This window comes from Rhea pennata, chromosome 3, assembly GCF_028389875.1.
Source record: "Rhea pennata isolate bPtePen1 chromosome 3, bPtePen1.pri, whole genome shotgun sequence".
NCBI classification, from domain to species: Eukaryota; Metazoa; Chordata; class Aves; order Rheiformes; family Rheidae; genus Rhea; species Rhea pennata.
Genome location: NC_084665.1, coordinates 84328574 through 84472752, shown reverse-complemented (window position 1 = coordinate 84472752; position 144179 = coordinate 84328574). Strand labels below are relative to the sequence as shown.

General features: G+C 39.6%; 1 protein-coding gene across 7 annotated transcripts; it reads right to left on the bottom strand.

Moving 5' to 3' along the window:
- Nucleotides 1-23130: 23130 nt before the first annotated feature.
- Nucleotides 23131-83554, bottom strand: FBXL4 (F-box and leucine rich repeat protein 4). Of its 7 annotated transcripts, none has more exons than XR_009957992.1 (11): nt 83475-83554; nt 82988-83151; nt 77353-77520; nt 75940-76529; nt 66888-67233; nt 59990-60234; nt 50142-50355; nt 35074-35145; nt 33541-33853; nt 25656-25947; nt 23131-24901 (listed from the first exon to the last, which is right to left on the bottom strand). XR_009957992.1 is itself a non-coding variant. In XM_062572723.1 (11 exons), the coding sequence occupies exons 5-11, from the start codon at nt 76446-76448 to the stop codon at nt 25784-25786; spliced, it is 1863 nt and encodes a 620-aa protein (XP_062428707.1). In that variant the 5' UTR covers nt 76449-76529; nt 77353-77520; nt 82554-82795; nt 82959-83151; nt 83475-83554; the 3' UTR covers nt 23131-25783. The 7 variants fall into 7 exon arrangements, 6 of the variants coding, with proteins under 6 accessions (XP_062428707.1, XP_062428704.1, XP_062428705.1 ...); XM_062572723.1 differs by adding an exon at nt 82554-82795 and having other exon boundaries at nt 23131-25947; nt 82959-83151; XM_062572720.1 differs by adding an exon at nt 82554-82795 and having other exon boundaries at nt 23131-25947.
- Nucleotides 83555-144179: the final 60625 nt, after the last annotated feature.

Genomic DNA, 144179 nt, shown 5'->3' with positions numbered 1-144179 from the left:
GCTGGGGAGATGTACTATCCCTTCAAATCAACCGCTGACAATATCTCTTCAAAGCAGCCTTCAGTTCCATAACAACGTGTTTGATAGTCTGATAAAATAATTCGACCTTCCTTTCACAAGGCTCCTAAAACAATTCTGTGCGATTCCTGCCTGTTCACTAGCCCTAATGGCTTTCACTTCGCCTTATTATCTCGAGGGTGGATCTGTGCTCCGCGGCCTCGCCACTAACCACGCCGCCTTTTTTTAATCTCTTTTTGTCGGTGTTGTTGCTGTTGCCGTAAAGTTTCTCCGAGGTCTAATTCCAGTGCGAATTATCCCCGTTGAAAACACAACCAGCGGCAACACCGCGTGTGACCGTGACACCTCCGACTGCTTTCGGGCCACGGCGCGCTGTGGAGGCGGGCGGGTGGGGATGGGCGCCCTGCTGCCGCCCCTGCCCCGTGCGTGGCCGCAGGCCGCCGCCCCGGTCCCCGCCTCGGCACGAGGCTCTAACCGCTGGGGGGCAGAGGGGGGCAGAGGAGGCAGCGCATCGGCCCCGCGGGGCGGGCGGCCCGGCAGGTGCCGCGGCGACAGGCGACCGTTGGCCGGCGACCGTTGGCCGGCGACCGTTGGGCGCGCGGCCCCGGCGCAGCCCGCCCCCTGCCGAGCTGCCCCAAACGGCTCCGCTCGCCGCCCTGCACCGCGGCATGCCCGGCCGCAGCGCACCAAACGGGGCTGGAGGGACGCGGGCTGCGGGGAGAAACTACTTGCCAAAGCCGAAAAGCGTAGGCAGAGTCACATTTGATAAGCAGCGATCTGCCCAGTGGTGCAGGAACCTTATCCGAGTAGGAACCCAGCTGGGCCCCCACCTCTTCACACCCCACGCTAAAATACTCAGGCGCATTCCCAACTTCATAGATTTTAGACTTAACATGGCACAAACTTCCCTTTCTGTGTGGACTTCCTCAGGTGGGATTTTTCAAAAGCATTTAGTCAAACTGCTTGTGTTCTTACTGAAGTCAAATTACCCCCAAGACGCCAGACCATCACGAAAGGCCTCTGGGGGAAGGACGGGCTAAAAAAGAAAGAAAAATCTTCAAATCTTCCTGCAGACAACCCCCCCCCGTTCCCCTGGAATAAAAACATAGCTTAGCGAGGGTTTCCTCTGATGCCGTTTGGTGCTAGCCAGGTGCTGTTCCTCTTTACCTGGCTAAACAACACAACAGACACTTGCTGTCACTTGAAAGCCCTCTTCAAACTGCTGACTGCTCTCCAGGTTTTGTCTCTTTATGGTAAGATTAAGCCCAGAATTCAGCATCAGCACTGGCCAGTAAGGCTTTATACAAGTTTACATCTTCTGTTTATTTCAGTGTTACTGGTTTCTTAACAACCACTTGCCACAATATAAAAGTATGTTAAAATATTGTATCAAAACCCCAAGCCATTCCCACATTCTGCTATAGCAGACTTCTGTATAGGGAAAACAGATAAGTGACATATCACGATCTCAAAGTCTCTTGCTAACACAACAGGCAAATTGAGCTGAGACAAATGAAAACACATGCAAGTAAGATTAAGTTTTGGAAAGAAGTGAGTGTTCTACACAAAGCTAACCACACTATAATATAACAAATACCATACCACTGAACAGAAAGGGGAAAAGCACACCATTTTCCAGCTCAACATTAATTACAGATCTGCGTGGATTAGAAAAATAATATAATATGTACATGGCTAGAGCAAAAAGGGTAAACAGTAGATTCCACCCACAGTTCAAGCCTACGTATATCCTAGATATGTAAATAGCTCAGCAGGCAGGAAGCATTATGAAGACTCAGCCTTAAAGGGAAGAGCAGGCTTTGTTTCATGGCCTCCATAAGCTGGAATATAAATAAGGATTAATTTACTTGTCAGTAGATTTGAGGAACTGGTTAACATTAACCGTTTGCATACTAGTTTTCCAGAGTGAAATTCATTTCCAAAATTGGACAGTTAATTTTTTTAATCCAGATGCCTAAATTAAGCTCTCCCTTTTTAAAACGGTGAATGTCTGGCCCTTTGAAGTAGGCAAGAAAGCAGATCAACAGCCAGACCTGCCTTGTGTAGTCAAGTAAGGGAGGTAGGTGTTTCAGAGGATGTGACTGACCTTTTGACTTCCATGCTGCCATCTCTCACGGAATCACAGAATGATTGAGGTTGGAAGGGACCTCTGGAGATCATCTAGTCCAGCCCCCTTGCTCAAGCATGATCGCCTAGCCCATGTTGCACACAATTGTGTCCAGGTGGGATTTGAATACCTCGAGAAAAGGAGACTCCACAGCCTCTCTGGGCAACCTGTTCCAGTACTTAGTCACTCTCACAGTAGAGTTGTTCCTCATGTTCAGATGGAACTGGCTGTGTTTCAGTTTGTGCCCACTGCCTCTTGTCCTGTTGCTGGGCACCACTGAAAAGAATCTGGCCCCATCCTTGGACACTCTCCCTTAAGGTATTTGTAGACATTGATAAGATCCCCTCTCAATCTTCTCTTCTCCAGGCTGAACAGGCCCAGCTCTCACAGCCTTTCCTTATACAAGAGATGTTGCAGTCCCCTAATCATCTTCGTAGCCCTACGCTGGACTCCCTCCAGTAGCTCCATGTCTCCTTTGTCCTGGGGAGCCCAGAACTGGACACAGGACTCGAGATGAGGCCTCCTCAGGGCTGAGTAGAGGGGCAGGATCACCTCCCTCCACCTGCTGGCAACACTCTTCCCAGTGTGCCCCAGGACATCATTGGCCTTCCTGGCCACAAGGGCACATTGCTGGCTCATGGTTAAACTTATTGTCCACCAAGACTCCCAGGTCCTTCTCCACAGAGCTGCTTTCCAGCAGGTGAGCCCCAACCTTTCTTTCCTGGTGTCTGGGGTTATTCCTCCCTATGCACAGGACCCTGCACTTGCCCTTGTTGAACCTCATGAGGTTCCTCTCTGCCAACTCTCCAGCGTGTCCAGGTCTCTCTGAATGGCATCACAGCCACTCCTCCCAGCTTGGTATCATCAGCAAACTTGCTGAGGAGACACTCTGTCCTCTCATCCAGGTCACTGATGAATAAGTTGAACATGACTGGCCCCTGTACTGGCCCCTGAGGGACTCCACTAGCTACAGGCCTCCAACTAGACTGCGCCGCTGATGACAACCCTCTTGAGCTCTGCCAGTTCTCAATCCACCTCACTGCTCATCTAATCCATATTTCCTGAGCTTATCTATGAGGATGTTATGGGAGACAGTGTTGGAAGCCTTGCTGAAGTTAAGATAGACAACATCCACTGCTCTCCTCTCATCTAGCCAGTCAGTCATTCCATCATCGAAGGCTGTCAGGTTGGTTAAGCATGATTTCTCCTTTGTGAATCCATGCTGACTACTCCTGATCACCTTCTTACCCTTCATATTCTTGGAGATGGCTTGTTAGTTAGCAGCCCTTACTATGGATGGAGCTAAAAGCACTTTCTGCAAGGGAGAGTCATTCAGTTAAGAGCCTTCCGAGGATGTAGAGCCAAAGGTAAGATGCTCATCCTTTCCAAAGGGCACATCTTTTTACCATAATCCCCATTTACATCTGTGATCACCTAGGCCTATATGGCATTTATGTAAGTGTGTAGGGAGGGTGAATGCCAGAGATAAGGAAGGCATTTTTTTCATCTTTTAAAGTATTTAATACTGCCACGGTTTTGGTTCCCAGTTCCATGCTTAGTTGGTCTTCAGCAAATCATGCAGACGTCTGGCTAGAATATGGACTCCACAGAAGGGTGATCTCCATGACGCCCAGGTTCCTCATCAAGCTCACAATTCTTTTGGATCCAAAGGGGCAGGAATGTTTGGGACCTCTGCTCATAGAGATTCTGGCACAGCTTTCTGTGCTCCTAGCCATTAGCTGCCAAGGAATGTCACCTCTTGACTTGGTCCATGGTCTCTACACTCTCCAAATAACTTCCCTTCGTTTGTCCCATCCTCATCACCCGTCAATGGCTGTACAAAGCCCATTGCTGCACAGCAGTCTCCTGTACTACCCCATGGTGTGGGGGGGACCACTTAGCAGTACCAATCAGTTTGTAAATGAGAATTGGCCCACACAGCTGGAGAATGCCCATCGATAGCCCTTGTCACTTCTATCTATACATAATACCCATTGATAGCCCTTATCATTTCTATCTATATGTAGTGTAAATGGGTGTTTAGGGTCGGTGTGCCACATATAGATTTGTGAGCAGCAATGTAATCTTTTGAAGCCTTTAAGGCTTCCTGAGGCTTTTGTTCCTCACTCAGTTCCACACTGAGTTTCTCTTCAACAAATCATGCAGAGCTCTTCCTAGACTACTGAATGTAAGAAAGGGGGACCTCAAACCCCAACCATCCTTATAAGGTTTGCAATTCTCTAGGATCCCAAGGTACGGGAATGTTTGGGACCTCTGTTTATAGAGATTCAGGCACCATTCTCCTTTCTAACAGGTGCTCCAGCATGTCATCTCTTGGTAAGACTCAGACAAGTCTCTGTTGATAAGCTCCAATAAGAGGTCAGCAGGAAACTCACAATGGAGCTTCTTCCAAGAGGAACCTTGCAGGGTGCAGTGCAGAAACTCTGTCCCTGAGCAGATGCCTTGGAGCTACCGCTCTGCTATGTCCTGGCTGGTGCATGGCAGGCTGGCAGAGTATCTTGCTTTGACTCTGAGGGTCTCGTGATTGGAACTGTAGCAGGGAATCTGAGTGGTCAGGCAGGCTCTTCCTTAGTGAATAGTCTTCCAGATTCCTCTGCTGCATCCACCTCTAAACACTTCATCCACTGAGCTGAATCAGGGTCATTGCTGATACAGCACCAGCAATAGCTTGTTCTTGCCAGGCCTGTTTTCCTAGACAGTTCTGCAGGAGAACTGGTTGTCTTTGCTTGGGGAGCTGTGTCTCAGAAACCTCCTGTCTTCCAGGCCACCAGAATGTGGGACTTTTTTTGAGCACTTTGCTGCAGTTTGCAAAAGAGAACCACCCTGGAGTGCTTCTTGATGTCTTTGATAGGTGTGCTACTGTCCATCTTGGGCTTGATGGGAAAAGCCTAGGTCTTCTTTAGAAATCTTTGGGGCGGAGAGGAGGCTCATGAGTGAAATTAACATAGAGCTGGTGAAGACCGAGCTGTGAGATGAGAAAAGGAGCTCTGCAGGGAGCAACTGGGGGATGTTTGGGGAAGAGAGTGGGAAGAAGTTCGGGCAAGGTGTTGTTTCCAGTGCCCCCTTCTCCAAGCTGTGCTTTGTCTGTTGAATGGGAAAATGCTGCTTACTTTTGGTTACCTCTGGCTCCCTTCTCCTGCCTTCCAGGCTGCTGTTCTGGCAGGACAGGTCTGCCTCTGAGAAGCTCCTGGGCATGCTGCTGGTCTCCTTCCAATTAGTCAGTGAAGGGGCAGAGAGGCAGGTTGGATAGGTGCTGCTCCCAAAAGCGCTTGCCACTTTGGGCTGCTCCTGGTGAGAGGTCATGGGGCTGCCTTTAGTTGCAGGCTCGGGGCTGTTGCAGGCAGCATAGTTCTGCTGAGCAGCACCTGGGTGTTTTGTGGGGACAGAGAGCCTGTTAGGCAGCTTTTAGAGGACATGGGAAGATGTCAGTGCCATTTCCCTCTGGCGCCATGCCCCCCTGGCAGATGCAAAGGCAAAACCTTTGTTCCTAAGTGTGGAAGTACTGAAAAGCCTTCCACTAGGGAAACCCTGCCAGACCCTCCTGAACCCTCTGCACCTCTCAGCACTTTCACAGATGTTTTCTGCTATCCAGTTACATAAGGTAATCCAGCAGCCATGGCGCGGGACAATCAGCAGTCCATGCTCATACCTGTGTAGCTGCCTGTGTGCTCCAGTGACTCCTCAGCTGAGGGCCTGAACGGCAAGGCAACGTCGTCCCCAAATACTGCTGCCCAGTTGTCGATGACAAGCTCCACCAAAAGTGGAGCTATGCACCAGCACACAGAAAGCCCTGGGGTTCAGCACAAGGGGCTGCAAACATCTTGAGCAGCCTTTTGTGCCCCTGAGGGATGTTTCTGTAGCCACAGCTGTACAGATAGCTGTAGCTCATAGCCTCATGTGGCTTGCTACAAGCAAGGCAACCTTAGCCTCAGCTCGGGGGGGGGGGGGGGGAAGCAGGGTGCTGAATTCAACAGACCTTGTCATTGCTCTCTTTCTGCATGTCCAGTGGGAGCAGGTTGTCCATGTCAGGGCCAAGCATGTTTGGCCCCACATGGATTTCCAGATTGCTGGCATCCATACGGTTGCTCTCTGCACTTTTGCTGGTGTGGTGGAGCACAGAGAGCAAGCGCCGGAACAAGAGGTGGCTTGCTGGAGGCAGCAGGCCAGCCACCCTGTGGGAACGCAAACAAACAGGAAGAGGAGTGCAGGCGGCAGGGGCTGCTGCTTCTTGCTTTGAGCCCCAGTGGTGGGATGGGTGGCAAAACTTACTCTCTCAGTCCCGCAATTTTCTCCTGCAGGCTGGGCTTCTCCAGCACTAACAGCCACTTTTCATAGAGGTTGGCCACGAGGAGTTTGCAGGGGATATTTCTCAGGAAGTCCTGCAAGGCCAAGGCACCTACGTGAGGCTCTGGACACTAGCAGGGAGCAGAGAGGCAGCGTCCCTCTCACTAGGAGTCAGCTAGCTTTGAGCTACCTGCTCTCAAAGGTACAACTATTGAAAATTAAAATCCCATGGCAAAGTAAAATACCAGTACCTTAAGCCTGACTCTCTGAGTGCAGTGGCTTCTCACGGGTTTTAGCTTGGAGTCCCTCCTAGATCAATTTAGGCACTGGCATGGCCCATGCAGATTCACCCTGGGCTCTCCCAGCTACAAGTCAGCAGAACTCACCTTCAGCACCACTGCCAGCAGGTGCACGGGTTTACTTGACAGATCAACCTTCGTGCCTCTGTCCAGCTCTTCCCTCAACTCCCTGCATGTCTTCTCGTTGGCCGCCTTCTGGAAAATGCCCTTGGTGGCTGGGCCTTTCTCATAGAGTATAGCCAGGAGCTCCTGCAGGTGGGGAAAGATTTGGACTTGGCACTGCTTGGCTTGGCTGCTTGGCTCAGCTTAGCATGTCATTCTTGCTCCACGCAGCGCCCCCTGGCAGTACCCTGACTGTCCCTCAATCCACCCTCATGTGGGACTGCTGAACTGCAGGCACTGCAGTGAAGGTGTCCCTGCAGGAGACCTCTCTCCCCAGGCTTGCTTAGCAGGACTGGCTGGGGCAGGGCATCACCTGGCCCACAGATGAGGGCTAGAGGCTGCCCAAAGAGAGACACCTGTGGGCCGCAGCCTAGATGCCCTGGGCAGGCACTAGTCCCTGGTGGCAGAAGTTCCTCTCCAAGTCAGGGGCCATGTGATCACCACCTTCTGCCTTCCCTTCGCTCCATCTGCTGCAAACAAAAGGAAAGCAAACACAGCTTCAGAAAACCCAGCACAGCCAACCATGGTGCCTTTCATCTCTGTGCAGTGCCATGTGCTGCAGGGTCTCCTCCAGCATGTTTACAGACACTGAGGGTTTGCATGGGAGGAGAGACCAAGAGCGGCTGTGGCTGGCCACAGGGCTGATGTGTTCCGGCGTGTCACCGCTGGTGGCAGGACAGGCAGCCTTGCAGAAACACCATTTTGAAAGCAGGATGGAAGAAGGCAGCGCCTCTCTTTTTCCCGCTCACCAGCCGAGTGGCAAAGTGCCTCTTTGACGGCTGAAGGGTCTGCCCGGGGGCACTGCTTGGCTGTCTTCGACGGCTGAAGGGTCCACACAGGGGCATTGCTTGGCTCTCTTCAATGGCTGAAGGGTCCGCCCGGGGGCACTGCTTGGCTGCAGCCTGCAAGAAAGGGTTTCAGCCGACTGAGCTGCCCCGCAGCAGCAAGGCCACGAGCGTGCTGCTCCAGCTGGGCGGCATTGCCGTGCTCTTCCCCAGCCCAGGGGCTTGGCTCCCTTTGCACACCCAGGAGAGCCGCCCTCACCGTGCTGAGATACCGCCCGGCCACAGCCATCGAGGGCTGGGCAAAGGCAGCCCCTGCTCACCTCTGCCAGAATGAGCGCCTCCACGGTCCTGACTGTCAGCGATGCCTCCTGGGTGAGAGAGCAAGGTGCCTCCATGAGAAACCTGTTGCGTGGCTGGGTTGGGAAAGCCAAGCGGCTCTTGGGGCGGAGCGGAGGCCGTGCGGACACTTACGGGGCCATAGAGGCCGACCACCTTGGTGAGGAGCCGCAGGGAGGGCAGGCGGGTACCCTGGCTCCCGGGGCTCCTTGGCTCTGCCTGTGCACAGGGAAGGGCGCTCAAAGAGCTCCGTCACCCCCGGCCCTGGCTGCTCTCCCTCCCGGCAGCCCCAGCAGCGCGGACAAGGGCCCTGCAGCCTCCACAGCCTCCAGCAGTGCTGCCTGGCAGCACGAGCCCTGCAATGGCCTCGCTCCTGCTGCCCATGGGCCTCCTCCCCATGGAGGCACACTGCACCGGTTCGAGGCCCCCACACTGGCACAGTAGGAGGTGTGCTGATGGCTCCTGGGCCTTGCTGCTTGTTTGCAAGCATGAGGCAAAGCAACTCCTGCTCCTCTGCCAGGAGCTCCACATGGCAGTGCATGCACCTTTCTCCCAGCACGATGTGGGCACTTCTGCAGGCAGCTCCATTGGGAGCATTCCCCACCCTCCCCATTGGTACCACCAGCATCTTGAAACCCCAGCAGGGCTGACCAGAGGATGGCGTTGAGCCAGAGCTGCTTCATCTCCTGTGACCTGCAACACAGAGCAGAAACAGCCTCAGTCCACGCTGCAGCTTCTCCTCTGGACACACACGGGTCCCAAGCAGCTCTTGCCCACGTGGGGAGAGTTCCCAGGACACAGCCGAGCCCTATGGGGCAGGACAGGCACCCATAAGGGCCCTGGGACCTGCCCCCTGACCCACCCAAACGTGACCATGCAGAGGCTGGTGGTCCAGATGAGGATGAGGGTCTGGCTGCTCTTAAGGCCAAAGACCTCCTCCTTGTGCTCTGGGCTGGCCACCGCCACCGCCTCCTCGCAGCACAGCACCCACAGCTGGCTGAGAAGCACCCGGTGCTTCAGCCGGAGGATGGAGCCACATCTGCGGGCAGGAAGGGCAGGGAGGGAGCGGTGGGTGCGCGCGGTGGGGGCAGGCACAGCCGTCCTCATGCTCCGGGAGCTGCGCTTGCCGGGGCAGAGCCGTCGTCTCCTTACTTGAAGGTGGCAATGGCGATGGTGTGCGGGAACAGCAGGAGGTGCCGGTGGTACATGTGCTGGTGCTGGGTCACCTGCACGCGCTGGCGGAGGAGCAGCTGGGGGCTCCTGGTCGACATGAAGGCACCGAACAGCACCAGGGACCAGGAGGTTGCCCTGCCTGAGAGCCCGAGATGGGCACCAGGAGCCCCACAGTTGAGGGTCCCGGGCCCTGCCTGTGTGCCGGGAGTGGGAGCGCCCCAGGCACCACAGCAGATCCCCTGCCCCATGGCGCTGGGGCTGGACAGTGCTGCGCGAGGCTGCATGCATGTGCCTTAGCTGAGCAGTATCGCTGGGCTGAGAGCTGCCTCTGCCCACGCTGCCCTGCAGTGGCATGGTGCCACAATGGGGACGCGCCGGTGGTTATGGCTGGGGTCACGGCGATGCCACCACAGCATGCTGTGATGCACCAGCAGGGCGGCCCTAGGGGTGTTGGCCAGCAGCCAAGGGGAGTCTCCCGGCCTCTAGCATCTCCACTGCCACACCATTTCCATGCCCTTGCTTCTGCTTGTGCCACTTTTCCTATTGTGGGGCACCCAGTAGAAGAGGCTGGATCTGGCTTCTTTACATTCTCCCTTCACATAGTGATATGCACTGTCAAGATCCTCCCTTCCCCCCATGCTCCTTCTCTTCTCTCCACAAAACAGTCCCAGCTCTTGCAGCCTTTCCTCAGAGGACAGAGGCTTCAGCACCTTCCCCGTTCTGGTAGCCCTTGCCTGCCCACACTCCAGTAGCTCCACACATGTCCCTCTTGGGCTGGGGAGCCCAGAGCTATAGCCAGCACTCCATGCCAGTCTTTGACAAGGCTGAGCAGAGGGGAAGGATCACCTCCCTCCCCCTTTGCCCTGAGGGCACATTGCTGGCATGGTCAACTGGTTGTGCACCAGCACCCACAGGGTCTTCTCTGCCAAGCTGCTTTCCAGTCCATTAGCCCCCAGCTCGCCCTGGTGCCTAGGCTTATTGCTCCCCAGGGGGACCGCTTGGCACTTCCTGTTGTTGAACTTGAGGATATTCCTCTCTGCCCAGCTCTCCAGGCTGTCAAGGTCCCTCTGAATGGCAGCACAGCCCTCTGGGGTATCAGCCACTCTGGCCGCTTCCATATCATCCCTGAACTTGTACATTTCAAAGCTGCAGAGCAAGGGCTTGTCTTCTTCAATGGTTGATGTGGCTCTCAAAGTACCTTAGAGCAGGAACAGCCTGCTTTTGTATTGTCATGAGTCTCCTGACTTTCTGGGATGTTCCCTGGCCATGGGCTTTCAGGCAGAGATGAGCTTCTCCAGGGTGAAGCAGGTGTGAAGGCATCACCGTTTAGTCCCCAAAGATATGCATGTGGCATTTCCTGCATCCCCAGACTGAGTTCTCTTCCTCCTGAAGGACACCTTGACATACAAAAGAAGGCATGGCATGGACAACGCAAGGGGTGAGGAGGGGGTGGCACAAAGGGGAGGATTACACATGCTCAGTTACCAAACATACTGTCCCACTAGCCTGTGCCTTGTCTGTGCCCACATGTGGGCGGGCTGCAAAGAGCTCTCTGCCTCCTCGTTAGCGCGGCCTTTGTCAGCGAGCCACGCTGCTCTCCCGGCAGGGTTCGGGGCAGGAGTTTTTACAGAGATGTGGAAATAGCGGCTCTGCCTTGCCTGTTCCGGGAGACTCAGGAGCGAGGCCCCGGAGGTGGCGTGGGACACAGTGCAGAGAGGCAGGTGGGCTGGTGGGGAGCTTGGCACTGCCCTCCCTCAGCTGGGCTGCCTTGCTGGGGCCCCAGCTTGGATGCTGCAGGCTTGGGAGTCCCTGCACTGCACAGGGGCACCCTGGGCAAACTCTCTGTGCTCAGCTCCCCCCAGCCAAACTTTCTGCAGCTTTTCATAAGTGAGAAAGGAAGGAGGCCTTCCAGGAGCCATTTGCCATGAAGACCATGTTTGCCTCTTGCAGAAAGTCACCAGGGGGCATCTAGCCATCCCAGAGGATTGCCTGGAGTTTGGAGAGGAGCCTGGCTGCTTTTGATTGGAGACATTTCTTGTACTTAGGTGAAAGTAGGCTTTGATGGGGTTGGCCAGCTGATCTACTTTTGGCCCATGAAGTACTGGGCCTTGTGCCCCAGCTGCCTGCCTGCAGAGCAACGCTTGTGCAGCTGCACTTACCTTGCAGGTCTTGGACAGCCTGGGAAGGAATTGCCCTTCCTCTCACCATGCGGAGGCAGAGCATTAGCATCAATGCTTTGGTGGGGTGAAACTGCATAGTGCGGGAGTGTGCAGGAAGACTGTGGAAAAAGCAGACCCTGAAGAGAACTCAATCCTCTTGTACAAGTGTCCAGTCTTTACCCCAAAGCCATCCTCCCTGGGCACATACAAAGACACAGTGACTGCTCTTCTCTTTCACACCCCCAGAGACTTCTCAGACTTCTAGCGTCTGTAACTGCTGGGGTAGCTGCAGGTCTGAGCATGGTATTATGCAACATCATGTGCTGTTTGGAGTGCTGGGCTCTGCAGAGGTCTTGAATGACACTGATGTCATATCTTGCTTAGCTCTGATCCAGCTGTGCTAGAGAGCTGGCTGGTGAAACCCAGACACAGCTAGCCAGCTGCACGAGCTATGAACCCATGGGTTTCTACAGCAGAGTTGCAGACAGAGAAATCAGCTGCAGAGGGCTGAGGGGAAAGCTGAGTGCAGAGACCTCTTCCTCAGGGCAGGGAGGACTGTATCTAGGGCTGTGACAGACATCAGAGGCTGCTTGCTCCAGCACCATCTGCACAGTTCTGAGCTCTGCCAGCTGGGCTGAGCCCTCCCTTTCCACAGCAAAAAACTTCTCCGGTCGCTACTGCAGCAGCATCAGCTTTGCCTCTCTATTTCCCTGCTCGCTTGGTGCTCCCACAAGATGGGATATGCACTCCTACTCTTGTCTCACTGTCCCGGGGTGGTGCCTCAGGTATCACGCAGGAAGGTGGATGGGAGCCTTCCATAGTTCTCTTCCCAGTTCACCTTACCCTCTCTGATGATTTGTTTCCTTTCTTTGACCCATCACTCATTAACTGCTACTGGAGTGAGAAAGCCCATTTTTGCAGAGGTGTCTTTTTGCTACCCCCAGCAGGTAACGCTGGTCACTAAGTAGCTTCCAATAGGAATCCACAGGTACAGCTGGACTTCCTCTCTTGAATTACAGAACTACAGAATGGTTGAAGTTGGAAGGGACCTCTGGAGATCATCTAGTCCCTTGCTCAAGCAGGGTCACCTACAGCACATTGCACAAGATTGTGTCCAAGTGGGATCTGAGTATCTCCAGAGAAGAAGACTCAACCACCTCTTTGGCAACCCGTTCCTGGGCTCTGTCGCTCTCAGAGTAAAGCAGTTTTTCCTCATACTCAAATGGAACTACCTGTATTTCAGTTTGTGCCCATTGCCTCTTGTCCTGTTCAGTGGGCACCACTGAAAAGAGTCTGGCCCCATCCTTGGACACTCTCCCTTAAGGTTTTTGAAGACATTGATAAGATCCCCTCTGCACTTGCCCTTGTTGAACTTCACAAGGTTCCTCTCTGCCAACTCTCCAGCCTGTCCAGGTCTCTCTGAATGGCAGCACAGCCCTCAGGTGTATCAGCCACTCCTCCCACTTTGGTATCATGATCAACATGACTCTCCAACTGACTATTCAGAAATGCAGGCATGCACATCTGTTGTTGGATTTCACTTCTCTCCTACTCATGAGCCCTAACCACAAGGCTACAATCACTCCTCCTCTTTGCATCTTTCCCAGTCCCCCAGTGGCCCCCACTTCAACTGAAACAGTGCTCACCCAGGACGTCTCTGTAACCTAGAGGCTAGATTCAACCTGAGCTGCAAGTTCAGGGCCTAAGTCCAAGGTCTCCCACATGCAAGCAGTGCTCTACCACCAGCCTAGGACTTAACACTTAACAGGTCAAATGAGATTAGTCATAGTCCTGTCCAAATCTAACTTCAGGGCATTTTGTGCAGAGAGCAGATGCTGTTACAAGCCTGTGGTAGCTGAACAATAGTTACGTTAGAAATGGGTGATGGAGCAGCCAGGAAACTTTTACACTAGTAATGTAACCAATACATTTAGGAGACTTTAGATTAGGGTAGTTCTGATTAAAACAGAAGTGTGTGTGTATGTGGGGCGGGGGGGGATCTGGTGTCTATTTAGACTTATGCAAATAACAAGTGACAAGGTTTTGAAACTGTATCTAACCCCCTGCTTTTTTTCCTCTTTCTCCATAGCTTAAAAAGGATTAGCATCATGTGTTCAACATTAGGTAGTGGTTGCAGACCTCAAGAAAAGGTATCTGCCATAGGAATTAAAGTTATTCTAGATCATCATACCAAGTGAATCAATATATCGTATGGAAAAAAATGCTAAAAATGTTATCACCTTCAATGAACCCTCTATATGGGTCAGATAATTTTGCACACAAACACATTGCAAATACTAACAGAAAGCAATTAAAAGATAGCAGAGATTTGTCTGGGCAAGGATATTGTATAGTAAGCTTTGTGAAGTTCACCCCACAGCACATTCTACATATTTTCAAAATGCCCAATTAAACAGCTCAGCTCTGACATTTTACTGTAGTCACTGCTAGGAAACAGAGCTGCTTTCAGCAACAGATCCTCATGAACAGGTTTTGAAAAGTGATAGTAGAGACCAAACTTAACCATTTTCAATAGTTTCTGGAAGCAAGAATGAGAACTGCTTACATCAATCACACTTTCTTAGATGTGATGCAACTTTTTTTTATTCCTACTACACATGCATATGTCTAATGCAACTTTTTAATTCCATTTTCATTAGCTCTAAGCTGCTTTTGATAATTTTTTGCAACCGTTATAACATCTAATTTAGACAAGGTGCTCTTGATAGTTTTATAAGAGGGCTCCTATATTAAAATAACAGCTCCCCAGCCTGCTAGGTTTACTGCTGGAAACATTAGGAAAAAAGTAAGTAGAATTTTTAATCACATCTTTATGCAACATTCAGGGGTTTTTTTTAATATATATTGGTTGTTTGATGCCTGTTATCTTCAAACTTCTAAGTGACAGTTGATTCAGAATTCACCTTCCCCCCCGCTGTTGACAGTTGTGGTGGACTTTGGTCAAGCCCTGCACTTGTAGTCAGTTAGCTTGGTCAGCTATTTCTAAATATAATTCAGCATTTTTACTAAGGAGATATGTGGTCTACGTCACTAAGCTCAAACAGTCCCAAGACCTACTGGCCTGGAAATGCTTCGCTGTGCTGATTCCTTTTCAAGTGGACAGCACTTCCTCAGCCTGCATGTGCACACAAGCATATGGTGCTTCTCTTCTCCCAGGGCTTCTGAAACATGGAATAGCCCACAGTGTTGTCCTATTATGACCAAAAAAGAGGCAAGCAAATCCTTGCTATGGCTCCTTAATATTTTCCAGAAAAAACAAAACCCTGATAAAATATAATGTTGTGCATGATAAAAGTAAATTAGGTTCAGAAAAAAACTGGGGTCTGAACTTAAAATCAAATTGTGTTTGCATATTTGCATCCATAGACAGACGTGATCTTGTTACAAAAACACTTGCACATATTTTAACTCCTGAAGAAATTTGGCAGTTATTAACTGTGTGGTCACTGTGTCAGAGCATTCCTACTTTCTAGCTCTTCAAAACTGCGGGGGAGAAGTGTTATGCTCAAAACTGCTTATAATAGTAAATATCCGCATTGTATACAATATTTGATAGTATCAGTGAATAGACTATTACAGCATGTAATTGCAGCATGCAGGTATCAGATTTACAGTTTTCTGCTTACAGAAATTCAATTAAAATCACCATTTTCATCTTACAATAACATGATCAAGTTGAAAATTTTCAAATGTTTTCACAGAATACTAAACTTTCATCAATCCCTTTGGATTGATAACATGTAAAACTACCTAAATATTGACAATGTAACCGATTTCTCTTGTCTTCCCAACTAATAATGCAATAAAGGGGATTACATGACCTCAGGCATTAAAACATGGAAACCATGAAATACTTTAAACTTTAGCTTTATTTGCCTTATTTTCCCCATTTTAACATAAGTATCGCAGAGGAAAAGATACACTTGTCAATTTTCCCTTACAAGTGTGAATTTTCAGTACTGCAAAAGGAGCACTGAGAAACAGGTATCTGTCAAAAATAAGACAGGCAGAAATGAAATCTCAAATTGTACTTAGCACATGTCGAAAGTCAATGGTATTTTGTCCAAGACACACAGAAACAGGGTTCAATCTTGTAGTTACATTTCTTCCTAAACAGAAGGAACAGTAGCAGTAAGTTGGTGCTAGAGGACAGTTTTGGTATGCTCCAAACAATACTGGCCTGAGGCAAAGCTGTGATACAAAAGCATATAAGCAAGGCGGAACAATTCTGCGTGTACTGGAGATTAAAAACTGTTCTAAGGAAACTTTCTTTAGATACACAAGAAAACTCGAAGCTCGCTATTTTAGTAGTTTTTACATGAGTATCTTCTTGAACAACTAACAGCACCAGGTATATCTAATATTTAAACGCTCTTCATGAACTGCACGTAGCAGAAAATGGGAGCAGATCAGATCAACACCAGTTTGCTAAACAACTTTGAATCAGTAAATACACTTTCTAGATAATGAAAAAGGACAAAATCTAGCTAAGCAGTTGCTCATTTCTGATTAAATACTAACTCAGGTTATTCAGGACAACTTGACTCCTAGTCCTTTTGTTCCTCGCTTTCAAAAGTGATACAATTTTGTAAAGTCTTCCCTAAACTTAATCATATTGAGTTTCCACAACATTTAAACAAAAATATAACTATCTACATAATTAATTAAGAGATACATTAACATGAATGTTATTATCAGAACAGAAAACTATTTCTGAAAGAAATTCAGCAATGACAATGTACCAAAAGAAGCCTCCAAGAAAAACGTAATCTCCGTATTCTGTTTTAGATTCGTCTGTCCATATCAATCTGTTGTCTCTTACTCTGTACCTAGACCATAAACCACTTCAGACAGCAATATATTTTGTGTACTGCACCTAATACCATACACTTTCATACGGCTACAGTAATAAATATTAAATAGCAACACACTTTCTAAAAAAAAAAAAAAAAGTTCACAAATTTGGATCTGAAGACACTCAAAATAACTTAATTCAAAATGCACAGCGATAAAAATATGTTCAAACTGTTCCTCCTCAAAGCATAGTGTTTTATTTCACCTTTTAAAAAAAATCAGTGCACTGAAGATCAATGAATGTAGACAAATCATTTTATTATTTAATGTACACTTGGTATTTGCAACACAATCAAAAGGAAACAAATTAAGTTTGCAAAGCAAGATAAACACTATAGGTTGAGTATATTTTAAGCACATTTCTGTCATCTCCATATTAGCAGACAGCAACATCTCTGTGAGGACATTAATTTCAACTTCTTTATACTGCTAGTAACAGAATAAAACTGTACAACACTTATATTTTAAATGATCCAACATGTCACAATAAAACAAGCTTAATTTATGAAATAGAAGTAATTGGTGTGTGTAAATATGTAACTCACTTTTAAAGACAAAACAAAACTAGCTTTGCATCAGTAATATAAGGCATTAGATGATTTCTCCACAATAAATTTGATTTATAAATATAGGGCTAACTTTCCATTTTTCTGTGTGTTCAACTACACCATAAGTGTATATTAAATAGTACAAATCAAAGTTACTTGAATAAGAAAGAGTCAGGTACCTGGGCCTGAGCTGTGCCTGAAGACAGTACATTTAACAGCATATACACAACAGACACCTTTGGGTTAAACATGCAGAGAAGATGCTGTTATCAAATTTGAACACAAGTAGTACACTAATAAGATACCTTCAGTTTATTATTGATTAAGCAGAACACAAAACATGGAAAAAGACATCATCCTGAAATGTAATCAAGTACTTGTATAAGTGTTTAAAATGCACAAGTCTCAGAAACTTTTAACGTGCATCTCACATTAAAAACAAATATAGAGGAGATGCTAAGGTAAACACCACCAGTATACTGACAAAGGTGCCCTGAAGGGAAAATGGGGTTAATACTGAATGTATATGACTTACTGAGTAACAGCCTCAAGAACAAATTTGGGAACGGTACCTATAGGCACAGCTCTTGGAATATTGACTATATTTGGGACTGCAGCCGTACAAAATAAGTGGTTTTGCCCATGTAACTGACAGCAAAAAACAGTCCTGAAGAACACCTCCATGAACTACTACTACCCCCGCCACCTCCTGCTTTTGGCCTTGCTAACTACAGTCTTCACCGTGACTCAATTATATTCTTATTAGCCTTCCTAATTTAAACTTTCAGAAGTCTATTTTCCCAAAGGATCTTAGCGAGGAATTTGCATGGTATATGATTTGTATGTTCAAGCTAGCATTTTATACAGTACAGCTTGAATCACTATCCTGGCTTCTAATAACCCAAATTAAGATGTGCACAATCAACATGCTTCCACTTGCTTCTTGCTATTCTCTCACTGAAGTTTACCACCTCGTCCCTTCCACTGGTTTTAATGTCCAACTTGGTAGGGTAGAGGGATTTAAAATACTTGACTATTAGGAAACAAAAATGTTTTCTACTTTTAGCCAAGTCATTTTATAGGGAACAATCAGAGAGACTTCAACCAACAGAACAGAGAAGGCAGTGGCCATTGGTGAAAGCAAGAGGACCAAGTGGGCTAATAAGAAGAATGAAGGGAAAAGCAACCTCCTACCCTGAACCTACATGTTAGGACAGTCTGACTGTATTTCAAGAAGCTAGCTTCCAGTAGAGGTGCTATATGGCCTATATGGACTTCAGTTGAGATCTTGAATTGACCTTTGGCAAAGCTGAAGATTGATTTTCTGATCTGAACTACCCTTTGGAGTAACCTATCTATCTATAAATATCTATCTAAGTAAAGGGACCCTAGGAGACTAATTTCCTAATTTGGTACCTACCCATGCTATTTAAAGTTAGATCATTCAAATATCCTCCAACTATAGAAAACATGCTTAGAAGCATTTACCCTTTTTTTCCTTCTCAGTCTGTTATTAAAAAGGGCATTGCTTGCTTTAGTGATTACTGGCATAGCACACACAGCAAAACTATTACATATAGTGTTTGGAACCATTCTCTCTATTGTTGTTCCTTTATTTTTTATATAAATTAGTCCCTTCACAAGGTAACCCAGTAACAGTTGTTTTGACACTACTCAAACTCTGTTGTTTAGCATACCATTAAATTGTAAATACCGTGCAAGCATCCCATTGCTGGCTATCAGAGGGGGTGACAGAGGTATTTAAGGGATTTGAGGTGCTGGATTCAGGCATTTAGTTTGGAGGCCTGGAGGTGCCATTCCTTCGCACCCACACACAGGAATAAATGTGAGCAGGATATTTCCCCAGGCAACTGCACACGCCTCAGCTGGGTACTAAAAGACCCACTTGCCAGCCTCTTCACACCCTGACTCCTCTACTTACGTTTTTAGAAGGTGGATTATAAAAAGACATAAGTTCCTAAAGAGGTGTCGTGGTTTTATGCTCACTAAGAAGAACTAGAATGCGATCACCAAATCCATTTCACTATGACAACTCAAGGGACAGATGGGAATTAGGGCTTTTCTATACTTGAAAGTTAAATTGGAAGTGCAAGGTCTTCCTGTGGACACACTAACTCCTGATTATTTTAATGTGCTTTCAGTAACTATTCCAAAATAACTCCAAGTATAGACATGCCACTAATTTTCCAATCACAAACAGCTATTTTTAATTTGCCTATGTTCATTTCAGAACAGTGCATATGATACAGAAGTATGTTGCACTGCACTGAAGAAAATAAATCAAGACATGATCGTCCCATAGAGAACTTATCTCTAGACAGTAAGCAGAGAATTGTACTATTTGACAGCAAAGCAGTCTTTAGTAAAGAGCTCTTGACGACTGTGTAACTGTAAACACACAAAAGATGGTAAATTCACCACAGCTATATGCATATCTCCCTAAAATTCTCAGACAGTTCAGCATTCCACAAACTCTGTCCTGTTTCTCATCTGAACTCAAATTTTCATGTTTTGACACGATAAATAATCAACCACTACACCCAGTTTCAACAGAGTAAGCAGGAAAAAAAATGGCACCTAAGCTATGGTGATCCTGATTTATAAGATCCATGGAAACAAATACTAAAAGTAAGAACACGCAAACTTAATAGCTCCTAACAAATGATTTACTCAAGTTTTAAACAGAAATTATTGTTGGTACACGAAAATAAGGACTTTTATCCTAATTCACAGTCAAACTTTCAGACTGCACAGTGACAATAATCCTACTGTAAAATAATCTGGTGGAGTTTTTGCACTACAAAACTGTATGTTGGAAATATGTTACCAAATTCTTACATTAATAATGATTACATTTAGGTTTTCCTAAGCTAAGAAAAATATTGCTTCTCATTAAAAAAGCAAATGAACATGATTCAAGTTTCTTAAAATAGGTACTCTCCCCATGCCCCATCATCTTCAGCGATTAGTATACTGAAGCAAATAAAACAGAGGGCAGGAGTCAGATTACCATTTTTTACCTCAAAATTGCAAAGTTTGTCCTCCAAAAGAACCAAATACAAAAATTCCAAGCAATTAACAGTCTGCATGTGTGCACACAAGCACATGTGCAAAACATCATTTCAGATTTTAACAAAAATACAGGTGGGCAGAGCTGAGTGAAGAAAGCCTGTTTTTATGTAGTTCTTACAAAATGAAACAAAAGTAGGAGACATCAGGAATTATCGCATAAGCGTATGTGAAAGCTCAGTGATAGGAGGGCCCAAATGCTAAATCTTGACTTTATAAAACAATGTATATATGAAGCATATGAGGGGAAATCAAATTTCTGGGAAAGGTAACAGCTGATCTAGAGCAATGCATTTTCTTTCTTCATGTCTGCAAGCAGCTCTTGCCAGCCACTCATGAAATTTCACAGCTGCTCTCCCAGAAGTTCCCCTTGCTTTATTTCCCAGCTTTCTTAGCATTTGGTATTTCCTTAGTATTTAAGAAAAAAAGATAGATAGAACTTTCAAGTAGTTACGGTTTGGGGGAAGGGGAGAGTTGTTTGTTGAAAAAAAGTAATAAAAAGTGTAAGAAAAACTCCATTTCTCACAAAAGATCCACTCCAATTTGGGATATCTCTCATAACAGTGCAATTCACCATTACTAAGCAAAAACAAGACAGGGGAAAGCTAGAGCTACATAACTTCAATTGAAGTAACAGTACTTTGTCCATTAGCTAAAAGGAAAGATTCTACCACTGTCTTCTATTAATGAGGTTGACGCTTCTTAAAAAGAGCCACCTCTTGCCCAGGCCTTTCTTTGAAGATCCTTAGGATCCGTAATGCACAAAAGACTCATGTCTCAGCCTTTCTTAACTTTCAGTTATCACAATTTGTCCTATGTGTGGTAACATTTTCTAATAAAGAGCCCCTCCATTGTCAAGTCAGAAACTGAAAACCATAGAAATTACCATCAAGGACAAACACTTTCTTTTGGGAAAGGTGTTGACTATGTCTAACAGAGCATATATAGATGCATTAAACTAGACATCTTTTAACATAGTAATTCCAAAGGATATAACTTAGGCAATCATTGCAAAAGAGTAATAACGAACATAAACAACTATATAACAACTTTATATAATGCTACATTTCATCTAGTTTTTGTAATTCTGCATATGTGATGTGGAAAACTTACTCTACGAAATGCAATAAATACAAACAGTAAGAACCACGACTAAACACAGTTTCCACCTATGTACAGCAGGTAACATTTCTGATGACAGAAAAGTAGTTTAATTAATTACAGCAACCTGAAAGATTATCCCAATAGCTGCACTATATTATGTTTTTCAATTAGCTTCATGCATTTTTACAGAACTATACAAATAGCCAGTTGGATACATGAGATATTAAAATAAGAGGAGATGCATCTCATTAAAAAGAAAAAAAACACTATACCACAGGCATTTGCAAAAGACATTTGCAAGAGCAGATCCTGGCATTTAAATAACTGACTTTCAAATTGTCATCATCTCTTTAATTGTCCTCTTTCTGCATGGAATTTGGAGGGTTTTGTTTGGTTGATGTTTGGGGGTGGAAGTTTTTGTAGTCTTGCTTTTTTGCTGTTTCAAGGCAGGTGATATGACACGGGATGGAATTAATCTCAGTTTAGTATTTTGAAGTATCAAATCTGAGCTAAACTGAGACAGTTTCCACAGTCTCCAGAGAAGCAATACAGAAAATGATTCATTCTACTTTTTTACAATATCTATCTTAGGACAAGATGCCCAACTCTGAAGGTGCCCAGCTCCTTCCAAGAGTAACAGAGTAATCCATTAGCTTAAACCAGACGTCTAACTTTCAGATAGCTAACACGTAGTGTGATGCATTTCACTTACTACTTACCATGATTAATAGTATCATCTATCTGGAAAAGCTGACATGAGAGCCACAAGAAAAGAATCAGGAAGTAAATAAAAGGGTTTTCCCTCTTTTATCTGAAATTATGCTTCTAAACACAAGCATAAGGTCCAAACGCCTATGAAAACCTGTTCTTCCATTTAAGGTCTGTTCACTAATGTGAATAATCACGCGCAAAACTTAACAGAAAAGTTCAATTAATTTTTACAAAGCTATTTAGTCAGACAGTTCAAGATTTCAAATACAAGTACATATATTATTGAAAACTGAAGCCTTCAAGAGTTGGGAAAATGCCTTAAATGGTAAAATTTGAATACTGATTTTTAAAATGAGCAAAATATGCCATATCTACCTATATGATATCCCATGCCAACTACACACACACAAAGTAAAGTCCTCTGTTAGTCTGAGAGCACAAACTCTTTAGAGCAAGCCTTTTTTAAATACATTTTTTTAACATCTGTTGCCAAAGCACATAATCTACGATGTTCAAGACGACAAAATAAAAAATGGAGCATCTTTAAAAGCAGCATTAGGTAATATGGCTGAGGGGAGGTCTACTGTTGGAGACGATGACACTGTTCCAGGATAATTAAAATCCTTTAGCTGATTTAAGTATCACTCATTTTGGATTAAACAAAACTAGAGAAAAACATCTAAATAATTGTTTCACATGGACACAATCCACCATAGTTAAACTCTGCATTCACACTCTATCATACCCTGTAATATCTTTTACATGTAGACAAATGAAAAGGCACTTCAGAAAGCAACACAGGAGAACCAGTATATCTACTGCTCCAGCTTTTCCTGTTGCATGGATAGAGAGGAACTCTGTCTCCAGGTACAGTAAAACAACATTTTAGAGTAGAATTGCTAACAAACAACTTTTGCTATCACAGTTACTCCACAAAAGTAATTACTACAGGAAAATGTTAAGATTTATACATATATACACACACATACATACAAACACACACGTATAAATATTTATACATACATATATGCATGTATATATATATATATATGTACAAAATAACTAAAAGGACAGTGATCTATTCTTGCTTCTTTACAATGTGTAAGGAAGGTCAAAAAGCATTTTTCATTGTTTTTTAATCTTGGAAATATCAGGAATGTCAAGTCTGGTCTCTACTCTCTTTTCTGGAAGACTTCTTGAAGGTATAAAGCCACAAGTAAAGCTTTTGACCCACTGATTGAAGGTTAAAGTACGGATCTATAAAGTTGTCTCTTTCTCTAAATATTTTTCGGCTATTTGAATTAATGACACATTAGCAATAGCTAATAAGTTTTAAAAAGTCTAAATGAAAAGGTTTCAACTAATCCTGAAATGTGACAATCTTTCAAGTTACAGTACAGAATTCCTGACGAACAGAATTTCAAACAGAAGGCACAAAATAAGAAACAAATACTTTAGTATGAACAACCAAATATCAATTTAAACCTCCTTTATGCTTTTTCAATAGCAACATAGAATTATATCATATACACAGACATGACTGTAAATATACCTTTTTTTCATACAGTTCACCAATGCTGCAGAAGTAAACTAACTATTCACCTACTTTACCAGTTTGAAGGCACAATGGATACCACTTCATCCACATCCCAGAATACTTAGAGTGAAAAACCAACAAGAAGCATCTTTAAGAGATAAAAAATACAGATGCACCCTGAGAAGTAAAATTTCACAACAAAAAGAACACAAAAATAAGCACATTTATTTTACAATATCAGTATTTGTAAACTCCCATTGTCTGAATCTATATTCTCCTGTAACTAGGACAATAATGTTTAATCCTCAGTTACTATAATATTACTTGTAAATAAAAATATTAAAAATTAATTTCCCAGAAAAATAAACCAACCCAAACCTGACTGAAAGAAATGAAGTCTTGCACAGAATATACCAAAGTTGACATCTGTCAGTGAAGAAAACTAAATTTCAAGATTTCTAAGAATTTCCAGGTTTCTAGGGAAAGAAATGGAATGGCATAACCTAGCTGGAAAACCTGTAGTGCCATTTGTGTGGAGAGAAGGGGTAGGGGAAAGACATTTGTGCATGCCCCTCTTTGGATCTGGAATTCTCAAAAGATTCTGTAAATTTTAAAATTAGAAAAAAAGGTCTTTTTATAAAATTAGTAAGTGTTCTGTAGCTGTCTCATGACATGGTTTATAAAGTATTGGCATCAGCACAAAGAATTCACAGCATTCATTCAAGAGTCAGAGACTGCCAAATCCTCAATAATTCACAGCACTCCTCTACTAGTAGACGGTTATTTACTGCATAAACTGAAGTATTCTCTGCCAGTGATCTTCGGTGTAATAAGGTACTTCTGCCAGACAAAACATTTTGCCTGTTCTTCCAGCAGGTAATCAGAAATTTGTGGGTCCAGTATTTCTGCCTTGATGGCAATTTCAAATGGCAGGCCACGTTTCATGGTCCACATTCACCAATGGCTAAAAATGTACAGTTATAAACTCAGGCTGCAAATAGCAACTATTCTTGCAGTGGTAATCAAGAAAGAGAGAGAAAAAAAAAAAAAAGAGGAAAACTCTATCCAAGGAATTGCAAGAGGAATAGGAAGAAAGCTCTGGAATTCATCCATCAACACAGCCTTCCTTCTCCAAAGGTTAAACAGTGTTAAGGAGGGAAAAGGAAAGAGAGAGAGAAAAAGAGAGAAAGAGAGAGTGTCCAATAGTACTTGGAGCCATCACCTCTCTTGGAAAGAACAAGAAACAAAACAAACACCTTAAGCTAATAAGTTACCAAATCATATTGCCCTTGTTTCATAAACACTGTATTTTCATTGCTACTTTACTGAACAAAAATGTTTGCTTTTACACTTGACAGTAGATTTGATTCTAATAAAAGAGACAGTTGCCAATGCATTATCCTAAATACTGATTTTTATGGTACTTTGCATAATAAGCAGATATATCACAAATCAACATATCCTTGACCATGAGAGAAATTTGAAAAGAAAATTGTTTTGGAGTTTTCTACAAATTATCAGTTATGACACTAAGTACCTGGCTTAAACTTTATATCCAATACCAAGAAGCAGCTGGTAATTTTCTCTTTCATTTCTGCTATAAGTTCAGGTGGAAAGTTCTTGCGTTTATCTGTTGTGTTGCTTAGGCTGGACTGTAAAACATCACTACATCTATTTCAGGTGGAGGAAGGGAGAAAAATGTATCAGATATAAGTCACTGCCAACAAAATGAAGAAGAAATGTCTTTTCAATCCATTCTTATACAAGTTTAAATAGTTTTTTCAAACAGCTCTTTAGAGGCCAATAATAAGATCTTAGACTACAGGTCAAACTAAAATGCTACAGTGTATATATACATATATTTGTGTATGTATATATATGCGTGTGTACACACACATATATAAATAAAAGGAAGCACCCATCTTTTCCTTACTGCTAAATATTTAACTTCTGCTTTTATCTGGATAGTTTATCGTCTAGAACACCCTACAAAGGGACCTTTAAGAATACATTTTTAATTTTCCTCTCATTAATTCCCATGTGACAGGACAAGAGACAGTGGGCAGAAACTGAACTACAGGAAGTTCTGTCTGAATGGGATGGGGAATTTCTTCCCTGTGAGAGTGACGGAGCACTGGCCCAGGTTGCCCAGAGAGGTTGTGGAGTCTCCTTCTCTGGAGATCTTCAAGGCCCGCCTGGATGCAACCCTGTCTAACATGCTCTAGGTGACCCTGCTGAACGGGGAGGTTGGACTAGGTGATCTCCAGAGGTCCCTTCCAACCTTACTGATTCTATGATTCTAAAGCCACACGCATGGCAACTATTTAAAATCATGCAATGCCACCAATTAACAAGGAATAAAGCAATTACTAAGTACAATATCAACTCTTTAGGAAATGCATAATGTATTTAAATATATTTTTACCCATTTTGTGCAGATAATTAATACTTTCCAGTATTTCATAGGGGATTTATGTTCTTCTTAAAAAAGTCAACACAAATTCAGAGGGAACAACTTTGTCAAATGAATTCCATAGCAGCATATGTAGCGAGTCACTGGGTGAAACTCTTTTTTATGAACACATTAGGAAAGTTGGCATTCAGTTCTAGGACAACTCTATTATCAATTTGTGAACAGAAGGACACATCGAGTAAAGAAAGATCTTTACAAGACTCCAGCAATCTTCTTAAAGATGCAGGGCTTACCATCCTCGTTCCTGTTCAAAAACAAAAAAAAAAATAATTTTAAAGTGGATGATTTTTTTACTAAAGCTGCTAATACTGCATCATGAAAAAATGCTACTATACCTATATATTTTTTAATTATTTCAATTAGATCTCAAATAAAAAGCTTTTCTCAGAGACTGTCTTGGACAGTCTTGTCTTTAAAAAGCCTGTTGTATTTTCCTAGCCCAGCTGATTAAGTTACCCCATCAAGTTTCTACTTGGGAGAAACTTCACAACTTCAAAGGGAATTTCTAACTACAGAAGCTGACCCCAAGTACCAAAAAGTACAAGACTTCTCATTGACGAGATTCTGGCCTTTGGCAACAAGCAATATAGTATGCTGCCCTCCTATTCTCACGACTTCTCTGCTAACTGTAATAGCTTGCACAGCACATATGCTACTACAGACTACTCCTACTCCAAACAAATCAGCAAGACTTCTGTGGAAGCCAGATTAGGGCTCTAGAGTGCGCACAGGCATTATGCACATGCAGGAGTAACTCTCAAAGGACTACCAGCCCTTCCTATACATACCAACTGCAAGAGGGTACACTTACTACCATCTGCCTCTACTAAAAATGCCACTGAACTCCTGACTCCTGTTATACAGTCAGCTCAAGTATGGAATTCGGTCAGAAATCAAAAACAACAAGCGTGCACAGCCATAGCCTCACACTCCCATCACGGGTGAGGGAGGTCTGGTCAGTAGCACAATCAATGCCACACAGCACATGATTCAGCAGACACCAGGAAATGACCCAATCACTCAGAGAGGCACCTGCACCCCTTGGGATTTCTTAGACCATGCAGGACATTCAGGCAGAGCTGGCTAATATGACACAAGACTTAGAGCAGACCCACTCCCTAGTGGAACAGCAGCTGGAAGGCAGCCAGGTTACTGGCTATAGACAAGTGTCTGTGGTGTGCGAAACCGCTCATCAAATTCTGACTAAAAAGTTGACATACCCAACATGTGGGCACCTACTGGTGGGGACTTCAATTTATACATCTTAGTCTTGAACTGAATTGCATTCCAAGAAGTCATCTAGTCCAGTATTTTGTCTTTAGCCAGGGCCAATAACGCTAACCACGAGAGAGGAAGAAACAGGGTGTTTATAAAGTGTTGCTTCACTTCCTCTCAACTGCCCCAAATGATCAGTTTAGGGATTTTCTAAGCAATATTCCATGAATGCCTACTATCTTTCTGAACACATTTATATTTATGGCCCCTTCACATGGGTTCCATAGTTTAATTAACCAGTGTTAAAAAAAAAAGTCAAACCTTCTACCTGTTAATTTTATTGCCCCTTAATTCTTATTTCACGAAGAAACAGTGAGAGATGATTCCCAACTCACTTTTCCCACACCAGTCAGGAGTTTATAGCCATCTCTTCCATCCCCTCAAGACTGTCTATTTTCCAGACTCTTCTGCATCTCTGATAATCCTTGTTGCCTTGTCTCTACACTTTCTAATTTAGTACTTTTGAAATGGGATAATCAGAACTATACACTGTACTGAACACAAAGGCAGTAATTCTCTCCTTTTCTTTCTTAAGAAATCTCAATAGTTTATTTGTCCTTTGGAGTGCTGCTGAGCAACACCTCCAGGATCACCTCTGCAACATCTCCAGGATCTATTTCCTACACAGTAACAACTACTGTAAAGCCACTCCCTTTATATGCTTAGTTAATGTTATTTTTGTCCCATGCAATGACATTCCTCTTATCAACAGAGCAGTCTGTCTGCTGCATTTTATCATCTGACTACTCAGTGATGCAGAATCATTTTGTAATTCTTCGGTGTTTTAAGTTCTTCACCCTTAGGTTTTTCTATCCTCAATACTTGGACATCATCAGCAACCTCTGTTACGTCATTATTCATTTGTTCACCCAGATTACATACAAACACATTAGACAGTATCTACCCCAGCGCAAATCCTTGGTGACCACACTAGTGACATAACTACACTCTGAAAACACACAATTTACTCAAACAAACAACTCTGTTGCCTATCTTTGAAACATGCATTATAATCCAGGAAAAGACCTCTTAAAAAGAGCATTAAAAGCTGCTCTTAAAGGCATCTTTTAGTGAGAGACCTTGGTAAAAGCTTTCGAAAATCCAATACTATATGGAATGGATCGGTGTTACTCTCATCTTCATCAATTACTCTAAGGAATTTTAAAAGATTTGAGAGGCAAAGTTATCCTCATAGGGAAGGAATTATCCTTCAAAATGTCATACTACTCTTCATATACACTGATTCATTTTTTCTTATGCAACCAGTTTACACAAGACAATTTTGTTTCATAGCTTTTAGGATCATCTCTGCGTTCCTTACAAAAGCTTGTGCCACATTTGTCACCCTTCATTCCTCCAATACCGAGGCTAATTAATTCAAACGTCGAAACACACACTAGAAGCAAAATTTCAACAGCCTTGTATTTGAGCTCATTTAGAACTCCTGCATGAATACCATTTAATCCTAACAATTTATTATTGTTCAATGTATTGATTTGTTCAAAAGCTTCCTGTATTGGCATTCCAATTTAAGACAGCTTTGCAGGCTAATCTCCTGGAAAGAATGGCTTTGATGTGGCAGCCTACTTGCCCCCCCCCATAATGAACCCTAATGGACAGACAACAGTTTTCCTGCAATGGCCTTCCCATAACTGAGTGATCCTTTACACCTTGATTACCTACCAGCCTCAGCAAATCTTCTGTAAACTTCTTGTATCTAACATTTGAAACACACTTTCAGTATTTACCATTGGCCAATAGTTTCTTAATACTTCACTCCGTCTTGCTGCAATTTTCTTTCACTTCCTAAAGTTCATCTTCCTGTTCATCATCTTTAGAGATGTCCTTCTAGAAATGAGTCTTATTTATTTTTAATAGTTTCTTGTACTCATCTGCGTAAGGCTTCTGGGGTGGTAGTCTTTACCTCTTCTGTAGTACGTTCTTAGATTAGTTGCTCTGAGACATCAATTAAATCATCTAAAAACAGTCTTTGTTATCATGCTCTCCGAATTTACCTCATCTGTGTCGAGGTTATCAAGGCCTGCCATTATTATTGTGATTTTTAAATACCTTAGCTTTAAACAATCACTGTTACCACAACAGTCAGGTAGTTGATACAATAGTCTCTGTGGCACACACAGAGATTCTGTGATATACTTCAGTTATTTACTGCAGTGGACTCTGATTTTACTATAGTGCTACAATCCTACCAGCATGATCTGCTCTACCATTCCCATTGAAATTCTAGAATACAATGTGCTACATATTTTCCTTCCATCAACTCTTAGCATTGCTACTGTATCAGCACCTTTCTTAAAACCAGTCATGTTTACCCATCACAGCTTTTAGACTTCAAGATCCAAATGAGTGTTTTTATATAAATACTAGATCTAGATGTTTAGCAGCAGACTGTCTGTAGGATGGTCATTTTTTTCTACCTGAACTTTGACAGTTGTCCTACCCTTTCTTCTAAGGCTTAGATTTTTAATCAAATTTTAACTACGTGATATGTTATCCTCAGTTATGTGCTTTTTTGTACCTGTTACTTTTTTCCTCCTCAGACTTCAAACTGTATGGTGAGAAAGAACTTTTCCTAAGTTAAAAAGAGCAGCAGTCTGGTTGGGGTTTGGTTACTCTGTTCGCTGGATACCAAACAGCCTCCACAGCCTTACTTTTATTTATATAGCATACAATGAGTGATATATATTTCTTAAAAGCACATACAAAAAGCATTTTAGAAGAGTAAATAATACACATTTTCCTTTGTCTTTGAAAGACAGACAACACATCCTACACAGCACACTTTCCTAGACTTTGGAAGGGTTTGGACTTTATTTACTACCGTTTTTCAGCTTGGACTAATTGTTCCTTTCTCAGAATATATACATAACCCATGTCTTAAAATCTGCTGTTTATTTGTTGTTCAATTTGTTCCCTGGAAAAAATTCTCTGGTGTACTGTCTTCAAAAAGGTGTTTCTGAGCAATGATTTGTTTACCAGAACAATTTTGTTTATTAGCTGTATATCATTTAATTCACATGCAATCATATATGTAGCACGTCAACTCTACAATTGTTAAGCAGACCTATGCATGATGGTTCTGAAAATACCACCTCCAGAATATTCCTACAGCCCCAGTTTCTAGGGCAAGGAATATTACTACATAACAAATAATACTTAATAAGAATATTCAAGTAAAAAAGATGTGCCTCCAGTAATTTCATTTACACACACACTTGTACTAAACTTTCAGCTGGCTGTATCAGAGAACATTTCCAACTTCTGCACAGAAAGAACCTACACATACAGCTAATGAAGTACAGACCCTGAAAATAACAAGCACTAGTCTCTCAAATGCTTATTTCTTTTTTCTTCTAGATCAGCCAGATTAGCCTTTTACTCTTTATATTTTATTCAATCTATTGCACATTACTAAAATTCTAAATTGTAATGTGCTGCAGATTTTCCTGTTCAAACTGACTAACTACATGTTGATGTTCTGAAGAGAAAGCTGAAGATTTTGACAGCTGGCAAGGGGATAGTTGGGTTTTCTGTTGTTCAGGAAGGTGTGGGAGGTGTTTTTGTAAGTCAACAAGAGTATATTAATTCTGCACTAACAAGGATATCTACTTTTTCTACTGGTCTCTGTGCAAGACAGAAGCAGTTATGACTTTTAGGGAGATAGGTTAAGATAACTTATTCTTCATTTTTGATAGCAGCTGGTTGCTCGTATGTTGCTCATATGACATATGATAAAGCTTTTGGCACTACCAGTTCAGGCTGCTCTGACTCATCACATTGCTCAACAAGTTTGAAAATAAGCTTTTAACTACCAGCCTAGGGGTTTCCATTTAAAATTCTCCAGTACTAGATCACGAGGTGGTTGAGGTCAGAAGGACCTCTGGAGATCTAGTCCAATACTCCTGCTTAAGCAGGACCATCCAGAGCACATCACCCAGGATTGTGTCCAGACAGCTTTTGAATATCCCCAAGGAAGGAGAATCCACAGCCTCTCTGGGTAACCTGTACCAGTGCTCTGTCACTCTCACAATAAGGAAGTTTTCTCATGTTCACATGGAACTTCTTATGAAGTAGGCCATCACTACAGAACTGTCCGATCATCGCAGCTGCATTATTCTACTGCAGGGTAGAGATCCTCAAGTGAAGGGAAAGCAGAATTTCTATATAACCCATCATTTCAGCTAGTGGAAAACATGTGAAGAAAATAAAAGAATGCCTTTAAGGAGGCAGCTCAGCATGTAATAGGTAACAAACCCCAGAACTAACTTAAAAAAAAAAAATCAAGCAGCACATCGTCATACTTAGTGACACACGTTTCCTCTTCAAAATTGCGCCACAAATATAGCAATTTTGGATCCATTTTTTTTTTTAAGATAAATCTACTTTCTGAAGTACATATTCCACAGCATTTAACAGCTACTCAAACAACAGTTTACACTGGCCAATAACTGAATGAAGTCCTTAAAAGTCAGCAATTTTCATCCCCTATGAAGTCCACAGCAGTGTCAACTCTGGTGACTATACTGCAAGGTAATACATTTCAATCCTTGCTCAGCTTAAGGCCCAGTACATAGCAAAAAACTTCAAGCTTTTGCTGCTTTGCTGAAGCAAAGAGGTTTCCCCCCAACATGCACAGTTAACCTAACAGCAAGCAGAAGCTGTTAATTTTACTTCCTCCAAGTAAAATTGGAGTAAAATATTCCCCCAATATTTCTACACCCTTTACAACCCACACACAAACCAAACATCTCTTTACTCAGGAGACAACAGGGGATATAATGAGAGTCTCTCTCCTTCATTCATATCACAGAGAAGACCTTCTCTTCAAGGTTAGTCGCATAAAACTGAGAACTGACCTTAGATCTCTAACAGCTTCAGACCAAACCAAATATGCAATCTTATTGGGAAAAGCCACTTGACACAGGAATACCAGGTGATGGACAAATTTCTTTTGCAAGTTCAGATATTGTTTTTCCACATAAGCATCAGCAAGATGATAAACTGAATTCAAATGTGAAAGGAAGTGTGTGGCAACAAGCCTCCACTGCTGACACAGAAGCAATAGCACTAGCAGAATATCTGTAGGCTTAACACAACCGAACTATTCATTGCACAGCCTCTCTGGCATAGTGAAAGGTCAAACCAATCTGTAGGCAGACACAACGCCGTTGTAACAGAAATGCATGAAAGTGGGTGATCAAGAGAACATACATGTTTTTCAAATACGTTATTCACTATGCCTTCTGTAAACTTGTCATGTCTGACTAGGGAAACATACCCTCAAACTAGCTACAAAACAGATTCCCTTAAATAAAAGCAAAGTGCATTATTACCTGCAGACACATATATCAAGCCTGAACAACTTATACCAGGTGGAGTAAGTTTTCATCTGTTTATCCTCCTTCCCAATGGTGGTCAGAAGGTGACTTTCTCATTCAGAGATGAGTAAAACCATTTTTCATGGTAGAAGAGTACATAGCAGCTCTATTGGAATGACAATCTGAAGCCATATGGTAAATTTTTTGTAATGAAAAATGCTTATAGCCTTAAACGCACTTGAAATATTATCCAAGTTAAGGCCTCCCAGTTCTTTGCAGCATCTCTCTCAACCTAAATGTTTTCATTAAAATTATTATATATTAAAAATGTGCAGTACAGCTTTCTTTGCCCTCCTTGTTTTTTAGATCTCTTTCAACTACGTCAATAAAAATAACTCATAAAAGTGCATACAAACTTCTCCCACATCAATGTTCAGACCACTACTGCAGTTCTACGTTATTTTTAAGAGAAAACCCATCTTCCATTATAAACAAAAATACAATACCAAGCAAAGCTAAATTTCCCAAATTCCTTACAGGTCTAAGGCATATTTGTCTGAGATTTCTAAAAATACTAGTAACTAGAGTGCAGAAGATTAGAATTTAAGATCTGCTTTTTTTTTTATTATTCTTCCTTACTTTCTTCCCACCTTAGCGGAAAGTCCATTTAAGTTTCTTTCTTAATTATTTTTTTTTCTTTTCATGAGACAATTCACTTCCTGCTAAAAAGGACAAAAAAAATTTAATACCGTTCCATCTATCTGTACTATGCAAAAGCAGAAATCTGTTTATTGATAAGACTCGCACTATACTTTGTTACACTGCACACAAAAGTAAAAAAACACCAATCAACAAAAGCAGAAACAAGGAGAAGAAATCAGATCATCTGATACCAAACATTAGTAAAAAGGATTTGAGTCAAAAATACCAGTGATTATTGAAATTATCAGAAAAATCATACTTGATTCATAGTTTAAGCAATTAATAATACTAAACAGTCACACTACATGGTTTACAAATCCATCAGATTCTAAGTCAGGAACTCACTGAGGTGAACAGTATTTCCCAATCCTTTTTTTCCTATGCTGAGTCATATTTTTAAAGAAAGATTTATTCAAAAAAATTGTCTGGAAGATGGTTTCATCTTGTGGACTCCCTTTTGACTGCAAGGCTTTTCAGACATGGTAAGAAAGAAATATTCCAATAGTCCTATGTTTTCTCACCTAATATATCCAGTTGCCGTAAATGAGTACAGTTAGCAGCAAGCTCTTCAATGTCTGTGTCACACACAGACCTGTTGGCTGTAAGAAAGAGCTTTTGTAGGTTTGGGAGTTTACGTGCAAGGTTGGTGAAACAGCCTGTACTGCTCTGTAATGTAGGGCACCAGCCAAGATCAAGTTCTTCCAAAAGCTGGCAGCCTGAAGCCAATTCTGCTATTCCGCTTTCAGTTATGTTTTTACATCTCCACAAATCCAGACTGCGAAGCTTTTTGCATTTTGCTCCCATCATACTTGCTATAAGATCATAATCTTCAATCTGCAAGGAAAACAAACACTCTGTCACATATACCATCTTTTCCAGACATATACAGGTGTTACAAGAACTTGCTTGCCGACACACCTACAGATCTTTCTTAAGCATTTGTCATTTCTAAAGAGCTTGAAGAATTACGCCTTGTAGATGACAATGAGGCCTACTTTCGCAACAGACAAAGCCAAAATACATTTTCTATCAACCACTGAACACAGATGCTTTCAAACTCATTTAATAAAATGATCAGTGGAAATACAGGAAAGTATTTTCTTTCAAAGCATCCTTTTTGAAGTTATTTTTCTTTCAAAAGATAATTATATTATGGTGATAGGCAATGCCACCATAAGCGTATGCGCATTAAAGAACGCACATATTTCTGTTCTAGGTCAATCAGTTACTACATCTCCTTACACAAGCATTACTAGCTACCTTGGGCAAGCCAAAGGGGCTCAAATAATGTCTCATTAAATAGGCAGAGAAGAATGAAATTCACTCTCAAAAAAGCATAGGCTTTGTTGAAAAGAATAAATCACACTGCTCCCCTCCTCTGTCCTTGAGTCAAAGTAGGGAAGGCTCAGCCAATCTGCTTTGTCACTTGCTTCCAGAACCTTTAGGAAATTCTACTAAGTCTCCTTAGTTACTTAAAATTAATATGTCTATCACCAGAGACAGCAGCAAACTAGAATCCCACTACATATACCTCTAGCATATGCATGTAATACAGCTCAGATGAGTTCCCCGTAGGAACTGCTATCCCTGTGTTTTCTTTCCATAAATCAATGCATGCCCCCAGGAAGTCTATGACTAAAACAACTTTTGCAGAAAATCTCTCTCTCTCGTGCTTATTACTGTAGGATCACACGCAAATGTTGGCCTGCTAGGAATGATGATTCGGCTTGAATAAAAGTAACTCTTGATAATCAGTTCTGGAAAGAAAAAGTCACTATATACATAAAGAATGCATGAGATTTTAGGAAGAGGCTGGAGAACAAGAACAATGGAAAGCCTACAAGCTAAAATTTAGCCCTATTAAACTGGCACGCAACTAAGCCACATCCATTTTGAACCTTCACACAAAAACAGTTTACTTTCTGATGTAGTATCAACCCAGCAGTTAACAGGCCTTTGTGCAACATAACTCCAGGCTGAGTCCCTAAGCAAGTGTGTACAGACACACACACACACACACACACACACACACACAGAGTAGTCTAAGTACTCACCATGACGCAGCTGCCCAGACTGAGGTGCTGAAGCTCTGAACAGAAATTCAGGATACTGAGCAGTGCTGTTTGCTGCCATACGGGAACATATCAGAAATGAATATGGAAAGAAAAATAAAGAAAAGGTCAATTAGACATTAAAAGTTGTCACCACTTTTCCTGAAATACATCTCAAAATTCAGCTACAGACAAAATGAATGGCACTTAATGAATCCCTAAGTACTCTAACCGTTGATTGTCTTAGATCCACAGGAATCATTACACACCTTTCTCCAAGTCACTCTGAATGCTGTTTTTCATTGCCCTGAAGATACCTATACATCTATGACCTATGGGTTCATTTCCCCAGCAAAGCTGCAGGAAAAAAAGTATGGCAAGTTCAAACAACAGGCAAGGTCAAATGAAAGCTACAGAGGGCTGGTGACATACCAGGAGAACAGCAGAGGCTCTGACATTCGCTGCTCAGCCTCAGCCTGATAGAGGTGTCAATAGAACTGCGCAGCATCAGGGCTGAGCTGGTGACTTTAATGTCAAAGGAGTCTCCATGCTGACAGGGATGCTGACAACCATTGAGCACCTGTCATGACTAGCATGCAGACTGAAACACATATAGTGTATACTTGACAGTCATGTTTTTGCCATTTAACATGGCTATTCTTTTTAGAAAGTACTGCACATTATCGAGGGAGCCTGAAATTGTACTGGAACATCAAATGCATTGTACAAAACATTAAGTATATGGCTGTTCTATTTTCATACGACAAGGGAAATTTAACTTTTTCAAAAAAAAAAAAAAAAAACAAACTTGTGTTTCTAAGACATAGAAGATACTCCACTGCATTGTCTGTAGTCATATTTTGTTTTATAGTTTGAAATATACCCAGCGCAAAAGGAAAAAAAAAAAAAAAACCTTAACCATCTGGGATTCAAATTACAAATAACTGCATTATACTTAAAAACATCTACCACTGAGGATTTTGAAATCTATAGGAGCCTGAAAACTGGAGTAAGTCTCACAAAACATTAGCAATAAAAACAGAATATACAATAGTTTCTCTCAGGGAAAAAAAAAAGAGAAAAGAAAAAGCAAGCTACGTACAAAGGATGAAGTAATCTACTGCTAGTAAGTGGAAGTCTTAAAGGAACACTGATCAACAATATTTGTACATATGTATAGAGTAATTCAAATAAAGTTAGTCATTTGATTACCATAAACTTTCTAAGAATGAGTAAGTGTTTCTCCTTAATTTTCTCAGCTTCTTATATTTTAATGAAACTCAGCAGGAACATGACTTGCTGTTATACCAGTGTGAAGTAGTATCTGATCTCTTGCACCGAAAGGCTTGCAGATGCAGAACAGGGACATAGTGCAAAGTCCCTGGAGTGCATGGACTCTTTTTTTTTAGATTTCTAATTCAGGTGTCTCCAGAGAGCAACAAGAAATACCTAACACTCAACTTTATATGGAAGCTCAGCTTCCAGCCCTGCCTTCCGAGATTTGATTTCCCAAAGGCAGCCTATATCTTTACACAGGTCTGTTTGCTTGCTTTACTCCATTTGTTTTTAAAGAAAAACCATTAAATATCATTACAAAAGAGGTAATACTCAGTAGCACTTTAAATCTAGTAAATGTATAAATACATTCACCTATACAATAAGCTTTAACTAAAGTACTTATTAACCAAGCACTTCATTTAGAGTATTAAATCTGAATAAGTAATTAACTCCAGTAAAACTTACAACTTTTACTTACTGAAAGCTATGAGTTTTAGAACCTATTCAGGTGTCCAAAGCAAAATCCCTAAATCCCTATCTCCACACCTTAAATATCAGAGTTTTTTTAAAGTCTCAAAAGACTGCACACACAATTCTAAATAGGTATTCAGATGACTCCTCAGGAAAAGTAAATAATTTGATGCATTCCCCCATGTCTTTCAGTAATGGTTTTCAGTGCAGAGTTCAAACACTGACCTGAAAGGACTGGAAGCAGCAACACTTACACACAAACAATGCAAAAGAGAATGGACACTCAAAATAGACTGTAGGACATAAGATTAAATCGGTAAAATCCCTCCTTCAGAAGTAAAATAGTTAGGAAGACTGGTATTTATAATTGTCTTGATCATGCAACTGAACTAATGTGTTAACTTGATCAGGTATTTTTGTATAGCTCTCAAAATATCTTTTTCAGTCTCTCTCTAATCTCATACAGTCAGCCCTTTACTGATGTATACGCAGTCCACATTTTCAAACGTGTTTTCACTACCTACAAAACCCATGGTGTTATTTAAAACAAATATCTTTTAAAAACAACCAAGAAGAGAATAAGCATGAAGAATTTGGATAATGAGAAGGGAGCCTGGCAGAACACCATGTCATACTGTCCCACAGCATCCCGAGTCAAGTCCAAGAGTAACAGCTACTTACTCAACATTAACTACACCGGAGGTATTGATTTCTCTTCTGGGGTAGATACACCTGCACATAATAAATTAGATCTATTCAGAAGCAGTGTCTGTTCTTCTTTGAGAGAGGTAATTTTTGTGTATATCAAGAAAGAAAACAATGTTCTTTCAGTATGTCTAATTGTGCCTCCATTGATTCAGAATCCAGGTGATAAAGGACAACAGGAGAGGATGGCAACTCACAGAATCCATAAGCACTATACCTAAAAGGACTATCACTGTAATAACCTGTCTCTCTTTCAAGTCATATGTCTGTACAATTAATCTCTCTGATTTGCTTTCAATATAAAATGAGTGGTAGAACTCCTATTTAAGCAGAGCTTGGAGAAGAGTAAGGCAATCACCCGACCCTGAAGCTGCAACTCAGGCCACAAACTTTAGAAGTTTGCTTGCTTTGTAAGAGGAGCTAAGAAGCCACCTAAATTCTTGATCATCAGCTTTTAACCTGGAGAGAATCCATTTCACTTTCTCAGCTAAGCAGACACCATGAAATCAAAGATTACCCACATAACGTTTTCTTCTTCTGCCTAATAGCCAGAACATGCATAGTCCACAGATTTCTTGAGCAATATTAAAACATTTTCCCTATACCAAGGGTAAAAACTTTAGCTCCTTTCCTGCTCCCCTCTGCACATGCTCAAACTGTGAAAAGAAAAAAAGTAGGAGATGTAAAAAATAACTGGAAGCAAACTTAAGATTTTTTTCTTTTTATTAATAGAGTAACACATGACATGGCCTCAGTGGTCCAAATTTCTTATATAATTCAGTTGAGTTGATCTTGCCTTGAACAAAGGAGTGAGGAGATTAACTCGAAATCCTTTCCAGTTCTGAGATTGGAAATGAGACAGGTGACAGCTGTGGCCCAAAACAAAAAGTTCCATTTTGTAATACAGGCCAGGGTAGAAAAGGTTTACACTTGGTGTATCAAGCAGGTGTATACTTCAACTGAAGTGCTGCTATGTGGCTAACTTGTATCCAATATGTCTTTGTAAAGATCCCAGATCCATAGACAACTACTCAGCTTTTAACTTCTGAGTTGCAAAAGTGCCCCTGGTTTGAAAAGACAACCTACCAGTGGAAAAAAACAAATACACAAAAAAACCCTGTCTGTGGCAAGTTACGTCAACCTGTGAAAGATGCACATTGAGTATGACAGTTTACTTGTTGCAGTTGCACTGTAAGATATCCCAATTAATTTTTTAAAAAATAATATAAAAGACAGCTAACACCTGTACTATAAAAAAGTGTGAAAACAAGTGCACTACGGTGTACCTTTAGAAGGCTAATAATAGAAGAACTTAAGAAAAAAATCTTATAGAATTGGGACAAAGAAGAAACAGTTTGCCTTTTTTCAATATATATACTTCCTTTTTTACAGAGAAAGCTTGAAAACTGCTTTAAAGATCGTTACTTTCTATGCTGGGAACAAAGAACAGACTACTCTTTCCCACTGTTTTCTCAGAACAGGGTCTGACATAGGTTGGGAATTCTTACAGCCCATTACCAAAACGACTGGAGGGTCTAAATCTTTTACAAGGCATCTTTTCCTATAATCATTTATTCAAACTCCTCAGTGAATCAGGTGCTGATAAAAACGAAAGTTTCCAACAGTCTGATCAAAATCTGCTTTATCTCTTCTTTAAATCAGGGTTCCCTTGCTTGCTATGTATATTATCACAGAGTTTCTATTTGCCAGATTACCATATAATTGTCCAAGAAAAAATCTGAACTAGGCAAGATTTAATTACATTTTTAACATAAAAAAATTCAGGTTGGAGTAGAAGAAATCCTCTAATTTCCCCTGCTCCCCCAAAACAGCATTATATGTGAGCATAACCAAAATCGCATTATTTTTTCCTATCATTTCCAAATGATGACCATGAGGTCATCTAGCCCTTCCTGCCCTGCCCTCCCCCCCCAAAAAAAAATTGCTCTACTTACAGTAAAATACTTTTATATAACGCTAGTTGCAGGTAGATATAAGATAACATGCCTATATATGCAAATTCACCACAACAAGAATACTGTATTTTTCCATGATATCAAAGAATTAGTAAGTGTTCCTAAAGACCACGATTTATTTTCTCTCACATTTCAGCTACTTATCTCTTCTTCAAGAAAATGCATCTTTAAGAGTATTGGCAGTGAGCTGCTTCTGCTTATGAAGTTTATGAGGTTGCAATATTTAATAACAGGTTCTATCACAGCATTTACCCACATTTCTAGTTAGTATTTTTGTCTTCCTCTCCTGATCTGTCTACGTTAAAATGTTGCTTAATTGCTTAAAATATTTGCTTTTAGGTTAGAATTATGGTCTTTAGGGCTGTATCAACCAATTATACTGGATAACATACACTTTACAATACTGGCTACTATCCCACAATAAACAATGGTCTTTTCATAAAAGAAACAGGCAAACCATTAAAAGATTTGAGCAGCCAGCTAATAATGAACCGGAATACCCAGTATCCAACCATCATGCTATTCCTGTACAAATCAAATTGACAGTGCTCAACAGATTTGATTAAGAAAACTTATACAGTAATTAGACAATTACTTTAAGACACCAAACAGTCAATATCTATTTGATACGATACAGTTATACTATGGGAGGCTATTCATCCGACAGAACACCTGACAATATTATTCCATTCAAAATAACTAATAACCTGAGTGAAAATCAACGATAGAAAGTTCAGCCTTACCAAGATAAGGAGTGAATGTGTCATGAGAGCAAACTGGCAGTAACTGCTAGGTAGTCTGTATATTTTGTCTTCTTAAGAAGGGGTGGAAGGACAGAAATACAGTCAATGCTCCGTCTCTTAAAAGATAGTTTGAACACAATAAAACAGACTGAGAAGGAGAACTGGAAAAATACAGACTAGGATGGGGCCAGTGGAATATACCATGTCTCTCTCGACCCATCAATCACATTCATATTCTCAGTAGTCAATCCTTCAGGGAAGGATGTCCACATCAGCTAACAAATCCAAATATTCTCAGAACCGCACGGAAAGGTTCCTCTTTCCATGATTGGTGCAGCTCTTTTGTTTCCAAAGGCTTTAAATCTGCAGCAAAGTAGGTGGGACCAGCTGACCCTGCTAGGCAAACTCAGAACCCTGGAAATAGATTAGACCAAGATATCTTAAATAGCAGCATATACATTATGGGTACTGCTTGTATCACTGCATATACACACACATTCCTTGTGCAGCTGTTTCCTCATGCACAGAAGTAGACTTTACTGTGTACAAAGTAACTTTGGGAATTCTCCATATAAGCTGTGTTAGTCTTCAGCACCTCACAGACTAGTACCACCCTGTGGAAAACTGAGACATACTACACACACAAAAGACATGACAAGTCTGCATCATGTCCTTCTACATGCACTCACAAAGTAAAGATGATACAGAACTTAGTAAATGAACCAATAGAGTCAAAACAAAAGCCCACACCCAAGATCTAGCAAGTAAACACAACTAAATCCAAGTCTCAATATTGAACATACATACATGCAGGGAGAATCCCATGCCAAAGCAAAAAGCTGATTATCAAGTCAATGGGAAAGTAGAGAGAAAGAAAACAACCACTTGCTTTAAGAAAACCATGAACAAGCTCTCAGCAAATCAAGAGAAATATTATTATTTACTTACAGCTTGGAGGTTATTTATTGAGACCAATAATCTGAATCAAACTGGAAGTTTTTACAGAACAGCCTGACTGCTGGAAATCAAGACCAAACTTTCTGGACTGACAGATAAGTGATGGCCAGTTTCACATCAACATTTCAAATCTCCTTTGGAAAGATCTTGCTTACTTAACTGGAGCCACACCCTCCTATTTATACAGGATGTCTTTCTAGGTAGCACAATATTAGTGATTCAATGTGCAGTAAGACAGTTTTTCCTCATACAAAATAAAGTAACAGGGAACACATGTAGGGACTTAAAAAAAATTCACTAGTTAAATCATACCAACATTGTGAAGGAATCAGGATCCTTCACATATGATCAGTCAAGCAGGATCATGAACTGGGAGAAGTGATGTTGCAGTTGCATTTAAAAACCCCATTGACATGGATTCTCCAGGTATTTGAACAGTGTGCATTAATTCCCTGCATGCATGTTCCTATCCTGAATTCTTACAAGAAAAATTGCTTTCCTACCAAATTCAGCTGCTTCATCTACAAGACTGAACAGCTGACAGATCTTCTAATGTGAGTATTCTAGCTGCTGCTTCTGGACAGTTACATTTCCATCATTGTCACTGTCCTCAAAGTCCATCAAATTAATCAAAGGTGAAAGACAGAAAAATGGGATAATGACGATGGCTAGCAGAGCAAAATATTAAGTGACTGACAATAGCACCAAAGCATAGCTAGAAGTGATGGGTAGTGGAGCATCACTGTAGATGGGCTGGCCTCAGCACCTGGAGAGGAGGCTTTGCTGCAGCCCTTTCATCTCCCTTGGGATGGACTCACACAACGGCTGGCAGCTGGAGTTTTCCTGCCATGCCCCAAATCTCTCAATGTGAACCTTTTAGGTGGGAATGGGATTCTGCAGTCTACTGATGAGGATCTGGAGGAAAAAAAAGGTGTCCTCAGAAAGCCAAAGGTTTTGACTTGTTTTAGAGTTTAGTGGGTTTGAGGGTAAAAACTTAAAAGCTGCTAAAGAAGCAAAGAAAATCCCACGTAAGCTCTGCTACAAAGGGAGTCCTGGCGAGCACTGCGTGTGCAGCCTGGACGCAGAGAACTGCAGAGCTCTACCTGAGGAACAGTCCAGGCTAATAGCACATCTTGTATGTCCCAACTGCAAGTGAAACAAAGAACTCCTGTTGCTTGCACAATAATCTGACACAGAGTAGACTGAGAAGCCTCTTTCCATCAGAAATACCCTGAACCAACCTCTTTCAGACAGCAGCTTTCCCTTTCTTCACTGCAAGCTGACATCTACAACTGTTGCCAAAATATGTCAAAATTTGAAGTTAACTTCTAATTGCAGTGAAAATAGTCAAGACACACTTAACTAAAAGCATTAATTCAGCTTTGGGGCTTCCAATAGTATCTTACTGAATTGCTACATGTTCCTGCATAAGGCTGAAACAAGTAATCTTGATGGCAGCACATCACTGGAATTTTTTTTTTTTTTTTTTTTTAACTACAGGTATTTCTATACATAATTAAGATATCCTTAGAACAGCAATTGATTCCCATATGTAAAAACTGGATAAAAGGAGGTTATAAAAAGACTTCTTAGAGGGGAGAAAAAAACAAAACGTTCAACTACATAAAAAAAGCTTTTCCCACCACCAAGTTTTGGTTTAGCGTAACAAAAACAGTACAGAAACAATGACAGAAAAGCAGCTACTAATACCAATTGTTTGATAATTATAACCAATTATCTATTTATCACAGTCTTTGTTTTACACCAGTGAAGTTTTATTTCAAAGAATAGGTTTTACCACACTAGAACTACCTGTGGTAAAAAAATCAGGTGAAAGCAGACAATTCTACTCCAAGCTGAGTTCTGCTATTGTTATAAATATTTATAATTACAAATAACTGATGTTAATTTAAAAGGTAATCTTGTTAATTTTACCCAAAGTCATCCAAAGATTATAAAATTACATTGCAATTATACATATATGTATGTATGTATTTTTTTTCCTTTGGGCATTATATAGCACAAGAAAGCCAAAAATCAAGTTTTTTTTTTTTTTTTTTTTTTTTTTTTTTTTTTGGCACAATCTATGTAACAGCTATTTTAGAAGAGTTCAGAATTCTGGCTTTTTATCTAATGTACTTTTTAATTACTGCATTAGAATAGCAGGTGCAAAGTGACTTCTATTAAACCTTTCATTTTGAAAGGTACAACAAAGCAAATCAATATTGCATTTAAAAGGTAGTAACAATTTATGTTACGAATTTCAATTTAGCATCTAAAAACAACCTACAATCAACCTACAACATTCTCAAGAGGAAATTCTTCTAACAGAAAGAAGAATGTAATATGCTAATAATGCAGAAACAAAAGATACATTAATCATAAAGTAAGATTCAAACCTAAATCTGCTCAAGCAAGGAAATTGCGTTTCTGGCCTTTTTTTCAAGCCAAACAAATCTTGATACTTAAGGTATCAAGATCATTTCAAAGGTATGCACTTGTTAGTATTACAATACTTTGAAACAACATTAGGATGGAATTTGAGAGGTTTAGAGAGTTAAGAGATAATCTGCATACTCAACCATACAATCTCACTGGTTTAACTGGTTAAATAAAAAAGTATTTAGATAGTCACCATGTGTCAGTTTTCAGAAAAGGTTTTCATACCAGTTGGCTTCCCAGAAAGCACTCATTTTTAGATGACTATAATTTTCTTTTGTATTTCTAAGAATAAATACTTATTCTTAGTATCTTATTTTGGACAGAACAAATAGAACATGAACATTAAAAATATACAGTTCTGTTTGTGTAAATTAAACTTTTATCTAAAGGACTGCACAGCTATTCAGGTTGTTCACTGTCCTTTGGTTTCACCTATTTTCATTTTTCTATGCATTGCACTTCAGAAGTCATGCTACAAGCTTCAGACGGCAGCAACTCATATGCCAGATCAGAACTAGATGATAGCCAAATTTGTTTTTATATTTCAGCTATTTAGTTCTCTGAGCTAACTTTTCCATTTCATAAGAAGGAAGTGAGTAGGAGGGGAGGTCATCTCATCCTTCACAGGGCAGCTTCTTTGGTCTTAAAGAACAAGATGCTCACATAGCTCCAGACAGAGCTATCCACAGAAAGCCTCCAGTCATTTAACCCATAGAAATGCTTATAACTCTTACGTAATTTTTCTTTAGCTATCGTTTTCTTATTTTTTGCCGAGAAAAAAGGCTGAGCTTTGTAACTAACCAGATTTCCCGCAATTTAGAAAAACTTGTATCAAGACACCAGCAGTACTTCAAGTGCATATACATACTTTATGTATTTATATGGCACCACAAATATCAGACAGCCTCTACATCTCCAGCATATTTATCCTCATACCATAGCTACAAAGTGAGAAGGTGCTATGATGCAAATTTTACTGATGGGAGAAGCATGGCATTCAGAAAAAGTGCATCTTGCAATAGACCATTAATCCTAGTCACAGAGTAGGATCAGAATCTGTATCTGAATTCCTCAGTTAGTGCCATCAGCAGTGAGTCATCCTCCTCCAACTCAAACAGCCTCACCAGCCAGGTTGAAAAAAAAATCTATCAGCTGTAAGAGCCAATTCCTTCACAGTCCTCCTCAACTGATGTTCACAGAGAGGGATAATACGCTACAATGTGGTTTAGGTCAACAAAAGTTACAATCTTTGTACGTAACTCAGTTACTATAATTTGGTTTAGCTTCATTTGGTCAAATTATGGCCTTACATCCGTAAATCTTTCTTACATCTTCATTCTTCCCCAACACTTTTCATGTTAGAGACTCAAATGATCAAATTCAGCTCTATAAGCCTAACATGGGATCAGAGAGCATCATTAGAGGCAGGTCCCTATATTTGATGATCATTTTGTTTGCCACTGAATCAACTTTCCTTCAATAATCTGCTCTCTAGTTAGACAGTTAGAGGCCTTCATTATTTTTCACTGTATTTGCAACTCTTAATCCTCCTGATTTGAACGCAAGCCAGTGAAGCTTTGTCCAAGCTGAAAAATCTCAAACAGCTCTCAGAAATATAATGTGTCCCATAACGGGTTACATCTGAAAAATCTGCAGAATAATTTTATGGCAATATTAACTCTTTCATTACTCATTATTTAAGAAAATAAGAGCTGTTATGTTCATTTCTGAGATTCTTGTGCCTCTTCCTGGTAACTAAAGTTTTCAGCATCCTCTCCTACAGCTGCCTGAATTTCAAATTTGCTCTTAGTTGGAATTATCAGTGATATAATTTATAAATACAACACTTGCTTTAAACTGTAAAAAACAAAGCTCTGTGATCACTGTAATGCAATTTTAATTTAGTTCATTCTGTATTGCAATTGTACTTTAAAAACGCTTTCTTCACATATTACAAAAAGCTTAGAATATACAAGTTTTCTACTCTAATGGTGGCTTCAGTGTCTTTAGAATACAATTTTGGCTGTAGCATACATACAGATCTTCATGATAGGCATTAAATCGAGATAATATTCAGACCCAAACCATAAAGACATGCATTGCCAATTACCATATACAATAGTATTCATTGTTCATTCTGCTCTTTAAATGCATCAATGCCAACAAGTGCTTAAATTATGCTGTGAATATATTCTCAATGAATAAACATTAAGGAGTCATGTATCAGCAAATACCAAAACCATCAGCACAAAAAAACCCTGAAGTATAACAGTGATAACAGTGATCTCAAGCTAGTAGAAGTTATTTAAAAAAAAAAAAAAAAAAAAAAAAAAAAAAAAAAAAAGGTTAGGATTAGTTTCTCAAAGCAAGTTACAAATTATTTCAAGCTCACATAGAATCTAACAATCTTTAGGAATGAAACCTTTAATAATGAATTTAAAGCACTGAAAACATCAGCTGCATGTAGTGAGGAAGAGCACAATGATGCAAGAGTTTTTCTTGTTTGGCCTCGAACAAGTTAATGAAATTCACTGAACATTCCTTATTGTAACACAGAGGTTGGAATACTTTTGGGTGTTGGAAGCTTCATTTTGTAGAAGCTTGAACCTGATCTTGTGCACAATGACGAACACACAGTAAGTCAAAGAAATGACACTATAGAGGGCATTAAGTATCAGCAGGACTGGAACTAGAGATCACAAACTCTTCTAAATAGTACAACTATCTTCCAAATATTAACACAGTGCCATCAATGCCAGAGGTAGTAAAAGAACACAGGAATCACCCATTTCACAGAAAATGGGGGGGGGGGGGAGTAAAAAAAAATTCCTTAAAAATTGGAGCTTTGATTACAGAGACAGTAGGAATATATTTCGAAATACAAAGTCTATTTAAAGAAAACAGCTAAAATGACAAGTAACTGTCATAAGAACAGCTCAGATAATAAAATTGACAACATATTAAGCACTAAAGTTCCTGCTTACACTAAAAGCGATCATCAGTTTTCTGCAGAGAATTTTGCAGAATGTATACATTACTGTCGCAATAATCACATAATCAGAGAAGTTCAATACTTAAAATTTCAATGTGAAATAAAACCTTTTCTTCTTTTCCCCCATTCACCCCCCAATCCTACCAAAACAAAAAGTGTGTGGGGAGAAGAGTACTGCAAGATGCAGTCTCAATGAGGAAACCGTCCACCTGTACACATACCCAGGGGTTTGTTTTTATTTAATCAAAAGAGCATTATTTCTTTTAATAAAAATTTAATGCTGTACTTTATAAAACATGAGAAGAACAATTTGGTATTTTTCTCCATATCTTATGTTACTTAAATACAGGCCCAAATTCACAATTAATAAAGAAGAAAGTTGTACTATTTGCTCAGAAGGGCAAATAGCACTGCATTTTCAGAGAACAGTAACTGGAGTAGGAAAAAATGACCTTTTCATTTGCGTCACAAATGAAATGCAGAAAGAGGCCCTCTTAAAAGTCAATTATGGTCTGAATTTCTATTTCTCCTTTCTTTTCCTTTTAGTGTTTTTCTTTTAAGCTGCCATTAAAAAAAACTCACTTCCATTAAATAATTCAACTTGTGTTTACCTTGATCATCCATGACAATAAATTCTTCAGACTACTCACAAGCATTAGTTCGCCCCCTGCCCTGACTGATCTAATTATACTATCCTTTAATTTCAATGACTACCTCTTGTTGTACAGTAATATACATTAAAATTATGATTTCCTATGGACAACTCATTTCAGACAATATTTTATCTACTTATTCTCTCCATACCCATACCCGCTTCACATTTTGACAATTCCCTGAAAGTCTGCAGTGATATCAGAAGTACACCACCCCAATCTTGCATCAAGAAGATTAACGTGAGATAAATTGGTATGACATCCTTCTCTATCATGAGAAATTACAGCATAATGATAATTATGACAGGTCCTGTACCTTTTCCATTCTAGAAAATGACATGAAAAGAAAAGTCAGGCTAAATACTAACATTAGCATTGTTTGCTCCATAGAAGCTCCCACAATGAAGCAGCAGCAGTGAGAGGAACTTCATAAAAATCAAGAACAATATTTTACACTCCTTTGATAACGTTAAGACAAGTCTAAGCCACTTCAGATCATGACTGATCCATCTTTTTTACACATAGACATTGGTTACTACCTAAGATCTCAATCACAGTTAAGAAATACTGAAAGAAAGGCAACTTATTCTGTATAGAAAAATAAAGATTCATATTATAGAAGCTACCAGTGAGAAAGGTAACATTACTTCTATAAGCCTGTGACTTGTAACTCTAATCCTCTAACTCAAATTCTATGCCCCATCCTCATCTTTATTCTCTCTTTTTCACTCTTCCACCTACGTGCTCTGAAATGTGGATAAATGGCTTCAAACAACAAGCAACAAGCCAATACCAAATCTGCTTATTTTAATTTCTAGAAATTTCACTAACGAATCATGTCAGAGCCATACCTTTGGTTTATACTTCTATGCAAAAGCATGACCCTAAGTCTGATAATAGATGAATTTTCCTTTCACCTACAAGCAGATGCATATCCTTACACAAGAAAGACAAAAGTTAATCTTCATAACTTAAAGGCTTCTAAATCAGAGAATATCACATTTAACCTTATCTCAAGTCACGTTCAGCAAAGTGATAACTGAGAAGTGACATTTAATAATTTTCAGCATATATGTCAACCACCACACAATTATAAATTTAAAATCTCAAGCTTTAAAATTTAACCAGGTAGAACCAAGAAGATTATAATCAAACAACAAATAATGTTATACAATTTACCTCTGGTACAATTATCTTTCCTCAGATCTGAGAAAGACTTACGAATTATCCCTGCTACCGGGCCCATGCCCAGGCAAAGTGGGATAAAGAGATTTACCCAAGACTTGTACAGACAACTGAGCTCAAGACAGAACAAATATACCCAAGGTACCAATTCAGAGCACTAACCAAAAAGCATTTCAAAGCAGGGCTCATCATATTTTTTTCTTCTTTGAAGGAAATATACCCTGCTATGTATACAAGATTTTTTGATGCACAGAGAAACTACTGCAAAGTAACATGCTATTGAGTGGTACTGGCTTAATGGTAACTGCCTGCATATCTCACAGAAAATGCTAGCAATTCAAGGCAGGTGACCCTTTCATCCAATTATTTTGTATTAAATCTTTTAGAGACAGGTAGATCTTCAACACAAAAGTGCATACGGTTTACTGAAAAAAAAGGATATCAAAAGCACAGTTAACTTTGTACCCTGTGTTAGGTGTGAACTGCTTATAAACAAAAAGTGTGTTGTAACTTCAGGTCGCTCTCAGATACCTTGGAAGTGATCTATGGTGTACTTTTTCAGCTTCATTTCTTCCACTATACTGCAGTTTAACACCCCACACAATCCAGTGTCATAATCTAATTTTTCATGCCAAAGCATAAACAGAAGCAATAAACATAAGGAAACTCTTGTTTAAAATCTTTATCATCTTCTTGCTTTCCTATCTTAATAACTTCACATATACCCTATCTGAAAAGGACTAGTTCTAGTGCTATCAAACTACTACACATCTTAACCTTTGCGCAAAGTTACTTGGGCAAATACATTGAGCACTGAAAACTCAGGGAGGCAAAAGACACATCCACACCCATGATGCAGGGCAAACAAGTTTATGCTGAGATTTCCACCAACACATTTTTAACCTAGAATCTGAATTGCAGTCATGCTTTGCTCATTTAGGCACTACGAGTGGTAGCATTTGCAACAGGAGGAGCACAACTCCTAGGAGAGTTTCCACAATAAGCACAAAAGTAAGGCTGTATTACAGGAGTAAGTTAACTAGTGAAAAGTAATGGACTGCTTCCGATTTGAATAGCTGAATGTACTAGGATACAATATTCGTAAAATGTAGTAAACTACAACAGTCTTACTGAATGTAGTATGTACAATATTTCATCTTAGATAAGAAATATTCTGCAAAAAATAATAATCTTGATTTGGATAGTTGAATAATTCTGCAAAGTCATTTTTACACTGTTCTTAAAAATTACATTAAAATGTTTGTTCCATGTCTCAAATACTGCTAATACACAAAGACAGTAGGAATCTAGTAATCAGCAACTTGCTCCAGAGAGAATGTTGATAATTAACAGCAAGTTACTAAACATGATAATTTCCCAATTATACTGCCAAATACAGTATCTGGAGTGCGCTTTAAAAGAGAAAAGCTTTCACATTTTTGATTCCACTACAGTGCTAAAAACTGTTGGTGCAAAGTCTCTAACCTTGTATACAACTCATAAAACATGCATTTATTTTAACTACACAAACTATCCTGAAAATAAAAAAAGCCTATGGTAGTCACCTTTGAATCTCTCTATGTAATTCTAATTCACTTCTTGGTTAATAATTACAATTTCACCAGGATTAAAAATGTTTATTGCAAAGGTTAAAAACAATTGTTCCTACCTCCACTTTCGTTCGGTAAAGAATGAGACGCTTAAGGCTGCCCACTTTGGCTATATGGTTGAAAGCCTGAGGTGGTATCTTATCACATGATGAAAGATTTAGTTCCTGAAGATTTGGACACAGTTCAGTAATGACCTCCAAACATGTTTCATTGAGGAAATGACCACAAGATAACTCAAGGCGCACTAGCTCAGAGCCACAAACTTTCAAGAACCTGTAAAAAGCACATTATGTGGAAAATAAATCAACTTTCCAGTGAGAATCTTTGAATACTATCTAAACTTGAAGCATGTGAAATAGGAAGTACATCCAGCAATGAAAAATCTACAGACTGCAGCTCTTATATCTCAATTGATTAACAGAACACATGATTAGGTTAAAATAAATTGACCATAACCACTCTGAGGAAATGAATTGTGAATCAAATCTTTACAAATCTGGAAAAGATCAAATTAAATTAACATCAGCCTTGAAATTCTCACTTTAGGTTTAGAAAGTTGAAACATTCTTCCTTCTTGCCATTTACTCTGAGCTATATGAAACAGAGAACATTCGACACTTGAAAACGGTCCCCAAAGCCAGTTTTGACAATGGCCTGCAATCCTCCTCCAACACGCTCATATTTTTTGTCTCTGAGGAAACTCTGCAAACGTGAAGTTAACTGAATATCTGAATATGAAGTCAAATCAACACTTCATAGTTGTTTTAGAACATAGATGCATAAGAGGAACTGTTTCATAGAACTTATTTGAATTAAATTAAGCTCTTAGAAGATAGAATATCCAAGTATGTAGAAACTGTGAAGGTCTCTACACAAATTATAACTTTGCTAGAGATCTAGCGTCAGAACTTCAAGCTCTATTACATCTAATCTAAACTTACATTAAAAATGTAAACTTATGGCCCTTTTCATTGTAAAGATAACCTTCAAAGCTCAGTAGCTTTGTAAGTTTGATATTTAATAGGAAAAAAGAAACACTTTCAGTGATTTTGTTATATTCTATTTGAAAAACTTCTCCAATAGAAAAAATAAGATCTTAATCCACAGGCTGCAATCAGTTCCCCCCATTACTTCCTAGAATAATGGAGGTATCTGTGAGAGGACATGAATTAGTTTATCATGAAAAAAATCCCATCTGTTCTATTTTCAGTTCCACTGTCCTACAAAAGCCTTCAAAAAGAAAAGCAGCTTCAGGTTCTGACACTTTCACCTCAAAGTTAATACTGTTTCTTGGGTTCAAATGATACACGAGAAATTCTAAAAAGACATGAATCTTTCACTTCCATAAAAGCTCCTATTCCTACAGTTAAACAGATGTTAGCCCTATCAAGATTTTGCTCTTGCTAAAATTTAGGAAAGAGAAAGGGAGGCATACCTTAATGACACTAAATGGTAATGGAGGACTTGAAGTCCCTGTCTGTCAAGATCCAACTCTCCAAACCTTCTCCTTTCCTTATTTTCCCCTCTCAAGTCTCAGAAAAGGGACTTGCCCAGAGAGGTTGTGGAGTCTTCATCCTTGGAGATGCTCAAAGCATGACTGGACATGGTCCTGGGCAAACTGATCTAGAGGATTCTGCCTGAGCAGAGGAGTCAGACCAGACGATCTCCTGAAGTCCCTTCCAACCCCAACTATTCTGTGAAGTCATACTTGCCATTCATCATCACCTTTCTTTACTCCTTCTGTCCTGCATGTTACCCACCCACTTCAGGGGTTACTTCCATTATATGACTCGTAAACAACAGGGCGAGGCTTGGAGATTTTAGGATGGAACCTCCATTCCTGGAGGTTTTCAAACACAGCCATGACTGACCTCATCTATTGCTGGGGACAGTCACACTTCAAGTAGAAGCCTGGACTAGATGACAGTCAGCAGATCTTAACACCTCACATCTCTATGAGTCTATGGTAACAGAAAGAAAGAGAGGCTCTGAGATGAAAGAGAGTCACAGCCCCAGTCACGTGGGTTCAGTTGAGTACTGCCTTCACATCTCCTCTTCCACTGTTTTTGCATAAATCTACACAGTCTCTCTTTTCAGAATCTGTTTTACCTCGTAAAACTAGAGTTTACCAGACACCAAACACCCATCTGTCATTTTTCTACTGGATACAGTGAATTCACTTGTAAGTCAGACTGATGAGCATTCTTATGGGAAAGCCAGAGCTGAAATGTGGAACTCATGACAGTTAACATTGGGTATCTGAACATTAGTGTTGTGTTAGTTTTAAACCAACAATCAGAGAAACAGGACAGAAATCCTCTGTAAATCTTAGTAGAGACATACAGATTCATAGAGGAATTGGCTAATTGGTAATCATCAATTTAATGAGTGCTTTAACAATACTGAACCACGTTCACACATTCACATTCATCAACAAATTATTATCAGGTCTGAGCAGTGATATTGTCCATAAAACAATGTCAGTTGCCATTTATTATACCTACAGCTTTTAATTAGCTAACAGATAAATATTTTATGAACTATTCCATTACAATAATGGAAGCCAGGTTAACTATCATATAATTTAACAGAGCTTGGCCATTATAAGTACTGGTATACATAAACACTCTTCTCATTTTAGGGTTACTAAAAGTTAATATCATCAGGTCAGGGAAATATTCAGTTAAACCCCTAGATTGGAAAAGAACTCCAAGCTCACCAGTCTAAAGAGTTATCATCTTCATAACTTTTTATTTAAATTCACTACACTTAAAACACACAGGCAGAGCACACATAGCAACAAGGAGCACTGCATTTATTCTTCACAGTTTTGCTCCCATTTGGGAAGAGGTTATTTAGGAGACATTAAATAGAGAGAAAGGGGGAAGGGGAAATAAGGGACACAGCATGGTAGCAGAATGAACTGACAAGCATGAAGTAAAGAAATGAACAGACCCAGGAGGAGAAATTTAAAGAAGTCACCAACCAGAACAGGGCAGAGTACATTAGCCAAAAGTGCAGAGTTCTCAGAGTCATTAAGATATTCACCTGTTTCCATTTAATAGGCTGCTCAGATGAAAGGTTTTTGCTCATTTCTTTCTACAAAGATTTCCAAAGCCACATGGCAAGGTAGTATATGTGCTCTCCTGCTTTCAGAGCAAACATGACATTGCCTCCATACGGCTGAGTTTTAACAGACATTGGATACATGGTTTTAACTCAGCCCATTTAAAAATAAACAACCACAACAAAAGCTAGGACTGCCTAGCTCCCTTTTTATAGTTTCTCCTTTGTGCATAGTCCTCCATCACTTTAATTTTGCTTTTATTAATAATTTCTTTTTAATAATACATTTTTTTTGTGCTAGGCAGCAGAACAGGCCTTTACCTAAACTCATCCTCATTCTAGATGGGGTAGGGTGGAAGGAATCACTCTCCACCACTTGCTGCTTACTTCTGTCCTCTCAGAAACTGATGTTTAATTCTTTTTTTTCCTCCTCAGCTTTGGGAAATAATTTAGTCCTTTTGGATCATAAAATATATACATCAGTAGTTCAGACTCTTCTACTTGCTCATACTGACGCTAAATCACTCACAATCACTGGGTCATTAGTCAACTGTATTTTCCAATCTTGTAATTAATTTCCGTATTGCAAGCACATCCCATGAGACAAAAGATCCAAAACCAAAATATCAAAGTACAAGAGACAGCACTTTCCATGGCAGAACTGGCTATGTGAGACCTCCCCAAAAGATTCTCCAACTGGGCTGTCATCCTTGCTTGTAGAGTTTCCAGTGGAAAATGTAGGATATTGAGTAAGTGGGGAGCATTATGCTAACAAGGAAGTCTAGGTTTTCAATCAAGTAAGGTTCTGTTTAAAAACTACTGAATCTGGTTCATTGTGTTCAGCATTGTCTTAAGCATATGCCAAAAGTGACAGCCCAGCTCTCCCTCATATATTTACCCTTCCTAAACACACTTAGCAACTTAATTTTACACTCCTTCAATACAATCATCCCAACACATTTGTCATGGCAATTTATCAAATCTATATTCAATGAGAAGTTCACCAGCTCGTTTTGTAGCCACTGACACCAACCAACCGATCTTTGGTGTTTGAGAATACAAGAAAAGTGGATGGATTGTTTCTTTAGAGCTTCCCCTTGTATTGTTAACTTATGCCAGCATCTAAATTAGGGACAGTAGCTCTATACCTGAGAGGTACTGGTTACCTCATTTGCCTAGTCCTTCCTGGGTGTCCTGCCTAGAACACTTACCAATACTTTAAGAAAACAGAAGTTTCAGCAGCTTCAAGGTAACTACACTCTCCCTCCAGCTTCTCCCTCTTCTATAGGCTGCAACCAGTCAAGAATAATGTCAAAAAACACTTGGATTTTATTTTGCCTCATTTCACTTCCAAGATCTTAAAATTTTCTCTTTCTTACTCTAGTTTTATCTATATTAATCATGGAGACTTGGCAGAAGACTTCATAATCCCAACCAATTTTGTAGTTAAATCTTGCATTTCTACTCCAAGGCAACACTCCAAGGTATCCCTGCAGCCTATTGTATTTTCTCTTCAGGTCTTTGTAATTAAGGAGACAATCTGCTTACCTTACACATGGAAGGTTTACATATCTGAATAAACCCAATCCATAATGATCCATATAATTTTGAGCTTAATTCACTCTTCTGTTCCCTCTCCCCTCAACACTGAAAGACTAGTCTGTTCTTCCTTCTTTCAGTCAGTGAGTTGTTTTCTGTTCTGTTTAGTTTCTAGAGCTGTGATGACTGTGTATTTGCACAGTGGGGCTTCTGTTGCTTCTATTCATGGGATACCCCATTTCTGAGATCAGGGTCTCTGCACTGAGAGATAAGTTCACATAAAAAAGTTTGAGCACCTGGTTAACTCTGGATCATAACATGATATATCAGTTATTAAAACAGAGATCAGAGCAACAAAAGGAATATTGGTGTAAGTTAAGTTTATGCCATTTAAAACAAGACTTAACTGGTGGAATCATGTTTTACTATGGTTTTCTTAAAGTCACATTTGGGTATTTTTATATTCACAGTATTTTTCTTTTTAGGCCTGCTGTATTACACAACAGCAGCAGTATCTAGTACAGAGAATTGTAACAAAAATTTTAACATTGACATGAAGTGAAAACAAATGGGAACATGCAGGTGCAGAAGCACCAGAAGGAACAAATGGTAATACAGGGGCTGTAAGAATGGCACGTGTTGGTGGCACCTAAATTAGCAGGTCATCAAGACCCAGGACACCCAAATTGGGACACAAAGGACGGGGTAAATTCCAAAGTCTCAGAGGTGGCCCTCGATGGTCAGAGTGTGCATGCTGGACATTTCTTGTGCACACACACGTATCAGTTCCCTTAGTGCTTGTGAATACAAGTGCATGAGCACGACTTCGTAAAACCTGTTTTGTTTTTAAAAGGCAATGACCTTCCCTTCTTCTAAGCTTGTCTAATTGTTGCTATAATGTTGCAACATTATTTCCCAACTCTATCAATGTATTAAACTTTTGTCAGCCCATCTGACAACATTACTTGCAAGTAGGGAGACTAAGTATCTGATCTTCTGATTTTCTGAATACAGATCAAGAAATTTCAATACAAACAACATGCAAAAACATATTATTATCTAATCTTTCCTTCAGTTACAGTACTCCTAGGTTTTACTAAAATTGGAAAACAAGAGGCTGAAAAGATTTTTAAAATGAGAATCACTTTCAAGTTACTACATTACTATTTTCTGTGACTGAACATTTGATGCATGTTTCAGTAACTTCTCCAATCTTTGTACTACTTTGACTTATAGCAAACTCATTGTTTCTATTTAAAATTTGTCCACTGACTTAAACACTGTCAAAACACACCTCTGTCAAGCAGTGACCAAAGCCTTCAAATTTTAACCAAATTGTTAAAGAAATATTCTTTGACATGCTCCAAATGTAAACACTCCATCACTGACCAGAAAGTGAAATTCTCTTAATTTGTTTTCCTATTACAAAATATTAGAGATAAACAAAAATCCTAATACTCAGATATTGAAAGTAAAACAGCTTAAACACAAGCTTAATAACATTATTAGTGATATAAGGAAATCTGTATGCACAACACAGTTTTAAAAACACCAGCATTCTTTAGCTCTTTAAACTTCAGAGTATTTATTCAGTATTCTGATATTTAGTATACCTCCAATCAAATTGCCTCACTTTTCTGTTCCTCCCACAGTGTTACTCCACTGAATGAAGAAATTCAGCAGACCTCTAATACCAGGAGAACAGTTTTGTTTATGTAACACTTTCCATGCAATCTTTGTTTATTCTCTGTCACTTTTCCTTCCAGACACTTGAGACTGCTCAAATACTCATTTTACTTGTTTTTCGCCTTTCAGTATATTTGTAGTTCAATCTAAATTATAAAGTTTAGTCTTTTTAAATTTTCTGCTGAAATGAAAAATTTATGTTAGTCATTTTTAGCCCTAAGGAGTAGATGTTATCAATAAGTAAAAATACCCTCAGCTTTGCCTTAGGATGTTCATATGCCTGAAGCATTCTGTCTTCTCATGATAATACAGTATTTGCTTTAGTCATATTTCTTATTTTTTTTTTAAATCTACCACTTTAATACATTTTTCCAAGAACATATATGTTTTCATTTATTTCTTTAAACCATGTCTCTATGAACCTTTCAGAGCAAACAAATTTATATCAAGTTAATTTTTAAGGTAAATGTCATAAGAAACCAATTACAGATAAAAGCATTTTGGAAAGACGTTCTCCAAAATAAAATTCAAGCAAGAGTAGCATTTTAACAAGCATCCACTTGCAGAGATCACAATCTAAACATTACAGCTGCAAGAATGAAATTAACTTCACCAGTCTGGAATCAGACAGTGCCAATTCTAACACTAAATACTGACAAAAGTGAAAAAAGTAAACAAATGTAAGATTAAGAACAGGCCCTGTAGATGTCGAATGCAAAATGCACTTTCTTATAAGGATGAGGTATTCTGGTTTTAGAATTTTATTGTTCTTATACTGGAGTAGTTTCTAGTGTTTATGAAGTTATTTCAACTTGTATTTATAAAACACCTTTTTTTCCCCCCTCTCAAATTAACAAATATAGATAGGCCTTTTTTAAAGAACGTAATGGAGTCCTTTGTGCTGTTACAACTCTTCCGCAGGATTCTCTGCACATTCATATGAGTAGTTTGATAAGCTCTTCATGGTTGTTTATGCAGCAACTTATCTCAAAGCTGATAAACTACAAGTAGAAGAACAAGCAATTTAAGCTACTTTCAACTCAGTCTCAAGTTATGAGAAGACTTTTTCACCAACTAAATACAAAATAAAAGGCACAGCTTGGTTCTCTATAGCAATGCCTCATTGCCTTATCAGACATTTCCTCTGCATACCAACCACGATCAGAAAGCACAGAGATCAGCAAGACTAAAGAGATGTCAAAGAGAGGAGGAAAGTGAAACCAATAAATTGATTCAGAAAGATTCAAGCAGTAGGCAGCAAGAGATTTTACACTAGTAAATGTAGTGGTATGTGCTCATTACTCTTACATATGGATACAGACAGCCCCATCCAAATACTTCTTTTTGCAACAGTCACTTACAATCGTAAAATCTGATCAACTTCTATTAGTAAATCAGTATCATCAGATAACTGACAAAACTAGCAATGCAGTCTGCCTAGCTAACTGACAACCTCTTCTGCAATATTCATATTCTGAGAAGGAAATGCCAAAGAAAATTTAAGTGTAAAGTAGGTTTTCTAGGAAAGTCAAAGTACCACCATTCTTTGGAAAGTCTGTTTTGGTTAAGACTCAAAACTCAGTTTAGATGAGAAATGTCTAGAAGTCCAAAAGGAATACCTGTGGGGCTTCAGGATTCCATGTCCCAGGTGTTCTAATATCCACTTAACAGTGGTATCTTAATGATAGCTGAGAAAATTAAAAATAAAACATCTGACAGATTTCTCCTTCTGAGTAGTATCTCTCACTTGGAAGTCATTTCCCTGGATAAAGTTATATAAACGCTTTTGAAAGGAAAGAGTTAGTCTCACACATCTCCTGCATTAACAGATATTTAAAGAGCCAATGTGAAGCACATTTTCATTTCTGAAGACCAGCAAACTTCCCAAACACAAATTTTTCTTCTTTAGACATTCTTCATCAGTGTGTTTGGAAATTTTACCTTTTTTCCTGCTTTTATAAACACAAAAAAGACACTTCTACAGAACAAAGTTTCAAACTCACTTCTGTATAAGGAAAAAGAAAACTTTCAAAACACAAATCACATAGGGCAGGTTTAGATTCAAAATTGAAAATTCTGAGTAGAAGTCACACTTAAAAAATTATTCAGCTCACATCTTTGTTTCAAAAATGATAAAATTGCATCTCATTCCCGGATGGCTTGTACCTCTTCCAAGGATTACTTTTCCCTAGAAATACACACAATTTAACAATTGTCTCAAGGTCTAAGAACACATCCTTCTCGCCTTCAAAGCTGTTATAAATATTGTTCACTATAATGAACATAAGCTGACCATCTTTATTCAGAGATTATTAATAATAAAGCTATGAATATTTATTATTTTAGAAATGTTGACCAGAATTGCTGATACTAATTCAGTAGTGAAGTCAAAAAACAATAATCAGCAATAAAGATGTTTTCAACTAACTAGAAGTCAGAAATGCAAGAACTGCAAAGTTTATAATCCTTTGAACTTGGACATTCATTTAAAGACTTAAACTTGATGACTTCAGAGCTGAATTTAAACTCAAGCTCACATTTATTTTCAGCACACTGTATCTAAAAATTCAAGTTTTAGATAAACTTTTGTATCCCATTCAACTAAGTCTTATCTATCCCCTTTTTCCACCAAACCTAAAGGAGCAGAACACTCTTGATTATACTGAGGGGCTGGGAAAAAGCATTCTCATCCTAACAGAGTATTTCTTCAAGTTACTTTACTTCCCTGGGGGCACCAAAGGAAAGAAAAACATTTGAGTACTTTTTAACCTTTTCATTCAGAAAATGAAGGAAATCTAAGACAACTCATTTTTAAGATACATTAAACATCTCTGTTTCTTATCTGTCAAGTTCAGCTTTCACCTGCCACTGCTGATTATCTAGCTCCTAGTTGAAGTACCAATCTTTAAATGAAATGCATTGATAGATGCTGTTTAACTAATTCAAATGAGCAAAGAAACAAGAAACGAGAAGTTAAACAAGCAGAGAACATGGTTGTTATACAGGGAAGAATCCCTGCGAATTTGCTGTTTTAATGACCTACAGCATAGTCATATTTTCATCTCAGTGTGAAGATGCACATGTAACCCCCTTGCTTCCCAACAGCACTAATGTTTTAAATCATTTTTATGAAAATATTTACATCTACATTGCACTCCAGTGATTACTTAGGGCCTGTGCCTTATAAGCATGCACTGTAATCAGTTTCTTAACGCAGCCATTCCAATATAGTCCTATTGATGACTCATCTATACACAGGACAACTCTCCAAATGTTTTCTTTGTAAGATGGATTTTCTGTAGCGTAGTTCCAGCTGGAGTCTTTTGGAATCTCGGAAGAAAGTAAAACACTGCTCTGCCTGGAAGAAGCCTTTCAGGCGCAGGCAATTCGGCACATGCAGATTCTATATATTAAAACAGACTGCTGCTGCTGCATCTAGTACCTCTTACTGTTTTAGCTGGGTTTTTTTTCCTACGTTATAAAAATCACATCCTTTACAGTAAATCAAAGTTTGCCTTCTACATCTTATTAGAATTCAGAGTCTTAGCAACAAACTACTGAGCAACCACTATACACACACAGCTCATCAAAATACTTCTGTACATTTAGCACTGACCTGCTAAATCCAGAAACAGAGATGGCTCCCCTGTTTCCAGTCCAAGATAAATTCAGCCACTGGATGAGAGTGCAGCGAGACTGGAGGTATTCCAAAGATGTGTCATTAATCCTTGCCCAGTAAGGTTGTAAACTGAGATGAATGTACTGTAGAGGATCACAGCAATGTTGATATAGTAGCTTACAAGTTTGTGCTAGTCTACACAGGTCTGGTACCGTAAGGTGACTCAAAATCAACTGGATGAGCTATATTAAAATACAAAAATAGAAAGTCATATATGATCATACAGCACTTGAAATGTTAGGGGAAAACTGCAAAGGAATAATAAAAGATGTTCCAACTTCAAAGAAAAGTAAATCCTTTTGCTTAAAAGTAACTTCTCAAATCATTGATCAACTATTAAATAGAATTGCACTTTCTCAATTTGACAGCATATTAAATAAAAAAGGAAAAGCAGATCAACATATGAAAGTGACAGGAAGATTTCAAATTAAAAGTTTCTTTACTCATGCTAATTTAAATAGTGATATATATGTAAATACTATGTTTACATATTTCCCTTCACAACATCTGCACATTTGTTGCTCAGAAGACTAAATCAGCATCCCTTTCTTCTCTGGATTTGGATTTTAGCTGGTGGTACATTTGCAGAGTACATGAAAATCATGCTATGGTCCAGTTTCTCCAATTCTTGCACTGCACTAGATTTATTCTTCTGCTCCCTGCTCTTAAAAAAAAAAAAAAAGAAAATCAAGGTTTTGTGTTCTATCTTACATCCTCTCATAAGCTGGACTATGGAACTAGATAAAGAGTTCAACATTTACAGATCATCTTTTTTGTAAAGTAACTTCCTTCTTGCTGTAATACTTTCACTGCATCTTCGTTCTATGCCGGAGTCAAATCTGAAATACAAAATTTTTTAAAATCAAATTGAATTACCCTGGCTTATCAGCTCTTCTCACTAGCATCACTCTATTTTTGTAATGACTTGTCTCATATGCAGAAATGAGTAAGTATCCTATTCTCCTAACATGCTTTATTTTCCTTTATAAAGGAACATTAACCAAAACAAATATCAACAAAAAACCACCATACAAACACTCACTTTATGAAATAACAAAAAAACCTCACCACAATGCCTCCCTTAGAGGCTGAGAAAAAATACATTTGAATAATTGAAATCTAAAAATTAATGTTGACTTAACTAGGACTTCCTTTAACAGCCATAAACACCTGCACTCAAGTGATATAATCAAAACTGACTACGCACCTTCAAGTAGAGTGGGAAACAATAACTCCCTGAAATGAATCAGTGTAAATTAAAAAAAAAAAATAGTCCTGTGACTCTTTCAAAATATCATCATGTTTAACATTTTAACTTCTTGCATGGATTCACATGACAAAATTGTCAAAAATAAGACTAAAACTTGCAACATTGAATCAAAATGAAGCTTTTCAAGAGATCCAAAACAAATTGTACTTCCAAAGTACCACTTCATGGAAAGTTAATCCCTACCTCCTGTCAGTTTTGGAAGAGACGGAGCAAGAAAACAGTTCAGTTTCCTGCAAAATGAGAGACTTTACTTCCTACTCAGCTCCAGATTTAGTATTCAAATATGAAAAATACTACTACACATGTACAGATTTTTCATTTACAAAAAACTAACTTCAAATTCAAAGCATACAGTATGTGCATATACTCAAGCTTCTCTCAAGCTTGACTTCAGCCTTCCCTGTCTTCTCACTTTTTTCATCCCACAAATATCAGCACAGACCTCCTCCTGCACAGGCATCTGGAACTCTTACCTCAGCTTCATGTTGAGCATCAGAGTGGACATTTCAATGCAACAGTAATGAACTGCATATACGCAGTGCATTTAATGATACAATATAAATCAAAGCCTGCTCCCAACTGACATTTAGGTTGTTGGCTTTTTTGATATCTGAGGGAGAGCAAACTAACTGGGAGCTAATATAGCTATAATCTCAAATTAATATCTTGATTTTTGCCTTGCTCACACACATGCCTTAGCATATAAGTTGCTTAACACAGTTGTCTGCTATTCCAGTAATAGATATCTAAACAGATACCTATTTTGTTAATACTATCAATTCACTTGAAAGAATTTTTCAATGTTCTGAAAGGCAACTTCAGGCTATTTTGCAATCTGTCAGCTATTCCACTTGCCGTAATCCACCCAAATAACTACTTTCTGAATGTCCTCCCCTCTCTGAGGTTTTCAAATGCTTATTTATTAAGTTTTCTAGAGCAAACAGCCCAGCAGTGAAGGCTGCAGAGTTAGCTGAATTTATGCCTACAATTAATGTGGCATAATATGTCTGCTAAAACAAAGCAACACAAATTTTGTTATATGGGAGAAAAGTTGCTTTGACTTTTGAGCAGTGAAGATAATGCTGAATGAAACTATAAATGCCTCACCAGTGTCCTTTTACACTAACTGATGACTTCAATCAGTACTTCACAATATACAGAATGCTGCAATTCTTCTCCACCTGAGATGAAATCTCCACCACACGAATCTTAATGAGAACAGATAATCCTTCTTTATTTTTACTAAAATTACACTACTCTAACACCTAGAATGAAAAATATATAATGAAATATCACTACTATGACATTAAGATATAAATACTTTTTTCTTGCCTTTGATTCAACAAAGATAACATGTTCCAAATCTACAGGCTAATAACCATTAATCACTTACTCTGGAGTCTGGTGTCTGTCAGAAATCTGCTTTTTATGTATGTGTAACCTAGCATAAAGTGCAATTTGATACTATAATGAATATGTGACATGATGTGCTGCATTGTGCTATGCTGTGTTCACGGTGATTCCCAGAATGCTGGGGAACTGAGTATCTGCTTTGAAAACTAATCTCATAACACAGAGTTTCTTGCAAACAACTGTTGTTACTCAGCATTTATGAAGAATTATGCAAGCAGCATTATTGTTTCCAACAGTTACTGGAAAAATACTACACAGGAATTTAAAAGAGGAAAACAGAGTATAGCTAACGTTACACCAATTACCTTTACCTTTTTAGGGTATGATAGACCAAAAAGTTGTAATCATTAGAAGTGCTTTCTCCCATTTCTAGGGACAAAATGCACATTCCACAGTTTTTTTAAAAAATATATATACACAGACACACACATAAACTAAAAAACATAGCTTAAAAACACAGAAGTCTCCCTCACTGTATCAGAGTTTGCTTATAAGCCGAGACAAGATCTCCACCACACCCTTCCATACATGGAGTAAAACTACCGATAGTGTGTCTGCTAATGGTTCTTACTTTCCAACAAGTTTCTTCAGCTTTCTAAAGAAACATGAATAATAGTAAACGATCATCTTTTAGACCTAATAACATACTTTCTGCAACTATACTACAACGATACAGAATTTGATTTGGCAAGGAAACAATGCTTGGGAACTAGTCAAACCCCGAAATCCTGTACTTTCTAGGAATTTCCTCCTCCTTTAATTCTTCATTTTTTCCAATATGAAAGTACTTTGGCATATACAAACCACTAATTCAGAAACATTCAAATGAATACTAGACTGCCTTTTTTATTATTATTATTCTGCAACTAGGGGTTCCACAGCTTACACTCTAAATAATTAGAATTGATAGAAACACTTAAAGGACAAGAGATACGCGGACAAAAAGAAGGAAGACAGGAAGTAAATAGTGGTACTCCCTAGTACCCCTACTCCTACATGCCTCAGTGTATTTTAGGAAAACAAACTCCACAGCTCCATGATGATAGCTTGCATCAGCAGACACATACACACTCAACTCTGCATATGAATGTATAGAGAGCAGATCACACAACTGCTTCACAGAACACAACCAGTCAAGTCTTTCTGTTTTCTCCTAGTCTCATAAAACACTTTGGTGCAGTGGGCTTTTATACCACCAGGGTACAGATCCGGATCCTGATCCTTTCAGCAATGAAAGGCTGCAAAGGCTTTAAGCCATTTCTTGATTCACAGAACACAAAGGATCTTACTGACAGACTGCACAAACAAATCATGACTCCAGGAAGGTTAAAGCTAGAGAGTTCTTCTACACATGCTCAGTCTACCCTGCTATGGCAGCTGGCAGTTGGAGACTATTTGGACATGAAGAGTCTCCTAGAAAGTCCTTCCTCAGATTTAACATAATTCTAGAGATAAGATGATAGTATGCACGCTTCACAGCTACTAAGGATTGGTTAACACAGCCCATGAGCCATGAAGAAAAATTCTCTCACCTAGCTGATCCAAGACTTCACGCTTCCTTCTAAGGAATCCTGTGCCCCAGGAGTTGACCATTTTTCTCTTTTGTTGGCATGAGGAAACTAGACTCTTCTAATGTTTTTTGAATACACTGCACCAAGGTATTCTTAATGCCATTCCAAAAAGTGATATAATGAAAGCATCATCTACAAAAGCTTCAGAAAACTTAAAATGGTGAAAGACCAGAGGAATAGTTTTCTATTTTAAGACAACTATAGAAGACCATTCAGACTGTATCTTTTGTGAAAATTCTGACAGTAGCATGAATTAGTCTTAAACAGGCAGCTCAAGGAATATGAAGACTATGTAAAGACTATGAAACAGTCACATATTTACAGTCAGGATGAACATATAAGAAGATACTAATTTTCACATAGTGTATCATAACTAGAATTGGAATGAGTCAGTGGATGCTGCATTTCATCATTACAAAGTTCCAGCACTTCTCAGAATAATTTGGCACTGGTCTTGAAGACAGTATAAAAAACTGTTCTCATATCTGATGCTATAAAAATTGTCATACTACAAAGAGTAACATTTCTGTTATTCTAACTGAAACCCAAACCTTCTACCTGAACCAGAAAAGCAGGAGACTAGGATTTCTGTTGTCACAAAACCAGTCCAGAAAGAGTCCTTTGTAGTTTTCTGACAAATATTCTACCCATATTTTCAGTTTCTTTAAATCAAAGAAAAAGAAAAAAAAAGTGTTTGGTACTGATAGACCCTATAAGTGCATTAATGAAACCCAGTATGTTAAAAAAAGAAAAAAGGAGGCTAGTACCCCAAAAACGCAGAAGAGAATACAGAGACAGAAGTTCATAGGAGTAACAGCACTACACAAATATTTCCTTAATGATAATCCTGATAACCTGTATAATTATGTGAAACAACAATAAGATTATTAAAGTAAACTACCCAGTAATCTACCATACTACAGATCAATATATCTAGCCCTTCCAAATTAAGCTTCCTAGATTTAAGTCAGGTTTTCACTAGAGGCATTTTCTTAAAATGGCTGAATAAGAACAAACTTTCAAACAATTGCACATGCTAAGATTTTCCGGACTCAATAGGGATAAGATCCAACATATACTCAACAGGGATCTAACATAACAACATATTACTTCACATAATAGTTTGAGTGAAAACGAAGACCTTCAAAGACCTGAAAAAAATATAAAAAGAAGATAGCTCTCACCGTCTTTCTCCAATGTATTTATATTCTCCATTCTCATTTCCTCTAAAAAAGTGCAACAAATTTCTTTTGCCAGTAACTAGAGCACAGCAGCGCCCAACACTGCCTGGTACAGAATTAGGGTATTTAGAGACAAGTGGCCATGATAAAAACACAATAAAATGTGAAAAAAAAAAAAAAAACAAAACGCTAATGAGATCACATGTTTCTGTAAGTTCCCTGCAACCAAGGACACCATCTCTCATTATTCTCCCCGCAGTCTCAAAAGCCGATCTACTTCAAGCCAAAAGCAATCTGAGCACCTGATGTACTACTACAGGAAAGAAACACCTGCTTCTTTTGACAGATTGTACTAGCCTAAAGAGTAGGAAATCTGTCTCAACCTAAATTCAGAGCTCAGACTGGCAAATAAAGGCTTCTCTCCACTCTGTGCAAACCCAGTTTATTTCAAGAGAGGAGAAGATGATGCATCAAGTGGTCTCTAAATTGTTCATCTGACTATACTTAATGCAGGCTGGTATCAGCCTCCACAAATGGTTACACTCCACTATGAATTTCAAGGTCTGCACACAATATTCAGCAGTCATGCTCAATCAATCTCTATACTAAAAACTACAAGAAAGATAATACTTATTTACATTGACTTCCAACTTCAACCATTCTGTGATTCTGTGCAACTTTAAACATACTTGCAACTCCCATACAGGCACAGGATCACAACTTTTTTCTGCTATTTTTTTGTTCCATGATTAGCACAAGTGCACCAAAACAGGACAGCGAACACAAGTCCAGAGAGCAGAGCTACAGCACTTTTCATTTGCATTGGGATTCAAAACTTAGCCAGACAGAAGTTTATTTCATAATAAGCTAATAATGTGAAAATGACAAGGCACTTTCAAGAACACAGTTCTAGGATTTTTATAAGTGAGGTAACAGAAAAAGAAACATTTAGCTTATTATCACTTCCAAATTTTGATCCCGTCCTTTTCCATCTCTTTTGTACATCTTTCTTCTTTGTTATGTACGAGGAATACAAACTACTAGCGCCTGCATCACCAGAAAACTGCAAGAAAATTCTAAGTTCAAGAGCTAGAAATTAGAGGCTAGAGTAACTAACATAAAAAAAATGCTGTTTTAGTGGATAGGTTACTGAGAAACAGAACTGCAATAACTATGCAAATAACAGCCAACTGACTTGTTAATATCCATCCGTGGAAGTAAACAGATTGAGATGTTGTTAGAAGTCAGACATAAATCTACAATAATTGTAGGAGACCCACAAAAGAGTGCAAGGAACTCTAACACTGGGGGAAAAAAGCTGATCAGTAGTACCTTGTACACTATTTTTGCACTCTTAATGCTTAAGATAACTACATTCAGTACAAATATTTCCTTCTTACCTCATAAGGCAGTTTATCAAAATATCCATTAGTTGGCCACTCCCTGAGGGTAACAGCGTTGAACTGTTTATTAAGAGCGTCCATTCCACAGCCATACTTCTCATCATCTTCATCCTCATCAATATCATTCATATCAATCATTGAAGTCTTAAGTGAAAGCATAGGTCTCTCTTTCACACCGTGTAGTACTACTGCATCTAATTCGGTGTAATAGTCCAGAAGAGAACTGTTGACTTCCAAGCGAATTAAGTTTGTGGGAAAATTTATCTGTTTGATACAAGGTGTGAACTGCCGAGCCTGTGGACTGTTCACCTTTGTAGGTGCCTCAGACCAAAGAATTTCCCATCTGTGAAAAAGAATTGTATACACCATACAGGGATCAAGATCAACGTTATTAATGCAACCTATGAAAGCAGAAAGAGCACTCTTGTGTCAGAAATATTTAGCAAGTGAGAAACACCATTGAAAAGCCAATGAAAATTGTTACACTTTCCCCTAGATGTAGTAAATACCCTAAGGAAGAATTTAACACGTCACACACATTCATAATCTCAGTATATTTTCTCTGCATTGCTAAATAACAAAACAAGCTGTATACTTGTAGTCATGCACCTGGGTTAGATTACTGTTACACACGTACAAGTTGTTTGAATATTTCACAGTTAAAGTATTCTTAACAAATTGATTATAGATACTTTCATAACAATCATGCATTAGTGCAAGTATGCCTGGGGCAGTCTTATTAACTAACTCAAATACAAAGTCAGCTGATCTCTCAAGCCCCACAGAAGGTTCTCTCTCTCACATGCACACATACTCACAAAATCAATACAAAAGTCACAGCTCACACTCAGTCACAAAGCTGTTCAAACTGCAGCATTAACAAAATACAAAATGTCTAAACTTTGCTTTGCCTATCTGCCCAACTAAGCAAAATATTCTTTTAAAAAGCTATTCACTGTCATATTGTCTTATTTATACGAGGTTAAGGATAAAAATAAAAAACAGAAAGGAAACAGAATCTTCAAGTTATTTTTAAAAGGATTATTTGGGAAAAAAATGATATACTGATGAAGCTTTATCCTATTCGTTCCCCAGCGGCAGGAGGTGGTTCAAGGCAAGCACAAAACTTCCATATGTACACCCGCATTTGCACACACACACACCTCAATTCTTCTCCAATAAATGTCAATGAAACCTGCTGCCAACTCAGTAATCTGGAGAATGAAGTCTTATATTTGTTAGGCCTTGAGTGCTCCTAAACTTGTCAAAAGGCCTGAAAACAAAAACCTGTTGTGTGTGTGTGCTTGGGTTCGCATCCAACAAATGGATTTTAGTCACTGATGTTCTCTTCCTCCCCTCTCCTTCACATTCAAGTCTAGTTAATTAAGAACGAAGCCTCCACCAACCACTGCTGCTACCCCTTCGATAGTACGCTTACAGAAATCTCTGTATCCTTTGTATGAAACTTAGAAATCTCCCCATCTATTCCCCAACGGAAGTCTGGTCCCCAGCTTCAAAGATTTCTCTCAGCCTACTGCCTTGTCACATAGGTCTTAGAAATACAGCATCTGCCCTACGATCTCAACACCACAGCTCTCCATAACAGATATCACTGCTATGAACTTGCAAGTACCGTTCAACACCAACATGTACGGCAGAATGTGCGTGTGTGCCTGTGTTTGTGTAAACACACACATTATATATATATATATATAAAAAACACGCTTTGTTCTCCAGAACCAAACACCTAAAATTTGTCCATCATCACAGAAAGTAAAACGCAAGGTTTCCATTAAAATAGAGCACACTTAATACAAACAAGGCTTAGAAGCTCGATATTTGCTAATATTTTCAGAATAGTAAAATTTATTCATATATGCTGAAACCTCCATTTCATAATAGACATTTTGAGGAATGTACAGAAGTTTTCCTATCCTGCATCACGTCACTCTCCAGATACCTTACAGTAGAGTGGGAGGCTTGCAGAAGTCTTCTGTCAAAGGAAAAGAAATGTCATGAACTGAAAGCAAACATGCAGAATCAGTGAACCTATGGCATGTTAGCAAGCACTGCCGTAAGAGACATGACAACTGTACCCTAAGATTAACAGCTTTTATAAGAATTATCAGTATGAGATGAAAACTTCATTTGCTTAGGAAAAGAATGTCAATTCATGGCAGAAAGAAACAGAAGTAGTTCCACTGGCACACTCTTGCACAGGCTGATTCCCTAAGCAAATACTTAATGTTAGGATTGTAAATGACCTTTTTGTTGAAAACATCCAGATCACCATCTGACATTTTGCTTAGACATTTTCTTATACTCAGTCAAACTGTTCCGAGGGGAAACTCAAGGCTATTTTTTAACTTCTTTAGTACATGCTGGACCATCAACTTTTAATTGAAAGTGTCTCAGTCACTTCTCCTTTGGTGCCCTGGAGAAAGGATTATCGGTCAATAGCACAACTCTGGGAAAAAAAGAATGCATCTCGAGGTCTAGGTTCATCAAATTGCAAAGCAATAACCTTCTTCAGAAAGCAATGCTTCTGATTCCCAGTCTTTGTACTAAACTAGAGAACAGTAAAGACATGTAGCAGGACTTTTTACAGCCTTGTGAAGCTTCACATTATATACTAACTGCTGATGAACAAAAAGACTATGACTATTCTCCATTCTTTTCATCATGTTGTTTTGATTTCATCAACAGCCCACTAATCTGACTAAAGGAGTTAGCTGTTGGTATGACTGGAGGGGGAAAAAAAAAAGAAAAGAAAAAGTCTACTACGTTGCTTTGGATGTTCTTCTCTCCCTTGGTGACACCTCACACAAAACCAGGCCAGAATAATTGCTCTTCCAGTCAGGGTTGGTATATTCTTCCCTAGCATATGCATCTTCTTAATACACTGCAGTTGGAAATAGATCAAAAAGTCCAAATTTCCAAGAGACTCCTACTAAGAACTGCAGTTCTTTTGTTCTGAAGCATTTTTCTTTACAGCCACCTGTTTCCAAATCCTCCTAAGGAAAGGTCTTTCATCAGACAGTTCTAGTTTGAGAATGGGTACTAAAAATCAGTTTCCCTAAGATGGAATGCCTGCATGTGTTCAGAATATAAGATGCGCTAACCTATGACAAAGAAATTGAATTCCTTAAAAATACCTGGAAAGAAATCAAAATAAATTTATTCTCTTCCCCTATAGAGTTACTAAGGTTCTATGTACTCCCAAAAATCAAGTAGGATCAAATGACTGAAGGTAGGAAGTTGTTTGTTCAAGTCTTGCAAATGTACAGTAACAGCTGCTCACAGATGTTGCAATGAGAATGATTTGATAAGAAGCTTTCACTAGCAGTGTACTGGAAAGCCTCAGTTTTACACTGCCATGCAAGGCCTGAACAAGAGGCAGTACAGTCTGTGTTCCTCTCTTTAGTGACTGAAGAAAGTGAGGATTTAAGTCAACTTTTCCATTCAGCTTTAATTGACTCAGTTTTCCCATTGCATTTGTCACTACCTCCTTTATTAAAATAGCTGGGAACTCATTACACTCAAATTTCTGATACCAAAGATTTTGTACACCTATACAAAAATAAAAACAAAAATAATCAAAAAAACCCCAAACCCTCCCACTCTCTTCACCGTGAAGATAGGAACTACAGTACTGCTTTTCAGGATGAGAAGCATACTTGCAAAGTTTGTGTCAAATGAGAGCATATATTTATTGCTTATTTTTTGTTGACCTAACACTATTGGAAAGCTTTGATGTTCAAAGGCAATGGCTAAGACTATACCTGAACAGACCTCGTTACTTCTGAAGAATACATATAATAAGAAAGATTCTTCTGAGAAATGGCTCCTCGGAAAAGTAATCAGATTTCTCTCCTGTGAGACAAGATTAAACTTTGCCTGCTATCTACTGAAAAGACTTATTGTGTTATAAAATTGCGATCAGCATAAAGAGTGAGTAATGGTGTAGGTGCTACTCAAGCACAAAAAAATAAATGCCCTAGCCCAAGGAACTTGCAACTGAATTAAAAGACAAAAGAAGGGAAAAAGTCAGGTATACCAACAAGGAATATATATGGGAACTCAGCAAATAAAACCATGCCTTTGCTGAAATTGCAACTTCTGCAAGAATTGTAAGCGTGATACGTGCCACATCCCACCTCCTCTAGTCAAGGTAGGTGCTCTGCCTACCATGCCATGGATGTTTCAGTACACGAGGCTCCATGTAATTTGGAAAGTGTACCCACGGCCACACCTGTGAGTTTGTAAACACAAAAGGGAAGGAAGTCTGATGATAGGAAGAATTTTAGAACCATTCAGGTCAAAGGGATGAGTACAGTTCACTATCTCAGCAGTATACTGTGGGGGAGCAAGTCACAGATTATCATTTTTAGTTTAAGAGCTTGATTCTGAAATACCAGAGAGAGCAGAGAGCATCTGAGAACGCTCTAAGGGCATTTAAAATAGCAAACAATATTTCAAATAATTGCTTTATCCACTTGAGCTTTTCATACGTTTCTCAAAAATAACACTGTCCCATGAACCAATTCATTCTTCTGTGACGATCTTCTGGGTAAGAGATATCTGCGTTTCCCTGAAGATGTCAAAATATGTTATGAGCAAGCATGCCAATGGATAGAACCTAGGTTGTGTGTTACACATTAGTGACACAGCCCTGAAGGTCCCTTACCACACTCTAATGTGTTGATAGTATCAGCAGCATTTTGGGTGCCTTCATCAAAGATTCATAAGGGAAAAAAAAATAATGCAAAAGAGCCATTTGTATGCCTCTATGCCTACAAGCAAGAGACTTCTGATATTTTATATTCAGTACACTACTTTTCCAGCTTCAGTCCTTTATCAGAACAGGAGATCATTTATCAAACATTTTGATCCCATTCCTGTCTGCTAGGGAAGAAATTCAAGATATTCCCACACAAATCAGATTTTAAGAAAAAGTCTACTGCCTAAATACAATGAGCTTCCTAACAGAAAGAGAGGGAGCCTTCTATTTTGTATTCCTCAGCCTGCTTTGCTGGTTGCAGCAGTTTCTGCCTCTACAGGCTTCAAGACTTTCAGGAAAGTCTTTGCTCTCCTATAGCAAACACAGCCATATGGTAGATCAAGAAAATATTCAGCCAACCTATAATCTACAGGTTTGAAATCAAAATTGGAATTTTGCTCAAAAGAGCTTTGCATGTAGCAAGGCTTTTAGGTGAAACCAAAAAATTAAATAAATAAATAAGAAAGAAACGGCAGGAACATATGAGGCAGAATGCTGCCACTGATAGCTCTGGAACTGCTCCCAGCCAGTCATATGACCATGATATCTGACCTGCAGAAAACAAGCTAATACTTGTTATATCTTATCTGCACAAAATAGTAAGGAGAAAAACAAACAAACAATCAAAAACATAGAACAATCTCTAATCTACTAAAGCAGAAATCATTCCATAGTGGTAAGGAAATACACTGTAAAGCAATAGCACCTCAAGCATTGCTGCACATCCCAGAGTATTTGGAAAATATTTATTGAGCACAAAGAATAGAATATGAATATGTGATGGCACCATAATGTATATGAGTTAAGAGGAAATGTCAATTAAGTTAAGAAAGAAGGAAGAAAAATAGAAGCGATTTTGAAATTTAAAAAATATTTTTGTAAAAGGAAAAGGTTAAAAATTTCAGAAAAAGTTATTTTTCACTTGATTCTTCCCATTTAAACAGACACATTCTCTTCCTGTCTGACAGCCACTAACAAAGAGTGTTAGGAATATCAAAAAGTTTCTAATGGGCCGATACAGAAGAAGCCATTAAGGAACTGTCAGGAATAAACTTTGGGAGAAGGGGAAGAGGGGAAAGAGAGAAAAAAAGGAAAAAAGAAATCATTTATGTGTATCACAACACATAATCTAAAAGTCACACTAGTAAAATAATCATAGCATAAAGTAATACAATAAAAAGAGGGAGAATTCTTCACTATTTAAAAACTGAAAGGGCATGTTACAATATTTCTTTAATCTCAGATTAATAATTTTTGAGGTTGGACTAGATGATCTCCAGAGATCCCTTCCAACCTTACTGATTCTATGATTTTTGCTTGGGTTTTCTACATTCAGATAATTCACATAAGAAAGTAGATACTAACATATGCAAGTATATTTTAAGAAACTACCAAAACCAAAATATTTCTCATCAGCCATGGCCTGAGGGCACTAATCAAGAGCAAAGAAGGTCTCCATGTGTAAAGACAGAAGCTCCTCTCAAATTTATGATTTTAAAGTATTGCTCATCACTGTCCCCTGCATAAAACATTTTCTGTGTTTAGGGGAGCAGAAAATATGAGAGGATAGAGAATCCTCAAATTGCTGAAGTAGTGGTTAAGCTATAATCAGAAGGCTTGAAATTCACTCTCATGTTTTAAGCATTAGGATTAGTTATGCATAATTACATTCCAATCTGAAAAATAAATTAATAGTTTCCCCCCCACACACTCCACAAAGAGTAGGTCCCATCTCTAAAAGGACTCTGAATAAAGCTGCTCTGAGACAGTGACATGCAAAAGCTGTCATTCATAGCAAAATCCAATGCATCAGCAACACAGGAACATGTGATACAACTACATAGGCTAGAAATATTTTTCTACACCATTTTTTCTACATAAAGCCCTCTTGAGCAAGGACTCTGGTACACAAAGCCCTTACAGGGCCTCCTGCAGATCAGAAACTTTTGTGCAGAGCAAAGTCTTGGTTAAGTTCAAGTTTTAAATACTGAAAAAAGGAAGAAATTATGCAGCTGGACTACTGTAATCCACTAAGTATGGCATTTAAACAAGTCTCAATAGGTTTCTTCCTCTCACAACAGATTTAAGTAGAGTCCACAGGCTTCTCTCAAGACATTGACATTCCTAAAATAAACAGAAAAGATCAATTTGGCCTTCTTTTTATACAAAAAGTAAGAACTGTTAAAAAGGAGTGAGAAAAAAAAACCTTTGTAATGACCTACAAAACACTAGTTAAACAGAGAATCACCTGAGGTTAGCAGGTCTATTTCCATTTCCCAGAAAAATAATTCTTAGTTGGTATCTCAGAGAATTTTTGGAACTGAAAGCAAGGTACTGAGAATCTAAGCAGAAGACAGATCAGAGTCTTGCAGATCTTCATGTTCCCCACATACAGCTGAAGGAGAAAAAGTACTGGCCACCTAACCTGGAGAAAGGGTTCCTTTAGCTTCCCTTCAAATTTGGTGTGTTAAGACATGTTCTGTCTCTTTTAAAAGAAAGTGGGAGACAAACCAAATGAGCAGTGCTGAAGAGCCAAGTCCTGCTAAGGAAAGGCAAGCCAAAAAGAAAAAAAAAATACCTATAACAGCTCTACGGTTTTCACCAGGACTAGCACCACACAGATCACAGGTGCTGAGGACTGCTAAAACCACCAGCCCTCCTCTTACCAAAAATGCTCCTAACCTAGGGAGAACAGAACTCTGCCTACAAAGAGAAAGGCAGGGTCCTAAAGAAGCTTCAGCCCTTCTTATGATAAAGCGGACATCTGGCCTCTCAGTCTAATCATACCCCGAGAGGAGCTATAAAAAAGCATTAATGCTGTATATATTGCAGTCATGTATCAGTATTTTCCTCTTTTTAGGCCCCAGAGCAATTTTTTCTTTTAAAAGTACACCTTACTAAATAACTGCTTCAGTTAATTTTTTTGACCTGATTAGTCTTTACACAAATTTGAGAAGTTTGTTTTTTTATGAAACAAGAACTAAACAGACTTTAAAACATTTTTAAAATAAAAACAGCATTATCCTATCCAGAATTATATCCTTGTACTGCACAGCAGTGCACTCACTATCTTAACAGTAAGTTCTGTAGCGCAGCATTATCAACAGAATTACCAAAATAATCTCTACCTAAATCTGTGCTACATAATCAAATAAGCAAGTAAAATGAAAAATTAGCCCCCAAAAATACACTTTTAAGCTGTATCTGAAAAAGGCAGATCAGGAGAAAGGGGAAAAAAAAAAAAAAAAAAAAAAAAAAAAAAAAAAAAGCAGGTCCTAGGCCAACATCTGCTTGTACCTGCCTTCCCTTCAAGGCAGGCATTTTAAAGGTATACAGTATTTGTTGGCATATTACTTTCTTTAGGATGCATCTAAAAATATTTTTGTTACTATTTCTTCTGCTAGTCCTCCTTTTTGCTTTGTGGGTTTGATATAATTTCTTTCCTGTGGCAAATGCTGATTACTATATAGCTTTTCCCAATTTTCCCTCCCCACTCTGAACTTTTACCTGTTCTCTTTCTCTTTCCATTTCTGTTTCTAAACTTCCCAACTGAAAGTTTCATGTCTCATTCACAGTGGTTTTTCCCATTATCTTAACAGTCATCATGTCCCTCTTTTTTTTTTTTTTTTTTGTCCCTCACTCCCACCTCCCTTTCAAAACTGGAAGGTGTGTCAGGCATTCTTAGGCTATGGAAAACTGACAAGACTGAACCAGTTTCTTTCAGTCTACAAAACAAGTGTAAAATCACGTGCTGTTCATGCACTTTGAATGAGACAAATGGTATCACTTTTGTCCACTGTGCTGTGCTTCTGGTTTTGGCCCCAGTTCCAAATGAACAGTTACAACACCTGATTCTACTACACATACAGCCTCCTAAAGCATACAGAGAGAAGAGTTTTAGGCTACTTTAAACATTACAACATAGCAACCATAAAACCTCAGGCTCTTCTATACAATTTGCTTTTCTTATCGGAGAATAATTCAGCAGAACTTCCATTTCACAAGTGATTTTTGTGCAAAAATAATTATTGCTCATCAAAATTTCAACAAAGGAACTATCATTACAAAAATGTAGGCTGATATTAGAGTCTACATTAATTCATGTAAAACAAAGTTGTTCTTAAAACATATGCCACAACTGTTTTGAACACATGCAGAAAATGTTAGTGGGTCAGATATCAAATACAGAAATACTAAAAGTAAAGTTTGCTAAACAGGATTTTTTACTCTTTAATATCTTACAGAAAAGCATAGAGGAAAAAAAATTACCTTACTTCAGCTGGTGGATTTTGTGAATAAGGATTTGCAGAGCATGCCAAAATCCTAACCACAGCTCCAGGATGATATGTTTCCAGAATATGCACTGCTGTAGGATAAACTGGCTCCTCAAAAGCGAGTTCTACATAGTCTTGGCTACAGAAGGTGGGTGGCGTCCTCTTGAACGGCAATCGAGCACTGGGGCAATGATCCCACCAGGTCCCGTAAGTCCGAAAAACGGCAGTCTGAGTAAAGTCACCAGAACTAGGATACACGTTTGGAATACCTGCTAAATTCCACATGGTATATGACATGCTGTTTTCACTACCATAATGAGAGCTGAAATCCAGCACTTCTTTGGCATACTGAACGATTTCAGCATTGATAGGTAAGGCTCGGGTATTTGACTCAATAGCTCTCCGGCTGTTCATTTCTCCTCTTGTAGCTGTCCTAGCTCGGCGCCGAAGGCACATATAGTAAAACATGCTCAGAACTGTTAACATGGGAAACACTGGTGACATCTAGATATGAGTTATGAAGCTGCAAAAGGTCAGGAGTCCTTTATAAGGTGCATTAACTGCTTGTGGTGTTTCAAAAAAGAGCTGATAAAACAATGAATAAATATAGTGAGTAGATAAAATATCCTTAGAAAACAAATAAAAGTTACTCCTTTGAATGTCTTCTTAATCAAGGTATTGATACTAAAACATTAAAAAACTTCTATATTTTAAGACGATTACTTAGCTAGAGACTAAATGTGTCTTCCCATTTGTTTTGTTTAAAAAAAAAAAAGTCTGAAGAAAAATATTAGCCCAAACTAAGCCAAAAGCACCAAAAAGACTAACAGTTAAATTCATTATTATTACTTTCAGGGATTTATGGGGGGGGGGGGGGGAGGGAGGGGAAGAGGAGATCCTGCACTGACTCATGAAAATGAAATCAAGTATGAACTGAAATCTGGCCCTTGCAGTAGAAAACTACAAAAGAGTATCTGAAGGTATAGTTAAACTTATCTGCAGTACAGTATTGAAAGACTTAAACTAAAACTGACTTTAAACAAACTGTTTGGGTACCTGTCAGGCTGCAGCAGCAGAGCGCTCAGCACAAATTAACCTCACTGCACACATTTTGTAGTAAGACTGTTTCCAGGACCCAATTTAGTTCATTTAAAGCTAGCTCAAGTATACCTAAACTATTCTATAATCTGAAAGGTAAATGCAACCTTCAGAGACAGCTGTTAGACTGTCTCTGTTGGACAGCTAACCCAACAGATTCTTTGCTTCCTCTAACTTGTACCCATAACTTGTAAATGGTACTGAGAGAAAAGAGTAAGTTTTGGAGCTAATTTGAACCCAAAACTTAGCCCACTCCTTCTTAGGTAAGGATGCTAGCCTGAAACAGGCTCACAAAAAAGTTTTTCTTTACCCTTTGAAGTTGTCCATGACAGCATTCACCCACGATATAATGATCACCAGCCTCCTGAAGGATTCATTAATGATACTGTTTAATCATCTTCCAGTAAGCCAAGCAAAAAAGTAAATCTTCAGAATCCTGGCATCAGAAGCAAAAGTCCCCATAGAAAGCATTTTATATCTGGTAAGAGAAAATATTAGTATTTATATATAGATTCATTTAGATATAAAATGTGCTAGATCTGCATATAAGATCATCCAAAAAGAATCACTACAAAATTATTGTTAAAGATATGTGTTTTACACTGCCTAGACCAAATGACACAGCAGAACAAGTAAACAAGCAAGTATAATTATTAGAAAAAGCCAAATTAAAAATAAGTCACTTTACTAAAGTTTTCAAATAACAATCGTGAAGAAATTTTTATAGCTGAATGTTGTTTTCAGGACACAGAAGGGGTATATCATATTCACTACTAATAAAGATCCTCTTACATAGAGTTGTCCCATATTTAGCAGCCACTCTATACCTGAATGATGTAAACTGTTAGATTTACCAACGTGTAAAGAAAGTTGGAATGTATTCTCATATTTCTAGCAATACACAAAATATTTAGGCAATAACATAGCATTCCAGTATTCATATTCTCAAGAACAAACTTCATTTTTCTGCTGATATTCCAATTAGCTTGTTCATTTGCTTTAGGAAAGAATAGAGAGTAGTGCTTGTAACCTGTTAGAGGCTGGAACAGAGATGACTAAGCATATCCAAAAATAGAGTGAATGTTTCTTCAGCTGCCTTTACTGGAGTTGCAGATTAGTTTATCGCAGGGCACATACTGTGTTAGTCATTGAACCAACAGAAATGACTTCCACTGCAAAGTATGTATTAAACAACAATTAACATGATGCCTCTTATTGCCTGGGAAATACTACATATATGCCTTTTCAAATGGCTAGAAGTGAGACCATACTTTATAGGCCCTTTAGAGCATAAGCTTAAAGTACGGCAAATAAATAAACGGAGAGGAATCAAAGTGGCTTTTGCACACTTCAGACTAAGTTCATTGTGTGTTTCAACAACAACATGCTTCTTATCCATTCTCACAAAATGCGCGCACACACACACAAGCAGCTTTCTTTCACTTAAATGTTGTCCACAACAGGAAGGTACAGTAACAGATAAGAGCAGGATGCACTGTTTGGCCTCTTATTTGTGAGGGCAAGAAAGTCTATTGATGAAGAGTTCACTTCTTTTACTTTCTTCCCTCTCCTGTTACTAGCTTTTTGTTTAGTCCTCGTCCTTCATTCAATTTCACATGTTGATACCGCTGTCAATAGCACAAATTACCCCTGATATTCAGCACAGACAGAAATGCATGACAATATGCTGGTTCTTCTTTAAACTCTGCTGGAACGTCAAAACTAAATCATGTCGCATTTTCCCCACACAGGCTGTTTTAGAAAAGGTGCTGAAAAAAATCCCCAAATCCCAATCTTTCCTCCTTCCAAAAGCCAGAAAATTGTTTTATCTTTTCATTCTGCAGCTGCTTTGGGATGTAAGTGAAGATTACAAAAATACATTCTTCTTTCGTTTCCCTCCCTCCTTCCTCCCCCCACACCCCTCCAAAAAAAACTCTTTACACAGTACGCTAATGCACATCAAACAAACCTATTGTCAAATCCTAGAATTACCTGTGGACCCCAACTTTGAACTCAAAATTTTATTGACTAACATGGTTTTGAACCTGCTACAGGCAATTTCTGGCTTTACAGAGGTCAATTTTAAGAATCACTTAGGGTATTTCAAGACCAGGTATGTATGAATCACTATCTTGTATGTGCATCCTATAGAACTTCACCTCTCCACTCCGAGCTTCCCCCAGCCACAGCCCAGAGCTCTTAAAGCACCATTCCTAAGCAGCAGCGCAACTTCAGCTGTGTTCCTATCAGCTGGGCTAAGAACAACATAACCACCAGCTATTTGAGAGTTGTACATGAACCAATTGGCCAGTCAGTTTAAGTGTGCAGATGGGTCAGCCACCAGGTCTAATAGAACAGGTAACCTGGAACCATGCTGCAAACTCACCAGTAATGGAAACATTGATCTGGGTCATTTTCACCTACCAACCTGATGATTTTCCTGTAATCCGCAAGAATTTAATATCCTTGAGATTGATGCCACTTTGCCAAATGTAGGTGACATTGGCCAACAGGGCTATAAGTCAGCAAGCAGAAAGAAGGAAATGTGCAGAGTATGCCGCTTTTATGAAAGTACATTAGTCTGAACAATACAAATGGAGAAAAACCGTTTTCAAATAATTAAAAACAATACACAATTTAATAATGTGTCTCAAGCACAAGGAAACAAATCTATACAAAAGAAAGAGAAATAAGTACTAGAACAACAATACAGGTCAAAATGTTTCTGTTCGACATTGTAAAAGATTATTAATAATTGTGTGGAGTTCAACCTCCTGAGCAATTTTTCCTAAGTGTCTGAAATATAAGAAGCTAGTGAAAGAATTACACTAAAAATAAATCAGTATAGCTGGATGACAGAGAGATTTGTTCAAGAACCACCAGAAACTGAGCTGACTTCCAATTAAAGGGATCTAACTTTGCAAGAAATACAAAAAACGTAGACTCGGGCCTATGGAAAACAACATAAACAGCTCAGCAGCAGAGTAGCTCATGTCTGTGCAAAGTTTGTGGAAAATTGTTTTTCTTTCTTTCCAAACTGCTTGACTGCTTTCAAGAAAGCCATTTGGTCCTATGTAACTGTATCTTTCAATTCCTAACAGTATCTTCTTCGTTTGTCCTACTGCGTATCATTCAGGTTTTTTTGTACAGGCATAATTATCCCAAACCAAAGCTTAATAAAGGTTTCTTTTAAATGCATCTTCTTATCTTCCTCCCAAGCAGCAGCGTTCTGCTTTTTTCTTTGGTTTATTTCATAAACCTTTTCTGTCAAGATACCATTAAATGGTCTGAAATGGTGCTAATGAATAGCAAGACCTTCAGCAGCTAGCACAGGCTGACACAAAGGGCATCATGGTTTCATTAGAAACGAATAGCAATATGCTACAAGCACACAGTGAAGTTGCAATGTGTTGTTCTGTGCCAACGTGCGCATTTGTGCTTCCAGAATAGATTGCATTTCCACAGCAGTTCAAGCCTGCCCGTACTGGGGCTGCCAAAGCTTGGCAGTCCCTCCGCATGCCCCACATAGACCCATGCCTCTCTCAGCTTCACAACCACTGCTCGAGCTGGCACTGCTGGGCAGGGGGCCAAGTCAAAGGGCTTACCCAGCCAAGAGCTAACTACTCCTTTTGCAAGGATAGTTTTCAGTCAGTTCAGCTCCTTGAACCAACTTATTGTCAGACAACATGACAGTCAGTGCTGGCTCAAAGGAGTGGTAAAACACAGAACCCCAAAGTTCAAATTGGCAGGCAAATGTTGCCTTTAGTCATTACAAAAAAAAAAAAATACAGACTAGACTAGGTTTGGAATAAGCCTTTCACAAGAAAGGGATGCTACTTTATTTCACAATCCTCTTGTTTTATTGGTACTTGTAATCTCTCCTATTCAGATCATTACTTAATTGACAATTATTTCAGTTATATGGGCTAATCCATTCCTCCAAGGAAAAGGTATTTTCTATAAGACAACAACAGTTGAATTCTACTGCAATTCACCATTTCCATCCTTCAAACACAACAAATCTTGATAAAGGAAAATGCCTTACATCTTCTCTACAGATTTCATAGGAACTGATACTGATTAAATTAAAGCATTCAAGAGCAAATAAGTCATCACTTGACAATCTTCACCCAGTTTCCATGCCAAGCAGAAGTCTGAGTTTTTTCCCTCACTGTTCTGTTGATTTTTTTTTTAACCTAGATCTCTTTGGACTATTTTGTCTCTTTTAGAGGGAGGTTATTTATACCAATCTATTTTCCAGCTTCCAAACAACCCAACTGAGCAACCAAAAAGGTGAAAAATACATAGAAAGATATTTGGGGGGTTGTGGTATGGGGACAGCAAAGTGAAGGATGTGTATAATGCACAACAAGTCACAGATATTAGATACAGGAAAAAAAATGAAAGACTGCACATTTCATCCCTGTAGCAGTTCCTATCAATGCCTTTGTTAGAAATATCAAGAGACACAGATGCTGTATATACAAGTCATGTATATACTGAGTTTGATTTTTAAGGCCAGATAGGTAGTAATTCCTCTTTATACTGGCTCTGCTCATCTCACACTTGGGAGTACTGTGCAGGGTTTTCTCTCATTCTACTATAAAAGAAACATCAACATTGACAAATTACAAAGAAGATATAAATGACAAAAACCAATAGCTTGCGTGATCTTTGAAGAAAGATTAATGAAATTTAATACACGTATCTCAGAGAAAAAAAATGGTAAATGAAAAACTTCTTAATTATCTTTATGCATTAATGCACCAAGGGAATACTGGAACCTTACATTACAAGCTAAAATGGTGTATTTTACTACTAGTTAGCATTTTTCCCCGTTAATTTCCTAAATTATACCATCATCAACACAAAAGTTGTTGAAATTAAGAGTCAATATTAATTAAAAATTAACAAGCTGTTACATAACATACTTTAAACTCAGGCTGTATTTGCGTGTTTCTTTGCACAGTGTGTTCTGGTACTAGAAATATAGCCATTTTACATATATGAAATTTATAAATATACAGTTTGAAAATCAATAGAATGTTATGACAATCTATTTAAATATTACTTGTGTTGCTACCATAAGCAACAAAACATTCAAAGTCCAACATTCAAAGTTTCAAATTGCTCAATTTACTGACTCTTCTTTCCTGCTAAGACCAGAACTCATTAAATATCTTTGCATTGCAGTATAATGAGACAAATTTTACTTAGTAGCTATAAGTTGGTCAGGTTGACCACACTGCCTTCTGGAGTTTGTCTTGCCATACAATACTTTCTGTTTCTTAGGATGTGTCAATCATTAGGTAAACTCCATTAAAAAGAAAAAAAAAAAAAAAAAAAAAAAAAAAAACACACACACACACACACACCAAAAACCACACAAACCTCATTTTACACAAGGCCTAAATTCACCAATATTATACCACTCTGTTTTGAATGTCTACTCTTTCAAGTACAGCGAAACTTTCTTCCTCTGGCCAAAAAATAATCTCCATTTAATACTACCTTCAATAAACAGCTCAAGCACACTTGTCTCCTTGTTTTTTTCTTCAGCGTTGTCTTATCTTTCCATATATTTATTTTCTCTACAGTATTTACCTGCTGGTCAGCTGCCTCCTTCTTGTGCAAATCTTAATCTAACAGCTATTGGGGCATACAGCTGGTTAGCTTACACTGTCCATTCATCAATATGTACAAACGATGCTTTAAATGTCAGTTCGCACAAAGTGAAAACCCCCAAGACATACCTAAAAAAAAAAAAAAACCCAGTTAACCTCTCTCCCTGCTTCTGTTTTGTTGTGATTTGCTAACTGTGGTAACAATATGCAAATTATGTAAGACTACAATCATTTATTCAGCTATTAATATTTATGTATGAGTCTGAAGCTTCCAGAGCAGACAACAACCTACAAAGGAGAGCTGTATAAGAGAGGCGTAACCTGTGTCCCAACACTGCCAGGTTTGTCTTCTTTGGGGATTCTTCCTTCTGCCGTGCTCCATCTCCTCGGGCCCCGTTTGACCCTCTCAAGCACGTGAGCTCTCTGAGGACAGCGACCTTCTTCGACATCTACTTTTCTCCCAACGGAGGGAGTCCCGCTGAGGCCTGCAAGCATCAACACGCTGTCAGCAGTAACAGCCCTGAGCCCGCGGGCTGCTCGGTGCCGACACCGCCGCTCCGCACCGCGCGCCCCGGCCGGCCGCGCTGCCCCGCGGCGAGGGGCGCGCTGCCGCGCCGCAGCCGCCGCTAACGCACAGCGGCGAGGGGCGGCGCCGCGGGCTGCAGCCCGCGGCAGCGAGGGCAGGCCCGGAGCGGAGAGCGGGGGCGGCGAGAGGGACGCGCGGCGCCTGCCGCCCCCGCGGACGTGACCCCAGAGCGGGGAGCCGAGCGCGGCGCCCGCCCCGGCCCGCGCGGAGCCGCCACCATACCCCGTGTGGAGGCGGAGCAGCCGCCGCCGCCGCCACCGCCGCCGCGCCAGCCGCCGCCGGAAGCGCCGCACGGCGGCCGGGGCCGGGGGCGGGGCGCGAAGGGAAGAGGCGCGGCCGCCGCCGGGCGCGCGGGCGGGGCTGCGAGCAGGAAGGCAGCCGCCGCCGTGGGCGGGGCGCCGGGGCCGTTGTGGGCGGGGCGCCGGGGCCGTTGTGGGCGGGGCGCCGGGGCCGTCGTGGGCGGGGCGCCGGGGCCGTTGTGGGCCAGCCCATAACGGCCGTGGACCAGCTCCGGGGAGGCCTGCGTGCCCTTAGCAGGCTCCGTCTGGCTTTCCTCAAGCCCTTAAATAGTTGGCTTCTAAGTCTTGCACTAGTCCCAGCCCAGCCTGATGGTGCTTTTAACGTGATGCTTTGAGTCCCTGCCATGTCATCAGGGCAACCTTGATTTTAACTGATCTTAATGAGTGCTTGCTCCAGCAAATCGTGGTGCCTCTTGGGACCCTAGCTGGCATATTGCAAAAGAAGTGTCACGTTTTGCTTCTGTATCCTTTAATTTGATACGCTTGCCGAAGCATTTATGTTTTCTCTTAACTGCGGTTGCTGATTCCAACCCTTGTGATGATCACAAAAAGTGCTGCCAGTCCATCCAGCCTCCTCTTGTCTCAAACAGTATTCCAGGTTAGACGCTACCCGGGAAAATGCAAGATGAGTTGCCATAATAGTATTCCCTGCCACAAGAAATTTTGTTTTGAGTGCCCTAGTTGCGGCTTGGTGTATGTTCTAGCCTTGAAGATGTTTATGCAGTCTTAAAATTTTTGTAAAATTCTGATGAAGTTCATCAATACTTTTGATTTTTGTATGTAGGTGTTAACTTCATGTGCAAGTAATTAGAACAAGTGGAAAACTGGTTTAGTTGCCAATGGAAATTTGCAGCATGGACACTAGAAATAAGTTATTTTATGTTTGTCTCAGTGTGAGACATAATACAAAGGAGATGTATTATATTCTATTCGCTTCTAAACCGTGACTAATGGAGAGCTGCAAAACTTCAGGAGCAAATTTTCTTACTTTATTGTCAATCCTAAGTACTATCTTAAACTATATAAACATTTAACAGATACAAAGTTTAAAGTAATACATTTTAAACATCACCAAGTGCTACATAAAGTCATACTAGCATATGAACTGATAAATTTCAGTTATAGTAGAAAAATATTAATGCTGACTTTGATTAGGTATTCAAAAATTAATTATAACTATGCAGAAGAAGATTTGGTATCTAAAGTACTTTTTGCATAATACTTTACATTCTATAAATTTATAATAATTCTGTATCTAGAATTCTATACATTTAGGATAGAGTACTTCTTTACTGCTAGCTGTAGTGGCAGACTACGCAACAGTGCTTTCTATGAACACACATGCCAGAATGACTCATTTATAGGTCATATACTTTTATATGCACACACAAATACATTCATATATACATATTTTGTAGGTACAAAAGACCATCTCAGACAGTGACCACCTTTCTCACTTAGAATAAAAATAAATGAATAAATAGAAAGTTACCTCCAGTCTGGGACAGCTTACAAAATTTTTGGAAGTAAGACTACAAATAAATTCAGTGAATCAGAAAATAAAAGTTTAGATATTCATAACTCGTGTGGAATTTTCATGTTTTATTTTGTTGATTGTTTTCATTATGTTTTTCATATTAATTGCAGTATTGTCCCTTTCTGGTCAATGAAAAGAAAGGGAACTCATTTAAGACACAATTTATCAGACCTATTTAAGATTTCTACTTTAGCATGAAATGTATCACGACCTAGAAGTTCCTATCTCTGTCTACTGGCTATCAAGGAAAGATAGGTGACTAGCTCGCATGTCTGTACAGAGTGGCCAAGTGATTCCTGCATGTCTTTATTTTTAAGACTCTGCAGAGATTGAGTTCTGTATCAATGCAGAAGAGAGAGGGATTTGAGACGTTTTTCTCTCAGTGGGTTTATCCTCCAGCTCACATAATCAGGAAATATCTCGGATTCAGCTTACTTAAATTTAGGCTTCCAAAAGTTAGGTATCTAATCTAGTCTTACAGGCTCACTCTATAATCATTAGGGAGACATAGGTATCTTCAGGTGATTCAGCCTATCGCATTCACTCTTATGATTGATGTCCAAGATGTAAGGGATAAATCACCATTTGAAAGTACATGTCTGTCTCCACTTAGCATAGACTATGCCCTAACTTTGAGGCAGCAAATGTAATGCGTATCCCTTCTCTAGTGCTATTCACGAGCAAATGCTTACCAGGCTAGACCAGTTACAGACCCATCTTCATCATTATTCATTGAGGTTGTCCAGCTCCAGGTAGCACTTTAAAACTTAAGTGAGACTGGTATTTATTAAAAGGGACAGAAGATACTGGGTGACAGTGCCTTTTTGTCTGAGTTGCTGTATCATATTCAACCTATGGCAAGATGTGCTCCAAACTACTGTGAAATTGTTATTCCACAGCCTATGTAAAAATCAGTCAATGATCTGTTTTTATTCAACAGTTACTCATATCTGGAGCTGACTGGTAGCTTCCAATGGCCTATGCCACATAGACACTTTATACCTATCTCTAGATACAAGTCAGTAGTGAAACAGAATAGTGTATCTTCCAGAAATGGTGCCTCTGTGTTGAAATGAAGCACACTGATAGAACAGCACAGAAACCTTCTGTGGCTCATCTTTGTAAAATATCAGTGAGACTCATCTTCTCTGTGTTAATCAAGATGTTCTTGTAATCACCAAATTCATAATGTCCTAACAACATCCTCCTTCCCCATCAGCTTTAGCTCGTTATGATAAGTGATCCTATGGCTTGCTCAGCAGGGGTAAATCTTCCTCTTACTGAAGCCAGTAAGAATATTATTACTGCAAAATAAGCCATAAGGAATGAAAAGGCCATATAACCGGCATGGTGAAGTGTGGTTAAAACATGTCTGTGTCTATAGCTGAAGACAAGTAAGGAATGATATGGATAGTGATATATCGATTACTTTTGGCTCCCAAGACAAGTGGCTAGTCTTGGATCCACAGCGCGATATTTTAAATTGCTTGTCGCCACAACCCACTGTTGTAGTGACTGATAAAAATACTCAGAGTGAAACTGTCTGTAGGGGGAGGTAAAGATGCCAAAGGTTACCTATTATGTCTGACATTTGAAGCTCCTAAGTTCTTTTATGTTCCGCATCTACAAAAGATGTCCAGATCCACTTTTCTCGGTAAGGTGGTCTTTGAAAATGTACATAAAGAGATTTTTATTGGGACTGAAGAGTCTGCTCATTAAGCAATACAGCTTATCTAAGCCTGGCATAAAGAGTAAAGAGACAGCTGCTCCAGAAAACAAGGTAACACTTCACTTTAGTTCACAAAATGTAGAGGCCTGCATTACTATTTCTAGCATACTGATTGAGAAACATTTTGTAAATAAACAAATCATGCAAAAAACTACCTGAATGGTAAGTCACCACTTTCTGGTCCCAGCAGGAAACTAATCGGATTCTTTTTGTCATTTTGCAAAGCATTATATTTTAATGAGTTACATTCAGCCCTAGATATAATGCAATCATTTTAATCAATGGTTTGTTTTTAATACAACAGAGTTAGCTGAGTGTTGACAGCAAAGTAGCACCAAGTGCATGCATGTAGCACTGTTGCTGTTGATGGGAGTTGCTCTCTCTGGCTTCCTTCACATCCCAGGATATTAACTCAGCATGAGAAACACCTCACCGCATTTTGGACCACAAAGTATACTAAGCCAATAAGATTCTTCACTGAGTAAATTTAAACGTGTCTGTAGGTATTTTCATTACATGGACCTAGCAAGTTTCTGTGTCAGCTCGAACTGAAGAGAGGGAATCAGTCAGTTCTATTTCTCTGTTTTTCCCAGAGGAATTTTTTTATTCAGTGTGTGTTTTTTTTCATATCACAATACTTTACACACCCTGCTATGCTCCATGAAAACTCCATATCGTGTAGTCAATCATACTTGATACATTGCATCTTCCTTTTTTCCTGAATTTTTATTTAAAAAATAAAAATGTGTGACAATACAAGTATATGCTTAAATGTTATGCACACTAAACTGCTGCATTACTTCATCCAGCTATCTCCCTACTGCTTGGCAGTTATGCTCAGATCACATGCAGAATTTAGACTATAGACTCACCGGGCCAAGGGTAGTGTCTTGCTATGGCTTCTGTGAAGTAGCTAATATATATTGTCACATTATATAACAGTAGATTTCAGTATTTGAATGGCTGAACACTGCACTCATTGTGGAAGTACTCTGCATGATATGTAATTAAGCTTTAAGAAAAAAGCATGAATAAAACCCCCCTAATTTATCAAAATACAGTATTACATGGATGTATCATAGTTTTAAATCTTTGCTTTTTATCTTTCTGTGGAAATATACTCATGAGCAGTAATCCTAAAGCCTGGAAAGGGTATGTTAACTGAAGTCTTCATGAGGCTTTTAATGAGGATTAGGGGATCTGAGATAATAAAAACTACTGTATACAAGGAGGTTGTTGTGCAAGAATCTTTAGGCTAGTTTTAAGTCAGAATCCTTTGTCAGCAGCAGTAGGATCCAGTAAGGATAATATGCTAATTTTAACCAGCAATAGGCTTCATATAGGGATCTCAAGAGACTGGTAGAATCTTATTAAGCTTTTGTGTTGACACAGCACAGCTTGTTACTGTTTCCAATTGAAATTTAAGAGTGGGAACGAAAACCCACATAACATTTTAGTAAGATACGCAGTAACATTGAAATCTGACTAACTTTTGAAAGAATAACTAGGAAATTCCCTTAGCCCTTGGGCTACCGCCATTTTTCTCTTCTAGCAGACAAGTAAATGCTCTAGGTGTCTATGCCACAAAAACTTTCCCAGAGGCAATTCTGGCAAAGCACCTACTTTCTTCAAACCGGACCCGTTGCTTCAACCTCTGAATGTCAGATTTTTTTTGATTCCCTCTCCATAACAACTAGAGGGCTGCATTTGAGCAATGTCTAGTAGTAATTTACAATGAAAAGAATGTACCAATAATTAGCGGGACTCTGTGTTTTATCAAGCCTATGATATTGATTGCTAGTAATTGTTAATCAGCTCAAAGTCCCCTTTATCACTCCATTACTTTTCTTTAGAAATACATCAATCATTTCATATTTTCTTACATGATGGCTGCACCAACTGATTGGCAGCAAGAACCAGAGAACCAGTAGTTTAGAAATGGATGTTTGTAATGGCCACACTGTGTGGCTTTTTAGCACAAAACCTGAGGGAATAGATACAGCTGCAGTGCAGTACTATAGCACTTGCCGATTTGAGCTGTATTGATTTCAATAGAGATATGTCATTTAGCCTCACAAAAAGGCATTGTTAATCTCTCATCAAGCATCACATAACTATTTTAAACCGTTCATGAGATGTTCATGTGACCAGAGATATTTTATAGGTCAGTTGTATTCCATGGCTACAAAAGTGCCTGTGGCTCATCCACAGCTGCCGCATTTCACAGTGACATGATCAGTCAAATCAAAGCTCAGTAGAGCTGAAGAGTTACAGAGCCAAACAATAAGGCAATTCCATCCAAAGGTTAGAAACTTAGAAGACTATGAAAAGTACTATGAAATTCATATCAATATTTCAGTCAGATCAATGGGAGCATTGTTTTCAGTGTCAATGAGTGCCGGATGAAGTTATTTGTGTTTTGGTATTGATGTCTTAGGCTTCCAACGTGAAGGATCAGATGTGCAAAAGTTTTCTTTCAAAAACAGCACATACATCTACTGCATGCCAAAAAGCTGTTTTTAGTCATGTAAATATACTGAAAGTAAAACCTTGTGCTTTATATAGTACCTTTCTCCACTGCTAAAGATGTCATGTAAGTATAAAACCAAAAGTGACATATTAAAATAAACATATGAAAATTTGCCCACAAAATATTAACGAGGCTTTACTACTTGCTATGTTTTATTTTAAAAAAGGGAAAGGAAAGATACAATAAATTTCAAAGTGCATTACAAAGCTAATTCTGTGATGGAACAGTTCAGAATGTGTAATGGAATTCAGCATCTAATTTTGTTGCTTTCTTCTAAAACAAATGTATTTCTGAAATTCAGAGACAGAAACTTTAGAAGCTTTATATATCCAGACTCAGCAGAAGTATAGTTTACAAGCCACATCAAAAAACAGTCATGGGAAACCTACCGTAACTTGGGCAGTTAATAACCTAATGCCCTCTTCATTAACCTAATGAGTTAACCTAATGAGTCCTCTTCAGCAAAGAAGGGCAAAAAAAAGGAACATATCTTCTCAAATAGAGAAGGTCTATTCATCAGCACTTCAGTCCTCCCAGAGCTGAAAATAAAAGGCCTCAGGTCATCCAGCTGAATTTGTCATTCAAGCATTTTTCCAGAATACAGAGCAAACTAGGAGAGCATATGGAGAAAGAGGGCTCATATGGCTAAGGCTGGTGTGTAACATTGGCAAGAAGTCCCCAGTTGTGTTCTTTCTGGTTTTCGTTTCCAGCAGATAGAGTGTAATCCAGCAGACAGCAGATAGCAGAAGAGGCTATCACTTCCTTAAATGTTTAAGATTGTAACAGCCAATTTTGGGAAAGACTTAATGAGCTTCAACTTCTAACTAGAACAGCATAAAAATTACACTGTGTCAGTGTGCTTGCACACCATTGCACACACACACACCATTGTAGGAAATACTTGTGATCTATTTTAATATGCCATAGTCCTGTAAATATACAGTGAATACAGTGCAAATACCAAATAATACAGCCAGATGTCTGATCCAAGCATTCTCTGTTTAGGAATGAATTCGTCACAAGCCTTCAAATATACATAAAACAGCAGTAGAAACAACTAGACTGAGTCACTTTTGTAGTAAGCATGGATATCTTGTTGGCATTCAAACATTTAGAATATAAAGCCAAAAATCTGATTTTTTTTTTCATTCTTGTCTACTAATTACACTGGGCTTTTCTATCTCAGTAAGCTGAATGCTTTATTTCCAATCTACAGCCAGTCACAAATGAGACAGAGCTATTAGTTACAAGTAGTTCTCCAATTTTTTGTGTCTTTATTTAGGAAGCTCCTTCCTGCTTTGTATGTTTTAGGTTTTTTACATTACATTTTCTTTCAGAGATTTGGCTCATTTTCATAGTTGATGAGGTAGGTTTGTGATCTAGGTAATATTTACAGAGAGAGGGTGAATAGGCAGTAATATCGTGCGAAATAATGTCACGGTTGTCCGTAGAGGAATCATACTGAGCAGAACAGCTTCATGTAAGTTCTCTGTGCCACATTGCCAGGGAGAAATACCAGGAAGCAGAAATAAATGCTAGTTGATCCAAAGCAAGAAAAAGTGCGCATCATTTTAAAATAATTCCTTTTCCAGATCCATACATCGTTATCATTTTAGAAATAGGACTCATAGCGTAATAGATGATGATAGTTCCTAGCTATGAAAGTACCACTGCTAGGAAACTTTAAAGATATAGATGTGTTCAGAATAAGCTAAATATGATAAAGTCACACACTATTAAACCTGTATGTGCTGTGATTTTGTCATCTGTGGATTAATTCTGTGTATGTTAATGAAGACCTATGTATAGTTTTCTTGACTGACTTATGACTTAGAACTTGTTACTTTAGCACTGAACAAGATTTAGTTTTTTGAGCTGTTGCATCTGATACCTCAATTATTCATCCTGGGAATTAATGTACAATTAGCATGAATTCCTGCTCACATGGAAATAGATGGTTATGCTAATTTGAATGCAGTTGGTGAAAGACTTCTGAATAATAAAAAGACTGGTATTAATATCTTTGTATTGGATACAGATCAGACTAAGAAACAATTTTTTAATATAAAAATGTCTTCAAAGGTTGTTTTATTTGTTCCATCCTCCCTTTATTTTCAGGCTATTCAGCACATCTGTCAATGATTTCACATAATTATGACTTAAATATGTTTTGATTATATATATGTGTGTGTGTATATATACATATATATGTATATATGAAATACCTGGCCTACTTCTGTACTGATTTATACACTTCTGAATGAGGATAGCTTCTTTGAAGTGACTGGAATTACCCCATAATAAAGTCAACTTAAGGAAGATCCTAAGTAGGTCTGTTCTTCCCAGAGCTTTTTCCTCCAGCATGTCATATCTGAGATTTACCAGTGAGTTACTGTTACTGTAATTAATTAATACATCTAGAAAACAGGGAAAAAATGCGCAGATGCTAAGAATGCTGGAATGCCTTTATAGCAGCAGAGCTATTCTGTTCTTAGTTAGCTTTTAAATACGGGAGATTTGGCAAAAGAGCAGGTTTGGGTTTGAGTTTGGTATTTTTGTCTATTGATTTCTCTGCTTCCTGGCACAAAAAGCTTTTCTTACTGTTTGTTACTTTTTTCTTACTGTTACTTTCTTACTGTATGGATCAGTGCAAACCTGAAGTTGCAGTGACATCTGCAGTTCCTGCACGGGTTAAGGAGGCTTGGGATGCACAGAGAACTGCTTTTTGCGTAAGTCACTCCGCTCCACTGAGGGAACACCAAGTTACTCAAAATAACTGGCAAAATGAAACAGTTCTTCTTCTGCCTACTGTTAGCTTCCAGTATGCATTAATGAAAAATATTCAGCAGCGCTAGTTGAGCTTTTTTCCTCTCCTATTGTTACAATACTTTAGACTGAGTGTTATTCTGTCCCCGGCTTCCTGACGATCGCTTATTCTGGGCACATAGTTAGTCCTGAAGGTGGCATTGTTATTGACTGAACATACTAGCTGCTTGAGAAAATGTTGATTACTTCACATTCCTGAAAATTAATCCTGAAACCTTCCTGAACTATAATAATCAACTTCTTTAACTTTTTTTTTCCAGTGGAGGAGGTGGAGGCCAGCAATGTCATTGAAGAGCAGGTGCTCCTCCCTGCCTCGTTAGCACCTTGCCTTTCCTCTTCGGTCGCAAAATCCTTGATGCCAAAATGCTATTTATAGCTTTTACAAGGCTCCATCAATCTGTCCTGTCTCTGCTGCTAACCATTTGTGTGCCTCTTCCACCATGTTAAATCAGCCCCTTGTGACAGCACTCTGAAGACCTGCAGAAGCAACAGCTCTAGAAAGACATGGCAGGTCTGAAGGAGATTGATGGCAGACAGAATGGTGGACTGATGGGAGCATTTAAACACACCAGCTTCTGAACGATTGAGGGAAAAGTTAGGAGCAGGAGGATGACGAAAGGGAAATACAGGAAGAGTACAAGGGAAGAGAAACAGGAACTCTTGTAAACAAAAACTAGGTTGATCCCAAGACAGTAAGGGTACTCTCAGTAGGTCTATAAAGAGGATGCTGGTAACAAATGGCTTTTTATTTCTTGAGGTTTACTCAGACTACTTTGGGCTGGGAATTCAAGGGGCTATTAGAAGCTATTAAAAGCTATATTAGAAAAAAATGAGAATACCTTTCCCCTCATATTTGCAATAATTACTCTCGGACATTCATCTTAGCCTGAAGTCACAAAATCAAATACTATTGCTGGATTATTCAACAAGAGTGTTTGTAGTCTGCTGTCCTAGTGAATATCTCACTGGATACCATTACGGTTTCAGGATATCTGTGGAGGATTTTTCCTTCTACATCCAAGGCAGCACAGCCTAATTGGCCAAGGATGTTACTCAGAAGTGCCAAGCCTGGCCATTTCCACAAAGGGAATGCTGGAACTAAGAATCATTGATTCAAGCTGGAGTGGAAAATTCTATAATATGATAGTCATGCTAGCTACGATGGCAAGAAGTGTTTTCTTATGATGCTAACATGCAAGGACCTTTAAACATTAATAGTAGAAGTATGCACTACAATGAAATGCTGTGGTGATCCATTTTCAGCATGTAAGAAATGTCTCTGTACATAGTCCTAACCTATTGTAATGGCTATGCACACAGGTGGAAATCAGATGCTCTAGGTGGTAACACCTAGATCTGCCACAGCCAGCTATCTGACCTTAAATATCTATCACCTATCTATGTATGCAGATGTTCTCCCATCACTAGGAGGATTAATGATGCTACTTCACAGAGCTAATGAGAAAATTAATCAGTTAATGTTTGATTCACAGAAACTGTAAAGCATTACATAGACATTGTTTGTTTTTAATTTGTCACTCTATCATACTAGATAATAAGCATTATTATTCACATTTATACTATTATTAAAATGACATTATATTTACCAGCTAACCCAAATCGTCTTTCACATATGCTTTTTCTCGTTTCTTTCCATTTAGCATTTCCCTATCAGTCTACCTGGATTGCAGAATCCCAGTTCAACAATATGCATATGTTAGAAGCTACAGTCAGGTGAGAGCTGTTTTTTTTTTTTTCCCCAGAAAGTCATGATCAAAGAGATTTATTCTCCTCTTAGTATACCTAATGATCTCTCATTTTTCCTCAGCTTCAAGATCTCATTCTTGAGACCCCATTTACTGTTCTGGATAGAAAAGATTTAAAGGAACTGACTCAGAGTTCGTCCTCCCACTTCTATAAAGCCGAAGAGATCATTCTCAGATAATAGCAATATACATCGACACTTGGGCAGACAACACATGCTTTTTCCATCTAGTCTGTGCTCTAACTAACAGAGGTGAAAAGACATCAGCGAATAATGTGAAACTCATCATTTAGTCAAAAGTAATTTCTTTCCTGTTTAACGTCAGAGGACATATGATTTTGTAAATATCTATATGGGTTCTCAGAGCCATTTATATAATAAAGCGTTCATATTCAATAATGGCAGATCACCAACACAAAAGCCTGGTCATGTTAAAATGAAATTCAGGAACAAATACACACTTCTAATACAAACAAGAATTCTGGTTTGTGCTCTCATTTGCTTCTGGTTTTTGTTTATGCTTTTTTCAGTAATTCTGGTTACCAAAACCCATATATTCCTTGAACAAATTGTACTATATGCTGTTCTGATACAAACATGAGTCTTATGAACATAGTTTGAGGACGGGACAGGTGCTGTTTAGCTCTTTAAGCTGCTATTGCACTTTCTTTAGGAAAGGAATCACTCTTCTTTTCCTTCTGATGTATACTACTTGGTCTTTCTGATGCTAGATGTATCCTTAATGCAAGTAAGACAGTAGTTTATTTGAAGTCTCTCTTAAAAACATTTTTCTAAATGCTGTACAAGTCTTTCCAGTCCACTCAGTTAGGTACAGAGTTTCTTCTTCCTTGTAAATAGATACAGAGCTTCTTCTTACCTGTAATATAACTTTTCATCTAGAGTCAGAGCTTTCTGAAAAATCAGTTCGCATTCTTTCAAGGGTTAAATTTATGCTAATGAATATAGACTATTTGATATGAAAACCATTATTGTTTGATAAGTCAAATAAAACATTTGTCAATCAAAAGTCTTTAAGCACTGGGCTATGTGACATTTACTCTTTTATAAACCGACAAAGTCCCTGGTGGCATGCCTTTCTTCCTCTCATTTAAATGGTGGTAGGAGAACAAATCACACTTCAGAGCAAGTTGATAACTGCCAGTCACGATTTCTGCCTTGTTTACTATAATGAGGAGGGTAATAAATGCATCTGACCATTTCAGCTGGCATTTGCATAGATGAATGATTTGTCCAGTCAGTCGCTCTCCAGTGATTTGGGCCTTTTTGTCAGCACAAAGAGCATTCAGTCTCCCTGGAATTTACAGCAGCCAAGCTCTCATTAGCAAACATCCTTTACCATGAATGATTCAAATAATTACCACTGAAATAATAAACTGTTTCACAAAAACATTTTATTTGATGGCTCCAAACATCAACTTTTCTGAATTGTTGACATTCAAATAAGCCAGAGAGCTTTATTGTTAAGCAACAATGATCCCCTTGTAAAAGGGTGGCCATTGTTTTACCTCCAGTAGACCTTTAAACTTGGCCACGTATCAAATGTGTCCCTCAAACAGCAAGCCAGCGTGCCGGGTAATCGGAGGGCACGTACCAGATGGAGCTAAAGTAGAACTGTACATTCAGGCTCCCGATGAATTTTCACTGGATTTACTTACGATATTTCAAGCATAAAACTCCAGCCTAATTAGCAACAAGTTATCTGTGTGCATTTACAGGAGTTGTATAATTATTAAATGCTTCTGCATACACTGAGCTCTCAGTTCTTAGTTCCCTTCTGTAATGACATTCTATGTGTATAATTAAGTGTTATTTGATATAGTTTTGGAGTTCAATCAAATGAGCAAGCAACAATTATATCCTATTATGATTTCCTCTACTGTCTGGCAATAGCATGATGTCACTGCTATTTCCAAACCCACAGCATGAGGCAAAAGGTATTTCTTTCTATCACTCTCCTTTACCCTTTCTACCATGCCTAATTAGAAAAGTTTTATTGGCTAAGGCTATTTACTGGGGTGTTCAGAGGTTTTGGGAATTTATTCAGTTTTAATTGCAGCGTTGTTTGTATGGGTCTGGCATGAAATTATTATCTTAATATCAACAGAACAGGATTCAATTGCACATTTTACGCTTCTTTTAACCACAAGGAGAAGTTCAAAAACAAAACGGGGTAAATATTTCACTCATCCTAGCATATTCTTCGTTGCATGGTTTCACTTTCCTGTTGAGGTAGAGTAAGTAGCAATAATCTCAAATAGCCAAAAACCTGAGACCTTCATCTTCATAAATAAAGTAACTGAGCCCTAATTTTCCTTTACAGAGTTTTTATACCCCTCCGGCAAGGTACATTTCTTAAACTGCCAAGATGAGGTAGAGAGCTCTTAAAATATGTGAAAGTCAGGCTGGTAAAATTAAACACATTAAAACAAATGACTGTTATTTGCAAGCTATAAAATGTATTTCTTAGAATATAATGTCTATTAATTGTTCTGCATGAGGAAGGGAAATATTTAGAATCAACTTTTCATAAATAGGTATTTCCGACAGGAGATACAAATTCTACCCAAGGATAATTGCCCATTACAGCACCCAAACCTGGGACCATATATCCTATTTAATTGCCAAGCTTTGCAAGTCCACATGAATAAAGTTACTTAGAAAAATTGTACTTTGTCATTCAGCTTTCAAACTTAGTCTACTAACATTTCTTCTTCACATAGCCAAGACCATTCAAGTTCAGTCCAGTCCAATGTTATTTTTTATTTCCTCCTGCTGTTTCTCTAATCGGCAATCAGTGCCTAGATCAAATAGACAATTTTTCATTTCATTTTTTGGCTTCTCAAGTACAACATCACGAGGAAATGGAGAAATTTATTAATAGTTCATGTCTGGCAGATACATATTTTAAATTTCTAATCTGGTTTGATGTTGACAGAGTTGAGGAACAGACAGAATTGGCTGGAGCCATGTACAGATGACCTAGCGCTACGAACATTTCCTATGCTTCCTGGAATAATCATGTTCTGGTAAACTGAAAGAAGCTAGCCATCTTGCAATGGTGCACAGCAAAACCTCAGTTAAAAGGAATACTGCTTTCCAGAGCAATTCATTCACACGCCAGCAGGAACAGAACCTGGAGACGAGCATTTAATTAATAGTTTACTTTTTGTATTCTTTTATGGTAAGTAGAGTACCTAGCATGCCTGGTAGCAGCATGCTAGGCTGTTTCTGCCACCATCAGACAAGACTGTTATGCTGACTTAATTAATGAATTATTTAATCTCAAACTGTATGCATCATAGATATTACCACAATTTAAACTGCATGAAATACTGGGCCAGTCTCAATGAGAACAGAAAAAACCCAGAATTTAAACCAGAATTCAGGATGGGATTCAACTCCAGATTCAGACTCACAAAGTTTAGGTGTCTTTGCATAAGGTGGGTATCTAAACTCCTGTCTCTAAATAGAGGCCAAGTCAATGCTATCTGTGGGCTGTGGAGAGTGACTTCAGGTCTGTATTGACTGTATAGACTAGATCTCCACAGGTTACAAAGGGAGATTAGATACCTTGATCATCTGTAGATATTTCCATGTAGAAACCTGAGGCTTAATTTAGTTATCTAACTATAAGCACTTGGTGTTAGTTTAGATGTTCTGTGGTATCTGAGACATCTTCACAGGGCTAGAAGACATGATCTGGTACCTGTAAACAACTTGCACCCATCTGGACCAGCAGCTGAAAGCTTAGCACATGTAAGGTGCCATTAAACACCCATGTTTACAATCTTAAATGAAGGTATCCTAATAAATAGATCTGAATCCCTCCTCATGTGCCCAAATCCAAAAAGGCTGAAAAATCCAGCTCCACCAAAACCTGCATGCCCCAAGCAGAGTTGCCTTTAGGCACAGGCAGAGGAAGAGTCTATGTAATGCTGCATACTGCTGGTGACAGGAGAACAGCCCAATAAGGACCCTCTATGTATAGCTGAGCTTCTTGGGCATCCAGCCCCTTCCTCATGCCTCCCTACTCATCCTTCTCTGCTGCTGGGACAAAGAGTAGGAAACCAGCAGCATATCATTGCTGTAGTAGGCACGGCAGCATTGGCTGCCCTCCATTCCCCTGCCCAGCCATGGAGTTGCGGGCTTCAGCACTGCACCACCTGGAGAGGCAGGGTCCCCAGTGGAACCATCATCTTATGTTTTGGAGACAGGAATTTAAACAGCGCCAAGAAGGACTCTACTCAGGGGGTTCCTAATCACCGTAGTCCCTCAACCTGCCTCTTCACTGGTAGCAGACACAGCCAACAGTTTCAGACTGCAAGGTTTGTGTGTAGTAAGCCAGCATCTCCTAATGACTCAGATAAAACCTTCACTATCATTTTCTTTGGCTGTATCCTCTTTCCAGATATAAAGAGATAAAGCTTCTTATTTGTACAGCCATTTTCCTTTCTTCTGTTCTGCCTTGGCAGCCACTAAAAGGTAGGTATTTGTAATACCCATTAAATATTTGCCATTTCTACCTTGCATTAGAAGATGAGATCTAGTCCTGGTACAAGAGCTATTGCAGAAAGAAGTTTTATGTTGTTCATCCCGCTTGTTTTGTTCTGTTTAGACAAACTACATAATTTAGCCCATCAAACCATTACAATTCCTTGTAATTTTAAAATGCAACTGTAGTCCATCGATAAAATATATTTTTAGTTTATTTGGTATGCTTTTCCTTATAATTAGGACACTTCCTGCATTATTTATGATTAGTCTTCACTTCTGCAACATAGCAATACTATGTAAACCTCGTGAAATAGGTATATCAGGCTGCTAGTATTAGTGAAAGTGCATCTGTAAGTACCAGTATGGTGAATTGCAAGAAGTTGCTTTAGATCAGCTTCTGCTATTGCTCTGGATTGTGACAAGAAAAGCCCAATTAACACTCAAAATAGAAAATGCAGATTTTCATTTATCCAACATTTTGGCAAGATTTTTACCCGTAGATTTAAAATTCTAAACGCAAAAACTTTTTGTAAATATGTTTTACTTGTACTTATAGTATCTGTAGCAAAATCAGTTAATTGAAAATACAAACTATGCAAAACTCGCAAACTATCCCAAAAGTGTCAAACTAGCACTGCTGTTTTCAAAGCATTTAATTCAGACTCTTCCAAGTTGTATTTCATTAAAGAAGCAATGATATTCAGTCTGAAATTTTATCATATGTAGATATTAAATCATTCTCTGTCCCATATAAAAGGGGTTGTTCTGAAGTTGCAAACTGTTTTAGAACAAATTACTCAATAAATCAGTCGTATGGCTTCTCTCAGGGGAAAATATCAATATATTTTAAACAATTTCCTATCCTCTTAATTCACTGGGGTGATTCTTCCTGAAAATCGCATAGTACAATATTATGGCAAATGTAAGTATTTCTTTAGAATGATTGTATAGGATAATATCCCCGATTTGGGGCAATCGTATCAGTTCATTTTCAGTGTGTTCCAGAGTAAATTATGAGTTTATTCTCAGGAATAAACTGCAGGAAATGCTTGAGGGACTTAAGGTCAGAACCATTGCACAGAATGAGAAAAATTTTAAGATAATGCAACTTTAGAAATATGCTCAAAGTAATACTTTGTATCTAGCTATTTGTAGTGGACATTCACATTTTTATCAGTTTAGCCTTTTCCTGAACATTCTGGTCCTTCTCTAGCAATATATTTAGAAAGCAGTCAGAGTTATGAGTACACTAATTACATTAGATGACTCTCAGTTTCGTGAGACTACTGTCTACATGACCTCTTTGGCAAAGCTTCAACTGAAGAACTAAGGAAAAAAAGAGGAGACAGTTCTCATAAGAAGCAAACTTCTCTCTTTCAAGATGGATGCTTCCACAGCTGATGTGTGTTTATAACCAGAGGCAAATGCTTAGTTTGTCATGTTCACATAAGTAAGCATCAGGGTTTTATGATCTGGGGAACAATAAGATTCTAAAAATCAATTTTCTCTTCTTCTGTGGGTAACTCACAAGTGACCATTTATGAGATCTGTCCTCAAACTGCATTAGTTTTAAAGTCTATGTTCTTTCTATATGCAGATTTACTGATTAAGATCTTAAAAAAGCTCAACAAGCCCTGAAAAATAAATAAATTCCAGCTATTGAATTCTTTTGTAAGTCATGTCCTCTGAAAAGCTTTGTCTGACTCCTCCAGAGGTGAGTCATTTGGCCTGAAATATTTTTGACAGTGAGCCAGATACTGGTTCCTGCCTTTTCTTATACTCCTCTTGCAGAGTAAAGAGCCTGTAATGATCTCTGGCAATTGCCCAAGTACAAGGAGAGTAAATCAGTGCCATGGCTCTGCCAGTACTGCAGGGCAGGGGCATTCAGGGAGCCTGCTGGAGGATGTCACAGCTCCCTTCCCTCTGCAGAGTGTAGATCTGGGATGGGTGCTAGCCCAGGTGGCAGGGAAGCACTTTCTGCTGATGCAATCCGGACATTTCCTATGCTTGTTTTGTATCTATGTCCGCGCTGTGCTTCTGTGCAGCCTCAGATGGAAGAGTGAATAAATGTAGCCAAGAAAGGGAGGTGGTGGATCACTCTGGCTCATAGATCAGCCAGAATTAAGAAGGTAACAAAATCAGAGTATGGTTTATCTTCTTTCCTAGTCCAGCACCCAGTGCTTTCTCACAATCTTCTAGAGCTTTTTGCCTGGCTCTGAGTCTGAACTACTGGAACAGGAAAGGAGAGCTATGTAAGAAAGTATAGCAAGGAGACATTTGGTGTCCTCAGCAGTGAGAAAAACTGATTCATAGTAAGTGAGAATGTAGCATATTAAGCCTGTGAAGGCCTGCAGCCTCAGAAAGGTAAATGTTTCCAGGGAGTCCTCCCTATCTAGTAGCATTACAGCTGCCACTGGCAGTAACAGCAGCCACTGTGCAGCAGGGAGAGTGACATTCCACTTCTTGCAATACTGCCAGCACCAGCAGAGCTCCTTGTCCCTCCTTCCTCTCCCCCCTCCCTCCAGAAGAGCAGCAGCTCTGCTGCACTCACCCCTTGTAACATTTTCTTCCCCTCCCCCTGAGTGCCTACACTGCAGCATCCACAAGCTTGACCTTATTTTGCAGGAGGCAGTGAGGAGTTAAACACCCACTGTACTAAATGCAACTGCACAAAAGGATATGACTCCTACATATCCCAAACTTTCGGATGCCTTGCATATTTTCTTGAATGAAAGCCCTTTTGGTCCCTTTTCGTCAGAGGAAAAAATGCTTTTCAGGAGGATCAAAATCAACAAAGAGATTATAGATAGCAAATATAACACTGCACATATTATTAAAGAGAAGCACAGTAAACATGGATGGCTAGTTAATTGAAATCGTTCAGAATATCTTGAAATGGAATTCTCATATACATTTTCGATGAGCCATCCATAACATCCTTAGAAGGCATTGCATTCAGGAAAAGCAATGGAAAATCTTTTTCTTTCCTATCAGAACTACTTTAGCAAAAATCTGGCTACATTATTATTGTTTACTAAGCTTATAGTAGTGCTTAGAGTTTCCACTTGGGATCATGGCATTGTTAATCTAGGTGCTTAAAAAATATTGTTAAAGACAGGTCCTGACTCATATTTTGCAGAGAGGAAAGAAGAAGATACTTCTTTCATTTTCTAGATCTGATCTGGAGCCACAAGCTCTGCCTGGAACTAGACTGGCTCTTGAGACCAGTAACATGGACTAGCTCAGTCTGCTGCAGCTTCGGCCAGCTCTCCCCAGAGCATCCACATGACTCCAGTCTCGGTCGTGGGCCTCTTCATAGACTAAGTGGTGCCTCTGTAGGCTTTAGACATAATCACGTTTCCATGTATTTCTTCACTTTGAGTTACTGGAAACAGTAGAAAACCTGTGCTGTAGCCCAACAGAGCAGTGTTTTGTGAAACTAATACGGTCTCCTCTGTTCTGCCATTCAGGACTAGGAATGGGAATTAATTCAACACAGAAGGTACCTGTGCTTCACATTTGAGCAAGCTATCCGCAGTGATCCAGACCAAAGCCAGGAATGATAAACAAGTTAGCAGGGCGATAACTGGGGACCAGAGTGTAACCTTTTTCTTTGGGCTTTACTCATTTAGTAGTATAGGCAGACTCATAGAGATGTGCTCAGAGTTGCCAGGATAGGGTAGAAACTGAAGCTGCATGTCCACAGAATAATCTTTTACTCATTTGATCTGCTATGAAAAACTCATACTAAAAAAAATATATGATCTTCCCAATTTCTTCATTAGCATTTAAAGCTCTCAGAAGAGGAAAATTCTTTCCCCCTTTCTGCTCTCACCATTTGCAGCTCCTGTTTTCTGTCTTCCAGAGGTACAGCACAAAATCTGTGCATGCAGTATGGAGTCCCATTTGCCATATGCCAGGTGTGATTTTGCCACAAAAAGCAAATGTTAGTCTTTCCCATGTATAAGAGGCAGAGAAAAGGGGCACAGTGAGCATATTCCAAGTAGGATATTTTGCACAGGTTTTGTCTGATTACTCATGATAAATTCAGAGAAAGAAATGCTAACGTACACCCTTGAGGAAAAGACATAATGCAATCTAGAAAAGAGTAAAATGCCATTATTAGAATTAAAATCTAATACATTTTGAATACCAGAAAACATTTCTACTTACAGGACAAAATGAGAATTTAAACTGGCATGGATTTACATTCAGCTCGTAACTTCTTGAACTGTAAAGAATATAATGTCCATTTAGCCAATATTCTGTTTCTGACGGTGACCAAGAGCAGATGTCCACAGAGGACTATGAGAATAATGAAAATGGAGTGATATTTGCCCCAAATACTCTTCTGGCTACCAGGAATTTGCATCTCAGAGACTTCCTGAACCAAAGATACTGTTTTCTTTTAATAGCCCTTGATAACTTTCTCTTCTGCTGGTGGCTCCCTTACAGAAACAAGTTCATGCAGTGACCGACCCCATATTTGACTGTTTGAATGCAGGATGAAGTCAACGGAGTGAAAATGTCAAGAAAATATTAAGCTAGTTTTCCCTTGTGTAAGTAAAATGACTTTTTTTTCATGCTGACAGTATCACAAAATATACTGGGCTGAAATTTTAAGTGCACATTTTGTTAATCTCTGTAATCTGGATACACCAGAAAAGTCAGACTCTTACTTACTTAAATTGCCAAAGGTTAGTGATCTTCGCCACCTACCCCACCAGAAAATCTGGCCCACTATGCCTTCTTCGATATGACATTCTCTTGATAAACAAAGCTGTAAATAAATATTGGGTGTATTCTTGGATTGCAGATATAAATGATGAAGGTTTTTGAAGAGAACTTGTTCAAAAAATGTCAATGTGAAAGAACAGCATGCTCAATGCTGTATTTAAAGAAGTTAAAGAATATCTTGGATAGCCCTATGTGATGTTGCACAGTAAAATGAAATTTTACTGAAGAAAGTTTGCTATCCAACTTTATCAAGCTACATGAAATTTCAGTATGATATTTTGAAATCTATCTAAAACAGCAAGAACACAGATATGTGCAACACCATGAATATAAATACAAGCCATTTAAAATATATCTAAGTGAGTAATCCAGGAACAGACTGATCATAGAGGAGAAAAACAGATATCTGAATTTGTCTATATCCATGTCTCTCTGTGTAAATATCTGTCTATGCAGACTCATAAATATTTCATCTGGATCTAGTCTGAATTTGGATTCAGCTCCTTACCCAGATAAGCAGAGTTCACAAATTGCCTGTTTAGTGATCTTGCTTTGTTTTGGAAGCATATAAGGATGTGGCTCTCACAATCAAGATAGAATCAAAAAACTCCAATGAAAAAATACTATATAACCGTGTTTTCAGTTTTGAATAGTCAACCACCCTAGTTTCTTCCTGCAAGGTGCATTGTGAGGGGTAGTCAGTTCGCTGCTCCATTTCATATTAGATTGAAGCGAGGGTCTGGTTTCTAAATAGCTATTTCTACTAACCTTTGCAGAAGACTATCCAGGGCACTTCATTATGATGCCACCGAGTACCTCCCACAGAGGGTTTGCTCTGTACTTGGGGAGACTTAAAACAATAGCAGTATCCATGTGATATTTTCATCCCCAGTACATTTTTTTAAAATACCTACAGATTAAGAGCACCACTGATATTTTTCTATTTGCTTACGCAAAATGAATTTTCTTCAGTATGAAATAAGAGAGGAAGAATTCCGATCACATATCCTTAGTTCATCTTTTCTGTAAGTTTTCTCTTTAAAAAAATAGCTGGTGCAGCACATACATTCAAGGACCTGGATCCAGTAAATACATTTTTTTTTCTCTATGACAAAAGAAAAAGATGTTTTGTCCGTCTTCTGTTGTAGACTAAGAAAAGCTATTTGAAAGTTTATTGTAAAAGGTAACCTTTTAGATCGGTATAAGATAATGAAAGTAAGAACTGAGCAATAACTGCTCAAAGATAATTATAACATAATAATGCAATACCAAAATAAAGCCTTTCCCCGCATAACTGGTCCAACTCAGATAGTAGAGATTGGAACACAAATTTCTAATGTACTGCTTTAACTGAGATAGTAACTGCTGGCCAGTCTCCACCCCGAAAAGCTGGCCCATATCAGACCATTACCCAGGCTGGATGCCTCAACGAAAGAAGAAAGGAGCAAGTGGAGATGAAGATTTGGCTTTTCAGGCCGCCAGTGACTTATGCCATTGCTTCAGAGGAAGTAAGAGTTGCCAGGCTCTAATACCAGCAACATGGGATGATAATGTTGCTTTAGGTAATTGCTTCTCTTTACCTCAGTGTCCTTCACTGTAAAGTTGAAATAAGACAATCTGAACATTAGCATAAGACAAATAATAATCATGCTTACATGCTTTTCTATTTTCCCAACGATATGATCTACCTGAGAAGTTGGAGTCACTCAGGCTCTGCATTTTGTTTGCTGTCTGGGGGAGGGGAATGTGACACATAAAGGCTAATTGGAAAAAGGAATATAATTTTCTTCTTGTTGACTTAAAGGGACGTTCTGTTAATCTTGGTCTTTATTAAACAACTTTTACTGAAGACTTCCCTCAGATCTCTTATTTATATGACACCTGGATATGTAACAGTAAACAAAGGTATCTATGTCCGAAAAAAACCTCAATTTTGTCCTCATAGACCTTCACTGGGAAAAGCACTTAAAGAAATTAACCAGTTGTCTTTTTATAGACCAAATTTTTAATGAACATTTTTGCTCCTTTTACACTTTAAAACAGTTAAAAACTGACTGTGTGAAATGCATCTCCTGTTACACAGTACTACCAAAGTTGGAGCACATTAGATTTATACCATGTGTGGGGAGGCTCAGCACAGAAAAATACAGGCAAATGTACATACAACACAAGTCGTATATGTTGTATTTAGGTCCCGATTCAGCAAAGTCCCTTAACATGAACATAATATTAGGGATATGGATAGTCCCACTGAAGCTAGTGGAATTACATTCTTTCTAGTTCAACACATTTATTCTGAGGCACATGTGCACAAACAAGGCTATATAAAGCCTCATCTATCTCTCAAATGGGTCCTGTTGACAGATGTTGAATGTGGACAAGTATGCTCAATGCCATTTTGATTTCTGCCAGTATTATTGCTTGTGTCACCCCAGCTTTAGGCCAAGGGAGCAGTGGCAGCTGCTATAAGAGGCCAAAGGAGACTGTAATGAGCAGGATGGAAGCAGGCAGAGTAGCCACATGGAGCTGTAAGGAGTAAGGATGAAAGATACGTTGGTGGCAATAAATCCCCTCACTTGAGCCATAAAGCTTGAATTTTCTCCTTAATAGGGCTCTCAGTTCCTCTGTAATGTGATCTGAAAAAAAATTATAGCATCAGAGATGAAAGAAAGAAAGCTTCCTGAAGATCTAGACTGATTAAAACTAATTTGTCTAGACTATTTCTTCATTAAGACAAAATTCTCTTAAATTCACAAACGAATATTGATTCCAATAAAGTATGTTCCAGCAAAATTCTGTGCTTTTAAAAGCAGACACAGTCTTCCTGAGCTCATATATGTTCACTAAGACGGAGGACTGGAGCAAAGATCTATCATATTAATCTTTGAAGAGGTATTTGCTCTAGGGTTGTAATTCACCACAGTATGGAGCATTTGCACAGGTGCCTCTAGTTTCCCTGTGCCTTTAGGGAAGAGTTAGATAAGGTTGCCAGGGCCTCTGTACTCAGACTAAATTCAGTCTTAAGATTGCAGATAGATATCTTGAATGTATAGTATGAAGAAACTCTAGCCTTGCTGTTCTCAGAGGACATTAGGCTGATGCTGTCATGCTCTGTATATGCACGTGTGTCTGGTGCCTCTCAGCACCCAACAATACCATCCAAACTTCTTAAACCCTTGGCCAGTTTCAACCAAACTGGGCAGAGGGATGAGATGCACAAAGATATCAACTTCCTACAAGTTTTATGAAAATAGGTGGCTGCCCAAAGGAGAGAAATCCTGGAAGAAAGCCAGGCAGAGTTCAGCCCTTCCTGGACCCCAGATAATCCGCAAGGCAGGGAGACATTACGAGTGCCTCAGCTGTGGCAGAGACTCACTCAGAGCACGCTCTGTAATAGACACTGGAGAATCCAACCAGGAGACACTATGAAACCAAAGCATAGGAAACCAAACACCATCAGCGCCATTGGTCATGGAGCCACTCTGCAGCAAAAATGAAGAGCAAAGCTCAGGTCTGAAAATAATGGTATTTGTTATTTTTTTGAATTTATTGCTCACATAGTAAAATTGTGCTGCTCATTACACTTGATGTAGGTCCTGGGATCCACTGCGCAATGTAAATAACCCAAAAATGTTATTCATCTACCCGCTGTACATTCAGTGGGAAGATAAAAAAGCAAGCGTATTCTGCAAATCAAGCTGGTTCAGTTCCAGTGCCAAATGTGGACCTGCCTGAGTGCGAGTGGAGCTGTCAGCTCATACAGGCTTCACTGTCAAGGGCTGTGTCATCTGTCAGTGTCGGTTCCAGCTCACTGTACCACGCAGAGGCAATGCACTGGTGCCTCCCAATTGATAACGCGCTGCCAGAAGCATGTTGCTTTCTCATCTGTCTTCTTGTAGCTGTCAAAACCGGAATCCATTAATTAGTTTGTTCTTGTGAATTTTAGTTGTTCTGAAGACATGTAAATTTCAAAGTAAGACAAAAAAAAAAAAAAGAAAGAAAGAAAGAAAAGAAAAGTGCAGAGGTGCCAATAGGGGGTTCACAAATCCTTAGTGGCAGTTATTATGAGCAGTAAGTGCTGGCTACAAGATCTCAGTCTAAGTGAGTATAATGATGTGGCTAGTTTCACCATGTTGCTTTTAATGAGACTGAGCTGCTTACAAGGCCTGAGATGCAATGACAGCGAGGGAAAGGGAAGAAGACAAGGAACCAGCTAGTGAAGTCAGCTGGGTCAAGAAGACTCTGCTTCTTGTTGTGCAGAGTTTTGTGGGTTTTTTTCACATTATTCATTGAGAGTGCAGGAAAAGTTTGCCAGAGCTTTATTTCCCCATGTTTTGCATCTCATGAAAGAAATATTGTGATTTCTAAAGGAGATTTTGCCAACTCTGTGGGTTTAAGATGAGATGCTTCCCACTCTAGCATTTGTATGGGCAGTAGTATCGCTAAACTGAACAGTAGTTCCATTGAAATTGCAAATGTTAAATACACATATTTTTATTTGCATTGGTGCTTTCATCCACTCCCTCAGTTTCTCAGAGTATCTGCGTGCAGACTTAAGGTAAAAGTTTCAGGAACTTCCTAAGCGATTTTTCAAAACTGAGTAAGTGATTTAGGAGCCTGCATTGAATTGAGAGTTAATGGGACTCAGCACAGCCAAATGCAGTGTAGAAACCCCTAAAATGGCACCACTTGGGCACAGTCTTGAAAACAGCCTAACCAGTAAGTATCAGAAGTGCTTGCTAGCTGAGATACAGCCGTACAGACACAACCAGACGGCGGCAGACTGACGCAGGTGCAGCCACAGCCTGAGTTGGCGCCGTCAGCAGGATTCTCTACGCCACGCTCCATCTCGTGTAGACGTCTCATGTTCCTAAGCTCAGTCTTGGCCCAAGCTCCTCAGCCACTTTCAAAAATGGGAATTAAGCTCATGCATCACTAAACGTTTCTGAAGTTCACCCATCCTGAGGAATCTCACATACAGGCTAACTTTAGCTTGTATGCCTCACTTCCTCTGAAAGCCTGTAAGGTAGTCTCCCTGTAGAAAATCATGTACTAAAAGTTTCAGTACTGTAGTTCCTTCTATTAGAAAAAACAACCTGCTAATGCTCTGACTAGAAGTTATTCATTCCTACATTTCTTTAAGAAATGCTAGAATACTTCCCCAGAATTAATTCTCAGAATAGCTGCTACTTCTTGAAAAATCAAGATATCTCCTTTTTGTCCCAAATTATGCCAACTAAAGACATACAAATGTATTCAGCCAATGCAAAAGTTGGGACTACATATTAACAGATAAGACAAACCTGCTTCCAGGAAATCATATTCTTTCTTTGCTTTTGTACTGGTTACAAAAAAGGAAATGAAGCCAAAATCTGCAATTCAACAAGGTTACTTCGGTGTCAATAAAATACCTTTCATCGATGCTTTATGGCCATTGTACTTGGATATCTTAATTTGCATGCCTTTTACTCATGTGACAATGTGCTATTTTGTAGGCATGTGTACATCTTTTTTAATAACCATTGAAAATTTGGCTCAGATGTTTAGTGGTTTAAATTCATTCACTCACATAGGTAATCCATGAAAGAGCAGGCATTTTAAATGCTCCTCAGAGAAATAAATGGCTACTTTATGTGTGTTTTCAATATTTTAGGCACTCATATAAAGTAAAATAAATACAGTTTATGATCACTGGTTATATGCCTCTAATAACCCATTCCTGAAGAAGTGAAATTTGAAAGCCTAGCATCAGTGCTTCAATGCTGTGTGGAGGAATCAAGCTCTATGCTTTTTAACAGAATTTGAGCACTCTCAGGATCCTTGCTGTTTTCTGTGGTTTCAAAACCACTGAAATCCTGCCAGAATGGTAGTTTACACACACAGTCAGACTTTGGGCTGTAGGAAGGATGATAAAATACAAATATTTGCACAAAGCAGTGCTAGAAGAGAAGGGGCAGCCAGCTGCAACCCGTGCTGGGTCCAGCTCTTGTGCTGTGTGCTGGGGCAGCCAGTTCTGCTTTTCTTCTCTCCAGCTGCCTCAGAAGACAAGGAAAGGAAACTGCCTTCGTCCCTCTGCTCCCAGCACCCTGGCCCTGGGCAGGGTGGATGGCAGAATGGGGTGGCAGGCGGTCTCCTTCCCAACCTATTTGTCTGCTTGAAATAGGGGTAGTGGGGAGCAGCCACCCTCATTGGGGCTTCATACCTCCTTATTCCACAGAGCTACCCCTCCGGTGCGGGGGAAATTCAAGCACATCTGGATGGCCCCAAAGACCCATAGGCCCCCCCTATAGCACCGGCTAAGCTTTGCGTTTTATATACAGCTATATTCTTAGGTGCTGCAGTTTCTGCGTAAGACCTTCACATTACATACAGTTGTAAAAATAAACAGCATCACTGAGGACATTTGGTGCCTTATTTTTGCAAATCTTACCTCTCAAGTAGTGGCAAACAGAGCCAGTTAAAGCATGTTGCCATAGTATTGCCTGTTGTGACTCACATGAAATCAAAAGTGTTTGGTGGACAGGTGCTCTTCAATATTAATAGCATAACAGGACTTTCTGGGGAGGAGTGCAAGCATAGGTGCTTACGAGAAACAGATGATGGCCTGTGACAAGCAGCAGGTGACTAGCTGGGCACTCTGTTAGGAGCAGCGGGTGCCTGCAGACAAGAGTCCGAGAAGTGAGGTATCCTCCACATCCTGTATGTGTGGGGTGGGGATGAGGGTAGGCCACCTTACCATAGCTCTTCTGGGGAGTCAAGTTTGGAGATGGCCCAATAGCTCTCAGCTAGACATCACACTACGTATCTCAAAGACTTTTTTTTTTTTGCATTTGGGAGGTTAGCTGAACATTATCTACAATATAAAACAGAAAGCTGGTCATGTTCTGGGGATCTACACAAGGAAACCTGTGGACTTGGGTGATTCTTTAAACAGACAAGGAAACACGCTTTCCTCCTGTTGGTGTCCACACACCTTCCCATGGCCATATCAGTATGTGGAGAAAGAGCAGGACTGAGTAAGAAAGTGGCCAAGAGCAAGGCTGGGAGGAATAAAAATCACCCTCCAGCACTTACTGCAGACATCAAGGTTCAGTTATCTTTCCCAATGTACCTGATTCCAGCTCAGGATACCCAGGCAATATAACCTTAGTGCATTTGCTCTGTCAGAGAGGTGTTAGGCCACAGGCTTCCATAGCCAAAAAAAGGGACACAAAAGCTCCATTCCCAGGGACATCCTAGGGCTCCCAACAGGTCTTGTGGGAATCCTGAAGACTGTAACTACCCTCTTTGTACAGAGTGTCAAACTACCTCCCTTCATGATGCAAGACTGCAGTGAGAACATGCTGGAAATATCCTCCTCGGCCATCCCCAGGACAGTCTGCACCATGTACATGGTAACAGTTAGATTAGAGATAATCTCTTTGTGGTCATTTAGGATTGACATAAGTCAGCCATCAATAGCATGACCAGACATTTTATTGTAGAAGGTGGAAACCAGATTGCCCTAAAATTGCCCCACCTCACTCCCAAGAATACATACGTGGGTTTTTCATAGGTGTATGTGCTTCCAGCTGTTAGTTAATACTAAAGTCCTTCAGGAGAACAGTTGCCTATGAATACTTTAAGAAACCGTCTGCTCCTACAGTGGATGGAAATTCATACTTTTATTCACATTTTTTTTAATGACCTTCTGCCATAAGAGCAATTTGCTTAGTCCACTCCAGGTGATTTTGCATGATTTGCAAATCTAATTTTTATCTCCACGTCTCACATTTGAAAATCTTTTGCCACCATATTAATTTAACATTTTTATCTTTTACTCACCAAGACAGCTCATTATGACCTTTAAATTCACTTACAAAGGATAACCCATTGGTTAATCTGGACCAATTGGCCTCAGTTACACACTTGGTGACAAACCATTATTTCTATCCCAGTTCTTTAATTGGCCAGAATGCTCTTTTTTATCAGATATATTAGCTGTCAGAAGTGCCTGCTAGCCTTTGCATACTTCCTGGATAGTGTCCAGGTCATTAAAGCAACATCTTCTGTTCAAGTCTAGAATATTTATCCTGCGCCAAAATCCTAACTTTCTCCCCGCTTTTAATTAATTAAAGCCTGAAGAATGTTGGATGGGTCATTCTACAGTCGAGTCTTTTGAAATGGAAAAACTGATATGAAATCTTTCATGCTTCTTTTTTTTACTCATTCAGCAGTTTCGCTTCACAAATCACAATTTTATACCATTTAAATTTCATCTGGTTAAAGTATTTTACTTCTATTTTATTTCTACTGAATTATTTTGCACTATAATAAGGCAGACACAGTTTTATGGGCAAGGAGGGACAGTAGGAGCTGAAGGGGCTGTAAACCCTGGCATGTGATGGGGAGCAGCTATACCTCTCCACAGCTGCATCCTCCCTCTAACCAGGGATGCGGTCCCATTGGGACTGTATTCACAGAGCAGCAGAACAGGCTTTTGAGAAAAAAAGTATTCCACAACTGTCATTACACAGTTCCCACAAACATCTTCAGGACAGACTGCAGAGAACGTAGGCAGATATTTCCCACTTAATTTGCTGTGACATAACAACTGATACACCTCTTCAAGGTGCATAGGCACTGCTTGCACTGCCAGGCACTGTGCATGACCCACATCCTTTCATGTATTTAATGTCTCACAGAGATGCTGGTAACATTAGCAGTCCCTCGTGCCTTGTGCTCAGGGAGTAGTGCCATCAATGGTTTGACTGCCTTAGTGCCATATATGTTCTATTTACATGCCAAGATCTGGCTAAAATAATCTTTTACAATGAATTTTTTTATATATATCATTGTGTTTATTACCACTTATACTTCCTCTGTATTTCTTATCAGGGACTCCGAATGAGTCAAAACAGATTTCGTCAGAAGAAATATGTGGTAGGAGTGGTGATTTCTTTATATTTGTATATTTATATAGTAAAATATTGTTTATTATAGGCATAACTGGTAATACCTCTTGATACCTCATTTATGCCAGTTTTCAAATGAATATTCCCAAATCATCCTACTAAAAATGGATTGAGAGACTTCGAAATATCGTAAAAGTGCTCCAGTTTTGTCACTGCTATATGAATTTGAAAACAGACACATCTCAGTAAAAATACACTTTGTTAGAAATAATTCTTCCAGTTTTATGCTCTTCCAACTTTAATATTAACTATGTGTAAGACTAATGTTGAAAGGAATGCCAAATGAAGATGTTATCTGAATGGCAAACAATGAACAACGAATGTAATGCTTCTATTCCTGCTTCATTTTTGGCTTATGAAGCAGAAATCAACATAGTTTTAAAGTAACTTTCTGCTGGACCTCTGCTTCCCATGCATGCTCCTTTTCACATTTCATCTGTTTCGTGTTTGGGAGATTTGAGTGATCTGTGAACATTTTAAGAACAATTCCTGGGGAGAAACATGCCTGCTTCACTGAGATTAGTGATCAAACTTCATCACTGTCTAGATTTCAGCCTCAAAACTTCTGCTTTTCAGACATCCAGACACCACGCCGCATCTCTGTTCCCTTCCCAGTCTGAGCTAGCTTACGTGCAGCACAAAACTCTTCTCGGTTAAGGTCACAGGAGCGGCCTGACCTAAATGAGGCATCAGGGTTTTCCTAGACGTGCTCCCTACTGAAATCTGCAGTACTGCCTACCAACAAGTCCCTCAGTCTTTAGTACATGGCGCACTTAAACGCTGTGTAAACACAGCTTCCACACCTCCATCTATCTTAGTCTCGGTTCCGCAGTGCGCTGCCAAACGGCGCTGGGAGCGGCCGCGGGGCTGCGCGTGCACCCGTGTACGCCTGCACGTCTGCCAACAGGCTGACTGAAATGTTCAGAAGGTGAACAACCGCCGTGCTGAGGAAAAAGCAAGTCCTTCAAGTTCTGGATGCTCTTTCAGCAGGACTGTGATAGGCTCCTTAAATTTGTAAGCCTGTCGGATTTTCACAAACTGAGGTCTTGTGGCTGCAGAGGCAGGAGATGCAGTTGCGCAGATCCTCTTCAGGATCAGGCCTTACATGCATTTATTCTTAGGTAATGATTTTTCAGTAGCTGAAAAGAAAACATAATCTAGAAATGTTTATTTCTTTCCCACATGTTACGGTTAAGATAAGACTTTCAGAATTGCTTTTCGTTTTGGCATCTTCTAGCCTAAAGCTGGTGCAGACGTTTTTACCTGACGACATGGGTTTTAGGCCTACTATATTTTCTTCTTTTGTTAATGGATAGATAATCTATTTGTTATATAACCGTTGAACAAGAATATTACAAAGGTGCAAAATCAAACACTAAAAAAACAGGTTATGCAATGGTTCAGATTTGTTTAAAAATGCTTAATTTGAACTCCTTGTCCTTGTCTGCACTATGTATTACCCACATGGCTGTATTTTTTGCCACAAGTGTGATAATACAGTCAGCCAGAAGGTTTTGAAACAAACTTGTGTCCAAAAAAATTCTCTGGATGACTTCTGCCTCTTTTGCTATAGAAGTGGTAGGTGTTAACAAGGCAGTGGGATGTCAGGAAAGAAAGAAATCATTTCCAGGCTGTGCTAGTCTTTTGTCTTCTTTGATGACAATAACTTTGCCAAAATTAAATTTGTGGTTTGGAACACTAAGATATTCTCATGAGGAGCACCTTGCCGACCATTAGAAATCAGGATATCTGCCCTGAGCCAGAATTTGAACAGTAAAAGAAAAGCAAAAGAAAGTAAAGTATACTGACCAATGGTGAGGAAATAAAAATGATTATAGTTGCTGAAATAGTTGGTCTTCTTCAACAAATTCAATGTGTACGTTGGCGGGGGAAGAGAAAATTATGCATTGCCTAAGTTTTGAATTCATAACTTAATGTTCCTTAACATACTCTTCTATACCTAATATACTCTTTAGAAGTGAAGCATATACAGCATGAATGCTGCAGCTTAGTGGCAGCCAAGATCCACCTAGAAAATGAAAAAGAAAAGAAAAAAAAGAAATTAAGAAATGATCAAAAATCCCCCATGTATTGGCAACTCAATCATTTAGTTCAGAAAAAGCTCTAATATTAGAGGGCATGCCTGAACTGCAGTTTTCAAAAGACCTGTGTGTGTGACCATATTCAGAATAACTGCAAAAAGCAAATCTCTTACAGAAAAGCCATACATCCTGCCAAATTTGAAGGGACTGCTGCAGAGCATTTGAGCGATAGACTTCCTGAGACAGATAAGTGAGTTTTTTAACATAGGAAAACATTCATTCTACTAGCCTGTTCTCAGAATTAGCTGAGCCATTTTAATTGAATTCTTTCAGCTCACCCATCCTGAAATAAGCCACAGAATGAAAAATTTCAGCTCCCACAGTTAGGGTTTGTCAGCTGAAAACAGAATCTATCCATACAGAGGCTCAACTTACCTGGAGGATAATTGCTGCTTATACTGTTTATATTTTTGCAGCTGGCAAATGCTTGCCTTATTTGATCAGATAAAAATTCTAGTGAGGTTAGTGGAGTTTTGTCTGGGCACCGGTAGACCACTGAAAGCCGAGGGACGAAACGCACTCCTGCCTCCGCAAGGACCTGGGTGGGAAGTGGCCCTTCCACCCCCCGCCCCGAGGGCGCCAAGTCCTGAACTCAGCTCGAAAACTCCCGTTTGCTATTGCAGGAGCTGGGAGAAGAGCTAGAGAGCCCAGGGCTGTGGCGTGTGCAAGCGGCAGCAGCAGGAGGGAGAGGCCGTGTCGGACGCAGAGCCGCTGAACCTGCGGCCCGTGGGAGCGGCGTTCCCTCGGCCGCGGGAAGGTGGTCGCGAGCGGCCCCCCAGCTGCTGGGGTACGGCGTAGCTCGGGCGTCTCCCAAAGGCCTTTCCCCCCAAAGCTGGGGAACTCTGCTTTGAAGGGTGACGTTTGTTTTCCGTGGAGCTGAACGCAATGTCGTTTCTCTTGTAGGAGAAAGATGCACTAGGCAAAGCCCACGACTCCAAACGTCAGTTTTAGCCCCAAATGTGGAACTCAAGATTTAGCTCAAAACCAATTACTCATTGTTACCACTATCCAAGCTGATCGGAATTGAGCTGAGGTGATTCTGGTGAGCAATTATAAAATCTCTTCTACATTATTCTTTCGCCAAAAAGGGGAATAAATCCCCTTCAGTGGGAACAAGTTTAAAACCACGGTTAATTTTATGTCAGCGGGGTCCGCAATAGTTTACTCCTAGCCTGTCAGCTGAACCACTTTGCTATTTGCAATGTGTTCGTATCCCAGCCTCTCAAAATATGTATGTGTAAGGTATTGGTATTCCAGCATCTTGTTCAATATAAAACCCACTCTGGTTAAAATAATAATGAAGGTAGGAATGACAAGAGTTTCTGCCAGTGCCAAGCTCTACAATCTGCTCCACTTTGTTAGCTTTTAAGCTGTTGGCCTGTTGGCTGCTTCTTAAACCTGTTCAGTCTATGGACTCTTTGGGGTATCAGACTGCAGCAGATAACCTGCTTGAGCCGGAAACATTTGGTGGGATTTTACAGTGACCCAGCTTAAGTAAAGTACCGTGGAATCAGGTGCAAACCGCCAAGAAAACAGCTTTAAAAACTGTTGTAAGGTTTGTGGGTTGTAATTTAGAGAAAGTCTTTGTCCACTTCTCTGTTTGTCATTCCTGGTCTTTATTAATATTCACTCTAACCCGGCCCAGTGGGAAATTACTATGCATTTGCTCTAAATCGGTCAAAACTCTTGAACTAGCCATATGGTGTGAATCCCTGTTTGTCTGGTATCGCAGAGTATATCTTTCACAGCCCTGATGCACATACAAAACTGTCTGCTTTCACTGATGTATAGCAGTGTTGTAAATATAACTGAACTTGTGAAAGAAACAAGGTGTTAATTGATGGTGTACATATTCACCCTCATAAACGTCTGCTCCTAAACTACTTTTCTCTGTTTCTAAGGAAACCCTTATTCCTTAAACACTTACTCACAATACAGTTTAAATTCTTTAATCATTTAAAGCACTTTTCACTGTGAGGGGAAAGGTGTAGATATGGCCCATCTGTATATTCAACAGTTACTTTGAACTTGGAGGAAGGAAAAGATTTTTGTCAGTGCTGACTGTAGGAAACTATCGATTCTCACATTATGTGAAATGTGATACTGTATTTTCAACTCCAGCTCCTGAATTTCTTAATTAAGACTGTGCTAGACATGCCAGAAGAATGGGTCTGTGTGTCTGATCATGTGCCGACAGTTAAAAATGTTTGCCTATGGTAGCTACAGTCATCATGCTGGTTCGTTTCATGACAATATATCAACACTGATTTGCATCTCCGAATAAAGGAAAGGCCGTCGCTGTTGACTGCACTGCCCCTTTAGTCGTCATGTAGCTTTGTTTTACCACTGCATCCCACAAGCCAGTGCCAAGGAGGAGAGTTATCAACCCATGGTCCAAGGGGCCATGTCGGTGGCCAGCTGCCAGAGGACATATCCACAGGTGTGCGGATAATCTTCCTCTTTATTTCAAGAACCTCAATAGCATTAATATAAATTAACCCACTGGACTAATACTCTTTTTTCTACCTAAGCAATTGCTGTGTCAGTCACAACAACATCAAGGTTTATAAATAAGAGCATCTGTCTATTATGCTGTACTTGATTTGCATTAAAAAAGTACCTGGGAAACTCTAGCTCAGCAAATGCAACCACTGTAGCAAATGCCACATCAAAAAAAAAAAAAAAAAATACCCACATCTGAACAGACCTTCTAGGATACCTCATCTAATGAATATGAGTCTGTCAATTTACATTACCACAAGGCAGTTATCTGCCCTTTTCTAAATTCTTCACGTCCTTACAGCTAGCTACCTGAACACATGCTGATCCTTTCCCTGGACAGAGGTTAAGTGGGAGGATGCTCAGGAAGGCAACTATAGGTTTGTGCTGCCACAAAGTGAACGCTGGTGCTATATTATTTCTTTTCCTCACAAAAAACTGCATGACCTTTTCTTCATCCTCATCAGAGCCACCATCTCTTTTCATTGCAATCAAAATTCTGGAAAAAGAATATGAAAAACTGTTTTTTTCTTGTTGTGGGGGCTGACTCTTGGCTCTAGTAACATCCCTGAACTTCCCAGGGCCATACAAGTGTGAGCAATACCTGCTGGCCCTCACAGAATCCTCACATTTTTGTGACATAAAATAACATATAGATACCTATAAAATAACCTATAGGTAACCCATGTTTCTGAGACACAGAATCCAGTTGACGTTACTTCATTACTCATATATGTTGTTATTCCTTCCCTATAAATTTTTAGATTAACAAGGAAGCAGGCAGCTTGTTACTTCTACTGGGATTGTATTTTTCCCCTGAGAGAATGGGGAATTGTCCAGACTGTATTATAATGTCTGAGTCACTGCCAGGAAGGTTACAAAACCATGTGGATAAACCTGCTCAGTTGCAGGTGCACAACTTCTCATCGTCGTTGTTGTTGTTATCAAATAACTCTCCATCAGTCTTGTCTTTCAGCCTCCCCACTCAACAACTGCCTTGGTAGAAATTACTGAACACATTTTCACTGCCATAAAAATTGGCCAGGGCTATATTTCTGGATTCCAAGAAAGCTTTTGACAGCCAACCATGATACTTTATGTAATAAGTTGTCAGCATACTGTGTATCACCTAACGCTGTCACTTGGCTTAGGTCAAAGCTGTCAAATTGCCAAAAAATATTGTTACTACAAGCACTAAATCTTCTTTTCAGACTAGTTCTATTGAGGTCCATCACACATAGCCCTTGGTCTGCTATTGTTTATGCTGTGTATAAATGACCTACCACATGAATATGCATGAAAAACATAACTTACATATACGTAGACAACGCTGCCAGCAGATGCTGCAGTCAGATCTTCAGCAAGATCTGTAAGCAGGCTGGGGAGGACTACTTGTTACTCATGATTTTGAATGTAAACATATAAAATATTTCCATTCAGGGTCCAGATTTTGGGTTTCTCTCTTGTAATTGCAGATTACATTTACATTGTTTGTTATATTCATGTTTGAATTATAGATTTGACCCTTACATGCCCCTCTTCAGATTAGAAATGCCCCAGCCAAGTCCTGCAAAACTCATGCAGCCCCAGAGGTGGAGGCCAAGAGATGAGAGGCAAGAGAGGTGCATATGAGAGGGGGATTGGGAAGCTGCCCTTACCTGACATTAGCTATGAGTTGCCACCAACTCTCCTGATCTCTGAGCTCAAGACTGGAGGAGGTTCTCCTCCTCTTTTGCTTCTTTCTTAGCTATAGTGTAACTTCTTGCTCAGCTGATTGCAAAGCCAGTGACCAGAGGGGAAGAGGAAGGAGAGCCTATAGTTGGGAGAAGATCTCAGCTGGTAGGTGAGCTCACACAGCCTGACTGTGGGTGCAGTGCTCACCAAGAGCTGAGTGCGAGGCTGTGTTTGGCGTGAAGACAATTTTGACTTCATTATATGAAAAGAAGATTTAACAGAAGAAAAGTATGTCATTGTACCCTCTTTTCTCAAAGTTCTCTAATCTGTCTTTTAAAATCACAGCTGTCCTAAAGCACTCCACACAAACAAGTAGTCTCAGAAGCACTGACCTGCTTTAGAGATGTGCACACACATACTCTGCAAAGAGTACAAAACAACATTGCTCCCCTGTTTTCGATTTGACAGCTAGTACAGGGAGCTTAGTACTAGCAATAGTGCCACTTTTTGACCCCTGAAACTGTGACCATCTGCCTCACCTACATCAATATGGAAACTTTACATTGATGAAACTTCTTTAACATTAATGAGGGTAGTTTTCCTTTAAACTGGAACGAACAAGAACAGAATTAGGCTCTCAGAGAAAGTACAGCATTGAGAAATTCTTACATATCATAATGATGTATCATATAAGAACTGAAGACAGCAAGTTAGCCAGAAATTCGGGCCAAGAGTTTCAAAGTAACCAATGAACTGAAGCTCCTCAGCCTCAATTTCTGGATGTCTGGCATGAGGCTCTATAAAGGGCCTTAGTTTCCATACAGTGTTGAACATTCACACTGTCTGAAAAATAGGTTCGTTTAAGATATCAAAATTCAGCTCTCAAAGGTTGGCCTGGCTTAAAGTATTAACTGCTTACAGAAAAAAAAGCTCAGACCCTTCTGCAAACAGGATGAGAGCGCCCATCGCATGATCTCCCACTACTTTATGCACCCTAGCAGAAGTATCCTCCATCTCACGTCCTGACTGTGCCTAGTCACAGTGGCTGTAGCTATGCTACTAAATAAATCAGCGAGGATTTATTTTAATAAATCTGAGGGAGCATCCTGGAAGCCAACAGGGCAGAGGGAGCCAAAGCTAAGGCAGCCTTGTTGCTTGCATGAGGCATGCCTGGGCCAGCCGTGTCCAGGCATTCCCAGAGGGAGCAGGAGCTGGCACCGACCAAGCCCACACCAAGGTGTGGGCTAGCGGCTAACAGTTGTGTGGTGCAGCCGGCCAGCAGCCAAGCTTGTCCCCTGGCCCCATTTTATTTAGCAGCACAGACATAGCCCTTGACAACTTGATTTTTTCTTTGAGAGTGAATGCAGCGCTCACGGAAACATCCGCAGGGTGTAACGTGTGATTGAGGTTCCCCGTATCATTCTGCCAATGCAATTCAGTCATGACATGGCCTGCAGTTCCCCTCTGTTGCTATCCGTGACTTCTCACGGTCAGATCCTGCCAGTTACACTAATTTGTGCCTATTCCTGGGGTTGTTTGGGATATGAACAAAAGGATGAAATCATCTTATCTGGCAGCTTTATATATGACTAGGAGGGGGGAAAAAAAAGAAAAAACCCTTCGTGTCCTTTTTTTCCTTTTAACGTAAAGCAACTGTTAGGCACATTTACAGCTCTATGCATTTAGGGTTTGTTGCTTTGGTTAATAGCTTGCTTTAGCTAGCAGCAAAGGTTCTACCAACTCTGCACTATTGATTATGTGGTCAATAACTGTATACAATTATTTTGGCAAAATACATTTTTATATTAATGCTAATGTAAATGCGTTTAAAATATAAAGAAGCAGTGGATATGTTGTGACTCAGAGCAGAGAATCAAAGTCACAGCATGGGATGGCAATAAAGAAAAGAACACAGTTAATGAGGAAAAAAGTCTAAGAGAGAGGAAAAAAAGGCAGTACTTGACAGACTCTTTGCAAGTTAGAAAACAAGCAGTTCTGAGAGCCGCATCATTAACGAAGCCTAGTTTACTATGACACTGTGTCCTATATTCCCATTCCCCTCCTCCTCTGCCTCCTTCCAGGGATCCCAAGTCCTCCCGATGTCCCCTGTGGCCTCCCACAGCACCTCCTCATCCCCTAGGCCTCCGCTTCCCCCGATGCTGTCATCTCTTTGACATCCTCCCAATGACCAGGAGGCAGCGTGTGCTCCAGCACATCCCATGGGATGACTGTGGCAACCAGCTGGCCGGTGAGCGCCTCCTGACTTGCCAGCTGGCAGGTGGAGTGCCATGGATAACTCTTGGGCTCACACTTCTTCTGCCAAGCTGCTCCAGCGGTGCTCAAGCACTCCTCTCCTAGCAGTTCTACTTTTCACAATTTATAATAAATTCATGTGTTTCAGAGCTGTGGTCTGTAAAATTTGGTAACAATCATCAGCAAATGAAGAAATTGTTAGGGATGGCATGGATGGACGCTCGGGCACTTAAACTGTGTAAGCCTTTTATTCTCAGGAAACTAGAAAACTGGATCCAAATTTCTGTCCCATATCTAGTTTTCCAAAGAGGAACTGCAACAAGCAGCTCTGCCCAAAGGCCTGGGCTACAGCATCCTGAAATGTTCATTTTCCATTTTAAGAAACATCCAGTTTAGCTATGTTCTGGCACACAGCGGTGGCTTAGCCTGTACATAAATAAATACCAACAACTAAAACACAGACTCAGTTTCCCGCAGCCGTTTATATGCAGTGGAAAAAACAATGCTACTCTCTTTAAAAAGTTCAGCTGTGTGTACAGCTCAGTGCAAGCTTTGGCTAGTACCTGTATTCCTTGTTTTAACTGTGACTTGCAGAGTCAAGAGGATCCTACTCTTTCATCATGGAGTATCTGAGGACAACTATAGCAGATACCAAGGAATAAGCAATCAGCATATTTCCTGACAGTGGCCTGTAATTCTATTCAAGAGTACTTGATGGTGTAATTAAAAGTCTAATTCCAAGTCCAGAATTAATATTCAGCTGCTATTCTTATCCTTCTTTTCTCTGCCTTTGAACCCTTGATTTTGCAACATTAATCACCTTCTAATAGAATTCCCATGGAATTTTTAATATTTTTTTTAAACGGCAGAAATAGGCCTACTCTTCCATGTACTAAATCTGTTAGCACCAGGATACCTCAAGCTGTTCAGAAGGTACAAACAATTAGATTGAACTTTCTGCCTCATTTTATCTAAAATTTCCTGAATTATATGGATAAAATTTCAATACTGGCAGTGACAAACATCTTCCAAGCAGCTTAGTGGAAAGCTTTCCATGCAACTTCAATAATTGTTGAGAAAGGCATGGTATGGTTTACATACGCACAAGCTCAATATTCCCACAGAACCACTAGACTGTGATCAGATCACATGATTAAATGCAGAGGGCATGCATAAAAGGACATGTTTGAAAACCATTATAATTTTTTCAAATCACAGCTAACTTTCACCAGCTCACAAGAAGCGCATTTTGCTCCCCTGCAAACCCTCTCGCTCAAAAATGCCCAGTTTCTATGCTTTACAAGTTCTGTCTCATTTTAAAAAGTTTTTTAATAATTTTTTAAAATGCCACATTGTATTCACAATAGACAAATAAATTGAAAAAAAAAAACCTGACAGTTACAACAGAAAAGCTAAAGAGGAGCAACATTAGAAGCAGGTGAAAAGGTGGCAATATCTACGTAGTTTTAACTAGAGACTTCACATACAGTTTTACTATATAGTTTGCTGAACATCTTCAACATACACGCATATCACACATTTGTGGTAATGACAGCCATATGGTGAAACGTGGAACTGTGAGGAAAATCCTGGAACAATGACAACATGACTAAATCATGCGTATTTGACCACTTCATCGACTCCCCCACCATTAGTCCCTCTCCACTGTAGCACTTGAGATGTTCCAAACTTCTAAACAGATTAAAGAGGACACATTATTTTTTCCTGAACAAATGTTCCAGAGAATTTCTTTTCTCTTTCTCCCTTTCATATTTCCTGCTCAAGGATCAGGACAGATGCTTTATATCATTGGGAAGGAAATCTCTCCTTCCCAGTGATGTAGAGGTTTCCAGATTTGCAGAGGAAGCCCAGGCTCCCTCTGAGCCTAGGAGGAATGTAAGATAATGGACTTTCAATGCAGGACAATTTTATGTACCAAAAATCTATTGTAGGCCATTTTAAGCAGCTTTTATGGCTTCCTCTGAATTGTGCATCCATATTATTTGCTTCCTGGCTAAAATATGATTCAAGGTTTTGTATCCATATTGCAGCTTAATAGTTACTTTAACATCAGAAATATTTATCTGACTTATATCTCCCAATGTCATATAAGTTCAGACACTGCTATAGCAATATTTTAAGGCAGAAAACTGAGCTAAAAATTTGAGGCCAACAGGTCAAACATTCCATGATTTGAAAAGGAAAGGAAGTTAAGCATCTATTTCTTAAAAGAGATTCAGAAGACCACCAGATTTCATGCAGTAACTTGTTTCTCAGAAGATATGTGTTTTAAAAATGCAAAAGAAAAATCTTAATCAAAGAAATCTCCTTTTTTCCTCTTTTTAAAGAAAATAAAATATGGAGATATGAATTGACGAGTGTGTCTGTGAGACACTGGAAGATGCTACCCAAGGGTGTTCACTGTAGAGAGGAGGATAGCTGTATTAAAATGAATAATTTTGTGAGGAAAGGATAGAGAGTTGTTGCTGTAAGAAAAAAAAATCTTTTTGATTGACATGAGAAATTGCTGCCACATGAAACAGTTCATCTTCTTTGAAGGGCTCTTTTGTCAGGGAGGTCAGGTCAAAGAGGTTTGAAAGGTCCTCATCAAAGGAAGTTGCTTTTCTAGGCCCAGTGCATTCCCTTGCTGGAGTAGTCTTCGCTTCAGGAACTATATGGAGATGTGGGAAGGAGAGGGATGGCAGCTGCATAGCTAAGCAACCACGGTTAGCCGATCCATGAATCAACACTGTCACCTACCGTGGGGAAGATAATCTCCTTGTCACCCCGGCCAGTGGAAAATTGCTGCACACAGGCACATACTTAGAAGTAGTTGACTAAAAGTAGCACAGGACTGTGTAACTTTTGCATGTAAGTATGAAGCAAGAGACTGTCCGTTTGCTGACCCCCAGGGCCCAGGAGTTGGAGTTAGGTTTTGGAACTGGAAAAGTAGTGCTCAGCCAAATAGCATGTCCAAAAAAACCAGAAATTCCTCTCCCTTCCCATTCCTGTCTCAGGGCTACTCCACGTCTCTTGAGCACCTCCACTCATCTGGGAGCAGGAGAGTCCAGGCTTTCTGCTTGGTGAAGGAGCACTATGCTGGGCTGTGAGGCCAGACCTCCCTGGTGGGACCTGGTGCTTCACTGCAGTATGAGGGAGCCATGGGCATTGCAGAATTACCCACCAGCTCTGCAGGCGAGAGTGTCCCTTCCATACTCAGTCTCGTGGGCATGCTGTGAGCACCTCACTCCACAAAAGAAGGAAGGGGGAAGAGGCAGACAAAGGCATCCCCTGCAGGTATTGCCCAACCAGCCCCATAATTAGAGGTTTTAACTGGGATATGGCAAACTTGCACAAGTTCTCCTAATCATGATATTTTGTACTTGACTTTATGCATGACTGATTTTGCAGAAAAGAAGGTAACAGAATTTTATGAGCTTTCCTTAGGCATTGTTTCTGTCTGACTCTAGTTAGAAATGATTTTTGGTGTATTTTATTGACATACATAATAGATTCTTTTATGCCCTTCTAGGCCATTCTACCACAAAATGAACCCAGTTTTCTTATGAATTTCAGATCGATTCTCCAGATTTTCAAGCTCTATTTGAACACTAGCCCTAACTTTCTAGTCCAACATATTTCTGCAGTCCCTACCACCCCGGTGTCACTAGCCAGTTTTGCAGGCATTTCCCACCACCCCACTCAATAATGAAAGTATTGATCAAATCAGATCAAACACCTGGACATGACCTCTCCGTTTCACAACAAATCACTGTTAATTGCTCTTTGCAGACATGTTTCCAATTAGCCACACATCACTTTCTGGCAGTTTCAACCAAACCAACAAGGTACTACTCAGCTTCTGCCAATGTAGTTGTGGGCACATTAGAAGAACTTGCACTCCAGAATTGCTAACGCATTCGGGGTCAAACAGAGCTCCAGTTCAGTACTGGCTCAATAGGAAATATGGCTGTCCTTCCAGTAGTCAGCACCATATTCTGTAGTCTCCAGGTTTTCATCTGAAATCTCGTTCCAAGATTATATGAGATATTCTACAGAATAGCCTGTATTCTAAAATATATTTCTCTATATATTTATCTCATATATATGTCTCATATATTATTCTATATTCTAAAATGTTCTACAGAATATTCTATATTCTCTTGCTTAAATTTCAAGAACTAATGATATTACAGTCTGGGATGAAACCTCTTTCCCTTTTGCCCTGCAACTCAAAATCCTGAGAAAAATTCTGCTTCACGGAAGTAGCAGCATCCTCCCTTTTCTTCACGTAGCAAGGAAGATACGTGGGGCCCTGAAGGAACAGCCCACTCCCCGCTTCCCCCTGAGAGCCTCCTGCTCTGATGGGACCTGGCGTTTTCCCTGAGGAGAAGGGTGCTGGGATTAACATCTCATAGAGTTGAAAGAAGCAGCTCACACCTTTCTGAACTATCTGCACAGCCAAGCTTTGGTAAAGGGCAGCCGGGTTTTTGTAGGATAATTTTCTGTGAAGGCAAGAAAATTTGGGGGGTTGTGTTTGTTTTCTTCAACAGAGCTGACCTTCTCGTATAATCATGTGACTTGGGGCTCTGGTTCCTTAGGCATAAATTTATGACGCTAGAGTCTTAAAGCCTCACTCAGCTGATTGCGGATAGGTTTAACTGTCTCTCATTCAGTTACATCTCAGTTATTGAAAAATCACCTTCGCTGATTAGGGCAGGGCTTTCCTTCCTGATTGCGTTGCCCTGTTTACTGTCATTGAATTCTTGAATCAGGGGGAGATTTTGTTTGTTTCTCAAATTGTAATTGATATATGACTTTCTTCTTCTTTATTAAACTGCTTTTATGTTTTAGCAAATAGTGCCTGAGGTAACTGCTGAATTTATATATTCATAGAGCCCCAGCACGCACGTACGATAATAGCACAATTTGATATTTATGAAGTGCCACTTTTCTATAAAGGTAGAATTTCAGTTAATTATCACTGGGCTGTTTATTAACACTTGGAAATGGAAAAATAATGAATGGGCACATCGTTTATTCATTAAAATTCTACTGATGAGTTGTCCCATTCATAAATTAGCCTTGCATTTAACTTCAGCGGAGCACTGTTTATGCTGGTAAGTTTTGAAGGTCAATTGTACCTTAACCTACAGCTTTCTGTGAACAGCAAGCGTGTAGTCTTGCTCCTATAAACCGAACAGAATTATTCCTCAAGGAGTTTCGCTGGCAGACTGCTTAGCGAAAGGAATGGAGCTGCAGAAAGCGCTGTTTTTCAAAAGATAATTCTCTTTCACTTTGAACCAGTGTATCCATCTCTATCAGGACACGAGAGCTGATGCTCTGAGCTGAGAAAATGCTCCTAGTGTGCGTCCCTATATGTCTTCAGAAATCAATGCCCTTCACTTCCCCATTCAAAAACCAGGCAACTCGAGGTGAAAGTGCTCCCTTGCTGCTGTTATTATATGCGGTTCTGATCAGAAATCACACACCCTGACTGGCAGAGCTACGTGGGCAGGGCATTTTAATGTAGACACAGGCCGAGAAATAAATTCACAGCAACTGTCTGTACTGACTGAAACCACTGCAGTCACCTATTACATATTACACCCTTTTTCCAGGTATCGCCACTCCCCCAGCCCCAAGAGGGCTGTGCCAGGACTTCCAGAGCTGTGTTGGGCAGCTCCAGCCCCGTTTGCTCCAGCAATGGGAGGAGAGGGGCAGCAGGGGCAGCTGTGGTTTGAGGTGATCCATAAATACTGGGCTAAAGGACACCATTTCCCAGCTATTTTCTGTTCTGTGCAGTGTTAAAAGATGCTAAATTGGAATGGGATCCAACAGAGTGCCTTTTTCCTGAATTGTTACAGTCATTAAAATTATCAAGAATTTTCTCCTAGAATAATGTTAGCCCTGGGATCAATTTAAAATTGCATTTTTCATTCTGACCATCCTTACCTTTCCTGCAGCTATGACTGGATGTGCTTTGCAGCCTGCCCAGAGCTGCTGCAGTGTTGCGGAGGAATCGCTGATAACTCCTGCTCCTCGGGGCAGCTGACCACTCTCTGCAAAGTCTGCTGAATACCGCAGATACTTTGATGGCGCAAAGGTGCCATCAAAATATCAGCTGTTAAGAGGGTAATTGCTCTGCCAGATGTGCTACACATGACAAAAATGAGAAAATAGGTGTTGAAATACTTTATGATGGTTAAATGAAGGAAATATCTTTGAAGCTGTCTTGAGCTGATGTCTATTTCTGATCATTTTGGAGTACTCCACAACCACAACTGGAGCTGGAGAGAGACTCTAAGTATAAAAGAGTGCAATGAATAGCTTATAGAAGTCATTTCCAGAACAAAAAAAAATGTCAAAATCAAGAGCTAAGCAAGTACCTGTAGCAGTGGGTCCTGCTACCTTCAGCAAACAGCTTTATTAGAGGGAAAGGTCAGCATGTCTCTCAAGGCTTGCCTAAGAAAATAACCTGTAACATGGGGAAAAGGAGAGCTAATGCAATTTAGCATGTTTCCTATGCCTCATAGCTCCAGGTCTTGAGAGCAGCCATCCTCTCATGTGTCTGGACCAAGTTCTGCTAGCCCTAACCCAGGCACCCACCAAGCACTTGGCCAGCCCATGGCTGTTTGAGCAGTAGCTGGCATTAGCTCACCAGTTTCTCAGATCAGGAAGAGCGCAAGGGTTGTTTTAGCCAGGAATGAAAGCAAAGAGAAAGAATAAACCTGAAGGACCACAAAAAAAAAAAAAAAAAAAAAAAAAAAAAAAAAAAAAAAAAAAAGACACAGCTCTCTAAACGTGAGGCCAGTTATAAGCAAGGTGGATTTCTGAAAAACGAATCGACATTGACCTTGGAGGGGACCAATACCCCCAAGTGTTCAGGCTGCACGAGCAAAGGTTGTTCAAAGGTAAGTCTACTAACCTTAGTTTACAGTTAGTTTACTAGTTTACTAAGACTGCAGATTGGCTTCGTTTTCCAATGGCATGTCTGAAGACAGGAATGTAAGAATCAGGTTCAGTTTTTCACAGCCATCTTTAAAAATGCATAAAGTTTTGCTTCAAGTATCACTGTTGGAGTTTTACTATTATGCTAACAATATAGGCTACCTGCTGAATGCAATGAGCTAAGGGCTCTGTTTTCAGATTTTGCCTACTGTGAGCATTTTTAAATTTTTTTCAAAATAGAATACGATTCTTGAGTACCTCCCTTGCAGATTTTCTTTTGTAATTTTTTTTAATAAAAAACACTGATTAGTGAAATTCTCTCTGCTTCCATAAATGTTAAAGTTACCTATAAAGTCAGTGAAATATTTCTGCAGGTTTTTTTCCTATCAGTTGCAACTAAATTGCAAAACCCACCCAACTTGTACCCAATTTGAGGTACATTACATTCCTGCAAGTATTGTGATCCTTCGTGAATTTTAAGATATATGTCAAATGAAATGTCGAGCAAGGGCAAATTAAGGTTTGCATATGACTTTTGCTTTTTAGTACAACTTATTTTCTTGCAAAAGTGCAGCACCTGTTTTTGCCAAGCACTTCTGTTATTGATTTGGGAGATATAATATATAAAGCTGCTGCCTGTACCACTCTACAATAATTAAAAGTACTTCATCATGCAGCTTTGAGATTTATTTTAAAAGCACAAAATATGTTCCTTATTGTGATTCACATGAATTTACTGATGTAATTTCTTTAGAGACCAGCAGAAATATATATTGACTCTGGTTTATTTATAAACCAGCTATTTAAATTACCAAGTTATTTACATTGTTATTGTCTCCATCATTTAGACGCTGTTTATAAAGATTTCACATTGCTCTTAGTTTCCCACTCCCTGGTGCTAATAGTACTTATAGTAGAAGATTATTTAACAAAATCATGCAAGTCATTTTGATACGAACTGTCTCCCTGTTCCCACAGACAGACTAGTTGTATTAGCAACTTCCTGTGCAAGAGGAGAGCTTGCAGGACTGAGCCCCCCAAAATGTTGCCTTTAATTATCATCATAGTATGAGGCAGAAGTAAGGCACATCACAAGGAATTGTAGATCCATGGATTTCAGTTACCCTCAAGGCCTGGATTAAAGAATCTCTTGAGTGGATATTTATAATATGGCCTGGTTATAAATTGAGCTGTCATGAAGGCTGAAGACTAAGAACCACCAATGGAAACATGGTTTCCCAGAAATCCTCTGAGAAACGTACTTTGTTCTGGGTTATGAGAAGGAAGGAATAGGCTTTGGATGGACTTGATTGGCCCCATTTCATCTTAGTCCACCACTATATTATATGAAAAATCACAAGATCACAAGACTCTGAAACCGCTCTAAGAGTAGCAGAAAAACATAGTTTTTAAAGGAATATTTTATTCCTGAGGGTAAAGACTTTATCTAGTCCTTATTTTCATTTCTAACTGCATTTTTTTAAAAGCCTTAAGGATGCAGTATGCTACGTATGTAATCTACTTATTTTCACAGTGTTCTCTCTTTCTTTCTTCCTTTTCTGCTTTAAACTCTTAGCATGGAGAACCAGGGAGAACTGCTATTATTCATCACACGGCTCTTACGCTCCGACTGGGTCTCGCTTTGAAGGACCACCCGGAGCATCTCCGATCAAGAGACACCGATCCGCCGGCATCGTGATAAAAACACGACCCCGGGAGCCTCCGACGGGAAGGAAGCAGACGGCGAGCGCCGCTACGTCCTGCCCGGAGCCGAGGGAGGCGGCGCGCGGCGCGCCGAGGCGCGGGTTAAGTGTCCCGGGAAGGCAGGCGAGCCGGCAGCCGCCGCGCGCGCTGCCACGAGCGCGAGAGAGCTGCTGACACCACGCGGAAAGTCTTTCAGCGCAGATAAAGGAATTTTTGCCTGAAGTGTTTGTGCAGGCTTCGTTTGCCGTTGGACTCGAGATAATTGTTCGCTGGGTTATCCTGAAGAGGTGAATCGCGTTTTAACTCCGGCTGATCTTAGCACTGAGGTGACGAGGAACTGCGTGCAATTATACAATTTTGTTTTCGTTTCCAGCAGCAAGAAATGAACAGACTCAAAGAAAAAAAAAATATATATATATATATAAAAGTTTGTTAATGCAGAGATTTATTTGCTTCTAGATGCTTCTGGGCAAGGTAGCCTCAAGCTGAGCTGCCGACAGCACAAACGCTTCGCCAGCCCCCGGAAAGGGAAGCGCCGGTGCCGGCAGCGCTGGAAGGGCGCAAGCAAAGCCGCGGTGCCCACCGGCACGGCCCCGCTTAAAGACGAGGCTCCGGGCAGCACCCAACCGAAGGACCCTGCCAGCTAAGGTGCCCGCCGCCTCTTAACAACAGTCGGAGCCATGGCTGTTGCCATCATCAGATGTGCCCCCCAAAAAACCCAAACCAAAAACCAACTGACCAAATAAACCAAAAACAAACAAAAAACAACAACAAAAAAAAACAAAGCAAAACAAAAAAAAAAAAAAGGAGTGCAGTCCCTTCTGCAAGGAGAAGATTGCTTCTTGCTGAAGGAGGAAGTTACTGAGATAGATACTATTGCTTTGGTTTTCTAATAACATATTCCCCTCTCTTAAACAGTGGAGGCAGATTCGGACCTCATTTTGGAAGAAGTGGAAATTTTCTTCAATAGGCTTGAGATCAGATCATTAGAGTTTTTACATTCCTGATGGTTATAAGGGAACTAAAATATTTCAGAGGTATGGCTACATTTTCCAAGCCAAGATACTCTGATCCAGAAATTTTACAACACTCTAGTTTCTTTCAAGATATCCAAATACCATGAATTATGTATCCAAACTTGGACTGTTCTTAAAAATATAATAAAAAGTCACATATTGTGCATATTTAAGTTTTTTCAGTACTATTTTTCAGCCAGATTTCTTCTCCCCATTGACATTTGTCCTCACTGAGAACTGAGTCCAAAACATTCTTGAAGGCAATTGAAAGGTGTTTGGAATTTTCTGATTTAAGTCATTTACTTACTATGTAAGTTGCCAAAAATCTGAGTAGTTTAAAAACACTGGGCACATCATTTTCAGTATTTCCTCAGGAGTCATTCCATTTATTTCTTTAGAGCTCTAGTATTCTTGCAGATTTTATTTATTTTTCACGTAATCCTTTTCAAGATCTTTTTCATGGGGTGCCTTTAATAGATAGATACTGTTTTAATTCCCAGCATACAGATCTTCATAGTTATTTATTGGTAACCTTTTCTCTTGGACTAAAATCAAGAAACTAAAGAACTTGGCTCCAAAACATGGCAGACATAGAGTGAATGCTCTGTCAAGTGAATTTGGGATTTAATTGGCTTATACCACTAGATACTGGGTTTCAAATGTATTGACTGCAAAGGACTGAAAGAGAAGCATTGAACAGTACAAGCATTAAAATGCTGATAAAACTGAAAGTAAAATAAGTAGCAGCCATTTCTTTTTCCCCGTGCTATCACCTATCTAGACGGGCCTCCCAGAAACCAGCAGTGAAGGCCATTACTAAATCTTCAGTTGGTGAAAAGCAATCATTAAGTCTTTTTCAAGTCAGTGCAGGTGTGCCATTTTATATCATCTTTACATGTTCACTGCCACCTTTCACAGAGGAAAAATAGCTAGTAAAATGGATATTAGGACTGCATCAGGCAACAAAACGCATTCTCCAAACCGTAATGACTTATCTGAAAAAGAAGAGTGAAGCAACTTCACCCCACATGGCTAGCAAATAAAGGCATTAATTCACAGATGGGATAATCTCTCCTCATCCTCTGAACTCATGCATTTCTGGAAAGATGAAACTAAAAATATCTTGACCTCTAGAGAGAATTCCAGAAATTCTGTGCTTCAAACACCAGCAGTTGTCAAGGATCCTTGCATTCTTCCACCTTGCCATTAAAAGGCTTTTGTGATCTATAACAGAGAAAACACAAACATGTTCAGATTGCATTTTACACCTAGAAGAACTAGCTATGATGAAAGAGGAGAAATACATAAAATCTATTCTGATTTTTCCAATTGTAAAAAAGAGACCTTGTGTCATACTAAAGAAGACCTCATTCATACAGATATTGAAATCATAACCTTTCCTCTTCTGAACCATATTAGTCAGATGGGAAGATGAAGGAAGCGGGAGAGTGGCAAAAGATTAGAATAGAAGATTGTCTTATGTAGTCAAATTACACATTGTAGATTAAATTAAAATACATGTTTTTATGACACTAAGTAATAATTTCTTGGGTCCTAATTGATGTAGAAGTGGATTTGCTTGATTAAAGACACTGAAACCCAAACCAGTGGAGACTTCTGCTTATAACAAGCATACACATTATAGTCTGGAAGAAAACCTGAGAACTGGGAAATTAAATATACTACTATATTTCTTAGAGGAGATAAGCTTCTCCCTGCTTGGATGTATTTAATTATCATCAAATCCATTTTCTCTGAAACTCTGTGTTACCTTTCACGGTGAAACAGTGTCTTCTACTTGAAATGGCTTTAAGGCAATTGAATTTGTGTTCTTGTGGAATGGAGGGAAACACCACAAATCTCTTTCAAATTTAGCAAATGAGTTATTTGTTCTCCCTCTTTTAAATGAAATTGATGTCCACTGTTTTTGAGAAGGATATTTCATGTATTTATCACCTGGATTTATAAAGGAATACAGAGAAGATTTTCTTTGTCAAAGATGAGGTAGCTTAAAAAGCAGCTTTTATTTCTGCTACACAGAGTGTTTACCAGTCTACTGTAGAAGATGACATTAATTCACTTATGAATGTTGCTATAGAAGCATCCAAACCATCTTCTAGTGCTGTTTAAAGCACTTTTATTGTTTTCTCAGCATTTCATCTGGATGTCTGTGAGAGTGATACAATATACAGCTATTTGAACTATTCTGGCCACACAGGAGTTTCAGTTGTGACTATATAACAAAACATGTTAGAACTCAGTAAACTAGGAGGCTTTTTGGTACCTGGCTAACAAGGACAGCGAGGAGGGTACTGGCCCTCTCATAAGCTTCTGGTGTTTTTTTGTCATGCTGGCACTAGTCAATATAGCAGAGGGACCAGTCCGGAAGCAGAGACACTTTTGATAAATCCTAGTGCTGGTCGGGGTGGCAGTGGGGAGCACAGACCTCCTGTTACGCTTTGAATTTTGGATCATATTAGAGAGGAATATAATAAATTTTCTCATCAGTCTCTGAAATTTCACATCTGTAACTCATGCAATAAGTGAAAATCTGTTCCCGCAAAGCCTTTCCCATTGGCTTTAGTATGTACGTGGTTTTTGCACAAGCCAGGGCCCAGAAAATCCCTTTCTGTCACACTGATTGCCTGCACAGCCTGATCACAAATAGGATCCTGATGCTCCTGGGGCCAAAGCTCCTTGAATCAGCAAAGGTGCAAATGTGCAGTGACAGTGCAAGACTCTCTGCACATCCCAGACCAATAAAAACCACTTTCATAGCTTTCAAAATTGGCTGGTTGCTCCATTCAAGCCTTCACTGAGACAGGCAGCAGTGCTAGTAAGTGGTTCGAACTTTATAATGAAGTCACTTTCTCCAAAAACAGGGGTAAATTTATTTCGAACAGAACCCTAAATAACCTTTGGATTACAAAGCCATGTCATGCCAGAGCCTGATTTGAACTGGTAACCTACCAGGAAAAAGACTTTATACCATATATTTTACCCCTTATCAAGTAAGTCACCTACAGCCCAAATGTTGGTCCTTGGAATTAAAAAATACTTCACTGCATATTCATAATCTGCTTTTTGTATATTTATGCTTCTAATATTTGTAAATTCTTATTATGCATCCCTCTCCCACTCTTAATCATCACCTACCAAAGATAACTAGTTAGCTTTCCCCTTGTAAATGAATTCACTCCATGTCCCTAATTATTTTTGTAGGTCTCATTTCTTCTGTAAGACTGAATACTATGATTAGGGAAGTGCCTTAAATGAATAAATTCTTTCCTGAGTTATGTCTGAACCAAAGTTCTTCTGAGAGGGTCTGAGACGTTTGTTTCCCTTGATAAAACGCTGCTCTACTATATACTTGGTTTCAAATTCTACTGGCGTTTTTATTCTCAAGTTCATTGCTAACTTGCCTTTTGCGGTCACTGATAGTTCTGTTTGGGTACCACTACTTCATAGTTTTTCTGCTCTTCAGAATATCTGTATTGTCAGATAATTTTTCATTAGCAACAGTTTTCCAAGCTGAATATTTTTCACGATGAGAGAAGTACGTCCTTGCGCGATTTACATTTTCGTTGGGGCTTTTTTATGTGTCCATGTTGGAAAGAAAGGTTGCTGCCATTCACCCCAGCCTCCTTCCAAGAAGCAACATGATATATTTTGCAACTAGTTTATAGCTCCTCTCACTGCAGCCCCGTTTCCACTTGTTGCAACTCTGTTTGCTGCTGAAATGAAAGGCCCTAAAGCGCCCGCAGACCTGAGGAAAGACTAACACTCAAAAAGCCCCATGTGACTCGATAAAGACTGAAGGAAAAGTGATGAAAGAAATATATCCAAAGACAGATAGCATGTAGGAAAGAATAAGAGATTTTAAAGGAAAATCAGGACAAGTGAGAAACAAGGGAGGACATTCGATTTCGTGTTTTGTACGTATACGGCATTTTAAAGGTATTAATTTGCAGTTTACATGGGTAATTACTGGCAATTGCATGAGAAATATTTACAGGAATTTTGATGCTCAATTGTTACAATAATATAAAAACGCATCGATCCAAACCTGCTATCCTGCTTCAATAAATTTGAAATTGTACATCAAATCAGAGAGGAAATTTAAATTGTGAGAGGGTTGATTACACACATCAGTTCTTTCTTTGGTTTGTGAGAAGGATATAAGGTTTGTACAGTACTGAGAGCCTAGATGAAAGGGAACGGTGGTCCCGTGGTGCCTTTTCATTTATTTATTTGTTCAAAATCATCTTTATGCCACTGTATCTATTGCACCCCTACATTCAAATGTACAGCTTTGGGGAAAACACAGGGAAACCCTACCAATTTTTTGGTGCCAAGGTAACAGCATAAAATGCTGGCCTTTGAAATGCAAATGCCGTGTTCCCTAATGCTTACCAGGGAGCATCTTCTTTCATACACTTAAAAAAATTCCATTCAGTTAATAAGTAAAGCCATTTGAAAACATGCCATATTGGTTCTTCCAAAAGTAAATTGTTAGACTTGCATGTGTACATCTGAACCTGATCAACAAGCTAACAGAAAGCCGAATTTTTTTCATTTAAAGTTGTTCATTGCTATTGACTGGAAAGGAAAGTAAGAGAGCTGAAGCAATAAAACCTGTGCATCCTTCAAATAAGTGATTAATTAGTTGCAAATTTATGTAATGAGCACGTATGAAAGGTGTATGTATTAAAAGGTGTGCAAATATGAGTTCACCAAGAAAAAGACACCTGTTCTCTGCTCTGGAAGGTTTCCAGTTGGCTGCAGGCTCGCTGCCTGCCCGGCTCTTTCACCCGCGGGCGGCTGTGGTGCACGGCTGTGTGTGTCTGCACGTGGCTGCGTACGCACGTGTGCCAGGCTGGGTCGGACACGCAAGTTAGGAAAGGAGTCTGCATTTCCTGACCGAGTGTGCAGTCAAAAGAGAGAGGAAACCAGTGTGAGCAGTTAAAGGAGCAATTACCAAGGAGCCATAGCAAAGGGCTAGCATACACAATTTTAATTAGCTAAAGTTTTAATGGGATGGAAAAGAGAAGAAAACCTGGATAATGAATGATATTAAACCGTATTAGTGACAAACCCTTGATCCCCAGGGTGAGAAAATAAAAGAAGAAGAGAGAGATTAGTCTGAGTGGTGGACAGAAAGAAGTGAAGAAAACAAGAAAACGATGATTATTGAATTTGTTCAAAATACTTGCAAACATTTGAGGCCAATCCTGCCTTTCCCATGGCTAGAGGCATTGAAATATATTGCATCTTGCATGGCTACCTGTGACATACCAGGACTAAAACAAACATTTTCCAGAGAGCCTGATGTTCCCCACACTCAATTTATGTGAATTAGATGAAATTTACTGTTGCTTTTCAGCAATTTGGGCAGACTGCTATACATTACCAAGGGTTGCCATTATCTTCCTCTGAACACTGCCAAAATGCTTTGTAATTTCATCTCAGTATTACCAAAGAAACCTGTAATCTGCAGCTACATTATTTTAAATAATACAACACAGCAATCAACGTCAACAATCAGAATCCTCATAAATGAGGAAGTTTTCATCTAGAAGAAAACAACAACATTTATTAGCTATCACTTGCCTTCAAAATAAAATAGCCTATACACTTTAAGAGTGTAAACAACAAGCGTAATCACAGCTCTGTTCTTGTGTACCAAGGAAGTACATGGGTTAGATGCAAAAAACACATTAACAGTAATTCTTTTTGGTAGAACTGGTAGAACTGGAAGTGTGTTCAGCACAGGCAACATGCTGTAATCTATCACGATGCACTCTACACTGAGCTTCTGTCAAAAATGCCTTCTGATAGATGGGGCATTTAAACAGATACTTACTAGATTTAATCTAGTTTACTAGCAAAGGTTGGGAATGCAACCAATTTGATCAATGTTTCAAAACAATGCTATTGACTGATACTAGTTTCAGCAGAAAATCACACAATCTGGTTATTTTTCATCTTTCCATGAATGTCTACTTTTTAGCAAAGATTGGTGGTTTCTGTTACAAAACAGTATGGTAATTCGGATTTATTTGTACGTTAGCAAAGTCTGATCACCTCCTGAGACACTTTTTCCAGGGGTCCTAAATAGGCAAATGATAATATGCCAAACAGAGTAGGAATTCATGGAAAAATCAGTGTTTTAGAAGGCAGTCCATCAGCATTAGATACCTAAGTTAATACTTTGTTAAAACCAGCAAGTCAAAAAATGGTTATATGATAACTATCAAGTGAGAACATTTTAGCATCAAGCGGAAAAGCAACACTTTAGTGCATTATGGCACCTTTACTATAAACAAGGCTGAACTGTTATCTGATTAAATGCCATAATCACCTTTTTGAACTAATCTTAAATCAGTTTAGGTGTAGTCATAGTTTCACTGGCACAGAGAATTCCTACCTTTGTAGGTAGGTAGGTAGGTAGGTAGGTAGGTGTGTGTGTGTGGGGGGGGGTGTGTGTGGGTGGATGTTTGTGTGTGTAGATGTGACTATCTCAATATAAATTGCACTCATTAATTTTGCCAGCCACCCTAGTGATGGAGCCGCTTCCGCTTTTCTATAAAGTCACCAAGAACGCTCACCCAGGAAACCGAAGGGAGGTTTTCTTACATGCCTTCATGCCTTGCGTCCCTGTAGATATACTCGCCTCTGATCCACTTAACATTAATGTCACATTTCAGTTTCCACAGGCGACCTGCAGAGGCTAGGAATATTTTTTGCTTCCCTGGCGCTTTATTGTGAACGAGCTGAGATTGGCTACAGCTAGAGAAGAAATGTTGAGCCAGGTGCATCTGTGATCCTCGTGCTCTGCTGCACCACTGCAGATTGGTGAGGACTCTAGAAAGAAAGGGAGTCGATTTGTCTATGGCATGTAAGGCTGATCTACCTTCTTAAGAGGTAAGTATCTCACATGCTTCCCTCACTACTGCAGGGGCTCAAGACACCGGCTGCGCCTTTCACCCCTGCTGCTCTCTTCTTATGGCACATTGCAGCTTTCTTGACTCTGGTATTAAAGACTGTAAATTATCTGAAAGAGCTTTTGTGACTGCTAGCTCCTGGGGCACATGAATAAGGAGTTTGATGACCCATCCTCTTGCACTAAAAATCTATTGCCACATTTGCGAAATCTTGAGCACTTCCTGTACATCTCATAAGGTGCTTTGGGATCCGCAGGGACAGAAAGCCGTATAAAACCTACTTGTACCTAAAAAGATACTGTTTGTAAACTTTCCTTACTATTCTTCCTGGGATGAGCAAAGATAATGTGGACAGGCTAATGAACTCATGGAATGCAGTTGTACTAACAACAAAAATATATACACTCAGGCTGGAATCCTTTTTGGTTGCTGTGATTGCTCCCCTCTACTCAAGGCATTTTATAAAATATGGTAATTAACGCAGTGCCTTTAGATGGTCTAAATTTATTGCAATTTATGTGTTCAGGAGTGTTGGTAAAAGGCCAATGCTGGCATTTCTTTAACTAATAATTATTGTGTTTTATTGTTGTGCCTCTCTAACACATTAACAAGCAAGGACTCAGCTTTATTAGAATTCACTTGGCCCCACTGTTCCATGCATATTTATTAGGTGAGAGAATAGGATTCTCTTCCTCTAGCCTTCACTAATTTAAAAGAAGATATCCTCAATGAAATGTATTCAAATATTTTGACATTTTGCTTCACCTCACTTACAGAGCAGAAATTGTTTCTGACAGTTATTATACAGTACGGGAATCCTGCTGTTTCACTCTGCTGAAGCGCAGGTTGAAAAGACACAGCGATTGCATTTTGTTCAAAGAGTGATTCTCTGGCCTAGAAATAGCAACACTGTCAGCTGTGATTCCCTGGAAGTTTAGATAATATCCACTCTGTGCACCTTCACCAAGAACATGATTTTTTTTCCCCTCCTTCTTCTTAAAACAGAAGAAAATGAATCAAACTGTGGAAAATTTAGAGCCTCCAATGTTGGGAGATGGAGCAGAGGAAAGTTTTGATTTTGAAATGTAAGTGGAAATTGGGAGAAACGGCAATGAGGGAAGCTGAGTGGGAATTTTTTCCTTCCAATCTTTCCGTCACTTTCAGTTCTGCCTTTTACTATGTTCTAAAGAACCTGTTCACAAGACAGAAAATAGCAGAGGTAAAAAATATAAATTCTTGGGCATTTACCAAGATTTAAAATGACTGAAACAATTAAAGGTGATACTTGGCTGGCTTTTCTTTTGTATCATGCTTCCATGCCCACAACATGTGTGGCAACATCTTTTTAATAAGATACTCTGTGTATCTGGAGCACAACAGTAAATTTCTCAGCTAACTCCCAAATCGAGTGCTTGTGGTGGGAAAATCTTGGGGAGGGGGGTCTATTTTGAAATATGGAGGTGCTGTCTCAATATATACAGAATGAAAATGAAATGTCCTTAAATCCATAAAAATAACTCTGAGTGAAGTTAAAAAGGGCTGTGGAAGCATATTTAAGACTTTAATATAGCCTATAGGCCCTTGCTTTTAAAGCAAATTTTAAGTTTCATGAGGCTGTTTTTTCTATGACAAGTAGAAGAACAGCTAGAAAATCTGAAGCAAAAGAGGGAAGAATATGAAGAATAAGCTGTAAAAGGGTCTACCTGATATTATTCTGCTTCTTTTTACTCTTCATACTATGCAGATCCTCTATCAGAATTCTCTTTTCATAATAAGAAAGAGGAGGCAGAATGCACCTTGAAAAGAAATCACAACAGTGGTATTTAATACTAATCTTTAAGATTTCGGAAACTGAATTTCTGTTGAAACTGAAGAATATCACAGAAGGGGGTAGGAGACAGTTATAAAAGGTCTATTCTTGTGTAAGAGGTTTGTTCAGCTGTAATCTCTATTAATGCTCCTGTCATAGAATCTACTTATTTCATTGATGAGAAAATAATCAATTTAATATTTGGAAAAATAATGTTGCTCAAAGTGATTCCTAACTTTTCCATGAAAAAAAGCCTTCCAGACAGAGACGGATATTATTAACTAGAGTGAAACAGCGAGTCTGGCGGATGTGGAAGGACAGGAAGAAATGTGGCAATACCGCACCAAACCAAGTCCTAAGTCCATTTCCTGTAATTGATTCTAACTCAAATTCTCCCTAGCTCCCATGCGAGTTATTAGAATTCAAATACAAAAGGATGGCAGGATGTGGCTCTTCTTGTCCTGGAGATGTAAGTCTGGATTATCAAATGTAGTAATCATCATGGCATGTGAGCTCTGATTGAATCCTGGTCTATTAAGGTAAGTGAATGGAAACTTTAAATCAGATTTTGTTTTGTGTCACTTCATCAGGGAACTGAAGGAAATAGGATATGTCTGAAGTATTCCCCAGAAGGCTTTGAAAAGAATGGCTTGATACAACTATTCTGTGCTCATCACTTGGGCATGAGATACTCTTGCCATTACAAACTTCCATGGCGATGCAATCGCTGCGGCAGGAGCTCTGCCAAACTGATTGCCCATTAACAAATTATCACAAATTATCATAGTTTCAATGGCTGGAATCACTGATTGTTGAAAGCATCTGTCCTCCGGCCGTCAGGGCTGGATCCAGCCTACCCCAGGCACAGAGGGCACCGTTACCCCCATCAGCTAGCTCTACACCACAGTTGGGTTTAAAGCTCTCACTCAGACAAAACAGGAGCTTGTCCCTACACCTGGCTGACACCAGCTCCTGGCCCCCTCTAATCCTCGAGGAGGAATCTCCTTGAGCATCTCATCCTGCAAAAACATTCATCTCACATGCTGGAAACTACGTCAAAGCCTGAAATAAATTCATTGATCTTAATTGAGCACATTGCTCTTGGGACCTTTGCTTCCGAATCATTTTCCTAAAGGATCTTTATGTGAGGCAAAATCTCAGAGGAAACTGCAGCTGGCAGAACAAGATGTCTTCTGCAAACATGATTTGTCTAATTTCAGAGTCCAAGACAACTTGCCTTTGATCACCCTATTTATACGAAATGTCAGCCCGTGTTTATGTGACTGTGTGTTCCAGCTTGTGGATTGGGTGATATAATTTAAATGGGTGACTAAGTCCTCACAACTGTTCTACTTTTAAATAAAATGGGTCCTTGGGATGTTCCTGCTTATCAGTGGAAGGAATTGTGGACTCTACCAAGGCGAAAAGAGATTTTGAAAGTAAACAGATAAAATTCACTGAAGTTCTCCTCTCAGACAGCATTTTTGAAAGCAAAATAGCTGGAATTACTAAGCCTGCTTCCCACATGCTCTGACATCGTAATATCGTTTCAAGTTCTCATGCAACATACAACCAAAAATGTGCCACAACTGTAATTATGTGAGAGGCTAATTACCTTCTCTGACACGATTATCTCACTTATCTTCATTCTAACACTGTTCATTTGCCAAAAATATAAATCAATAAGTTTTCTCCCCTTTTTTAATTTAAATGACAGTTTTTCAAACTCTGTCCATGAAGCTAATGTCAATAACTGGGTTACACGGTAGGCTTGACTAGACACAAGACACAGGACTTTGCAGTGCAATAACCACGGATGGATTAGATGCTCAAAGAGGCCACTTCGGACGTTGGTATCCAGAGTAAAATCCTGGGCTCTGAAGCCAATGAGGTCAGATTTCACCATTTGACTTACCCAAATAGATACTAAAACTCTCAAAATTGCCTTTTAATGTTAAGGTTAACAAAAAGGTATTTCAAAGACTAGGATGATTATTAAAATCTCAATATCAAAGGCTAATACATATGCCAGTCTGTGAGCTGGCAATCTTGATTCTTGAACTCAGGCTTCACCTATTCCTGCGTTACAAAAAGTCTGCGGCAATATGAAGCAAACCACAGCTGTTGGGAAACTCAGGATGCTGTCGCTCCCGCGTGCTGAGGCTCGGGCTGCAGCCCTCCCCAGGCTCTCCGCAGTTGCCTGCAACACTTCGCAGTCCCTTCTTCTTTTCACCTCCTATTCTCTTTATTAAAAGATTTTCAGAGGAGAAGTCATGCAGAAACTAGATGAGACTCATGTTTTAGGTGAACTTCAAACGCAACCTAGTTTTGGTTACCAAGCAGCATATGACAAAAACAATGATGACAGACTATCAGGTCAGGGTTTTTTTACTCCAGTATTTTTGATGGAACAGATGATCAGAAGTGCAAATTAAGGTGTGCAGATAATGTCTGCATAAGATTCACTGGGTCTAATTGATTGTGCTTGCCGAGTGACCACTGACAGTAAAAACAGTCTGTAGGTTTATAGAAGGCGCAGATCTATTTGTAAATACTGTGCTTCATTTTAAAAACATGAATGGATTGAAAAGGAAAAATGGATTGGTGTTTAGGAAGGATTCAAGGGCTTACAGGAACTTAGAAAATACAGGTATTATTAATTTTGGAAGAGATGTATTCATTCTGCAAAAGGAGGAAATGAGTGAGTCTGGAAGGATGGGAGAAAAATCATGTTACTGCTTCAGTCCCCAAAGCCATCTCAGCAGCTTTCTATATGCAAAACCCTCTCACCCCCCCAACTCCCTACCCCAGGCACATTTTTGGAGTGGGAGAAACACCAAAGACTCCAAAACTTACTGAGTCATTGCTGGGCTGGTGGTGCCTGGAGGCCTCTCAGAATGCCCTTCAGCTCTCCCTCAGACCCTCATTCTTGTTCTTTGGGTTTAAGCTGGCCCCTTTCAGCTCCCTATAGGGACAGTGAGAAGTAGGACATTACAGGCAGCAGCCGCATACCTGCATTAAGTACCTGCCTTCAAATAAAGTAAATTTCAGATGCCTATATTAGGCGAGATAAATCCTACTTGCCACCGCTCCTGAGATCATCAGTCCTGCCCCCAAGGCGGGTAGGTAAAGGCAGAACCCTCCATCAGCCTCTTCTTTATCAGAAATCAAAGAGGAAGCTGCATGTTTATGATAGCTGGTAAAGGGGATTGCCTGGCACTCAGGGTAGTAAACTTAAGTAGACTTCTTAAGAGCTGTTTTATGATGTAGTTAGCAGTATCTGACACGGCAGAGCTAAAGGGGCTCCTCTGGAGCAGTTTCCTAGCTCTAAAGCACAAGTACTTTTATTATCCTCCTCCTCTGTATCCCCCCAAATCATTTACTTCTTCTAGAAGACTACCAACCATTTAGAATAAAAGTTATCAGACAATATGAGTACTCTAAATAACAAATATATTTGTTGCATCTTACTGCCTCATAGTACAAGACTTATGCAGGCCCCAACTGCAGTAGGCGTGGTACCAGTGTGGGACAGACAGCAAGTTGTTCAAGCAAGAAACAAGAGTCAGTGAACTGATATGCGCAGACAGGGAAATACCAGGACAGTACTGAACAGCAGGGTAGGCTGTGGTCTCAGCCACAGCAGCTATTTCACCACTCTCAAGATTTTTGTAGGGACTATATTGCTGGATGGTTTGGAGAGAAGGTAATGCTTAATTTTGCAATGTTTACAGAGAGATCCTACCCGGAATGGAGGCAGCTCAGGGAAACCATGAGGTCCCTTGTCATAAATGCAATAGTTGAGCAGTGAAGGCTGCTAGTCTGGGCAGAACTGGGAACTGACCTTCTGGGGGGTAACAGGAGCCTTGAACATCACAATTATGTTTGATGTGATAGACTAAATAGAGTTACTGGAGATAAGCAAAGAGGAGTAATACGGACAGTAACAGGCTAGTGAAAAAGTTCCTAGCCGGAGTATAGGGATAAAATGGCATTTGTCAAGACAGTAACCATCATTTTAGCTGCAGTGTAACTGAGGTGAAAAGAGTTGTTGTGTGGCTGCATCCTCATGTGAAGAGGGGCCTGTAGCTCTCTTAAAACTTGAGTCCACATTGGAGCACTCATCTTTGTTAGTATGCCAGCCAGGAGTCCTGGTGATCTGCAGTGTGCCAGTTGATGCAGGGAAATGCCCAGAACTCATACCCTGCACTGGAAGATGACCAGTTCTGGGCTCCCCAGTGTAAGAGACACATGGAGCTAGTGGAGAGAGTCCAGCGTAGGGCTACGAAGATGATCAGAGGGCTGGAGCATCTGCCCTATGAGGAATGGCTGCGAGAGCTGGGCCTCTTCAGCCTGGGGAAGAGAAGACTGAGGGGGGATCTGATCAATGTGTACAAGTACCTGAAGGGAGGGTGTCAAGGGGACGGGGACAAACTCTTTTCAGTTGCCCCGTGTGACAGGACAAGACGCAATGGGCAGAAATTGAAGCACAGGAAGTTCCTCCTGACCGTGAGGGGGAATTTCTTCCCTGTGAGAGTGACGGAGCCCTGGCACAGGTTGCCCAGAGAGGTTGTGGAGTCTCCTTCTCTGGAGATCTTCAAGGCCCACCTGGATGCAGCCCTGTCTGACATGCTCTAGGTGACCCTACTGAGCAGGGAGGTTGGACTAGATGATCTCCAGAGGTCCCTTCCAACCTTACTGATTCTATGATTCTATGATCTTCTCATCTTGTACTGTAAAAATTAGGCAGCAAAAAACACTAAATATTTTGTTTCTCACAGTGCCCCCTCTACTCCTTTGTCCAACCAAGTTTTTGTCTCCCTGACCTCTCACTAAGCTGAGAACTGACAAAAGCAGCAAGGTAAACGGGCAGGGTTTAACGAATGGTAGCCACACACCGTAGCTCTCTGTAGGTCAAGAAAATAAGCAGTGATGGAATTTAGACTCATTCAATACCAGCACAATGGTGGTTCTACAGCAAAGATTGATTATGTAAAACAAAAATTCAATTTTAATAAATGCAAGCTAATAGACTTCTAAATGAATGTGTATGGAATCATAAGAATAAAACCTGGGGGCTCA

Coding starts and splice junctions, on each gene's coding strand:
- FBXL4 (XM_062572723.1), bottom strand. CDS start 76,448: ATGTCACCAGTGTTTCCCATGTTAACAGTTCTGAGCATGTTTTACTAT. Junction 67,234..75,939: donor AATCCACCAGCTGAAGTAAG/GTAATTTTTTTT, acceptor TCTTTTTCACAG/ATGGGAAATTCTTTGGTCTG. Junction 33,854..35,073: donor GTCTGGGCAGCTGCGTCATG/GTGAGTACTTAG, acceptor TTTTCCTTGCAG/ATTGAAGATTATGATCTTAT.